General features: G+C 41.8%; 1 protein-coding gene across 1 annotated transcript; it reads left to right on the top strand.

Moving 5' to 3' along the window:
* Window positions 1-34,477: 34,477 nt before the first annotated feature.
* On the top strand, window positions 34,478-88,214 carry TRIM24 (tripartite motif containing 24). Its single transcript, XM_084206549.1, has 19 exons — window positions 34,478-34,907; window positions 54,427-54,545; window positions 63,188-63,335; window positions 65,266-65,398; window positions 66,705-66,821; window positions 67,828-67,942; window positions 68,547-68,693; window positions 71,290-71,407; window positions 72,654-72,919; window positions 73,552-73,716; window positions 75,200-75,379; window positions 77,084-77,219; window positions 78,297-78,369; window positions 79,642-79,810; window positions 80,355-80,653; window positions 83,630-83,762; window positions 84,718-84,792; window positions 85,993-86,142; window positions 87,172-88,214. The coding sequence occupies exons 1-19, from the start codon at window positions 34,514-34,516 to the stop codon at window positions 87,379-87,381; spliced, it is 3,147 nt and encodes a 1,048-aa protein (XP_084062675.1). The 5' UTR covers window positions 34,478-34,513; the 3' UTR covers window positions 87,382-88,214.
* Window positions 88,215-144,179: the final 55,965 nt, after the last annotated feature.

Raw genomic sequence — 144,179 nt, 5'->3', positions numbered from 1 at the left:
GGTGCCCAATTTCTCATCAATCCAGAATGGTGAAAAGAATCTCAACATTACCTCACTGTTGCACAACTTCTGTCTGAATTTTTTGCATTTGTAGCAAAGTCTCACTGGAGGATTCTCTTAGAGCAGGACTAAAGTAGGCTGTAGCATTTCTAGTGAGTGTTTATGTACACTTCTCCAGAAAGCATGCAAACATGGAAATTATTAAGGAAGATGGTGAGTAATCTTCCTAGAGTAGCATCCCTTAGAGTTCAAAAGATTTTTTTAAAATTTAAGATATTTTCTCAGTTTTTGTTGTTTCAGTAAGTTGTCGGGTTAAATGTGTAATTTAAAAGGAATGCACACATGGTTAACATTTTTAATTGCATCAGAGCTAACAACTTCATGGAGAAATGCTAGATCATCATCACTGCCTGACAAAATTCCAATAATGTACATTCAGCCACTCCCAATTATTGAAGTAACAGTTGAGTCACAAGACTTACTCATGGATATATGGCATTACTGTCCTCTGAGACTACATATTGGACCTGACCAGTCATGGGTCTGACCAAGTATTGTAGTGACAGTGTTTTTCTAGGAGTGTTTGCAATGCTTTGTGAAGGTCATGTTTGAGCAGTTCAATAATGTTGGTCTGGAAGAGCATAGAAATGCCACTGTCCTTCTATAATATTTGTTGAGAATCAGACGCTGCAGTGTTTTCTGAATATAGGATACAAATTTTAAAAGAAATGTAACAACTGGGACTCTGCTGACTATGACAGATAGGATAACCCGAGGTGGGTGCAGGACTTTTGGATGCTGAAGAGCATCATGAAGGCCCTCTTCTGTAAGTTGGTGCCATACTTTCACCATCCTCAGATGAGATTTCAGAACCCAGAGTCATGTCCAAATGCCTGCCATCCTTTAGTCTTGCAGCCTCTGACCATTACTCCTTGGTCACTAATTCCTTTGAGGTGAGTGGGTACACCACAGGTCAAGAGGATTTGGAGATTTTGTCCTCAGTAGTGCTGTGGGTGACATTTGAGCTCTTCAAGGCTTTGAACTCCAAGACTTCTGAGAGAGAAGCCTTCATAAGATTCTTATCTTATTCTTGTACTTCCAGCCTACTGCAGCTACAGCTGCAGGCATAAGGCTTTGCTCCACCTCTGAGTGCCCCTGGGTTATCCTGTCCCTTGAAAAACTCCTCTTTCTATCGTGGTACAGGAGTGTTGGAAATGTAATTTTGGGGTTGGAGTCTGCAATTACCTGAGTGCTTTGGCAGGTGTGAGATGGTGCTTCCAGCGTGGTAGCAGAGATTGAAGTGTGGGGAAAAGAAAGATAATACAAATAAGATGGGTTCAGCAGCAAAAGGCAGGGGAAATAAGAAAGGAAAAGTTTTAGTTCTGAAATTTGGTTAACCGAGGATAAAGCAGGTGGGATAGACACTGCTAAATTGATTGAGGAAGGGTAGTTGGCAGCAAAGAGGAAGATATATGCAGTACCCAACTGTGCAGCTTCCTTCAGGCTTTGAGGCCACTCTTCAGGGTCTGACAGTTTTGGGGGATGCCTGCAGCTTAACTACATACTGGAGCTTCTTGTCATGGGAAGTCCATGAGGATTTAGGACCAATTACTCCATTGAGTTGGAATGCTGTAGAGTTCTGGTTTCATGCAGCAGGAATCTGCTTTGTGCACACCAACATCATTTTGAGAAACCAGTTAATATGTGGTTTTATGGGTACAGTCTAGGTATTTGCCTCAAAACTACCCTATTGCTATGAAGTAAATTACTAAACAGAATGACTGTGCTTTAGAAGTGCATGAATATGTCTCTTCATGACCATGACCAAGAATTTTTTTTTTTCTTAAGGGTTTTATTGAAATGCATATGATTAAAAAGAAATAATATGATTACTGCTATTGTTTCTGGCTTTCTGCAAAATGGAGAAAACTAAAAAGAACATTTTGTTGACAGGACAGCTTTGCAAAAATACAAAGAACTGCATTCATACTTTGCTTTTCTGCCACGTTGTAAATATTTCAACCCCAAATAAGTTAGTGTAGTAGCTGAAAAATGCATTGATCTTGTAAGTGTAAATCTTTGAGCAATGTCATGTGCTTTTTTTTTTATGACCAAATGAATTGAAAGATCTGCAGCCCTGAGGAAGTAAGAAAATAGTAACCAAGTATGAAACTTGATTTCTGTATTTGCACCATAATGGTGAATTATTTGCATGTCATTTGTCTAAAGATTAACTTTTGTTGATTTCCTAAACCCTAAAGAATAGTCTGAGCCCTCACCTTGCAGTATCTGAAGTTCTGCAGAACTGACATGGACAGGCCATACCACCTTGAAAATAAGCCCTTTTTTAGCTTTCATGTGAGCAATTTTCTTTCATGTGCTTGTATTACTAAGTTTAGCTTGTGGTTGGGTATCTCAAACCATGGCCAGATGAGCAGATACAGCTGGAAACAGACTTCCTGCCCTCGCTCTGTACCTGCTGGGGAGCTGGTTGAGATAAGGGCCAGGGGTTTTCAGTAGCAGCAGAGATCCACTCTTGTGCCTCTCTAGCTCCCAGACTAGCCTGAATCTCAGCATCCCATAGCACACACAGTTCATTTCATATCTGTTGGGACCCTGTCCAAACTACACCCTTTGTTAATGACATTTCATCTTTGTGGAGGCTTCAGACATCTTCTAGAGTAGAAGATATCTTTATTTACCATGCATCCTACTACTACTCATGTAGTAAAACTAGCAGGGCAGGCTTGGGTTGGTTTAATATGTGATGCAGCTTTCAGGTAGCAATGTCATTCTCTCTTGGTGATAATCATGAAGGCAGTCTTAAATGCAGGGTTTGGCTTGCCTGTTGATGATTGCACCTGTTTGTTACCTCATTTGTGAAAGATGAATTAACATCCTTTTCTCTTCAGTGCAGAGCCATTCTCTGTATTCGATTCTTCCCCAAGCCTATCTTATCAAAAAGCTCATAAAAATGGCACCAGCCAAGTGAGTTCACTGTTAACGAATATTCTTTGATGCAGTATTTCACTATGTTTTTAAGGGTCGTAGCTGACCACACATTTTTTTCCTAGTGAAGATAGGCTATAAAATCCTATCTGGAAAAAGGGGCTTTCCTATAACTTCTTCATTTTGTGGAAGATGGTTCTCTGCACCTTTTTCTGAGAACCTGGAATTGAGCAAGACTAACCAATAAATGCAACTGTAGCAGAGATCTGGACTGCAGAGAAATACCCTCACAATTAGAAACCCATAGAAGCTGTTGCAGCAAGATGAGATATGGTTTCCTGAAGCTCTGAACCTCAGTTATGTTTATCCCACAAGCTGTGACCAGTGTGGCCATGCTGTGAAGAAGTGCAATCCCTAAGATGGACTGACAGAGAACTTTGCTGCAATTTCACTGCAACATCAAAACTTAAAAAAAGATGTGTACAGATATTCCTGTGTCTCTGTCACTCCACTGCTTTATTAAACTAAAGTTGTGGCCCTTCAGCTTCTCTCAGCAGTTCTCTAAGCAGAAACGTGGGATCCAAGAAGAATTCTACCTAAGAAAGGGCTAGAGATGGAGGATTATCAAACTGCAGTGTGTGAGGTGGGGAGTGGCAGAAAGAAGCTCCTTCTTTGGTACAGTTTCTCTTCCTCTGTGAGTTAATGCCTTTCTCTGTTCATGCTTCACTGATTCTCTCTCCCACTAGGCTCAAATTCTGCCTCTCAGCAGCCAAGGAGTATGGGGAATAAATCCTGAATGCAGACAAGGGGTGCTGAAGATCAGGAATCTCAGTCTGCAGGATGAACTGAGAAGCTGGATACCCTGGCTGAAGTCTGCCAAGGCTCAGAGGAGCACAGCAGCATGCCAGATCCTCCCTGGATTTGAGCATATCAGCCTGGTAAGTGTCCAGCAAGGGTAAGTATCCAACTGCAGTGCTGCTTCTGTGGTACACTATCACTATTACAGTGGCTTTACTACAGAACTCAAAACCAAACCAGTTTCCCAAGGTAATGCAGAACAAGGCCTTGAAGACAAAAAATAATGTATTTATATAGTGCATTTCTTTTTACCAGCAAACAAGAAAAAAAAAAAAGTACATTGATCCCAGATTACAATGTTAGAGATGCATGAAGAACATCTGTCATTATGACAGAATCATAAATCATCATGCTGAAGCCCTGACATGCCTTTTTTCATTGGCAAAGTGATTTTTTAAAATGGGATATAATTAAGTTGCTTAGAGCTACATATTATCTATTTTAAACCTATTATTTTTCTTATGTGAAAACTGTCAGGTGAAACACACTGGTTTGGTTTTGGTTTTAAATGAAGCTAATAAAACCTGACCACTGTTCATCACAGCAAATCAGGGTGCTGCTAGGAACTGTCCCATGTGAAGAAATTATAAGGAAAATAAATCTGTAAGTGAAACCATGCTGTAGGTGCACCAGCAAACCATCCTGATATGAAAAACAGATAAGTAGTAATAGGCCAGCATATCTGCATAAGGAATCCTCCAGTGACTTGAATATCAAAAAGGAAATCCTACAAAGAGTGAAATCAAGGGTATATTGTAGAACAGTGGCCTGCTTGGGCAATCCTGACCTTGATTAACAGCTCTTCTCCCATGGGAAAGCACGTACCAAAGGGTAAGTCCAGCCATAAATACCTGTGCTTTGATGTACAGCCCAGAAAACTGGGCTGTGAAGGTGTGGGATGAATGATAAGAGCTAGAAACATCAGCTCTACTTTTCTTGGTTTTGTGTGGTTGCTTTCTCTCTCCCACTTGCTGACTGTCTAATTGATCCTAGAACTTGTACACAGAAGAAACATGTAAATACTCAAGTGAGTTGTATAAAGACAATCCTGCTTGATGACAAAGTGGTGGTCTGTTATTCTAAATCTCAAAGCATATAAATGAGATGGGTAACAATGCACTGGCATAAACATCTAGGGATAAAAGTAGAAAGAATCAGTTGTAAAATGAGTTACAACTTTCCTGGAGCATAAAATGGAAGAAAGAGAGATTCTATAAATACCGAGAAGTTAGAGGAAGAGAAGGGCAGAAGCACAAATAACAGACATCCAGAATTGAGGGAAAGGTTTTATTAATTTTGCTACTTTCTTCACATGCACAAAGTATTAATGATAGGTACTTAACAAGGCTATTTTTTTAAACAGAATGACATATTCCAGAGTAGGAAAAAAACAAATGAAAGAATGTTTGAATAAGTGAGATGTATGCAAGTCTCCAGTGCTTGCTGAAATTCACTTAATACGTACTGGGCTCTTGACTTATCTCTGAAAGTTCCTGAGGGACTGGATAAGTCACCAGGGCCTACAGCAACTATGTACCCTAAGAAGGAAATACAGTCAGCATAATACTTAAAATTTTTGGTAATTAGCAGAAATCTGACATTACAATATACATTTTGCACATTATATTAAACCAACACACGCTTGGTTTAAAGTCTTGCTCTTCTTTAATTCTTCCCATCATGGCACTTGGGTTTTAAAAAAAGGAAAAGAAAAATTTAGTGAGGTTTTTTTTTTTCTTAAATTTGGCATTCATGGCAGGCTTAGATTTCGACACAATTAAGAAGTTGTTGTCTGTTTGCAGGGTTATAACCATTCCTGCTTTTAAAAACGGGAAAGGAAGAACCGAGGGAATTACAGAGTACTCTGCCTAACATCAATACTGAGAAAGATAATGAGACAAATTATTGAGAAGTAAATTCATACACACCATGAGAAGGTGATAAGAAGCATCCAACATGAATTTGTCAAATTAATCTAAGTTCCTTCTTGAATAAGGCAACTGGTCCAAAAGATAAGGAAAAGCAGGTCAAATGACTGTATGTAAGACCCAGGATGTATCTTGACCTGAGTAAGGCTTTTGACATCATCCTGCATGCTCATAAATGAACTGGGGAAAGCTGTTCAATTTGAAATCACTCTTAATTCAATCCACTGTCAAAAGTAAACCTACTACATAGTGGTTGGTAGCTGCACATGGAGATGTCTTGCACAGCTCCTAATGGACAGGCTTCTGTTAACATTTCAATGAAGATTTAGATGACAGAATTAGAAATAATTATATTCCTATAAGCTTGGTAGTGACAGTATGTAAAGATTTGCAGAATGTGCTCAAGGACAGAATTAGAATTCAGAAATATCCTGGTAGGTTGTGAAATCCAAAATGAAAATTTTGAACAAAGGCGATCGCAGAGGGCTACATTTGGGAGGATGAAATCAAAAGCATAACCACAAAATGCCACTGCAGATAAAAATCTAGTGATTATTGAGAGCCATGGATGAGCCAACAGTATGATGCTGTTGAGGAAAAGAGGTAAATGTATTTCTAGATTTTCTTGAATTGTCTGCTCATGACAGTGTATGTAAAATGAGATAATTAGCATGCTCTTCTGGGCACTGGTGAGGCCTCAGCTAAAATACTGTTTTACTCGGAGGCACCATAATTTCAGAAAGATGTAGATCACCTGGAGGCAATCCAGAGATCAACAAGGATGAAGATTGGAAAATTGGATACATAAAGCAAGGTTGCAAGTTCTAGTTTTGTTTTAATCTTAAATAATAATGATAATTATAATGATAATAATGATGATATTACTATTAATATTAATCGTAATAGTAACATTAATAATATTCATAATAATATTAATAATAATGTTATATGGCATTAAAGAAAGGTTATATGACAGTCTTTGAGTGCATAAAATGCTATTACAAAGAGGGTAGTTTTATGGTTTTTGATGCCCACTAATGACACACAGGAAACGTTTTTCAGCTATACTACAATAAATAAGACAGTAACCCATTCTAACTAGAAGAAAAGATTACTGCTGGAATATATTACCCAAGAAGGTTGTATAATACTTGCCATTATTGATTTTAGATACAAATCAGAGGGACTGCCATCTACACTTATCAGGACAGTTGTGGACTTTCTTTGAAGCTAGGAGATGGCCCAGGTGCATGTTTTGTAGCAGGTGGCTGAGATCACTGTGACTGTGACAGAGCATACAAATTATTACAAGGTAATCCATAACATATTTTCACTAAGAGAGCATTTGAAAATTCCATGTGTGGTTCTGAGCATATTCACTTGCTGTTATGGAATATTGCAGAGGTTGTTCTTTAGTATTTTTTTTTAACATCTTGCCTTTGATTTTGTGTTGTGAGGTTTTTGGTTTGTTTTTATTTTACCTCAGGAAGGCTTGGTACAGCTTTGATTAAAAATATTGAGGAATAACAAACTACATAACCCCTTGAGCTTCTATCCAAATCTGTATTTCTATGATCCATGTACAAGCTACTGTATTTTTCTGAGCTGTTGAAGAGCTTTGCAAGCACAAGTTAATTATTAAACTAGTTCTTTTCCCAGGGCAGTAATGACCTAATCATTTATGATAGTGCTCAAATGAGGAATTAAACAAACATATCCAGAATAAACACAGATCAAATAATCTTTGCCAATGGAAAAGGACAAAATCTTGTTTTCATGCCAGTGGGTCTGCAAAACATCACAGATACAGACGTTAGTAAAACTAACAAGTGCAGGCTTCTCAACCTGAGAAAATTCTGTTCTGGTAGTTCTTTCTATTCAAAGTTTTAGGACATTTTTCTATTTTGGAAAATTGGAAGAATGGGAATGAGAAAAAAAAAGTAAGTGTTTTGAAAATGTTGGAAAGTTTTAAGGGCTTGAATTATAACTGAGCATTTCAACATTGAAAACCCAAAATGTTGCAGTCATGGTGCACTGCATACTAGTGTGTGAATGTGTATATATATATATATATGTGTGTGTGTGTGTGTGTATCTTAGGGGAGCACAGAACCCTCATATACACAAGAAAATGCCAACCAGAATCACTGTGCAAGTAAAATAGCCTTCTGCAATATGATATTTTTTGTGTTAGCTCAAAATAAATCTCTTTAAAAATCATACTCACAAAGGAAAACTGAGCAAACCCATTTATTTTTCTATTTCACTTTTTTACTATTTAAAACTAAGTTTTTTCAGAAAAAACTTAGAATCTCTTTGTTAGAAATTCAAACCTATATAAAGTGACAAATTCTAGTCACTGCTTAATATGAAAATAACTGGCTCAAAAATGTCTTTAGAGAAATCTGTGCTCATCAGAGAGGATGGTAGTGTCAACCAAAATATGACTGTAAACTGGAAGTGTTTTCAGTCACCATTGTTATTTTAATCTAGCAAAAGATGATCCTCAAAGATAGGATCGGGGTTATGACTTTGCAGAAATTTATAAATATTTTGTTTCAGTGTTTATAGGCTATACTTCTGTTGGAACCCAGGACATTCCTCTGACTTCCCTGGAGGACCTGAGACCCTGTCAGGGAGCTCAGAGACCTTGGCACAGAGTCAAAAACACCTGTGCCTTTGATTTTAGCCCATGGAAAAAGTTACCAAATTTGTGTGAAGATTTTGTGGGGGTTTGAATAGAATGATAGTGAATTTATCACAGGGTAAAAAAGTAGAATTTTGGGGGTTTTAGAATGGGGGTTCAAGAGGCAAGATGGAGGAATCTGGGTGTGTCCTATCTTTCTTCTTCTTCTTGTCCTCCATCTTCTGCTGTGATTGTGGCACTTTTGCATTGGTTTAAAGTAGAGACAGACTGTCTAACATAGGTGATAGGTATTGGGAAATTATTGTAAATAAAGTACACGTAGTTTTTGGTATAAAAAGATAACACTGCCCTGAGGGTGGTCAGTGTGCCTCGAACCGACCTGCCAGACAGACCTCAGCAGGTCAGAAAAAGAATGTATTAGATAAGAGAAAACAAACAACCTTGAAAACCAGAGCTGAGGAATCTCAATTTCTTCTTCGGTCGCAGGGCTGGGGAAAAAAACTCTTTAATACCTCGGGAACCATTTCAGCAACAACAAAGCCAAGATACTTCAGCGAGTACCCACTGGTTCTTTTGTTCTTTTAAAATTATACAGGACATTTAGACACCAGAATAAGGATTTCATATTGCACAAGAACTTTCTCTCTTATAAGAAAACCACTGGAGCTTGTGAATTTTGCTGTGCAAATGGATAAATACTGACAGAATGCATGTGGCTTGCATCAGGTATATCATTAGACACCCAACCCCACGGCAGTAAAAAACTTGCAGAATTTCAAAGACCCTGGTACAAACATGTCAGGTGTCAAGGCAGCCTTAATCCCAAAGTACAGGGAAGGACAATTAGACAATGGAGGTTGGGGTAGATAACCTTTAAAGGTCTCTTCCAAACCGAGTTTTTCTGATTCTGTGACTCTAGAGGAGAGAGCTCAGCTGAGCTGAGCTTGCTCAGGGCAGCCCCAGCAAGGTGATTTCATTGCTGGGACCTGTAAATATGAAGGTGGACTCTTTGATTTGCAGGCCAGGCTGTTGGTACAGCCCCATTGCACATGCCACAGACTAAAGTGTCTTAAGCAGCTTAAATAGCTTTAAGCAGCTTTGAAGGCTTAGATACTGTAAGCTTATAAAGAAGTTTAAGCTGCTTAAACCACTCTAGGACTTTAACAAGGGCCCCACGATGCCGCTCCTCGCCTGGTGAGTGAAACAAAGCTGGTGCAGCTCCCCTACCATGGGCTGGAAGGATGGAGCTGCAGGGCTGCCACAGATCCAGCAAGGAATCTGCTGATATTGACATACTTTGTCAATGATGTTGTATGAAATAATGCATTATATACTTTCTCCCCTTGGTTAACTCATTGTTACTCTCTTTTCTCTTAACTACCTCACTTCCCCAGCCACTGCTGTGCCTTTTTTTCCTATTTTCACCAATTTACCTCAGGTTCTTTCAGTATCTCTTTTCTGTCTAATTAATTCTTCCTAAGAGATCAGTGGGCTTTTCTTACTGCAGTGATACCTTTTATGAAGAAAACACGTCTCAATTCAGCCTATTCAGTTCACAGAGCCATGCTGGGGATAACTGTTCATTTGTATCAGGATGGTTTAACCTAAATCTAGAACTTTTTTTCTCAGAAGAAGGTCATGAGTTGATAGAAGCATTGTGAAAAAACCCAACCATGTAATCCCAGGAAGTACCAGTGGCAGTCATTTAGTTATCACCTACAAAATCAGGAAGTCAGATGGGAGAGCTTTGTTCAGAAGAAGGAATACAATGCACTGAATCTGTGTCGCAGTTTCTGGCATTTTGGAGGTTTCATAAAGGATGTAGGAGGAGGAAGTCTGGGAACAGCTGTCCAGAAAAATGGGTAAATTTATGTTCCTACACTGAATCTCTTAGGGCTGAAAGGGCTTTGTTTTCAGTTTTTACTCCATCTGTCTGAATTTGGGGTATGCTGTGCAAACCACAAGTCATGTTGTTCCTACCAAAGGATGTAACACCCCCTCCCTCTTACACAGAAGACAGCAGCTGAGTGTAGGTTTGGTTTGGTTTAGTGATAATTCACTTTGAGCTCCCATGCTAATAACCAGGGCAGTGGTGATAATACACCAGAGCACTTGAGTCAGATGTGATATCCTTGCTGCAGAGGATCCTCCCAGGCCTGCATCACCCCATTTTTCTTGTGTTTGAATTCCCTTTCCAGTTCCTTTACAAGAAACATTCTCCTCTTCCTTTTCATATCCTTCACCCGTTTCCTGGGGCTGTATACTGATTTCTGAGGTGTTCTCTCTCTCCTCAACTTCACTGGGCCCATATTTTTCACAGGTTTATGGAGTCCCATCACATGCGCCTTTGTATATATCACACACTTCAACCACAATTTAGCTAAGAAATCTAACTATAAATCTTATCATAGTCAAACAATGTGTTTGAAAGACTTGAGAGTGTAAGCAGGAAGAGGGATAATGGTCAGCCCTACTTTCGCTGATTATCTATGTTATGCATTCCTAAATGACGTTACCCATCACCACAGTGAGCATTGAGCACACACCATGTCAAATGTGACATAATTATATAAGCATCATTTAACACTTTCATTAGGGCTTGATTTATACCGAAGGTTATTTTTTCCAGTATCCTGAAAGCATGTTTGTCTCCATTTTTATTGAAGAAAATGATTTGTAGCATGATCTATTTTTTTCAAGCCATCAATGCATTTTAATCTCTTCTCCCATTTAGCCACCTATCAATAATTATTTCCTTCAAAATGTGTTTGAAACCCCCACATATGGTGTCAATAGGATTCACTAATTTGATGAATGATTGAATTGTTTTTTTCTTAAATATTGGTTTGATATGCTCCCATCAGGTGGTAGTTAACAGATATATTTGTAATGCAGTATTGGAACCATGGGAATGTGGTTTCCTTGGGTTCATGACTTGTGTCTACATCATCCTCCTTCTCCAGCTCCAGCCAGGAAAAAGGGCAGGTTGTCTGGACTACCTGTGGGCTTTGTGGATCACTGATCCACTGATCAGTATAAGCTGCTTGGTGTCAATACAGCTCTCAGGCTGGAGAAGTTGAGCTGCAGTCCCCATTCCTTCAGCTTCAGTAGTCATTTGGATCTTGCTCTTCTCTAGGAAGCCATCATTTGCAGCACCAATTAATGAGGGGAATTGAGGAGGGTGAGGTTAATTTTGAGTATGGAAAAGTCATCTTTTTTAGCCCTGAAAGCTATATGAAGTCATCTATTCACAACTCACGCATTTTCTTTGCCATATATGCTATTACATCTGAGGAAACAAAGGTCCTACTCATGATGCAAGAGAGTTTGGGTAGTTTCACAACTGAAAGATTTTTTTGTAAACCAGAAGATAGAAACCAGGCATCAGGTCATGTATACAGGCCGTGCTTTGGCAGACATTTACCCTTATGGCCAAATTTCAATTGGAACTTGATTTCCCTTGACTTCCAAGAAACATCAGCATGTGCTAAAATTAACTCTGCTGCTTTGAGGTGGCAGCAGCACTGCAGGTTTGCATGGCTTGATAAACAACTGTGTGCACCAGAAGTATTTTGTTGACTGCATTAAGCCTGGTGAGGTCACACATCTGTGCTGATCCACTCACCAATGGAGAAGGAAAGTTTTCAGTGCTGCTGCTGGACTAAATCACCAAGTGCTGGCAGGCTGCCGGGGTCGTGTTGCTGGGCAGATCATCAGGTGTTGGCCAGTCACTGAGGGCTGCTCACACAGCAAAAATGTACAGGACAGCAGACTCACCCTTCCTTCCTTCCCCAAAGCCAAGACGACTGTCTCCTTGATGAATCTGTAGAATTACAGCTGACCTTGCTACAGGACAGCAAGGAGCTTCTATAAGCCAAATTGTAAGTTTTCCTCATCCCTCCATCTTCTTCAGCATTTTCTCTCAAACCTTGATGCTCCACCACTTTTTAGTTTATATTTTTTTTAAATTTTGTTAAGCAGAAGTAAAACAATAACTTATTTCAACTTCAAAAAATAACTTTTATATACATTTATTCCTAGCTATTTTTTACTTCTTTACAGCTTTAGTGGCTCTCTTCTTCAGCTAATGGGCGACAGAGAATATTGTGTGAATCTATTATATACCTGTGAACACCAATTTCCTACATTGCAGGACCAGCCCAATTCTTTGCTCTGCTGGAAGTCATCTTAAGAGGTAAATAGAGTTTAAGATTTTAGGAAGAAAGCCAGAGTCCCCACTCTACCAATATTAATTTCATGCATTCCCACCTGCATTCTTCATTCTATAATTGGGCTGCGCTTCCGTCTCCACCCACATCCTGCCTTGACACATATCCACGTGTGGATGACAGGGGCAGTGGCAGGTAAGCCACCAGCTTGCAGGCTGAGTCACTCCAGGAAGGCAGACTGTCATCTGGCAACTAGGATGGAGAAGAAGGAAGTGTGCCAACCAAACAGGTGATCTGAGCAATGCATGGCACCCCACATGCCAAAACAAAGGTTGCACAATATTGGCTATGACAGAGAAATGTGGAGAAAAACACAAGAATGGCCTTCCAAAATGGCCTTCATAGTAGGAATTAAGAAATACCAAAACTCATCCTATTTTTTTTCATGGATCACTTTCATGACAAAGATGAATATAGCAATCAAGAAATAGAGCAGTGGTGTAGTATAACCCTCTCAGGATTTTTGTTCACTTTTATATAGGTGTCTTTTCCTCTGCATGGAAGCTCAAAAGCAGGATCACAGACACAATTTATGAGTATGGAGCAATTATGCTATTTGTTGGACTGTACACACAATAAATGGCTGTGAGTAATGTGCTATTAGCCTAAGCATTAATACCCTCACCACCTCTGATGCAGGTAACCACTGGATTTCTGCTGGTCAGGCAGATGGCAATCACACAGAAAAGTGCCAGACTCTATTGCTCCTTGCAATAGGATGATCCTCAGTTTTGCTAAGTTGCTATATTCTATTTTTTTTTCTCAGAGTTTTAGAGTTATTTCTGTTGTTAATTTTTCCATGAGTCCGCAAGTGACTGCTGCCAACTCAACAATTTCACTTCTGTTCTTCTTTCACCTTTTTTTTATATATCTTGCTTGGCTTAAGTGCTTGTATTGTCACTTACAGGTTAACAACCTTTTTTTAGTCAAGCAGCCTTGGGGTCACATAGCCTACCTAGGCCTTGTGTTAAAATAGTTTGAGTGTGAAAGATCTACCAATACGGTGGGAGACGGACTGATCTGTACTTGTTGTTTGATGTATTTTTAAGCACCTTGCTGGCTTAAACATGTGGGTCTTGCCAGATGGCAGAAAGACTCAGAAATAGATACTGATACAAACACCCTGCAGGGTCAGATGTTCTGTATAACTGATGGTATCAGTGATGGTCTTTGTAATGCCAAGCAGAAGGGTCTGGGAAGGATGGGCAGGACTAATCAGGTAAGCCCAAAAAGGCTGCATCATAAAGAAAACAAAAACTCAGAAATAAAAATTCTGTAGTGCTGTGCAGTGATTGAAGGGACACAGACCATGCTATGCAAGCAAACCCAGTTTATTACACTAATCACCAGTTCCTCTAGGACCCCTTTGCCTCTGTTCCCTTAGCAACATAATCTTTTCAGTGATCAAGTTCCTGTTACGTTCTTTTGTGCCAGCAATGTCCTTGTTGCACCTTCTCTCATCAGAGGGGTCTGAGTGAACAGACATGATGTGTTCACTTTTGTTCTTGCCTTGAGTTTATCTCTCCCATGGCTTCCACTGTACCAGGGCCACGAGGTCTGTGGTGCTACCCAGCTCAGCTCCTGTAGCTCTCTGATCTTCCACATTGCTGAGACAATGAAAAGTGTGCAATTAAAGGAAGGAACATGAGAGAGTAAATAAATCAGTGACAAATAATGTCCTTTGTAAAGATGCAAAGGAAAGATGAACAGAGATGTATGTATCAAATATCTAAAACTTGAAATTGAAACTCCTGCCCTGGTAGGAAACCACAGATCTTGTTTACCAAGTTACAAAAATCCTGTGTGGGTAGTTTAAACAGGAAGTGGGCTGATCAAAAGCAAAGATAGGGAAATACGTGCAACAGATATAATATGGATCAGCAAAGCATTTTAAAGAATTCAGCAGCAGAAAGTTAGCCCTACTTTGACATAGATTCTGTAACATGAGATGATGTGAATCTCTTTAAAAAGGGATTGCCGTTGGTGTGGTGATGACATCAAAAAAGCAAGTTGTAGTCCAGCAGGTAGCAGCAAAAATGCATTGAAAGACATTTTGGTTGTAGTAGAAGTGCTAAGAAACCATTGTGTCACTGTAGGAGTAAAATTTTAGAAGATGTTGAAAAAAACTAGGAAAAATTGCCAAATTTTTACAAGAGAAAACATGGAGTTTTTAAAATATTAAAATGTGTGACTGGGAAAGTGTCTCTCTGCCCTATGCTATAAGGGAGGTCATTTGCAGTGGAAGATGCAAGATGACACAGAATTGCAGGAGAGCAGCCTCTGGACTCAGGCCCAGAAAACCAGATATTCATGCAAAACAGCATCCCGAAAGAACACGTGCAATGGCATGCTTTGCCCATCACCACCTTCATTGATTATTTTTTCAGGTTGCTTGACATGGGCCTCAGGAATGCCTTGTGGAACTTCAGCACTCAGCTCTTCCTCTGTCATCACAGCCTTGCAGAGAGGGGTGGATGGCTGCATCTGGGAGTCCATCTAAGTAAGAGGCTGGTTTGCTTTGAACACTGGTGTGAAGCAAGGCTGCACTTGCTTTCTGGGGCTGCTTAGCATTATCATACATAGCTGCTGTGTGGGCAACAGGAGCAGCAGCATTCTGTGGATATGTGCACATTGCACATATCTTGGAAGCATAAATTGTGCTAGTAGCACTGTGTTACTGAGCCATAGACCTGAAAAAACCTGTGAAAATACATAAGCTAGCAAAAGAAGTAAGCCAGACAGGATTTAAAAATCAGTTATCAAAGCAAACATCACTGAAAGCTTAAAACCAAGCATCAAAGTCATGGTAGAAAACACAAATTCTGGGAAAGCAGAGCTTGGCAGTCCTGTCCATATCCCTCTTCTGACTAATTAGGAAAGAACTAACAGTAAAAATAGGAGAGTCTTCCACCACTCATTTCAGCATAAGGAAATTCAAGATATTCAGTTCCAGATGAAAAAAAAAAACTTTTTAGAATTATTATTTACATGTAATTACAATGCTAAAATAGATCCTGGAAAACAGAGACATCAAAGATGCTAGGAAAACTAGATGCCTTGAGAAAAAGAAAGTGCCTATGAAAAAGTCTGAATGTTGGTCTCTGTCTCAGCACAGAGTTGAACTGCCCACCACCACCTCTCCTTCCACCACAGTCAGCAGGGAGCAGAGGATATAATTGTTGTGCATCCTCTGAGTGGCAGCCCCCAAGAATTCCCCCAGAGATGACCCAGTGTGTGTGAAGAAGACCCACCTGACAGGAGTGGTGGTGATCAATCCCAAATGTGTGTGCTAGAAACAGGAAGGAATGATGGTAAGAAATGGAAGATGCTACCTTCCACAGCAAGAATAACATAGGGGCTGCAAAGAGGATCCAATATATTTTCCATAAGTGCTTTGTTTTCTCTGGAAAGCAAAACTTCCATTAGCTAGCTTACCACTGGAGGTGATAGTTGTGAACCTTACCAAAGGGGAGGAAAATAATGCTCTTGCCTAGAGATGCAAAGGGTAGCTGCTGTGCAGGAAAAAGCACTGCACCAAATACTTCAAGGAGCTGAAGTAAAACAATAGCTTATTTAAACTAAACTTACTTAAACAGGGAAATAAACTTATTTAAACAGGGAAACCTTCGTGCCAAGGCATCACTGCGTAAATGCTGCAGCCCTGGTGGACTGGGGAGAAAGTCCACATCAAGAAGATTTGGCAGGTGTGGGACTCAGGTAGTCATGCCAGTGGAAATTACTTGATCCCTGATTAAAGGGGCTTTGCCTTTCATGTATCTTCAAAGATATCTAGAGTCTACTGGTGTCATTAGCAATGATGATTTATTTTTATTACCTAGACTGAATGAAAGATCTTTCAATCAATTGTGTTGTATTAGAGACAGTTCTGCTGTTAAACCATAAATATTTGGTGTGCAATCTGGTGCTGATCTGTAAGGTTAGTAGTAACTATAAAATAAGTAGTCCTTTTTTTATTTGCATTATCTACCAAGTTGTTTCTGCACATTAAGTTTGAACTTACATCTGAGTGTGCTTTTTGAGTTGATTACTTGTAGAAATAAGGGGGCACATTGAATACATTCAGGATACATTGTTTCTGCTACAATTCCCAGTCATTTATTTAGCCAAGTTTTGACACAAAAGCACTAAATCTATGCTTCTTTAGAAAAGTAAATCTCTATAGTCTGTTCCCAGCTTTCTTCTAGATTTCTCATAATATCAAGCCCACACACAGCCCAGATTCCTCAATGGTAGCTGGTGAAATTTTTCCACCTTCTTGAGCTATATATATTCCTGTGTCCTGAGCAGCAGAGCAGCAGCCTGTGTCTGTGTTTTGAGTGCAGCCTGCTGTTATTTTAGATACCTGCCTCCATAAAGGAGCCTAAGTGTTTCTTACATGTCTTCATAATGAGAATTTTTTCATTACTTTCACAGAGGCTTAACCTCATTTCCAAAATGAGGTTGTTCTTGTTCTCCAAGTTAAATAACTAAATACAGATATATGTGTGAATGTGTGTGTGTGTGTGTGTGTGTGTGTGTATAAAATGTTGGGAGTTTGTCCATCAAGATCCATCTGTATTTATATGTATATAGTGGTTGAAGTAAAGAACTTTATTCAGGAGGGAGTCTTAAATGTGTGCCTTTTTAAAAATCACCTACTGAAGAGAGGTTTCATGCATGTTTACACACTTTTCTGAATAGGGGTGCATCAAAGAACAGGCTTCTTTTCTGGAATCCAAACCTTGACTGAAATATCACTGCCTGGATCATCTGCTGCTTGCAAGGCTGGCAGCAGCAAGGGGATATAAACCATAGCTCACACTGGTGTCACCAGTAAGTGAAGGACACATTGCATGTACTTGTACAACATGTGTGAGGTGAGACCATGTGCTTTAGTAACTCACCTTTATGCAGTAGGAGCATCAAGATGAAGGTCATGGGCCCAGAACACAGCTGTGATGAAGCAAATCTACATTGTGACATCCAAATTTGTTATATAATTAGAGCATTCAATTATAGACTGAAAGACATACTTAGACTGTATTAGAATATTCTCTGATGTAAATGAGGTTGAGTTAATTCCCTAACAGGCCGAGCAGTGACAAGAGGTGCAGTTAAGCTCCCAGCACTAACTGGGGACAAAATTAAGCAAGTGGCATTCTTGCCTGCCCTGCCCTGCCTCACCTCCTCCTGTGCCCTGGTCCTATGGCCACGAGAGCCAGCTCCACACTGAGAGCCCCTGCCACAGAGAGTAATGTCCATCTTTTGTTGTAATCTGCTAATAAATGATTTCTCCTTTTGCTTCCAGCTGCAGCTCTGCCCTTATGCGGGTTATCGGTTGAGTAGAGCAGCCACAAGCAGTGGGAACAGCTAAGACTCTTCAAGAATTTCAGTAGTTTTCTTGGATTAATACTGGATTAATTTTGTCTCTGAAAACAATAAGTTTTGATAGGAGTCCTTGTTTCTCTAGGCTGATCTGGCTCGTTCAGCCATGGCTGACGTAAGCTGGAGCATTGAGGCTTGGTTGAAAGAGAGAGGGAATGCAAGCCAAGACACAAACATGGGCCCCTATTTTCCTCTGAAAAATATGATTAGGTTTCCATTTTCCTCTTAGGCAGCAATAAGCTACTCCTCTGAGTGAGCAAAGGGTCCTTTATATTTTGGAGATATTTGAGGAAATTGCCATGGCATTATTGTTCCATAAGTCACTTCCAAAATATTCTAGATCTCACGCAGAGGTGGAAAGTCTGTGACCAGACTGCACAGTCTAGAAACAACTAGAGATTAAATGCAAGGGCAGCAGGCATAATGTCCAAAACAGATAAATCAGGGTGACTGCATAGTTGCAGTCTTGTTTTTCTGCTGTACTAACAGAGAGGGCAAAATAAGCCTGTACAGCAAATACATGAAAAAACACATACTGGAAGAAATATTTATGCTGTATTAGCATATTCTCTGCTCTAAATGAGTTTGGGCTAATTACTTATCAGACCAAAATGGGATAAGCAGGGGAGATAAGCTCTTAATATCACATTAGGAGAAATTAATTAAGCAGAATAAACATAATTTATTTGATTCTTCTCTTTCCTATTTCAATTGCTTTACTTAGCAATCTCAGTAATGTTCTTTAACAAATTCTTTATTTATTTTCTTAAGCAGAAAAAAAGAAAAATTAAAACAAGCTGGAAAGAGATGAATTTTATCCTGGTTCCTCATTCTCCTCAGCAGATGAACAACTGCAGCATCAGCACAGATTTCTGCTACTTGAATTAATGGAGTGCCACTGCCAGTCACAGGTTGTCATCCTCTGAGTAAAGCCCTCCTAGAAGAGGATTGCTGATGGGCACTGGTGAGAAACATGAACTGAGGATTTGCTTCTTGGCTGGGATGGCAATTGGATGGATCTACATTCCAGATATAAGGTAACCTACAGTGTCTCCTCCAGGCTCTTGCCATCTTTGTCCTTTTTCTTTCCCCACTTCATCCCAGACATCATCTTCTCCCACAGGAAGCCACAGTGGATCCCAGCTCCTGATCTCTCAATCTGATTAGCTCCTTGCTCATTCCCCAATATGACACTCTTTATTTCCAATCTATTTGACTGGACTGCCCTAACTCCCCAATTCCTTCTTATGATCCCATTTGTCATCTAGAATAGGTTTGGTATCCAGTATCTCTGTCTGAGAAACTCTTCACAGTGCATTTGAATAACTCTGTTCTCTTGATTTGAACATCTGTGTTGCTGGGACCCAAGGAAAGCAGACCCCTGTTTTCCTTTTGTTGACTAAACTCTTACAGCTCATGTCCATACATAGCAAATGGGGCCTCTTAGGAAAGTGTTCTGTTGAAATCAAAGTCATCTTTATTAAACATGCACCATAACTTTTCATATGCCTGTCACTGACACAAAAGCTGTCTTCTATCAGCTTTCAAGTCCTTACACCAAACTTGCAAGATGTAGGTTTTGTCACAGAAGACACCAGAATTTTTAACCACAGCACGTTTTCCCCTACAGCCTGTCAGACACATCAGAGATGTCTGAGTTGTTTTACACTAGCTCCCCTTGAGAATGTGTGTCAAGTAAAAAGTCCTGAGTGATACCATTTCATATTGTTTAGACAGGACAACAGTATAAATGCATTTAATCTTATAAAAAGCATTCTAATATCTTTAGTGACCACTATACAGACTTTTATTCCTTAGAGAAGATAAGGAATGTCCTTGCAAACAAGAAAAATGAGATCGTGTTGTGCCAAGGCCTATGCTCTAAGTAGTTCAAGGTGACCAGTGTGCAGCTCTGACTGTTACATAAAACAATTTGCAAAGATCAGTGAAAATTAAACACAAAATGACAGCTTCTTCAAGAAAACAAGATCCAGGTGAAAAGCCCCAAGGACTATGCTGAAGTCATGTCCAGTAAAGATAAAAAGAGTGGGACTAGACTCAGTAGTAGTCTAGCAGAGTAGTTGAGGGAAGACTCTCAGTCAGGTGCAAGAAGTATGACACTAGTTATGTGGGTGATTGTGATGAGATTTATTGCTAACACAGTATCTAAATGCAGTTTGCCAATGCAGTGTATCATATAAGCAGGTCTGAAGGGCTATAACACAGGGTCAGCTGGAAACATGCAGGTTTGCAGAAAGCACAATTGCAAAGCAGCAAAGCACCCATGGAGCTACAGTAGGATTTTATCTCCACCTGTTACTCGCCTGTCCAAACCTGAGTGTTCCCATCCTGGGGCTGGATGTCCCCTGCAGGTGTCCCTGCAGGGCTGGGATCCACCTGGAAGCTGCCCTACAGCCTCGGGAGGTCACTTTGCCATTTGGCCCAGGCTCCAGGAGCATTTTGTACCCTTTGCAGGGCCATGTGTGCCAAGATAAGTCACAACCATCACCACTCACCCACCTCTGGAATGCATTAATTATGCAAGCATCCAGACAGTTCCTCCTGCAATTGCCACAATTCCCACCTGGTGTTCTTATCTTAGGACAGATCATATGCCAAGACTGCATGAGAGGGGGTTGGTGTGTCTGGAGGAGGACTATCTTTTGTCACCATTACAGGGGCAAAAGTGATATGATTAGCTTTGCTAATGAGCAAAATCATGAGTGGTGGGCTATTCTGACTCCCTGGTGACCCAAATCTTGAGCTGCAAAGATACTTACTTTGACCCAAACTGCAGAGAGATAGGTAGGCAGCAGAGGCACAACAGCCTGGTTTGTACTTTTCCTTCCCTCCCCTGTTCTTTCCTTTTTCACATGTATTTCCCTTGGATTTCTGTTAGAGAAAAATCTGCTTGAGATACTAAAGCTGTCTTTTGGAGAGCTGCTGTGACGCTGTTAGCAAACATCCAAAAAGCCGTGTTAGAGACAGCAGGGCATTGCTGCAATTCCATGTTTCCATGTGACCAACCGACAATATGCTGTCCTGAAATTCTCTAGCAATAAATTTGCTATTCAGTGCCAACACCAGAGAGAGCCTGAGTTCCCTTCCCCTGCAGCTCTTGGGCTGTCTTTGTGCCTCTCCCATACGGCCCTGTTTCTGTAGGAAAGGAATGGGCTCTGTCAACAGCTCCAGTAGAATTTCCAGCCCATCTCTGAGAATTGAATAACTCTCTTTTCTCAAGTAGAAAACCCAATACTTTGTTGTTCTTCCTATATCTAAGCCTGTTAAACAATGGTGTTTTTCTCACATAAACTTTAAACAGTGAATGCGAATTGGAGTTTTAAAATTAAAGCCCGACTTTTCTGCATTCTAAAGATGTTTATTCTTCTTTTTTCCCTTACATTTTTCTATGTTTAACAAAGGGTTTAAAAGATTTCCTGTGATCCCTATTGCCATAGGAATAAACGAGTATTTGAAACTTCAAACCCTATCCAAAGCTTGTTTAGCAGTATAGTTTTGTTCCAGTGACACAGGACCTTTAATTCATTTGACCCTCTGTGTCTGTTTGCTTTACTGAAATTTGACTCAGCAAAGTTAAATCCCCTTCTATCATTCTGCAAGACAACTCATTTTATGTTTGGATACAAACCAATTCACAGCCAGAGCTGCATAATCAACTCCCACCCTAGCATTCCAGTTAGTGCTGGGGAAATCCAGTAGGGTTGAATGGAAAAAGAAGTGGTGATGGTTGTATAGAAATGCATCTAATTTCTATGGGATGCTCAGTGAATATCAGAACAATAGATGTGTGTGTTAACTACTATGTTTACCAACACTCTTTTTCCTTGGCATAGTTTATATATTTATGTAAGGGGATGGCAGTCTACTGTCATTTTACTGCACAAAATTCTTGACTGGATACCATGAAGTAATCTTTTTTTCCCCCAAAATTTATTTTTATTTGATATTTGGGAAACTGTTCTGTAATGACAAGCTCTAGAGCAAAATCTAAAAGACAGGGCATCTTCTGTATTTGAAAGATTTCTCCATATGACTGCAAATAAGAAAATTATGGAAATATCTATTCTCTTTATATTCCATATTGTTCAGTCAACATCATTTTCTCTCCCTCTTGCTATACAATCATGTGCAGATTTTAATTTGTCTCTGGTTCATTTTTAATATTTATATCTACTTATTATCAAACAGAACAGAGCAATCAGTTGTTTAAAGACATGCTGGAACAAATCATTACAGGAAATTTATATTTATTTCCATGTTCAGGCTATGGAAGGCTAGCCAGGGATATCTCTTTTAGCTTAAAAATGTTAAGTTCATTGGAAAATAATTAGGAGTTGGTCAAAAAAGGATTTTACTCTCTTTTTTTTTCCCCTCCTCCTCCCTTTTATGTTAAACATTAGAGTCCATGAAAAGCAGCCTATTACTGTAAGCCATAAAGCAGTTCTTTCCCTGTTTCAGAGAAATCTGCTTGAAATGTGTGCAGCCTTTTTGATCTCCAGGCTCCTGGTCTGGGCAAACAGATGGAGTGTTTCTACCTGGGCTATTATTTTCTTTTCCTCTTCTCCCCTTTGAGGTAAGCCATGTTCCCTGTGCAGCCCAGGAGGGAAGGACTTTTAACCCAACACACAGCACTGGTCCTGGTTGAGCAGATCACAGAAAGCTCTCAGTACTCTTCAGTCCCAGTGCACCAGCTCTTATGGACCCCAAAGCATAGGTGCACATCTGCCTCGTTTCCCTGCACTGCCTGATTGTATTTCCACCCTCTGCCAAGCTGGTGATGGCCACAGGACCTGAAGAGGGAAAGAGTGAAATACTGTTTTCACCAAGGTATATATGAGAGGTAATTGTTGGTTGCTTCGAAGTCTGAATCACTCAATTTTCAGTGGCTTGCAATATCACTAACACAGTTTCTTTTTTCCACTACCTGTTAAATGGAAGAAACCCTTCTCTTTTATTTGAAACATTGGTTTTCTTCAGCTCCCTGTATTTCCTCTACAAGTCCTTAGGCATTTTTCTTAATATAACTCTGTGCCTCAGCTACTGCATCTCACAGGTAACCATATAAGAAGAGTGTGGTCTATCTGACATGACTCCTGTGACTCTGATCTGACACAGCCCTGTAATGCTACTGGGATGTGATTGCTACATAGCAGTCAGCACTGAACTAGCACAACACTGGGGGAAAATCTTAGAGGCTGCAACAAGAATGCAGCAACATTGGGAGGAAGGCAGTGAAGTGTAGCAAAATGTGAGTAAAGGAATGGAAAGACTGAAATGGAATATTAACAGTAAATGCACTCAGGAAAAAAATATCAGAGGGTGAAGGCTCCTACTCTCTGCAGACACTGGAAATAGATACTGACAACGATAATATAGAATTGTTTTTTCATTTGTTATACAAAAGAATGTCCGTAAGAAAAATGAGGCAGGAAAATGAAAGGAACAGATTAACAAATGCACCTGAAATTGTGAAAGGTATTGGACTGGCATCATTCCAGTGGCAAGAGCAGGAATCATTAACTTGAGCTATTTAGCATTCATATCAGGCAAAACTGTAGAAAACTACAGAATGGAAAAAATTCTGCACTGGTCTATTGGATGACTATAAATAATTTAAAGCAGCTTCTATCTTATCTTTTACAAATCAGTGGACAACTGATTATGCTGTTACGTAGTTTTATCACGGCTACCTCCTTTTATCAGAAAATGGTGGGGGGTGTTAAGCTAATGTACATTTCTTTTACCACTCCTATTTTGCTTGTTCAATTTTCTTCTAGGAAAAAAAAGAGTTATCATCTTCATTGCTTGATACTGCTGCTATTCAGATCTGGTTTTACATTAATTCTTCTTGGTTTGTCACTCACGTGTGATTAATCAAGCAGAAACTAAGAAATAAAATGATGTATTTTGTAAAGGTGAACTAAGGTTTCAGTAACTGTGAAACTGTGGGTAGGAACACTGTGACAGACTGTCAGGAACTCCAACTTGGTCTAGTTCTAGCTGCATTGGTGGAGTTATGCTGAACCATATTTTCTGAGAATCTGAATTTTAAGTATCCTTGCTATGTTCTTCATAATGCAGTATAATCTTTGTAGAAATAATAACTTGGGAGAATTTTGCTTTGGTCAATATCTGAAATGAAAATTATGTCATTAGCTGTGAGCTGTCTCCCAGGGCAAAAATACATCCGGTTATTACTTGAGACCAGGAAAAAAAATTGCAATATTCTCCTTATTTTAATCTTTTACTAGATTATGATAATGGCAAATTAGAAATTACTTATGAGTTCCAACTTCATTTTAACATTTAGTATATCTGTCTGCTGCACATTTAATATTATTTCCAATTTCAACAATATGTGAGATATCTCAGTATTTGAGGTCCCCCACAACAAGCCCATGGGACAGGAAAATGCAATTTCTGTGCAAATGCAAACAGAGCTATAGACTGTTTTCCTTAGGGAAGTAAGTGATTGATACACGTGTATATATATATATATATAATATATATATGTCTGTTATATACATGTGTGTGTGCATATCTAGTTGTGTTTAAGTCCAGAATATGTCCCTGATGCATGAACCATAATCCTTGATCCTTCATCCTATATCCTGAAATGTCAAATGATACCCTCAAAAAATATATTAAAATTCATTATATTCTAGACATATTACTAAAATATTCCTGTGGGGTATGACTTGTTTGAATAGAAGTACAAGAAATAAATTAGGCAGTTATTTACTTGCATATTGCCCACAGTTCTATAGATTTACGAGGAAAACAAATCTGGAGTGCTGCATTGCACAACTTCGTAACGCTGCAGTTAGATTTTCCCTTGTATTTACAGACTGGCTTATTTTAAAATCTATTCAAGCACTGGAAAATCATAAATATGCAGCTCCACAGATCTGGAGGTCAGGTTCCTGTGACTGTAATACATATTTTCTTTTGGCAGAGCTCTCCAATTTAGGGTCAAACTCTGTTTGTTTTTCTCGTGTTTGATTTGGGATGGAAATACATGAGTGAAGGAACAGGTTTTGTCAGAGTATTGTAAGGATACACAGTGCTGACTGCTCCAAATATGAGCAAAAATATGTACTAAGGTTGTAATCTAAGAGGGGAGGAATATGACAATGTTTGGTAGAAATATTTCTAAGAGGTCTATCAGCACCTTCATGATTTCATAGGAAATCTAACAAAAATATGCCTGATATATGGCTATTTATCCCTCCTAACCAGAACTTCTAAAGGCTCATAGTTGAAGCCTCATTTTGACTCCTGTATTAATATTAGAAATTTTAAATAAAACGAGTTAACAGATGTAAAAGCTGGTATCAGGGTTAACACCTTCAATTTCTGATCATAAATGCAATTAAGAATTGCCCCTTTATTTTAAATCCAGAAGAGAGCATGACTGAGAAGCTGGAAAGTGGGCATCATGGTACCTCCAATACTCCATAACTCTCTTGTGATGGAGCACCGTAGAGCTGCCACTGGCGTAGTCATTGATTTTTGACGATTCTCTTTCCTGCAGCCAACCAAAGCATGATAACGCCCTCCCCCACCAAAAAACTAGAACACACAGCAGTGCTGTGTTCAGGGCATGACTGAACATTTGAGCATCTGATGTGGCACCACTTCATCCCTGGCACTGCTGCCAAAAGGGTTGTGTATCACGTCATAACCCCAGGAAGGAATTTCTGTACAGCTGGAAATTGCATGTGGAAAAGCAAAGGCAAAATGAACCTTACCTATCTCCCCCAGATATTACCCAAACAAAAAGATTTTAAAAAAGAAAATGCTCTTAGATGTTCAGCATTTGCCTAGATCCATAAATGTCTTAAGGTAACCCAGAGCAAAATCTGTGGGGTTTAGATATTATGTATCCAAAGTTCCTATATATATAATCTACTCCTTTTAATTTCGTTATAATACCCTAAGAATTAATACCATAAGTAGTTCCATTATCATGTAATCCCCCAGGAATTAATACCAAAAATAGTGACAGCAGAATGAACAAATTGGAGAGAAGCTTAGGATATCTCATCTCTTATGTCTTGGGGCTGAAATGAGTCATATTGCCATGTCTCCTATGGCAAAGAAGACTTTCATGGCTGAGAGACCAGGTTAGAGCCTTGACATTTCTGTGCAGCAGTCCAGACACAGATGGTTGAAGGGCTCAGAAGGTGTTATTCCAAGTGACACAGTCCTGTGTCTATCCACTGTGGCTTTTAACCGGGATTTGTTTATCCTCTATTTTATTGTCCCACCCTCTATTCAGGGCTGTTCAGAGAAGTTGTGTAATGAAACAGAAGAGTTGGTTTGGCTCCAGCTGGTCCTGGTGCCTGTTGTCCTATGTGGATTTGGTTTAGTTGTGGGGACAACACTTGGGACACAATGACAGAGAAACTCAGAATACTCAGAGGCCTTTGAAGAGCTGAATATTTTATTTACTACCTAGTTACCACTGCAAATAAAAATTTTAGTACACAAGATAAGATTAGTTTTATCTTTCTGCTAGGAAATTTGTAGCATGCTCCTTCGACTTAAATTGATAGACTCTGAATTTTCTAATAAGCTTTGCTTCTTTGAAAACCGTCTATAAACAGCAACATGTGAAAGCAAACCAACCCTTCTTATTTTCCCTGTAGGTATAGTCAGAATCCTATCTCCAAGCAACCTTAAAGAAAGTTCTTGATGCTACTTTTCTATTCTTCTTAGTTCAGCATAGCCAACAGTAAAGGCCTTCTTGACATTAGGCAAATGTGCAATGATGCAGCAAAATCAATTTAGTCACACTAATGCAAATCCCTCACACAGATGTAATGCCTGTGTGCAAAGTAGGGCATTTCTGAACACACACAATATTTAAAATGAAGTGAGAGATCCTATTCCTCCCAACTGATTCCTTAATGTGGTTCATATAGGTGCCCCTGAAAGCCTAAGTTGAAAGAAAGGGACTTCCTGGTCAAAAATAAGGGTTCATTAGAAGTACTGTTGATCAGGAAGGAATATTATGACCTTTAAATTCCAAGTTGCAGTAGCTTAACAGATGGAATAATACTTTAAAAAATACCCTTTACCTATAAACTGAGAATATCTGACCTTAAAATTACTAGGAAAAGAAATACGTGATTGCATAACTCCATTATATGGTTACTTTTCAGAATAGAAGTGAAAATTAATGTGGTTTTGGTCCTGGACTGTTTTTAGTAATTTAATGTGATCTGCTGTCAACAAGAGGGAAAACAAACCTCTGATGTTCAATAAGACTAAGAGAAGAAAATGTACCTTATTATGGGTATTCAGTAAAAGTTCTATGGGCAAAAAATGGCACAGCCTGTGAAGGCATTATTGAAAAACAGGTGAGGTCAGCAAGGAATACCAGCAATGAGGTAATGACCATCTTCCTTTGCAATCTGAAAAGGTTTGGTGATATTTTTTTTTCTTTTTCTTTGATTTTTCTTTAATAAAAAATGCTTCAGCAAACTGTGAATTTGAAGCAAAAGTTTTAGTAATTTTGTAAGTGTCTTTTAGCTGTTATGGAGGAAAAAGTTCCAAATACTTCATGTATATAATTTATTTAACATAGTAATAAATGAAATATCGCAATCCAAATAAAATATATTTATTGAAAGCACAGTTTTTAATCAAATCCAGGGTATGTTGCAATACTTTTAAAAGTATTTTCAACTTGGGTAAACTCTTTCCCAATCTGAATGGAAGCACATTTTAAAACCTGGGATCCTTTTTGTTAAATGAATCTTTGATTCTCCTTGCAGCTGAAGACTCATGCTAGGGAAGTGAAAAGATATGCAGGGCTTCTTTTCCATGTACATTCACCTACAACCTGACTGTTAAAGCAACATTTTCCTCCTCCACCCTCCCTCAAAAAGGAGACTAGGAAGTCCCTTTTTGGGAATGAAGTCAGGGCAGAATCTCATCCTGGTAGATTACAGTCTCCCAGTAGAGCCAGGTGACTTGAGGAAACGCTGTTTTGCTCATATACTGCCCGGAGTTGGCAGTGCTTCATTTTGTTCTAGCAACAATGCTAACAAGAACCTGAGTCGGAAACCCTCATGAGATAAGGAATCACAGAATATGCTGAGTTGGGAGGGACCCACAAGGATCATCAAGACAGGGCAAGTGAAGTGCTCAGGCAGGTAGGGAGCTGTGCAATCAATTATTACTGAATTTCAAACCCACAGGCAATACAACTATACCCCCTGCTTTATAATTACTGAGATTCATCAACAGGAGCTGTGGCCCGCACTGGGCAATTCCCAAGTTCCTTGAAATGAGTCTAATACCCAATGAGGTTACTTGTGCTGCTGAAGAAAGATATTTCTGGCCTTTTATGTGTCAGAAAAGAAACTGGATGTGACAGATTTGGAGCTGGCCTGTGATAATTTAAGGAATATGGTCTGTTGGCCTGATTATTTGGTTGAATATCTGGGTTTAACTCATCAGAGATTAGCTTGCAGTTGCATTCTTAAATTATCAGGGCTGATCTGTGCTCCTTACCCTGGGATGCCCCACTTCCATTGACACTGCATAGCCAGGGAGCACAGGGACTTGGAAGACATTAAGTTTTGAACCACAGCATCTCTACATGGGCAGGGCTAGAATCCTACTCATCCCTAGGAGAGACACACAGTTCCAAAGGTGCATTGGGAATTACAGATGGGACCTGTAAGTGTCTGACAAAACAAGTGGCTAGAGCATTGTTATGAGACATTAATTGCAATATGTTCATGTACATCTAGGCTGTTCCCATGTGTTTGTGGAATTGTCAATGAAAGTGAAAACTAAAAAATATCTTTAGAAGAAAAAGGGGTTGTGAATACCACAATAATTTCCATCAGTTTTTATCTAATACTGAGTGCTCAGAACTGGCATGTTGCCTCTCATCTTGGGCAAACTCCTTTTCCCTGAAAGGGAATCTAATGGGATGAACCCAGGGTTAATTTAAAAAAGCAGAGTGTATTCTCTGAGTATGAAACCAATAGGAAAATGTGCAGAGGTGATATTATTCCATAGTTTATAGGGGAGGTATGTTGCATGGAGAACTGGAAACATTACATGGCAGCTGCCCACTCCAGAGTTCTGGACCCAGCCTTACCTCTGGTGAGCTTCCAGCTGAAACTGGTCAAGCAAATCTCTTCTCAGTTGTTATTTGCCAGGTGCTGGAGAAATATTTTACTTGGGTAAAGAGCATAAATAATAGGACACAAAAAAGGTTTCCAAGGAATCATCCTCCAATCTGGAAGAAAAGTTCTATATGTGTGCCTGTATATGTTAGGTGACTGAAGTATAAAAAACAGAAAGTTGAAAATCCTAAGAAAATTACCTGAACCAGGTAATTTTTCTTACTCTCTCCTTACTGAAAGGACAAGTAAGTATAGCTTGATGGGTTCTTGATTGTGGAGTTCCAAAAGGCAGCCTACAGATGTAAGCTATATTCTAGATCAATTCCTAATTCAGCCTTCAGAGCTTGGGAGGGGCTATGCTCATTAATTGCTTGTTCCAGATATTTTAGTATGTAAAGTTCTCCTACTTCACTGTTGCTGGAAAGGTTAAGAAATTATGTTTGCCTAACCATGAATTCCCAATGAATTCATCTTGCTTCCAGTGAACATATTTTAGATTTTAGATTTCGAAAACCAACCACATATTAATATGTCCATTTCTCAAAAGGACACAGACCACTAAAGGCTGTATATTCTTGAGACACATCCTCCCAGTGACTGCTTTGTGTTGCTGTAATACAGTCTGGCCAGAAAGTTGCCAGATCTATGTCTTGGATGACTACTGTGTCAAAAGCATTTTTTAATGACACAGATGGGGCACTGAGTCTCCTCTTCACTTCCTTCACTGTTGCCACATAAAGGTTAAACTGGGCTGGCACACTGCAAAGCCCTACGGTTTTTAGTCTGTAAAAAAAACTTCGGAAAGAGACTGTTTAGTGTCACATGGCTGTTTTAAGAGTGTTATAAATAAGAAGCTTGACTAGTCCAATATTCAAGCAACAATCAATTAATTAATTAATTATGGTAAAGTATGAGCAAAACAGCGCTGGGTACAGTGGAGGCAGTTTTCCCTCCGACTGCACACCGATATTTGGGCTTACAGGAATTTATAGGGGTACTCAGAAGCTTTCTCAGCAGTTTCTATTTCTATCATAATTCTATACACTATTGTGATTTAGTTTTTCTCAGGATGTGTCCCAAAAAAAGAAGATCCCCAGATGGTGGTGGCAGCCTCTGAGATGTTGGTCCAGTTTCTGCAAGAACAATGACGAATCCCATCTGGTGAAGTCCAGCTCCCCAGATGTGGGTCCCCCTTGTTTTTACAAGGGCTATCAGTGATGTCCAGCTTCCCTTGGAGTTGTAAATCCTTGAGAGGATGTCCCTTTTCCTTTCTCAAGCTGTTTTCCTCAGTTTTGTTAAGGAGTGAGATAAGCACATTTCCTTTCTATACATTCCAAAGCTATAGTTTCAAGGATACAAACAATATTCCAAATTATACCTAAAAAGTTTACCATTGCAGCAGTCTTTAAGGCCTGACGACAAGCAAAGAGCAACATCCTGAATGCTGTAATTCAAATGCTCCTAAATTAATCCAGGTTAATTGCAAGCAAAGGCTAGGTTTAGAGGCCTTCTTCCATGCTTTACTTTCCTCAGTTAATATTAGAATTTGCCGTCGTTCCATGGTTGGTGTCCACACATATCGCAATCACAAATACACACATTTCCCTTCTGTGCCAGACACGATGCTGATATTTAGAGGTGATCTGGGAAGATTTGCATCTGTTGCATTTGCAAGGCTAAGTGACTACTAGAAAATCTAGAAATACAAGAAAGAGACAAACTGAACCAGGGACAAAAGGAGGAAATTAGAGCCAGCAAGTAAATTCTGAGTGCAAGGAACTTCTAGTTATGAGATCTCCATTGAAAAATTCTTCAGTGCAGCTGGCAGCCATTTCTTTCTGCAGCTGAAGTTTCTGAATGATTACTTTTTGTGGAGCATATCACAGGAATGTAGCTTACAAAGGGCAAAAATCTAGACTGCAGCCACAAAATGTATATCTGAACAGAAAGCAAAATGCTTCTGGAATTTGCTTTAAATGGGATATCCACAAGAAGCAGAGGAGGTAGCAAAACAAATTGTAAACAGAAGTAATGAGTAGTATAGCAAGGGAAGAGAGAAGCAGCCTCAGCCTCTGGATGTTTCCTGACTAGTCATTTTGATTTCCAGCTATCAGCTTGTTACCATCGTCATTCTTTCTTCATTGTTTGACTCATTCCAGTGAAACACTAGAGAGCCCAACAAGTCTTCTTCCTCAGAAACTGGACAAAACCATCAGCTGTTTTCAGACAAAAGCGAGTACAGCACATATTGCCCTGTGCTGGGTTTGTCTACATGACCTTTTCCAAAAGCCCCAAGCCAGCTCTGCCAGTGTTCCCTGATGGCCAGGTGTGGTGTAGCTGTGGCCAAAAGCTGTGCACCCAGGTCAGTGTAACGGGATGCCACTTCTTTCACTGATCGTTGTCACACTTTGCCTGAACAATGTGGTTGCATTTAAAAGCTTTTTTCCTTGCTCTCTTGTCTACATGTACTGAATAGTTCCTTATCTCAGGGTGGTTTTTTCTGTTCCTCCATGCCCTTTTGTTTCTGTCCCAAGTACTCCCAAAGCCATCACTAACAGTAAGGCTCTACATTCAAATTCAAATTATACAAGTTTCAAGCTTTCATTTTAAATCAGATACTGTTCAGATGCCACTGCAACTACAGATTTTACAGCACAGTTTGAGCAAGCTTTGCAAACATCCCAAACAAACTTTGCAGGAAACATAATCCTATTATTTTACTAATCTTTGGGACACTGCCTCACCAGGATCATCTCATCGTTTGCAACAAAGCATCTACTCAGTTCATTTACAGGGTGATCTTTGTCCCATTACACAGTATTGCTGTTTTCCTGTGCTGACATCTGTTAAGAGAAATAGTTCATACTAGTTACAGGAACTACCTAGTTTGATGATCTTATGACTTGCTGTTATTCCTCACAAATGTATTATTTACTGAGTTTCTGATCATGTTTGCTCTCAATACTAATCAATCATTCTTCAGTTATTGCCTGTTCCTCAACAGACCTTTTCTAATGTCGTTTTTGCTAATTTTCACCTTGCTGAACCTGAACCATCCTCCTTAACTTTAATTGCAGAACCCATTTCATCATTCATGGCATGCTCTCAGCCTGCAAGCTCCTGTCACAATGGATTGTTAGTACATCATTATAGAGTGTTGGATAACCAAACCGGATGAAAGAGGACTACAGGACTCTCCTACCACTTGATGACTCTCAGTAAAGGGACAGAGGCAGCTGGACTGGGAGGCAGAAGGTGTAGTTCAGGAGAGTGCTTCTGGAGGCATTTTTCCCTTATGTGTTGGTAGGTCAGGGGTTGAGAATGTATGGCTTGTCCCTTCCACTGATATTCTTAATCAGAGAATGACATTTGCCTCTTAACAATTCCTCATTGTAAAGCCAAATCCGTTCCTCCTCCCCAAAACAACCTGTAGTATTGTTCTCCTGTTACCATGATAAATTATGCATGTGAGACATGCTGAATCATGACAATGCTCCTGTACACAGTGGTTCCTTGTGCTGAGAAATTAGTATTTTGTCATGTACGGCTTTATCATGGTCCTGTTTATTATGGGACCGATGTTAGGGTCTTCAAGACATTGCAAGGAAGTGGGAAGTATACTAGCTGCTCTGGGAATTTAAGCACAGACATCTGGAATATTCTGAAGAGCTTGGATCCGGCTTATGGTTGATCTAGCAACCAACATGCTAGATCTAGTTTTGTGTCTGCATGCATACTTCATAGAAACTTGCAGAATCACAGAACAGTTTGGGTTGGAAGAGACCTTAACTATTATATGCTTCCACCTCACCCTACCATGGGCAGGTCACCTTCCACTACACCAGGTTGCTCAAAGTCCTGTCCTGATAGATAACACAGAGAAGAGAAGAGAAATTTTCAGTTCTCCTGAAGTTGCTGGATAGAGGTTAAAGATCAACTAACAAAAATGATAAAAGAATGTAAAAGTGTGCATACAGGATGATAAATGTAGCTGGAACCAGTAGATAAACAGATAGTGAGGATTATAGCGGCTTTTGGAGCCAAGTTATGTAAAAAGAAGCAACAGCACATGTCCTAAGAGAATTTCAAGGAAATGTCATCTGTAATATTGGGGGCACTTGGTGAGTACAACCACCAAAGACCCCTTCAGACAACCCTGTAGGAACATTAAAAGGCTTTGAGTAGGAGGCAGCTGCGTACAAATGAATTCTATGAAAAGTGATGTTTATGTATCAGCCAGAAGTACACTGTAATCAATATGTATGATCATGATGGAATAAATACCTTGTTGTACCTTCTGGACACACATCAGATTAACAGAGCTATCCTTCTGGTGTGTCCAGCACTGTAATAAAGAATGCCTGCTGTCTGATACTCAAAATTGTGTTAGAAAGTTTTGTTGTCTGATTTCAGTATTGGTCCAGCATTGCCTTGAACACTTCCAGGGTTGGGGCATCCACAATTCTCTGGGCAGCCTGCTCCAATGTCTCACCAGCGCAATATTTAAGGCCTTTGATTCAATAAAGTGTTGTGTCTAAACAAGAATTGTATTTTTCCATTGTATCTTTTTAGTTGTACCAATCACCAATTAGCTTCAGTCAGGTAAACGTGGCTGTATGTGGTGGTGTTGCTGTGATCTGCCCAGCCAACAAAACTTCTAGACTCTGACCCGCACATAGGGCAGGGAGAAGGGTGACCTCTTTTAACACCCTCTCCAAGGGACAAAGACCTCTCACAGAATCACAGAATGTGTCAGGTTGGAAGGGACCACAGTGGGTCATCTGGCCCAACCTTTCTGCTCAAGCATGGTCATTCTAGAGCACATGGCACAGGATTGTGTCCAGACGTTCTTGAGCATCTCCAGTGAGGGAGATTCCACACCCTCTCTGGGCAACCTGTTTCAGAGCATGGCCACCCACACAGTAAAGAAGTTTTTCGTCATATTCAAGAGGAACTTCCCATCCTTCCTCTCACCTGGACAGAGCCAGGCAGCTACCCAGCTGAGCGGGAGCGGTCACTGATGCCGGGGAGAGGGCGGGGCACCGGGGCGGGGCGGGCTCCCGGGGCGGGGCGGGCTCCGCGGCCGCCGGGCCGGTTCCCGCGGGGCGGGCGGGGCAGCGCTCGCCTCACGTCGCGGGGGCGGGGGCAGGGTCCCGGCGGGGCGGGCCGCTGGGCGGGGCGGGCCGCTGGGCGGCCGTTGGCGGCGCGGCGCGGCGGGGCAGCCGCTGCCGGGGCGGGCGCACGAACACCCGCGGGGCGGGGGCCGGTAGGCGGCGGCGGCGCGGGCGGGAAGCGGCGGGGCTGCCCCGCCTCCCTTCAGCTCTCCGGCGGCGGCCGGCGTAGGACAATGGAAGAGGCGGCAGCGGCGTTTGCAGCTGCGGCGGCAGCGGCGGGGGGGCCGTGCCCGGCGGACCGACCGGGGGCAGCGGCGGCGGCGACGCTGAGCGGGGAGAACGAGGCCGAGAGCCGGCAGGGCCCGGCGGAGCGCGACGGGGACGCGGCCCCGCTCAACCTGTTGGACACTTGCGGCGTGTGCGGGCAGCCTATCCAGAGCCGGCGGCCCAAGCTGCTGCCCTGCTTGCACTCGGTGTGCCAGCGCTGCCTGCCGCAGCCGGACCGGTACCTCATGCTGCCCCCCGTCCTGACCTCCGCGGCCGCCGCCGCCCTCAAGGAGCCGCCGCCGGCGGCGCCTCCCTCCTCGCCCGTCTCTTCGCAAGCCTCAGCCCTGCACTGCACGCCCAGTAAGTGTTCCTTCTTGCCCGTACCCCCTTTGCCCCTGCCTGGGGGTGCTGCCCCCTCTAACCCGGAGACCTGTGAGCCGCGTTTGGGGGGACGGGGAGCTGTCGGACCGGGTGCCGTGGGCGGGGTGCGGGTGCCCGGCCGCGGAGCTGCCGGGGCACGGAGCTGTCGGGACGGGAGCTGCTCGCCAGCGCCAAGGCTGGCGGCGGGGTTGTGCTTCGCCTTGGTTTGTTTTAATCGTTATTTTTTAAATTTCCCACCGCGGAGGGAAGGCAGAACTACTGTGCTTTCCCAGGACCTCTGTGTACGGGTGGAGAGGGGCGGTGAGAGCCGGCCTCTCGCTCCGGGCCGTGGGTGCGGGGCCGGGCAGCCGTTATCAGGGGAGCCGGGAGGCTTTGGCCACTGGCCGGCGGAAAACCTGAACACGGGCTGATAACAAAGCACAAAAACGTAGCGAGAGCACTGACTCTATTTGAGCGGTGTTTAGAGCGTGGAGCGCGGCCGGAGGGGAGTCCTGCAGGTGTCATCCGCCGTGCGCGGCGTTCGGCCGGCCGCGCCTGGGCGGGGACGGGGGCGGCCGAGCAATAATAACACTTGTCCGGGCCATGGGCAGCCTGGATGGCTCTGCTGATGCATTCATGCACCACTTACTTGCTAATTACCGCGCCGAAGGAAGAATGCCGCGAGGAAGTTTTGTTAAGCTTGTGTTCTGACACAGTAGCCTCTGTCAATGTGTTTGAAAAGTACGTGTGTCTGTAGAAGGTGTGGAATAAACTCCTTCCGTTTGAAACTACTTCCCTAATGTTTTTGATTTGGTTTTTTTCCCTTAGCCCTCTTAGGCTAGGTCTAATGGATCTAATGGATTTTGTTAAAGGCAGTTTCGTTTGAGAAAAAAGTACAAACATCCTGGAGTGCAAGCTGGTCAAGGTCTTGAAAAAACTTGTATAGGAAAGAGGAAGTGTGATGGAAATTGAGCTAATCTGTAGGTATTAGTGGAGGTTGTACTTGTGGAATGTGTAGCTGGAGCTTAAGAGAAAAGTAATAGCTCCAGGTTGACATTCTTAAGTCCTTTAAGTGGACTTAGGAAAACTTGACCATCCTGCCAGTGTTCTGACCAAAGATTACCATTTAGTTTTATAAAGTGTTTGCAGCAATTAGTAAAGGAGACTCTGCTCTTCAGAAAAAGAAATATTTGGAACAGCTAGAGATTTGCTTCGGAATATCTGAGAAACTCCCAAGTATGTTAACGGGATATGGTGAGACTCTTCATCTGTGTGAATGTCTGTGTTAGTACATTCATTCAGTCTTTAATTTTAGCATGTAAAGTCTGTCGTAGTCAGACTGCCTAATCAAAAGTTACAGAGTGGGAAAATCTGTAGGACCCAAAGCCTATATACTTAAGCTTGATTGATTCAGGATGTGTTATTGCTCATACACCTGTGAGTAGAAATGTGAAATTCTGTATGGGAGGAACAGAAAAACACAGACTCTGGAGTACGATGAGATACTTGGAAATAGGAAAGAAGGCATAGATACAAGCTCAGGAGTTTACAAGGTAGTGTAAGAGGCAATATCATCGTCTTCTCTGAGATTAGAAGTCATGAACAGTTTAGGTCCATTCCCAGGTGTTCTTTATAAGTGTAGCAGAAACAGGGATCTGTAGCTGAATCAGAAATGAGATGCATCATAACAATTATAAGATTAGTGCTGTTCAAACATCTGCTTGATAATGAATCACAGCAACAGTAAGCTTGTAGCTCTGTTCCCTCCTTTTGATTGTAAGTCGGTTCTGTATGAATGATTTCACAGTACATACTCCTCATTCTACAGATTTGCAGACATACTGTATTTTTGGTGACAATTATTTTTACCCTGTTGACTTTTCTTTTCTACTTTCATGCTTCCATACTAGAGTTCACTGTCCAGTTGGAAGAAGAAACTCACACTCACCTTGAGGCATTTTTTTAATATCTTTACTTGTCATGTGTTTGCCCGGGTTAAAATGACATCGACTGTATATTAGCTAGCTATGGCCAAACTTGGTGAAGTGCATTGTCTACTTTGTTTTCCCACTGGTAAAAACAAACCTGTGAATTTGAAGTTAGGATTGGGAAAGTACCCACGTGTTATCATCCAAAACTGATTATATAGAGGAAATTTGTTACAGCTGGAGTTCTTAAATTCTCACAAGATGGTAGGAAGGACAAAAGTGGTGCAAAACTGTCACCTCTTCTGGTACTATGTTGTACAAAATGCTTAGGAGGAACGACATGAAGGACATGAAGAAATGAATGGAAGAGTATAATCTTAGAAAGCTGGATAACAAATGACTCTTCTGATGTAAATTATGAAATTACTGTGACTAAACTGAAGAAATAAGCATCAAGGAAGCTGTTTTTGCTGGAAGGAATGTCCTAAGAAAGGAGCACAATAGAATTGCAAACTATGAAATTGTCCTGAGAGATAAGCAGACAGGCTTATTATGCACCTGTGCTGAGCGCTTGAGTTGCACAAAAAGAAGCCTGAAGAAAGATTGGTAGAATGGAGTCTGTCTTGAGCAAAAGAGAGGATGTGATTTGCAAAGTGCTTCACCAAACCGGCCTTGTGTGTTGTTTGGACACTGAAATTAGCTGAGAAACAGGCAGCTGAAGAGGTTGAGCTTCAAGTATAATCTGGAGAGACTTTTTGTCTCCATCAAATCGTTTCCAAGAAGAAACATTTGTTCACTTTACTGGAATAAAGTATGCCTTCAACTTCCAATATACAGACGAGTTTATTTGTTGGCTCTCTTTCTGTGAAGATTCTAACAACTAATTAAGGAGCTGTGAAAGAAAAGACTTCAAGCTTAAAGTGAATTAAGAGTTCTGGAGTTGCTCACTTGAATAAAAGATTCAATATGGATGACAGCAGACAAGTGGCAAGACATACAGAGGAGTTTCATGTGATAAATTTTAACTATTATTCCTCTTGAAGGGGCAAACTGGTGGAGAGGCCAGTTGGCATGGATATATTCTGTACTGCCACATGCACTCAGTTTTGAAGTAGGATAACTTCTATAGAAAAGAAAACCTGGAATTTCTGATTTTTCTACCATTCCTGAAGTTGGAGGTGTTGAAGAATCATCCATGTGTCAAACACCAGTGGTTTTAGCACTGGAGAGTTTACTGCTTTCTGAATGTTCAGTGGTAGTTTATTTGCTATAGGCAATAATTTTGGTGTTGCACTGCCAAAAAATGGGTTGTCAGACAGAACATTATGGACTGCAGGGAGTGCTGCAAGAGCAGCTCTGTAAATGTGACACTGGCTTGTAAGCAAGTGTCTACAGCTACCCCTAGTAACTATTTGGCTAAGTTCATATGGGGTTTTTTTTTGTTTCTCAAATGGCTATTCTTTACTGTCCAGTTGTGTGAGTTACAACTGGAGCATACACAAAAAATGCTGCTATTAGAAGTCTGCCATTTGCCTAGATTTTGTCTGGGCTGCACTTCAGTGAGTGAGCAGTAGCCTGTAAAGGTAGTGTTTGTAACATGCAGACCCTCATAGTACTCTTCTGGAATCTTCAAATGTGAAATAAGTATGGGAAAGCTGCAAAGTTAGAGATTGAAATTCTATCCCTTCTCAAAACTTTTAAAGTTGCAAGGAGCCTTGTTTGTTCTTTGTCATAAATCTGTACATGAAATAGACTTGGAACTGGTGTGGGGGAAATACTTGTGAATGTAGTGGCATAGCAAAGTTTTCTGCAGCTATCATCATGAAATCTTATTGGTGTCAGTGCCAAAATAGTAGAGGGAAGCTTTTTTTTCTGTAATTCCTCTGTAGCAAACAAATTTTATGAAGCTGTTAGAAGCATATAATATTTGGACAATCCCACTATTCAAATTCTTGGGGAGTGTCTGGACTAACATTTAAAATATATTCAATACATGCTGTTAAATAAAGAATAAATACTTCAGAGTTACTAAACAAGGATTCAGAGGTGTTCATGTTTCAGGTTATTACTTCCCAGAAATATTTACTTGGCAATACACTTTGAAGTTCTCAAATAATGCAATAAAGACCTTACCCTTGACATCCCCTCAGATATGTGGATGGCATCTGCTTTTTTATGAAGTCCCACAGGCAGACCTTTTACAGATAGCTTCAAATGCTTTCAGCTTCTTATGTGATCTTTACATCTGGACTTTCTGGTGTCATTGCTTCATTTGACCTTGAAAATACAGTTTTTGACATCAACTTAAATTTTGTTACTTGTTTTTTTAGTTACTTCCTTCCTTTAGTTGGATAATTATTGGGATCCTTATTAGTTAGTTTGAAGGATATAACAGCTTCATCTGAGGTTTCTTGTGGTGAAGTTCAATTTTTCGTCCATGTCTTGGTAGTCTAAGAAGACTTAAGATTCTTTTTCTAAATCTGCTGCTACAAATTATTTCCATTTAGTCCTTGATATTGCCACTTGCTCTAAGTGGATTCTCTCCATCTTTGCCATTACAAAGAGCCCATATTTTGTTTGTGTGGCTATACACTCATACTTTCACAGGCATGGTTGCATCTTTTTCACAAGGATCATCTTGTTTCTGCTGTGGTGCATCAAGAAGTGAATTGTTTAATCTCCAACATAAGGAGATTTTGGAGTGCTAATATTTGGAAATAGTGTATGTTATAGGAATACATATAGGAAAGACATGTCTAGTGTTCATTCTGTTTTGGATTTGTGCTTACTTTGAATTGAAAATTCCCAGAGCCCCAGAGATTGCATATGTGAAATGAATTTAGCATTGTTACAGGTGAAATACAATATTATTGTTTTGTTAGCCTGTAATGGATGAATCTCTTGGTAAAAAAAATATTAGTAAAAGCTTAAAATATTAATATAAGTATTAATGAATACATATATTTTTCTAGTTATAATATCCTTCTTTTAGAGAAAAGTATGCTCTTGGGATATATACAATGGGATATGATACTTACTGTACAAGTGTAATTTGAAGTAGGGATATATTTGCCAAAAATTACTGCTTTCTCTTCTACCAGGAATTCCATAAAAATCTGGAGGCATGCCTATACAGCCTTTATTAAGGCAGGCAACTGCATGTTGTGGTAATTAGCTTGAATCATGCTTACTCTGATATATGATTAATGTAAGTATGTAATAGATGTTTATTGTTTTACATATGCAGAGTAGTATTTCTAGGGTAGTTTGGATGCATTTATGTTCCTGCTTCTTTCACCCATAGAAAGTGGGAGATTGAAAAGCTGAAGCCATCAGGAACATCAGATGAGTGTTAACACAATTGCAGATGCCAAGCTCATTCCAGTTTGAAGCCTTAGAGAAATTAGGCTGTACAAGTTATCAAAATAGGTGTATCATTGTGTGAAACATCTTTTCAGACAAAGATCTCTATCCTCAGAGACCAACCTAGCTCTGTTTCAATACAAAATCAGCTAATTACATCTCTGGTAAGCAATTAGTTGTTTTAGCAGTGGAAAGGAATTCTAGATCATAAGGTGAAAGGATCATAAGGAGAGCAAATACATACTAATGTATTATAATTCTCAGGTGTGTCTAATTGAAAATGTATTGGGTTGTTTAATGCTTACAGTAGAGATATCTCTTAGGAAAATGTCTTCTCTGAAGAGCAAGGGAAAATAGTGGTGCACATGTTCATGAAGAGCCAAGTGGAAGAATGTTTTTGTGGACTAGTTTATTCCTAGGAAAAATGTCCTGAAGAACTACTCGGTTATGCAGTAGGTTTTTAGCTTGGTCTGCTGAATTCCATGAGTGCTACAAGGTGACCACATTCTCTCAACTTCACCCAGTTTGTTAAATCTGAGAAAGAAATTTTGTTGTAACTCTTGATTCAGAATGTAGTGTTGTTAAAGAAACTTTTATTTTGTACAGGTAAATCTTTATGCTAGTATTGTGTGTGTTTGCTAAGGTGCTGTAGGAGGAATTTCCATATTATTCAGTGGAATTTCCCAGTAACAGGAAACTTGCAAAGCTGGTATTTTGCCTGTTGCATCTAATCTAAAAACAAGCCAGGGGAAAACCAAAAGGAACTTTAGGTATATTCTAAATAGGACTGTATTTCAGGATGAGTAACTGACTAGATGAAAAAAATCCACTATTTCTGAAATTGGAAATTTAGGCTTTTAAAAGGTTTATGCCGTAAAATTATATACTTTAATACAGTAGTACAGTGGTTTGACCTTGGATGGATGCCAGATGCCCACCAATTTGGCAAATTTAAGGGACAGAGAAAAAATGGTTTCATAAAAAAATTCCAGTGGTGCTTTTAAAATTTACTTCAGCAATTAGGTAGCTATGGAGTTGTGTATGTTTAAAGCAGGTGCTTGCAGTTCAAATATGCTTTGAAGGCGTCAGTGCCATGGTTGAACTGACCAAATTATCTATTTTTTTACCTGCTGGCCAGAGAGTATGTGTAAAACTCTTTCTTTGCCATCAAAGAAAGCGTGAAACAGTTGTGTAAAGTAAGTAAGAAAATGACACAATTTTTTACCAGGAAACAGTATTGTAAAATCAGCTATGAAACTGAAGGTTGAGCCAAGGAATGTCCCTAATTACTTGATACTGTGTCTCCAGTGATTCAAATAAATGCTTATTTGAAGCTTTTATGTGGGACAAAATTGCATATTACCGTACTTACATCACTAACATGATAGAAAAGTGATGTGAAACAAGGTTTCCAGTTATTTTTGAAGTTTATCAGTGGGCTATGGGAAAAAGATGACAGTAAGCAAGGCTCAGCTCTTTGAACTGCACTCAGGGGTTTTGAGGGCCTTTGTTTGTAACATGGATTTGGGTCATGGAGACATCCTCATTTCAAAAAAGAAATCTGTAACTCTGGTGCTAAATTCTCTGTTAATGGGAGTACATGGACAGGGGAACTAAACCATTTGCCTTCTGAATGCAGAAAGATTTCTGCTTCTGATTAATATCTAAGTTGCCACAGGCAACTTTCTATTAAAATTTAGAGTTTCCCTTTCAACTGTAGTCCCTCAAGTGAATATAGTTTGAATTTGAATAAAACAGGACTGTAGTGCAAATACCCTTTGAACTAAAATGATTGCCTAATTTGAAAAGTGACTGTATAATTTTCCCAGTGAGCTAACACATCTGTTTGGACTGTAGCTCGTAAAAAAGAAACAGGGCTATTTTAACATACATGCTGACTTGGAAACCCCCCCCCCCCCCCCCCCTCGTATTTTTTAGGATGCCTACATGAGGTCAGAAAGCATTTAATGAAACTTTCTTGACTGGCTTCATTTGTGTCTAGACATGTGCTCTAGAGTCTGAGCGTGGTCAAGGATGTGTGGAGCTGAAGTTTGTTGAACTAATGCTCTAATCCAGCCCTCACACAAGTTCATGTTGTGAACCTGCTGTCAGGGTGCTTGTAACACTGATGCTCTTAGGGGAGGGAATGCTGGCAGCTGCACGGGGAATGAGTAGGTGGAAAGGAAGAGGGAGAGAGCTGCAGCACTGCTGGGACTGGAGAATAAAGTGGGAGCAAGGTTCTAATTTTAAATGCAAGGTGCAGTGCCTTGACAAAACAGCCCAGCACCAACAAGTCTGTTACCAGAAATAAGCAGTATGCAAAATTGTCCTGAACAGCAGAAGTGTGAATTGAAATACATATTTTTTTTCCTATCATGGACTTCGCTTTAAAATGAGTAGACTAGTTGCTGAAATAATGTAGGAGTGTCTATTACATGCCCTTCTAGCCAGTTGGTTTAAGAAAGGGTAGCAGCTTTGAATCATTTTTGCCTTTGGAAAAACTTTGATGATTTGTAACTATTGTTCCAACTGTTTTCAAGTAAAAGTTGGAATTTGTAGCATTGCCCAGCTGACAGTACAAAAGAAAACCATTTTAATCTGAGGACAGTAGAGCAGAACAGCACAGCATTGTAGAAATAGGTGAAGGATGTAACTTAGGCAAACAGAAGTCAAGCAAAAGGCAAGTAAGATGCCAGGTCAGCTCTACAAGGCTGACAAAGCAGCAGTTACAGAAAACAATGATATTGTGCTTACTCAAAAGTGGAGGTCAAGGAACAGCCACCTCAAAAGGACACTGGACATGAAGGGCCACTGAAAAAGACCCCAAGGAATCCTGTAAGGACTCCCAATAAGGGGTGTGACTGTGTCAAATAAAGTAGTGCATATACATCAAGTAAGGGGGGATAAGTAATGAATATGCCATCAGTGTGTATGATAAAAACCTGTTTGCTCAGGGAACTTGATTAGAGGAAGGATCCTCCAAGGGACCAGTGCACTGCAGTAAAGAGTGCCTGCTTTGTAATACTTAAAACTTGTTAAATAGTTTCTATCTGGCTGGTTTCAGTATCACAGCCCCAAAGTGATAAATTAGGAAGCTGGCAACTCATCAGTTGGACACTGAGATAAAGACAATCTGTGTAGCAGATAAGCTTTGTTGAATGAATGTAGAGCTCTATAATTATGGATAGTGTCCCATAGCAGGACCTCAGTAATGGCTAAGTGTCTGGGAACTTTGAAACCCTGGGGGTATCATATGTCTGGATTATATTTATTTCTTTTGTGTGTTTACAAATTCCTACCTTTTCTTGCTTAAGCAGTTGGTTTTCAGCACTCAAGAGTTCTGTTCCTTATTTGCTTTTGTCTTGTTTGTGGGCCTTTCACACATTAGCAGCTATTGTTCTCACTTCTTTTAGCTTATGGACTGATTGTTGAGCTTACTAACTACAGAATACTTGGCCTTCAATAGTTCAGTTTTATCTTCCTTTTGGGGTAGGGAGAAGGGACTGTGAGGGTATAGCCCACTGGCTAGCATATATTGGAAATCACTAAACTTAGAGTACTTAGATTGTTTAGTTTAATCAACTGTTAAAGGAACTTTATCTCCTTTAGAAGTTCTAAAATTTTTTTTGGTCTCTTCTCTATGCAAAAACTCAAATGTGGTTTCAGAGCTCATCTGTTAAGTGTTGTCTGAGTAAGCATTACCTCAGAACAGACACATAGAATTTTTCCTTTGGATAAACATAGGTGGTGTTCAGATAGTTTATCTGTATAGGAGTCCAGAGATGCTAGCAGCTCTTTCTTCAAATATTGCACTACAAGTTGTTAAATAGAATGTTTATTTTCTGCTTCATAGCAAAGGCAGAGTCCAATCTTGTGAAAGAGTGTACAGAAGTTTCTGGAATGGAACATGTTGGAGGACCTGTGGTTTTCCCACATCAAGCAGTGAATTTTAAACAAAAAATTGTTATAAGAAAATAGTCTTATGTTTGTCATAACTCCTGTCTGCACCGTAAGAATGACTTGCAAGTATTGCTTTTATCATTCAGTACGCAAGTATTTGATATAGACTGTTGGCACTGGCACCTTCAGTAATATTGTGTGCATCTTGATGGATTGTGAAGGGAGACAGTACTTTGTTGCCTTTTGCTTTTCAGAAATGCCCTTACAGCTGGACTAGATACATGTTAGAAGCAAAGCCATGATTTGTGGTAGCTCACCTGTGTTCTAGATTATTATCACAGCCATTGATGCTCAACAGGGCCAAAGATCTCTCCTCAAAATAATGAGTTTAGAAGCTGTTTTGGCAAAATGAAGATGACTTTGTTTATGGGCATCCCAAATGGATTCAGCTTACAGTCCCCTTTGCTGCATTCCACCTTTTGTGCAAGAACTGAATGTAGTCTGGATTCTTTAAGAAGCTAAATGCTAATCTCGCATCTTTTAGAAGTCCATTTAGCAACAGTATTATTGTATTGTGTTCCAGTCTGATTGTTTGTATTGTGTTGGCTTTTTTCCTTTTCCCTGCTCCCACTTCCTTTGAGATGAGGTCAGATTTAAAATTATTTCTTTGCCTGCCTTTTTGACTGATCTAAATTTTTGAGAATATGGTGTAGGTGTTGTAAGCTGCAGGATGTCTGGCTTCAAACTTTTGCCAGAATCACTGTTGTTCTGGCTTAAAGTTGTGGCTAGTTGTTTTTGCTTTTCATTTGTCATTATGCCAGACAAGTAGATAAGGAACCACAATGCCATGGTGGAACCCTTGTGATTATTCCTTAAAAATAAAGAAGGAATAGAAGTACAGTCCTAGCTCATTCTCAAGCTGCTATTGGGTGCCAAGTATAGTATTTCCAGAACTTCATAATCAATCCTTTGAGGCAGTATGGTGCAAGAAGGTGGAAAGATGTTGTGTGAGTGAAGTACAAGGTATATAAATGGCATTTATGAAGACCAGTTTTGGTAAAAGATGAATTTTCTTAAGCTTCATTCTTTGTGCCAAGAGTGTCATGCAGGGAGAGCTCCTTTGAATGAGTTCTTCTTTAGTTCTGAGAAAATGGAGGAAACCATAGGAATACTAAGTTTCTTCAGTGGATGTGGATGTTCATTCACATCAGCCAACAGGCTCTGGCTTGTTCAGTTACCTACTGCAGATTACAGCGACAGAAGGAGCTACACCATGGGAACATAAGCAGTATCACTGCTGGCTCTGTAACCTGTGTTTTCTGCAAGCTGTAGGGCAGCTGTTAGAAATCCCTGTTGTTCTTATTTGATCAATTAGTTCATCTCTTCAACCCAGAAGGAATATGTTTTATTAGTTACATTCAGTAATTTTTGTATTAATACAGTGTCAGAGGAGATGATAACACTACTTTTTAATTAATGCTGGTTCTTGCAGGCTGCACAGCCATGTGTGAATTTCACAATGCATATATTGCTCCAGCTTGGTACTCCTAAAGCTATGTGGGAACTGAGAAAAGCTGGGCACCTTGCTTTTTGAACCCTTACAACAGTGCTGTGGCATACTGGGCACATGTAAGAGAAGAATGTAAAATGAGCTGGCTTTTTATTCCTGACCATCTACACCCAAAAGTGCAATCCCTGTAAGTTGCAGTATACTTGGAGGATATTCTCCTCTTTTAATGATTGGTTTTAGAATATCAGAGGAATTCTTGCAATTGAAGTGGATGCCCAGTAGTGGATAAGAGTACTGCTGTAGTTACTGGAAAGAAGTGGATGTTTTTAAGGTGTAATTCATCTGACCAAGTGAAAACATCTGCTCTAACAAGGAGACCACTCATAACCTATTACCTATGTCTGCAATGGCTGTGAAGGGAATTTCATGTAACGTTTAGATGAATCCCGCTGAAGGATCTCAAACTTGGCAACACTGCAAAGAAACTTTATCAGTTTTTCAGGTGTAAAATTCTATTCTGTGGAATCAGCATAATAAATCAGTATTAGTTTTGTGCTGCCATTAAGAGTTGCTTTTTCATAGATACAAAAATCCTGTCTGGGGACAAGCTTTATTGTTGAACAGCTTTTAAATATAACATGTAGTCAGAATAGACTGGATTTGGGAGTCTTGGGTTATATTACTTGAATGCATTAAATGGCTTGGAGCTTTACTTTTTTATTCCATTAATAATGTCGTGCAGAGCACTCAGATTTATCTGATATAAACTTCAGGAAATAGGCATCTTTATTTTTTTCACTTATTAGAGTGGGAATTTTCACCAAATATTTTTGGTACTTTTCATTGTCTCTGTCCCTGTCAACAGCAAGCTTTAAAAAAATAAATCTGAAAACTTTAAAATACTGCCAGGTCAAAGTATTTGTTATAGAACAGATTTAATTGCAGCACAGATTCAAAATGTACCTTTAAAAATACTCTGAATTTATTGATAAACACATAAATTCTTCTTTTTTGCTGTTGGGTATCTAAGTGTTGGCCAGTGTACTTGGACGCTATCACTGTATTGTCATTGAGAAGACTATATTGAATATATTGAAAACATTACTTAATAAAAAATCTCTTCTTGGTAGCCATCAGGCCTTTTTTTCTCTCCACCCTCTCACCAAACAAAATAACCTGAATAAAGGCAGAGCCTATTATTTTAAACCAACATATTTCAATGTACTTTTAAGCATCCATTCCCTGCACAAATACTTTTCAGATAAAGCTGATGGAATTTTCCATTAGATTTTGCATCATTGTAATCTGTATTTTGAGATAGTTTAAAGGAAACATAATAGACATCTTGATGACTTCTGAACTCTGTCCTTGAGAAGAATTTCAGAATAAGTATCCATGTAGCAGAATATGGGCAGATGCCATGAACACTGCAGTTAACAAGTTGATGGCTCTGAATATTGACACTTGAGCATTTTAAACCAAGTTTGCCTTTGGAGCTACAGACTGCAGTTTGTTAGGGTGCAAAGATCTGTGTGCCTCAGTTGTGTTCTCCAACAGGAATTTAAAATCACAGTATCAAAAATACATGGCATAGAATAGGCAGGTGACTTGAAATTCATCTGTCTGAACTAAAATATCTTCTGCCATTGCTGAATTTTTGGGATGCCTGTAATATTTTAAAAAGGGCTGGTTAATGTACTGCACAATCCACAGGAGCCCTATTTCCTTCTGGAATAGTAGCTGGAAGCCAGGCAGGATATTACCTTCAAATTAGGTATGTCTGTTTAGGCACCTGAATTGCTCCCCTGAGGCTAGTGGCTGGGAAAATGAGGGCCAAGAGGGTAGTTTGCCAAGTCTCTTAGGTAGTTTCCAGTTACTGAGTGGTGAACATATTGAGAATGGAAGTAAGACTGGTGAAGAACAGGTTGCAAGGATGCATCTGAGCACTTGAAGAAGAGAGGGAGTAGCATGAGCTAGTCAAAGGCCTTGAGTTGCATTATCACTCCTGTTTGGATGACATTTATAGTGAAATACTCTGACTAAAGCCTGTTACCTACTGTTGTTCCCACTACTGCTTCTAATTTGGTTCCCTTAATATGATCCAGATTCTTAGAAGTTATTTTTTGAGGCTTTTTTTACCTTTACATCTGCTCAGTGTTGATGGGAACATTAAGGTAGCTGGGGCTAAACAGAAGTGGGCGAAACACTCAAGAGTCACATGCTGGAGTGTGGTTTTCACCCTTTCAACAAAGAATTAAAGAGCTAACTCTTCCAGTGCCTGAGAAGGGCTTGGTTCTTTGGGTTGGGACTGGCTCTAACTGTCCAAATTACGGTCTGCTAACCTCCTATTTTTATAGCTATGGTTTCTGGGAGAAGATGCATTGTACTGCCACTGCTGATCTAACAGCTGGTGGTAGATGAGAACTCAAAAAGATGAAGACCAGAGTATGAAATGTAGTGCTCCAAAGAAATGATAATTAGCTGTAAGGCAGGGTCCATCTTCATACCAGAGATTCTAACAATTTTTTTTATCCCAGTCATTTTTTAAAAAATTATTTATAACATGTTAACATGCTAGTATTTATGGAGAAAGGTACTAATTTCCTTGTTCCAGAAACACATGGATACAATGGACTTGAGCACTGTTGGCAAGATCCAAGAGTATCTGCAAAATGGTATTTCAGTAGAATGTATAAATCTAAACAGCATTAAGGCCACTTTCGAAATGAAATACTTGGCTATCAGAGAAAACGATGCAAGAACATCACAAAATCTTAAACATCCTTGCATGTTATATGTCTGAATTTATTACATAACATTTGGAAATACTTGACAATTTTAGGTCTGGAAAGAATGTATTTTAATTTTGATGAAAGAAATGCTCATCACAGTCAGCAGTGACAATTGGCTTGTTGGCAGATTCTGCATCATCGTTTAAGCACATTCATTGCAAGACAGTGAGACTTTTTGTTCATCATCTTGTACTTAAACATTGTCCATCCCACAATAACAATGTTTCCTTTTGTTAGCACTATGACACTTCTTATAATTGTGTTGTTGAAGAAAATGCATTGGACAGCTTTGGATGTGAATGTAAACTGCCATCAGAATTTCTTAAGGTATTCAGTAGTGGCTGGAGAGTCAATTCTTTCAAAATTTACAATTTTTGAAGTCTAATACATGCTATCTAAAATGTTTAAAGATTGGGCATGTATAGCAAAAACAATGAACCATTTCACAGAGCAGCTGAAATATTTTAATTCAGCTCTGCAGTGCTTTCCAAGAAAGTCAATGTACTGCAGCATAAAAAACTGGCCTGTAACACTCTTCCAGAGGGGGGATTACAGCTAATAGTCTTTGTCTGGTTTTCATTTATTTGCATTTTAAAGGATTTAAATTAATTTAAATGATCAATTAATTAATTTTAATTTTAATAAACTTTTTGCTAGATTGGTGGTGGGTTGGAATGTTTATATCTTGGCAGTAGGTGCCAATTTTCCCTTGAGATGTGCCTGCTTATTGGTTTAACCTATCTCCCCTCTACTAGCAGCAGCAGGCTGTCACAGCTAGATGGGAGCAGCTTTTTCTGGAACAAACTGGTTTGAAGAAGTTGCCAATTTTGCAGCACCAGTAGTGGCTTAATGAGAAGAAAGAAGAAAGCAGTAATTATTTTAAAAATTGATTCAGACATTATTTCACAAGATACTGCCTCTCAAATTAAGTTTTCTAAGTGTTTGTTCTTAACTGGGAAACATGACCTGTGTAAATATAACCTGCTTACCCTCAAACCCATGCATTTTAATGAAAAGCCTTGCAAGTATTAATGGTCTCCATAGAAAGAGCAAGAGGAGAAAAGAATCTGTAGCTCACAGTAAAAACACCCTAATTTTCTGTGTAGTTGTGTTTAAAATCTTATAGCTGGTGCTGCCTTCAATCTCTGACATACCTTTTATTAGTTTTAATTAGCATGTCCATGTTTTAAACATTTTAACTGGATGTTAAAATATTAGCTTGCTGTTAATATTTTTTTGTTCTGAAATCTGTATGGTTAGAATTTCAAGTAAAACATCTGTAAAACTGGGAAAGATTGCTGTACAAAACCCTAATTATTTATTCTGTAATGACTATGTCGTTGCAGGTAAAATTGCCAGTTGCTTCTGAGCACTCTATTTAATAAAGAGAACTCTCTTTCAGAAAACTAGTGGGTTTGACTGATTTAATCTGAAGAAAGGGAACTATTAAATCCTTCTTTTTTTAGTAAAGCACTTTGCATCTACTAACAAAAATACCCTCTTGGATCTACAAATGATCATCCAGTGGCTTTATTAAATTGGCTCTGAAACCTGTTTGCAACCGTGAAGACTCAAATAAGTCAAAATCTGGGCAAACCAGAGCAGTCTCCTCCTATTGTCTTGGGATGCTTCAGTGGTCTCTAATGTACTCCCAGGAAATTGAGTTTAGAATTGGAAATAATACTCTATAACCTATAATCCATTGCACTGAGATGCCCTTGTGGATGCAGCATGTAATTAGTGAAGAAGCCTAAGAATGGAATATGATTTTTCCTACCTAAAATACAGTTTAGCATTCCTCGAAAGAGGTGCATGTGTTATGAGCCTGTAGACAGTGGGGGGAAACACTCTCCTCTCCTGGCACAGCCCCATTGAATCAATATTGCAGTCCCTAATCCAGCTCAGTGCATGGCAGCACAAATCTTTCTTTTGTCACAGGATAGAAATGAACGAGCAAGGGAGCCAGCATTGCTACTTTTGTTAGCATTGTGCTGTCCTGGCCTGCTTCAAGCAAAATCTGAATGTGACATTCCACAACTGCTTGGTTTTTCTAAGAATGCTGCTCAGAAGGGTGGAGGTCTTTTTTTACTTCTCTTTTACTCCTGCTTAAGAGCCTCACGGGCTTGATCCAGCTCCTTTTACAGATGAAAAAACAATGCTCCTGATGCCAAGATCCAGCTATTGAGATGTGTCTCTGCCCGAATTAGGGGTCAAACAAGATCATATGCTGAAGTCCATAATACAGATTTTATTTAACATGGAATGTCAGGGAGAAAGGTAGAAAGAAATGGAAAAGAGAGCATAAAGAGAGATCGGGTAGACGATAGTCACCACCTATAGATCCAGTTGGTGTCTTGTTGATCCTTCTTCACCCTGGGCTTCTCTCGGTAGCAGTATTCTCCAGGTCTTTTCACTATTCATACATATTAACAAAGAAACAAATTACTGCTCATTTGCTACACAGTGCTACTATTCTATTGGTTAATTGATTCCCTTGCTTCTAATGCTAATTAGTCCTTGTACTCCTTGTACTCTTCCTCTTTCTTTGAGTTGGTGGTCGATCTCCCCCTGCCGGAATTACGAATTACGTTTTCCCAAGTCCAAGCTGATTTCAGCACAGTTGCTGAGCTGGCTTTCCTCGTGGCCCATAAATTCTGCAGTTCTGTGACAAATTCATCTCCCCCAACTTTGTTAACCTCCCCCTAGATCTGAGATAACACTGAGACAGCAGCACCCCTTTTATGTTATCTCAGGTTCCTGCTGTGGTGGCTTATCTTACAGTCCCAAGTTCCAGGTATCCAGGGAGGCATTTTCAGGTGGCTTCAGTGGTTGGCGGTGGTCAGAGATTTCAGCTGTCCCAGAACTTGGGGTTACCTTTCTTTGACTAGTGATCTGCATATGAACAGTTGCTTCTTTACACACATTTCCACAGTGGGAATTTTTATCTGGATGCATTACCCAGAATGAGCTAACTAGGTCTCGCCTCTGCCAGGCCTGGAGGTAGCACTACCCTGTGCTTATCTCATGGCAAAGTCAACCTGTGGCTGTGACAATGTTTGAGACAGGCAACTGTGTTAACTCCTTACACCTGGAACAAAGGAGCAGATAAAAATGTGGGATCTGCTCACTCACCATCCTCACAATTATAATGATGATGTTTATGAAGCTCCTCCCAGCTTAAGTCATATGTTTTCACCTTCCTGTGTTTGCTTCATCAAAGAGAAATAAGAATCTTCTAGAATTACTTTGACTAATAGAAACCCTGGTACTTCAGATTTTTTTGTTAAATTCACCATCCTGAGGTTGACTAAATCTGGGTTAAAACTTATTAGTGTAGCAATCATCAATTCAGCATTATAACAAAAGCAGGTTTACCCTCACACAGTGGCAGAAGCAGCCCCTGACATAAGGCTAGACAGCATAAGAAATTCTGGAAAAGAAAATTCACTAAGATTTTGAGACTTTTAGGCAATTTTCCCTTTTTTCCCCCCTTTTCCCATGTCCCACTAGAAATTCTAAGTGATTTCTTGAAAAGGTAGTTGGCAATATTCTGTTGGTGAAAAGGCAATGGAAATATTTGGATTGTCTTTGTATGCTTCCTAATTTCTCGCCTCCCCTTCCTTGTCTTCAAGACCTACTCAAGACATCTGTGTTGACCTTGGTATAAGGAACAGAACAAAATGATGCCTTACTTGTCCAAGTAAGGGAACAATATGTTTTAAAGAAATAGATTAAATAATGAATAAGTAGGCACACAGGATGCTCCACATATTTGGAACCAGTGAATAAACAGATAATGAGGAGTACAGTGGGTTTTGTGGTAGCTATGTAACAAGAGGCAACAGTGCACGCCTTAAGAAAATTCAAGGGCAGGTCACCTGTAACACTGGGGGCTCTCAGGGAATACAGTCACCAGAGACCCCTTCAGAGGACCCTGGAGGAACATAAAAGGACTACTCTTACTAAGGTAGATGCATGCAAATTAGTTCTAGAAAAGGTGATGTGTATTAGCCAGGAAGGATTCTGTAATCAATATTTATGATCATGATGGAATAAATTTCTTTTTTTGTAAAGTTTTGTGACACATCAGAGTAGAGGAAATAACCTCTGTGTGTCCAGTGTGCTGCAATAAAGAATGCCTGCTTTTTAGTACTTCAAATTGTGTTAGAAAGTTTCCTCCCTAGCTTATTTTGGTGTCAACCCAGAGCACTGTGCTTTGTCAGGGTCAGTGATGAGCAGTGAGGGAACAGGAAGACGGTGGTTTGTAATTGGTGCTGTTGAAAAATGTAAAAAAGAGTCTTTTTTGGAAAGTGTGTAGCTTGAGTAGTAGGAGACGTGTTCACTCTTGACTGTGGTAAATTGATTTGCTTAATTACAGGAGAAATTCAGTACTTGCAGTTCTGCTAGCTACTTCACTTACCAGAACTGAATTTCTCAATTATCCTTGCAGATGATGATATAAAAAATGTTATAAAAGTTGTTGCCAAAAAATGGAATTTGTATATCAAAGGAAACTGTGCAAATGTGTATTGAAATGCAGAGTGGTAAAATGGCACTTAGAGTAATATCAGGCTTAACATCATAGCTGTTCAGATGAAAGTGAAATGCCTTGATAACAAGTGAAAAACTGCTTGCTGATTTTCCAGAATAAGAATTGCTTTAGTAAAATGGGTGGACTTTTATTACAGCACTGCTTTATACTGAGTTGCCAGTTAAATCTTGAGCATCTGTTGGAAGAATCTTATGAAAAAGTTACCTAAATCTTGTATGAAGCAATTAGAATAAGGAATTAAGTTCTTCTGCAGAAGGTGAAATATTTAATAGTTTCTGTACTTTTATATTTTATTGTAAAAATGAAACAGAAACTGCTTTAAACCCATGCTGGCTTAGTTAAGTATGCAAGTGGTGAGTTATATACTGGCATTGAATTCATTGGGTTAAGCAGATCTTTTTAAAGGCCCTAAATCTATGTTTCCTCTCAAATGGGAGCTGAAGGTCTAGAATCTGTGTCTGTGTAGACTTGCATGACAGTTCTACTGTAGGCTTTTTGCATGTGATTTCCATGTCCTAAGTGATTATTTCAGTCTAACTTAGTTTCAATTGCTTCCTTTTTTGGTTTTAATGACCATGGTAATTTTCTTCAAACAAGATATCAGTGCCTGGCATTTTAGAGATATTGTTTTTGGATGTTAAAAACAAGCCTCAGCTAATAAGACATTCTTATTTCTGAAGCTAGAAAAGGTGTCTGCTTAAAAATATTTATATAGATATTTTCCATTTCAACCTAATCTACTCATAGCTCAACCCCAAGTTTTGAACTTTGTCCTTGCCATTCTGTTGAAAAGGCTAATTGTTTAACCCTTTGTGTTACTTGTTCTCAGCTTTCTTCAACCTGGAGCCTAACTACATTTCTGTCTTAGAATTGTACCCCATTGCGTCTTGCAGAGGAGAGGAGGGAGAGAGCCCTCTTTGTTTATTCCTAAGTTTATATTGCTTTCCCTTGCTTAATTTGAACATAGTCATGATATTAATACAGGTCAATTCTTTCTCTCTACAAGTCACCTCATTAAATTTGAATGTACTGCATTTGTGTTCTCATGTGACATGGATCAAGGTCAGTCACGTCACACTGCTGGCGTGTTTGTGTGTGTGTATGTAATACCACTCAGTGTCCCTTATTAATATTCCACACTAATCAGTGTTTACTTTAATCCATTCTTTAGCAACAAATTGTCAATGGGAATACGTTCCCTTTATAGTAAAATAATTATTTCTTTATAAGATTAAGGCAAATTCCTTATGGCATTGTAACAAGGAAGTGTTTGACCTTGGGTGATAGAATATGTCAACAAGTAAATGTTACTTCTGTGATAAATGAGAATTTTCTTTTTCTTGCTCACACCTAATTGACAGGAAAGTAGGATTACATCCTTTCAAAAATATTTATCCTTGCAAGTTGTCTTTGAAATTATTTAATGTATCTTAGTTTGTGGAAGCATAATCAGATTTTCTTTTTTCCCCCCCAGTCGGTGTTATCCGCTGTCCAATTTGTGGTCAGGAATGTGCAGAGAGACACATCATAGATAACTTTTTTGTGAAGGATACCACAGAGGTTCCCAGTAGCACAGTAGAGAAATCAAATCAGGTAAGTGCATTAACATGTAATCAAGTTAACACCTTTTGGACGTGTGTGCATATCCTTGGCTTCTTGCTGTGTGGCCTTTTTGCTCTTCATATGCAGACAGAACTTCAACTACTTTGACATCACATGGGGTAGCTACTCTAGAAATCAGTTAAAATGTGTGAAAATGCATGTGAAGAAGGTGGTTATGTTACCCTATACTATTTTTAATTGTTGGTATAAACTTGCAGCTTAATAGCAAAAGATAAAAGTAAGGAATAGTCATTAGAATGGGAATTTTCGTACTTTGGACAGGGTATTTGAAGCACTCTTTGAAGCAAAGATTTGAATAACACTACACCAGGAGATCTAAATGGACTTTATCACATTACTGACAAAACATGGCATTAAATAGCTGGAGTCCTGTTGCCAAGGAAGAAGCTCAAAATGTTAATTGAGGAGGATGGTATATTGTAGGGGTTTCTTATTGGTTTTCCTTATGTTTTCTTCTTCCCTTTGCAGTCAAGTAATAGCCATCTCATAAAAGTTGCTTATCTGGAAGAACAATAATATTGGGGTTTTTTTCTCATGATGTTTTGATGTTTTTTTCAGGAGCAAGTGCTAGCTAGTGTGGAAGCAATACCAAGCAAATAGTCACATCTGTGTAGGATCACAATCAATCTCTGTTAGCAAAATATTGCATGTCTTCATTTTTAGCTAGTAAGGGAGTATCTCATGCATTTCTTTACTCAAGGACTTTTTATTAAACTCCAGGAACTTACTGCAAATAATCCAGCTTCTTTGAATGTTGCTGCATTCTTCATAAGAATAGTACAGCAAGTTGCTATATCAGCATGGCTTGCATTCCAACTCATGCCCTAATATTTGGCTGGTGGTCTCCTTTTATTTTGAAAATTCCTCTTTTTCACTTTCCTGTTTTAGGGGGGACTGAATCATTAGCTGTTTGCTTCAGGGGCAGTGTCTTAGAGGTCCTTTGTTGTGCCTTCTGCTCCTTTCAGGGTTTAGCTGGAATTTGTGCTTGCATGTGGGAACGGCCACATCTCTTGGGAGCAGATGACAGGAGCCAGTCAGGTTTGTGATTCCTACTCACTGGCTATTGAAGGCATATGTGGTGTCATTATCTCTGAGGAACTGAACTTGTGTCTTGCAAGCCATTAAACTGTGTTCAGATTTTAAGGAATTTTGAAACTGGATTTCTGAGAAATGATAGACCTTACCAGAAACTGAGCTGTGAGTTGCTGGAAGTACAAGCTGTGTTCTTGCAATGTAGGACTGTTTGAACTTGGCTTTTTTTGGATTTGGCAAGGGGAAATGTTTGTTTTTTGTTTGTCCCCTGGGAATTGCAGGATAATATCTGAGTTTTGCAGATGGTTGTGAGATTTACACAGTCTCTCAATACTGTACCAGTAAGATTGACAAAATGAGTAGTCCCTGTTGAAAATTTGACCATAACTTTTATAGTGACTTTAAAATTAGGAAGAGAAGCAAGATAGCAAATAATGTTATGCAGAAGCAGTCCTAAATGTTTGGGGGGTTTTTGAGAGGGTGGGGTGTCCCATAGCCTCTGCTTGGTTATATAACAAGTCCTCAAAGATACTGCTTTGGGGAGTGGTGATAGAAATGGATTTTTTTTCCCCCTTGGAAGTAGTAACCAATTTTTTGAAGTCTCTGTGACCCCGTCTTTTTCTTCACAATATTTTTTTTTGCTTCCTGTGAAAGTTAAGTGGAGAATTCCATTCACTGAGTGGTGTGAGCATATGTCAGGGAGGTTCTTGAAAGCATTTGTGTTTCCTTCAGATCCCTTCTAGACTTTGGTCTTACTCTTCCATTCCATATTTGCTTTTCCCTCTCCCTGACAGAAATCAGCAGGTTTGCACTTTTAAAGCGAGTCAATTCTTCAGCTAAGGTCCTTGGCTGAACTCAGCACACTTTCTGTAGCAGTTGAAGGCAGACCAGCAGACTTTGCTGAACAAGCAGAATAGGACATTCATGTGCTTTTTGGCTGACTTTTTTCTAAAAAGATGGAGCTAGATGTTCTGTTAGATGCCTGCTAAGTGAGTGTGGACCTTACCTCTTGGAAACTAATGATGTGCAGTTTTCCTCATTTAAATAGATTTATTTTGGTGTGATAATGAAACTTTTTGTACATTCCTTTGTACCTTGACATAAGAAAAAAGCTACACTGTTCTGTAAATGTCTCTGTTGTGGAACAGCAAAATTAAATCAATAATAGTTAAACTGATTAGTGTACTGTCTAGGGGGAAATGTTATGAGGTTTAAGGATGATACAGCCTTCTAATCAGCCTGTCTTGTTTTGCCTTTGAAGGAGCAAAGAAAAGAGAAAGAAAATTTGCCATTAGTATAGGCAACAGATCAGAGAAATTAAAGCAGAAAAGATACTGACACTTGTAGGAAATACTGCATCAGAGATCATCCAAATTCTATCTAACTGTGGCTATTTAATAGGATTTTTTCTACTGAGATAGTTGATTTGTCTTAACTAGTTTTGCAGCTTTTTTGAACGATTAAGAAATTAGAACTGGCAAATGTTGTGGCTTAGAACCACTGGTCTGTATCTATGATTAGCCTTATATGTGTGTTGGCAGGAAGGACTGTTTTATTTCAATCCAAAAGAGACTGCAAAAGACCTTTTGCAAATGAAATGTTTGATTGTTTCAGATTCAAAATAGTACTAATGCTAAAGCAGTTTTTAGCATTCTGAATTAAAACTGCAGGAGTGAATGGCATTTCATGGAGCCTGGCATTGTGGGAAGAGAAAAATAACTGGAACCCTTGAAAGTTGTGTCCATCTATCTATAATCATGTTTATCTTACCTGAGCCTGATTTGGACAGTTCAGTACACTACTGGCATAGCTGTGCCTTCTAGCAATTTCTGCTGAAAACTTCAAGAGCACAAGAAGTGAGCATGAAGAAAGTATAGAACTCAAAATCCCTAGTATATGTTCCACTAGAACTTTTCTGGGTGGCATGAAAGGTTTTGTGCTGGCTATTAGCATTGGAAACTTTGCAAAATAAAAGAAACTCACAGGAAATGCAGTAATTGTGTAGGTTGTGGGCAGCTAGGACATAAATACTTTGAAAGAGCAGATGCTTTATAATTTTTTTTATAATTTTTTTATTGAAAGACTAGGCAAAATTACCAGCTTCTAAAGAGAAGTTTGAAAATAAAAATTAATTATACTTCATTCATAAGAGTGAGCAGAAAGGGGCTTCAGACCTAAGAGATGTTGCTGAAGCAAGTGCTAGATTTGAATAAGACTAAAGGGTAGACAAGTGAGGGAAATTTAGGGACTTTAACAGAAGAACATGGTGTATGCAAAGCCATGAAAATAAAAATGAGAATTGTGAGATTGATGCAAGAGAGAGGACCTCAGTGATAACATGGGAGTTGGTGCAGCATGCTGGGCCTCTAGTGCATTTTAGTCTAGGTTCTAATTCTCATAGCTTCTGTGTCCAAAACAGAATGTGTGTAAAACTATTTTTGATGGTAAGAATAAAATTCTGTATCTTTACCAGTTACTGACCTGAGGGTTTAAAATATTGTACTAGGAATGAAGAACAGCTGGGTTTTATGTGAGATGTTGGGAATTGTGATAAATGGATATGATTTGTACTAGCGAAATTGTAACTATATCAATATTTTGGAAAATAATTTATAAAATAATAAAGGAAAAGTATATGTGATTAGTGTTACAAAGCAGATGGGCCCCTTGGCAGATGTTACATGTGAAAAACAGGATACAGGATGTAGTATTGAGATAAGCAAGATCCCAAAACAGAATTGGCCTTGGGATGAGCAAAGTTGGGACGATTCCAGGTATGGAATCTAAGTTGGGGTTTCATCTATCAAATAATAAGACTTATTTGGAATATAATGCTTAATTATATAACACAAAGCTTAGTGTGCATGTGTAACCTGCCAGGTTATTCAGAAGACAGTGAGCCTTCCTCTGAAAAGACCACCAAAAAGCCAGGAGACCCTCCTAGCAACTAGTGGAGCATGCACTGTGCAGTATAATGATGTAGAGTTCAAGAATCAAAAATGGGAGGGGATTTATGGAAAAATATTGATGGATATGTATTAGCATACAGTATGTAAGTGTAGTTTGGATTCCTTTGTTTCATACTAGAGGCAGGGTGAGAAGCCCTCCCTGTACCCTGGTTGGTTTTGCTTATGCTTTATATGAACCTTAATCATACCACATTTTTGTATATGCTTGATTATATTTAATATACTTGATAGTATTTGTTTATACAAAATTGCTGTTCAATTTAAACTGCTGCTAAATTCAATTTTGTTGTTTATTAGACATATAGAACTTCACTCATAACAGGAATGTAGTAACAAAACAAGGTATCAGCTTAGATCTGATACTAGATCCAGATATTAGGAAAGCAAGTCTGATTGCCAGAGGTGATTAATAAGGAGAATTTAGAACAATAAGTTTAAGTTTGTATGGTGCCAGAGGAACTACTGTGTGTTTTATTATGCTTAAACAGCTTAGAAAAGCTGTACCTGTGACCAAAACATCTCTAAAAGCCAGTGGTTTATGGAGGTGGGTGATAGACTCAGGAAGAGTCACAGTATGCTCTTGTATGCCTTGAGATGGTGTGGATATTGATGGGATGGTGGGGTAAGAAGGATTTCATGCATTTTGAGCTGTCAGTACATGGTTCATATTGGGAATTACATATAGTCTCTGTTTTTGGTGATTTTGTGTGTCCCAGGAGATAGTTGTGTAAGTATTAGCTTCAGTGAGGTTTGGATCCAGTGGGGGAAAGCATTGCATCTAATTTACCTTGGTGAAGTTTGGAGTTCACTGAATATTCATCTGGACTACTTTGCTCTCTTCCTTTGAAACCTTTGCTTGACTATTTAATCTCCTTAATACTCAAAGTGTGTTTAATTGGAAGAGTGGTTACTTATTACAGGAGCTGAGAAGACAGGTCTATTACCTCAACTCTTGCAAGTAAATGTGTTTTTTCTGCCATAAAAGCTTGTGTATTTTCTTAAAATAGTACTTACCTGCAACATGCTGAGTAATTTCTGCTTTCATTAAATTTGACTGAAGGCTGAATGAACACTTCCTGGGGTTATAAATACTAGAACTTGTAACTGAATTAAATGTAATTACAAGGAAAACTCAATTAAAAATAAATGTCTGTCTGACCAGAATAAAGGCTTGTAGGTTAACTAGGGAGAGTTTTCTTTGAAATCACTGAAACACTGCTTGTGTGAGTCACAAAAATAAGAACGAGTTTTAGGTTTTGTAAGGGCATAACAAATATTTGCAGTAATTATACTTCCATGTGCTGTAGCTGTATGGCTTAATGTAATAACTAGGACTTCTATCAAAATCCAACCTATATCTGAAAATGCATATTTCAAATCAGGAGTGGATAGGAGCAAATCTGATGCTACCTAGAAGGCATTGCTGTTTTCACAGCTTGAGCTACGATGTCTGTGAAAAGCTTTAGAAATCTGACTCATGTCCACTTGGTGGATTTGAAGAGTATAAAGGTGGGATATATATTTTTGATACTACAAAGGAGGAGTTTTGATTCTTTTGGCAGCACCTGATGATTGGTTATTGAATCACAATTTTCATCTCATTCCACATACAGCAGGTCAAAGGAGTTAAAAAAACCCAACTAAAGCATATTGAAAAAAGAAAATTGATGAAGCTCTTGGAATCTAGGGAGAATTAATAACTTCATTCTTTGAACTTACCTAAACGTCCTGGCATGTTCATCTGCCTGATTTTGCTAAAGGTGATCTGGAAAAGCTGTGATGGGGAGTGTGGTTGGTTGGTTTTACTTTTAATTTGGTTCCTGCCTCTTTGTTTGTTTGTTTTTGTTTTTGTTTTGCTTCTTTGACTTAAAGAATGCCTGAAACACTTTTTTGTTCTTTTTCTCTGCTTATTTTGTTTTTAGGGCTGGGTTTTTTCACACCAGAAAACCAAATATCCAGTATGTAACTCTCCATTCTGACTTTCAAAAACATGTCTGGGTATTTGGGGGCACAGCACAATCACACCTCTCTGGCCACAAGACTGATGTGAAAACTTTCTAGTGCTGCCTATTCAGTTCCCTCTCCAGTCAGCATTGCTGGTGTAACTGAGCCTTGGGCTATGGTGGTGTAATCAGTCCTGCTTTGCAGCACAGTCTTGCAGAGAGTTGCACTGGCACAAAAAGGAGGAGACAACTGGCTAAAGAGAAAGGAGGGAGAAGATTTTTTTCCCCAAGAATTAAGAACAGCTTTAAATTTTTTTGGTTTGTTTTTCAAAATGTCATTGAATTTAAGGGTTAATACAAGTGTTATGTTTTAACCTCAGCTAGTAACCAAGCACCATGCAGGCTTTCTTACTTCCCCCTTTCAGTTATTTCCTCCCTCCCTCCCTCCCTCCCTCCCTCCCTCCCTCCCTCCCCACTTCCAGTGGGATGGGGAGGAGAATCAGGGGAAAAGAAAGTAAAACTGTAGGTTGAGCTAAGAACAGCTTAATAAATGAAACAAAGTAATATTAAATAATTATAATAATAGTAGTATTGAGAGAGAGAGAGAGGGAGGGAGGAGTAAAGCCCAAGACAAAAAAGTGATGCCAAATAAATTTGCTCACCACCCACCGACCAGTGCCCAGCCTTTCCCTGAGCAGAGATGGGTGCCTCCCTCCCCACTCCCCAGGGTTCCTATGCTGAGCATGATATTCTGTGATATGGAATAGGGTATGGAATATCCCTGTGGGAAGTTCAGGTCAGGCCACACTCCCTCCTTGTGCATGTGCTGACTGGCAGAGCATGGGAAGCTGAAAACTCCTCGAGTTTGTGTAAGCACTGCCTAACAAACTGATGTGCTGGTTGTTGCTATCAATGTTATTTTTGTACTAAATCTGAAACCACGGCACTGGGCCAGCTACTAAGGAAAACCCCCACTCTATCCCTGCTGAAATCAAGACAGAAAGTAAAAATTTTCAATTTCCTGATTACAGTTCACTTCCTTTATTTGCTTTATTTGAATTTTCTAGACTTTTTTAATGATGTCCTGACTTTGGTATTTTTCCCTCATCTACTGGTCTGGATAGAAATAAGAATTTTTTTTTTTTTTGTTAAGAGAAGAAGGGGAAGAAAAAGAAAAACCAAAGAGAAGTTAAATTTTTGAGATTATTTTGAAAAAGAAAACTTTCAGGCCTCATTTTTGTAAAGAAACAGAAAAAGGGGCACAAGCCCAATTTTTTCTCCTTTACAGGTCACCTTTAATGAAAAGAAACTGCTTCAAACTCCAAGTGACAACAAGAGGGGTCAACAGCCCTTGTGTTGTAACTTTATTTCTCATAAGATACTTGCTTTGAGAGCTGACATGGTCCAGAAGCATAAGCACACCATTGGGAATCTGGAAGTCATGTTCAAATTCCAGTTCTGTCAGTAACTTGCTATGTGGCCTAAGGCAAATTTTGTGCTAATTTTCCTTTCTTTCCTGAAGGGGAAACTGGAACATAGTTCTATGTATATATTTTTTATCTGCATGAGATATAAATATTTCCTTCCTCTTTAACTTAGTCTATATTTACCTTGTGTGGGTACAGAAGTCGTTTGGTTTAGTTTTTTTAATCAAACTGAAAACAAAACTAAGACCTAAAATTTTCTCCTTGTTGCTCCTGCGAGCAGAAATCTGTCACTGTGATCTGTGGCATGTAGCAGTCTTCAGACACCTGAGGCTTTGGTTTGCAGCAGGGCCAAACATTGCCAGAAATGGGTGGTAGTTACCTCAACCAGTACTACATAAGCATGTTCACTATTTTTTACTTCCAATACCCCATTGAAGGTAGGACTACAGAGGCATTGTAAAGGAGGGGTAAAAGTGAAAAGATGTTATGAGTGTGTGAAGTGGTGTTGTCCATCATTCAAAGTTCTCAGCCTGTTGTTCAGATTGTGGTAGTGTAGCAATTTTTTCTTGGGTATGTATTTACTCTGTGTAGAGAGTCTGCTGACATGTTTGTTTTCCTTAATTATTTCTTTTTCCTAGGTTTGTTTGGTGTACTCCAAAGAGCCCCAGGAGTTAACAGGCCACAGTTTGAAAATTCTTGTGCATTGGTTGCAAATCTCTTCTGGGGTAGCTTTTTTGATGAACTTAACTGGAATACTGTCTTAAAGATGTGATGCTAAGATTCTTGTGAGGGAGGAACCTTGCTGCTCACTATAGTGTGTTCTTCCTGAAACCAAGCAGGTGACTGGAAGCTAAAATTAAAGCTGCTGTGTGAACTGAGGGAGGCTTCTAAAATCAGAGTAGTGCTGCTTGTGTACTGTCATTAGTAAATGTTTCACAACAGCATCTTGTATCCAGTAAACATTGTTTGGCTTCTAAGTATGCAGGGAATGGCAGAAAGTAGTGGTCTGACTTTTATCATGTCAGGCAAAGATTTTAGGGTAACAAAATGACCTGTTTCTTTGAAAAGTCACATTCAATTACTTCTGTGCTGTTATTTATAATGTTCCTGTACCTCAGGCAGTTTTCTGTTCTCATTTCACTGTTTTCAGAAGACTGTTAAACTGCACTGATGATGTATGAAAAATAACCTGTGTGTATATTCCAAACTTATTTTAACAGCTACTTTCTTCCTCTTGTCAGGTCTGCACAAGCTGTGAAGACAATGCAGAAGCTCATGGGTTTTGTGTGGAATGTGTAGAGTGGTTGTGCAAGACCTGCATCAGAGCTCACCAGAGGGTTAAATTCACAAAGGATCATACTGTGAGGCAGAAAGAGGAAGTATCTCCAGGTAACATATTTATAATTTCACAAAGAATTTGTGTCTGCATTGGAAAGTTATGTTGGACTTTTTAAAAAAAAGTGGTAACTTCAGACCTGGTGTTTTGCCAGTTTTTTGTCTTAGATAAGCTGAATAGTGGTGCAGGTGGTTTTTCTTTCTTTCTTTTTTTTTTCTTTTTAATTTAACATGTTTTATCTCCCACATGGATTGATTGCAAATTATTGTCTAGACTTTAGAGATCAGCTGCAGAAAATACGTCTTTAGGCATTTGGCTTCTCTAGTTTTACTAGAGGTCTAATAAATGGTTAATATGAGCTTTATTGTTGTATACAGCAGGAAAAGGAGCACTAACAGATTATATATTTTCAGCATTCTGATAAAAAGCCAGCCAAAATTCATGTTATAGCTAAGTATCTTTTGAGCTTGAAATGTTTTGCCTTAGAAATGTAAGGGAAGTATATTATGAATTGGGGCATTTTTCCTCAGTAGGATCTATGATAATTTGGGTTAGAAGGGATCTTAGGAGATCATCTAGTCCATCCTCCTGCTTCAGGCATTCAGTTCTGAGTTCCAGTTGCTCGGGGCTTTATCCATTTGGGCCCTGGGAACCAGCAATGGTGAATGTGGTGTGCAGTACAGCCTCTCTGAGAAATCTTGACTACTCTGTGGTAGAAAAGGTTGTATTTTTCTCTTCATTGAGAACCTCTTTTGTTTCAGTTTTTTCCCCACTGTGAATTGTCTTCTAGTATCATTGAAGGAGGATAATAAATGTTACAGGATGCTGACAAACATTCTGCTGGTTCTAATACGTCCATTGGACTTACATGATTTTTCTTGTAAATACACACTTTTTAGAAATTGTTATATATTATTTTAAATATATGTATTAGAATAGATACTTATTTTTGTTCCACCCTATCTAGTACTATGAGGCAATCTATTGCTCAAAGGGTCTCTTCCACCATGGTACTTGGAAGATATTTGCTGTATTGTGTATCTCACTTTCACCTGTGGTTCATCAAAAGTGAGTACTGAGTGTACTTTCAGGAGAGCACAAAAGTGGGTAGGAGTGGCTGATGGACTGTTAGGCAGAACAGGTCTTGGTGTTAGGAATGGTCTTAGCATATTCTGGCCTCTTTGGGAGGCAGTTTGTTGGTGAGTTGGAAAGAATTTTGACAGAAGGATACAGATCTGAAAATAACTTCTTCCAGATTTTTGGAAAATAAGTAAATGAATGGCTTTGGAAAAGAGACCTTTTTGATCTGCAGTGAAGGATGGGTTGCAGTGTGAAGCCAGTTTTCAGTACAGGCTGTATAATCCTTATGAACTCAGTGTCCAACCTAACTCCTAGGAAATCAGCCTTTGTCAGTGCAATTGTTTAGAGAAACAGATTCCATTTCTATGATCTGGTGGTGTTTCCTGCTCCCTTTGATGTTTGCTCACTAGAAACTGAATGAGACCTCTCACCCATTTAGAATGGGGTCCTGAAGGGAAGTTCATATCTCCTGGTTATTACATTCTGTATGTTCTACACTTTGAATGTCCATGTCTTGATATCCTCAAGCCCCTTTCCACCAAGTGAGCTGAGAAAGAAGACAGAGCACAAATTAAGTCAACCACCTCCTCATCTCCATGTAAGAAAGGAGCTTGCTGATTGTGCAATGTCTTTTTCAGCTGCAGCAGTACTGGCTACTCTGTTTGTAAATAGTTTTGTGAGGTCAGAAGAGATGATGTTAAAATAGGTTCTAGACATTTTCCATTAGAGAGGGTGCTAGCTCCATGCTTAAGCAAGAAAAGTGAGACATTGCAGTTTGAGCTTATGGCTGTTACAGTCTCAGTGAGGGACCTGATATACACGTGGTCATCTAAGGAAAAACAGGAGAGTGCAAATCTTGAACCAGTCCAGTAGACTGTACTAACATCTTCCTTTATTCAACAGAGGCAGTTGGAGTGACCAGTCAGCGCCCAGTGTTCTGCCCTTACCACAAAAAGGAGCAGCTGAAGTTGTACTGTGAAACCTGTGACAAGCTGACCTGCCGAGACTGTCAGTTACTGGAGCACAAAGAGCACAGGTATCAAAGCAAAGTGTGTATTATATCCATCTCACTTACAGGAAGGTAGCCTGAAGTAGATTGGGGCAATCTGGATCTAGCTGTATGGAGCACAGTCAGGTGGAAAAAGCATAAACTAAAATTTTCTGCTCAGAAACAAAACTCATAAAAAATCCAGAGATTGTATCCCAAAGAATGTGACTGATGAGTGTGTGTTATATTTAGAATAAACCCTAATTCTTCCAGTTGTTAATCTGGTGACTTGAGCACAAGACCTTTTTTACAGTCAAGTTATTTGGTCAGAATTTGTTGCTATGCAGCTCTTCAGAGAGTCCTTAGAAAACACAGGGGCTGTGTTATGCAACTGTACACTTACGTGTAATTTCTCCATTTGTCCTTCAACAAGATTATATAACAACGTTACCAAACCATTTCGAATGGAGAAAGTGGGAATTCTTTTTTCTGTGAAGAGCCCTTTCAGAGGAAGAGTTAACCTACAGTTTGGCTAATACTGTACCTTGACAACACTATAACAGTCAAATCTTTGTGTTGCTGTTCTTTTGGTCATCTCTTACTGGTCACTGAACCTGAAAAGCAGGATTATATACAACTTCTGAGTAGAGGGCAAAAATCTTGCTTGTTAACACACACTGTTGTGTTTTGGGGCAGATACATTCTGGTTAAATATTAATATGCTTGTTATACCTGATGCAACCACCCAAAGAGCTTGCTTGCCTGACCAGGTGAACATCAGTAGGTGGAGAAGTGTTGACCACTCTCACTCCTTGGAACAGGCTGAACATGGCTCTTGCAGAGTTGCAGCCTTCCTCTTTTATTCTCCTTTTCTTAGGATTTATATCCCTTTTATAATGTGCCACCTCTTTTTTTCCTCAGATTGCTAAAGATTTCGGTTCCTTGATTTAAAATGTTGCCAACTTCTACCAACTCAGCAATTTCTTCTATTTCTGCATCCTTGTCTTGCATGAAGTAATAGCTTACCTGCATTTTCACATTCTAAGTGACAACTACTTCAAAGCATTACCTTTTCTTTTGCTAAAATTAGGCTATGGTCACACAATATCCTTTGTATTTATGAAAATCGTTAATTCTTACCCCAGTATGACAGGAAATAGACTGTAAAATTAAATGTACTATAAATGAAATATATAAGCATTTGCTGACATATGTTTCCATGCTGACAGTTAAGTTTTGGATTTGAGCAGCCCCCTTCTTCAATTAAAGAAGTATTATTTTGTAAGTCACTCGGCTTTTTAGCAAGTATATACCACCTTTTACATGTGTAAATCCTCACTGCTTTTTACTACAGGTACCAGTTTATAGAAGAAGCTTTTCAGAACCAGAAAGTTATCATTGAGACATTAATCACCAAATTGATGGAGAAGACTAAGTACATAAAATATACAGGGAAACAGATCCATAACAGGTTTGTATTAGATTATGAGGTTAAAAGTGACAGAAGACAACTTTACATATACTGTAGTTTCTTGAAATGTTTAAGTTAGTGTATTTTGTACCTCCCTCCTTTTATTCTTCCAGAAAGAAGAATTCTAAAATTCACTGTAGTGACTGTTGCCTGTTCAGTATGCTTGGCTGTGTTAGGTAATTCTTCTGCTCAGCCTGTGGACTTAATGGGCAGCAGTTGCTTGGGTGCAACAAAACAACTTATGCAATAAAGACTGTAGAAGACAGTCTTAAATGCTTCCCTACAATCAGCAGTTTAATTTTCCTAGTGTAGGTCCCTCTTAGAAAGTGAAAGGTTATGACTCATGTTTTCATAATGTTTGTGACATGTATTTGAAGATTTATGTAGTACTTCTATACTTGGGGCTCTATTCACTGGGTACTACAAACCCAGGAGAAAAATAAATCTGTAAAATGCAATCTGAAGTGAGCCTTTGTGGCTGCTCCTTCAGTAGAGTTCAGGGGCTGCTGTACCCAGGGAGGTTCAGCACAGCTGGGGATGTCAAGTGTGACTTGAACTCTTCCTTCATCTTTGCAGTAGAGGTTTCCCCAGTATAACATTAAGCTTTGCTGTTATGAGTTTGAGCACTGTTGTTGAAACAGCTAAATTAGTGCCATTCTACCTTAGATGGAAATTAGACTTTGGCATGGACCATTCCAGAAAAGTGCCAGAACTCTGAAAATCGACAATTTCAATCACAAGGAGCATTTAATTTTTATCAGTGACAGATGTCAGAATTACAGCATTAGAGTTTGCAACCAGTTAATTAATTTTATCATAGGTCACTGTTACTTGCTCTATTTCTCCCAGTAACTTTCCTGGCTATAAATATCTGATGATACTTGTATTAACTGGTGCATATGACCAAGAAGTATTGTAGTCTAAGCAACATATTTTTTTTAAAATACTGTTTAGAGGATGGTTTTATGAGCTAAAGAACATTATTTTCTATACTGTCTACTTACAGAATTCTTGAAGTGAATCAGAATCAAAAGCAGGTGGAACAGGATATTAAAGTTGCCATATTTACACTGATGGTAGAAATAAATAAAAAGGGAAAAGCTCTGCTGCATCAGTTGGAGGTAATTTCAGTTCTATCATAAGAAAGAAAAACTTTCAATCTTAATATTTTTTCCTATGTATTCATATTAAAGTAAATTTCTAGCATTAGTCCTCTGTGCATGTCCTTTCATGATTCCAGAGCAAGTGGGGTTTTTGGTGGAGGAAAGTTTGGTTTTTGAGGGGTGGCCAGTTTCTTTCTCCATGCTTTTGCAATTCATAATTCCACACATAATGCATGAAAAGTGTTCTATCAGATTTTTTCATAAATTCAGTAATCCAGTAGCAAATCCCTGGAGAGAATTGTCTAGAATGGGTACCTGGAAAAATAATATCTCCAATTGTGTTTTAAAAAGAGAGAGTGTGTGTGTCTGTGTGTCTGTAGAGAGGCACACACATACATATATGTAAATATATTAAAAAATCTGTCATTAGCACAGAAAGTCCTGATATCTTGAGTAAATGTGTACTGACTTTTCTGTTTGATAGCTGCTGCATCAGGAGGCAGGAGTCCTTCTTAGGGGAGCTAAGTGAAACCCCTTGATCATTGTGAATTACCAGTATGAAAGTTAATGCCTTTTAACTGTAAGTTGAACTTTTTGACTGGAACTCCTTTTCTGCTTGCAGACTCTGGCAAAAGAGCATAGGATGAAACTTCTGCAGCAACAACAGGAAGTGGCAGGCCTCTCTAAACAGCTGGAACATGTCATGAATTTTTCCAAATGGGCAGTTTCCAGTGGGAGCAGCACAGCACTGTTGTACAGTAAACGTTTGGTAAGGTTAGGAAGACAGCTCTCTCCATTCACCCAGAGATAGGGTTACCTCAGATATGCATGCACATGCTTGTCTGGAGCACTAGGGTATTAGAATTTTTAATGATTATCTACTAATTGGAATATTCATATATGGTTTTCATGGTTTTCTCTTAAATTTAAATACAGACTATTTCTATAAATTTAACTCTCTGGTCATTATTCTCCCCTGTTACAATACCATAGAACTATTGTAGATCTGCAGGAGTAAGAGCAACTCCTTTTCTGTGTGTTGAAAACCATGAAGCCATGAAACACTGGGAAAAAATGTTGTGTGTCCTACATCATCATTGTGCTTCTTTACAATATTTGCTACAGCATCATGAGTTCATGAAAAACAGTATTTGTATATCATAGTGTCTGGTATCTAGCATTTTAATGTAAATATTATTGTATGTCTTTGTTCTGTCAGGTTCATCTCCCAGTGAAAGATTTTTAAAATGGATAAAAAATAAAGTTTTTGTTTGTCCATACAAACAATTACAAAGCAAAATATTTCATTGCTGTAATGACCCTTAAGATCTGAGTGCATGTTGTCTCACTAAGCTGAATGTTCATGATGGACAGAAATCCTAGAAAATTTGAAAGAAAAACAACCCAAAAGCTTGCCTTGATTTTTCCAAAGGTTACTAGACTGTACTTGCCTGATGGCAGAAATCTGGGGCAATGCTGAGGAAAGAGGCTAAATGCTTTTTTCCCCCAATTCCTATAAACTGGTTTTCGAAGTTTTTTTCTTTATTTTCTCACTGGTTAGTTGAGAACCTACCAGGGTATTTGGTGGGGTTTGTTTGTTTGGATTTGAATTTGCTGTTGATTTTTGGGGGTGGTTTGGTTTTTTTGGGGGTTTTTTTGTTTGTTTTTTGATACCCATTATTGGTACTGCATGCTATAGCAGAATATTACTTGTTTTTATCAACTTCAAGTAGTTAAATCCATTTGATCTGCCTTATACTGCCTCAGCCAGTCATATTTTTTTAATCGAATAGAGAAAAAGGACATCAAACTGAGTCATGGTGTTTATAATTGTTTAGTGTTGCCATCCAGACTCTGCTACATGAGTAAGAAGACAAGTTGTGTTTCAGGCATCTTAATCATATAAACATTAGGCAGCTGAAAGAAAGGACCATCTAGCCCAGAAAGCCTCTGCAAATGAAAAGTATTTTTCAAAAGAACAGATTGAGCTTTAGAAAGTTGGTGCTGCCTGGGAGTTGAGTAGATAACCCATCTGTGGGCATTTAGAAAAATCTATTTCCAAGGAGTTTTGCGTAGAGAAGCCTGTGAGACTTGTGCTCCAGCATATCCAGGAGAGAGGAAGGAATGCCCATCAGACTTAAAGGCAGCATTAGAGCCTGGGGGCTGTACTCTCAGGCTGTGCTGTTCACTACTACTAACAGGAGGTAACCAGGCAGGAGTTTATCTACAACACACGTGTGTGCACAATAGTAGGAAAATAGTGGAGGAAACTATGGCAGGAACTGTGTGGGACCAGTATTGGTAACAGGACAAAAGCCTAGAATTTCTCTAGTGTCATCTACTTGATTCTGGTAGTGTACACAAAAATCCTAAGCAAATCTCTATCCAAAATAATAATAATGCACTTAAAATTTTTTCACGGTCATTTAAAAATCTTGAGTCAACTTCAATGTTTTTTGAGTATGGTCTTAAACTGACCTGCCTAAAATTAAAAGAAAAAAATCTTGAGTCATTTTAAACAGTTAAGATGATTTCGCCAAGTATATCTCTTTTCCAGGAAATAATCAATCACTGAAGAAAAACAAGAGTTGAACTCCTCAAGTCTTTTTTTTTTTTCCAGGATCTGCTGTGTGTAATTCTAAAATTAGTGCCTGTTAGATTTTGGTCTACCAGTTCCTGACATTTCTAACGAAACAACTGCAGGACAACATTTTCTTTCTAGGCACTAGATAAACTGTGAGCATTTGGTAGAATATTCTCTTGTGTAATCACAGTCCAGTTCTTTGGAACCAAGGCATTGGAAAAATCTGAAAATATCTGTGAATCTGGGTTTTCAAAGACAGTTTATAAAAATCTGTTCTTTGGCTGTCTGAAGAAAACTTAAATTTAGTACAAAAGAAAATTCCCTGTGATCATGGTTGTTGCCAAACGAATGGCATACTTTGAAAGAAAAATGAACGGGCTAAAATAGATTCATGGGGGGAAATGCATCAATGGTTTTGTAAATCTGAGTAGTTAAAGTAATTTAATATAATGGCCAAGTTTTTAGAAGGATATGTATTCTACAGGGAAGAATTGTTATTTTTGTTTAGGCTGTAGTTAATTCTTTTTAAAACTACTTTAGGAATAAGGGAAAGATGTTAAAAATACCTCTTTATTGGTAGCTTGGACAAGTTTCTCTATCTTTAACCTCAATTCTCTAGTGGCTTGTTCAGGAGAGTTTTTGTTAGTGGATATTTTATTGGTTCCTTTGTTTGGTGTATGTGGGGGTGTGAGGGGGTATATTTTTGGGTTTTTTGTGCTGTTCAGATACATAGCTCTGGCCCCAGAGGAAAAAAAAACCTTTGTTTTTGTTCTTGTTCTAGATTACATATCGACTACGGTATCTCCTCCGAGCAAGGTGTGATCCTTCCCCAGTGACTAACAATACCATCCAGTTCCACTGTGATCCTAGCTTCTGGGCTCAGAATATTTTCAATCTAGGTAGGATACATTTTTATTAGCCTTTTGGTGTTCTTGAGCCTATTTTGAAAGCAGCTTTCTTTTTGTGATGACAGCCTCTGGCTATTCATTTCTTCATTTACTCTGTTAAATGTATTTCCCTAACTGTGAGAAAAATTTAAAGTGCATGGCATGGGTAAAAGTATTATTTATGAATACTATGATAGAGTATTAATAAACTTATCTTGTTTGAATGGTATATGTGATAGAGAAAACAGCAGCTTTCAGTTTTCTGGTCAATACATCTAACTTTTGGCTTCTAAAACAGGAATACAGTTTTTAACCTTATTTCACATCCAAAGAAAGAGTTCCTGCTGTCAACCAGCACTCCCAGGTCCTTTCCCTTGGGACAGCTTGCAGCCACGATTATAAGCACCTTTAGAACTCAACAGCTTAGCAGGAGGACTTAAAAGGTTATAGAGGTCTTTCAGGATTTTGGCTGTTGTTGTGCTTCCTTTCTCTCTCCACTGTTGTCTTGGTGGGCATTTTTGTTTTTCTGTCATGTGCAGAAGTGAGATGTCTGTGGGACATTTTCTGCCTTTCATCAGAAAGTGCTCTCAGTGTACAGAGGTGCAAATGTGTGATTCTCTACAATGTCAGAGGCACAAAGTGTTATGGCAGTTCCTTAAGGCAAACAAGCTCCTTTTCCCAGACATGAGGACACTGGGTGGTAGAAAGGAAATTCTCCAAGTTCTTTCTTTATAAATAATTTTCTTAGAGGCAGGAATTGAAAGTGAAACGTATTTCCAGAAACCAGTTGTCAGTTTGTGTGGTGATAACTCTGAACTGCTGCTCAGCTGAGATGTTTGTCATGAGCTTTTTCCTGTGTTTGGTGGACTCTTTTTCTTTTGTATATTTATTTAATGAACTTCTGAAATACGGTACCTTATACTCTGAATAGTGCTACAATAGAACTGGCATCTGTATAGACCAGCACTGGGGTTCTTGTAAGACTTTAAATGATAGGTAAAACCAAATCATGTTTCTCTATCTAGTTTCAGAAATCAGCCTTCAGGCCATTTTGTTTATGATCAGACATGTTCAATTTCTGTAGATAAGCTAGATATAAGAACCAGTAAAGAAAAATAAAATAAAGTCTAAGTAAAGAAACAAATTACTTCAGAAATGGTTTTGAGTTCTAGTCAGGCTGCATGTCACTAACAGTGTGATGGCATTTCTGCTAACTGCCATACCTTAGTATTGATTTTATTTCTTTTGTTTAAAATAGGTTCTTTAGTAATTGAAGATAAGGAAACTCCACCACATATGCCCAAGAGCCCTGTGATGGAAGCAAACTTGCAGCCCCCAGGCAGCTTACCTCCCAACCAGCTCTCCAAGTTCCCAACGCAGATCAGCTTAGCTCAGCTGCGCCTCCAGCACATGCAGCAGCAGGTCATGGCTCAGAGACAGCAAGCTCAGCGCAGAGCAGGACCAGCAGTTCTGCCAAACCCAAGAGTGCCAGGGGCCTTGCAACAACCTCCTACTTCTCATCAGGTAAGTTAGGACTGTTTTCAGAGTCTCTTTGTTCCATAGCACTGAAGGAGAAAATGAAGTAAGATAGGAAAAAAAGGAAAGCACTTAATTCTAGGTACATAAGTTCAGCTGTCTTCATCTTCAGCATGTAGCTGTGTAGCTGTCTTTGAGGACATTTACTTAACTGAGAAATGAGTGGGCATTTTAAACTTGCCTTGCAAAATGCATGGTAGCACCCAGCCTATATTTATTCTTAAAAAAATAAAATTTTGTCGTATCCAGCCATATACAGTGCTTAACAACATTTTTGTGTTTTTGTCAAGTGATCAAAAAGTTAATGTCATTAATTTTTTTTGCTACATCTATTTTGCGTAGCACCCAATGATTGTCTCATGTATCTTTCGAAGTTGGAAACAATCTCACTGGCTCTTGTTATGTCTCTTCATATAATAAAATAATTCAAAACTGTCTACTAGGTTTTAACATTGAAATTCAATGCTTTTGATCATTCAGATAAATGGTGTGGTACTATTTATTTGCATATAATTTATGAGGAGTTTCAGAAGTTTAAAAGGACCGTTAAGTAAAAAATGTGTGTCATATAGAACAGACCTCAGCTAACTTGCAGAACTGTTTTTATTGTTTTTATGCAGGCACCTCCACGCTTGATTCATTTTCAGAATCATAGTGCCAAGCCCAATGGTTCAGCTCTCCCTGCACAACAGATGAGATTTTCCCAAAATCAGAACCTACCAAGGCCAGCAGTGAAGCCAAACCCATTGCAAATGGCATTCTTGGCACAGCAAGCTATAAAACAGGTAGAGTGTCTTTCCCTTTTCACTCTCCATTTAGAAATTAAACATCAAATGTGCCTTATATCATCTTTTATGCTACACTTCTAGAGTGCTTTTCAATTAAAACAGAGATTACAAGATTTTTCTATGACAAGATACCCATAGTTTTCTTCATGAGGTAACTGTCAAGTTGCTTTCATTTTGACAGTTCTAAGCAGCTGAAGCATTAGGGAGGTGAGCCACTGTGTGTGCTGTGCAGGTGTTTCATTCTCATACTTGATATTGCTGTGGTTTCTGACCATTTATGCAAAACTTAGCATGGCCATGGTCTTCACACTGCAGTCAGTGAGAAGACAAATGAGAAAATGCCAGTTTATCCTGGTGATAGTGACTTCACCAGGAACCAGGTAAAACCTTGACTAAAAGCTAGAGCTGCCATGGTTCCCCAGGGTATGGCAAATCTGAACCCTTGCAGGTGAAGGAAGAAAAGAGAGTCCACAATTGTGATGCCTCTGCTGAGTGAGACTGATCAATGCCCAGCTGATCAGCAGCTGAACTGGGGCAGAAGCAAACACATTGGTGTTTAGGAAGGCTCATCTATTAAAAAGCATATTATTACCACATGAGTTGCTGGGTGCAGGTAAGCAGGAAAGAATCAAATAAATCTGTGACCTGAAAAGTGGGGTAATACCAGTTATGTTTGCAATGCTTATGATGTCAGAGAACTAATTCAACTAAATGGAAGAAAGCTGAACAATATCTTAGAGAACTTGTGAGAATAAAAAGTCACTTCTATTCTCTGCCTCTGAAAAGAAGGCTGGCCTGTCTACAAGCCTTTCTTTCAAGATACTTCATAATTCAGTAATGGCTTTCTGAAACTAGAGGCCAGTAAATAGAATGACTGACTAAAAAGAAATCGAGCAGAGTCAGATTTTGCCTGCAGTGGCCAGGAAATTCCATTACAGTCATTGAAAACTGCATACATCTAGATGAGAAAGAAATTTGGTCTGACTTGACTGTGCACTTCATATCATGGTATTAAAGGTATATATGAATGAAGATCCAGTCAGCATTTCAAATTCTTAATGACTTCATGTTGTTTAGGGAACATCAAAGACTTCAAGGCATGCAGGTTTATTTGGTAAAGCACTGGAGCAGTTGTGCACTCAGCCTATTACCTGTAATGCTTTTATTTAACAAAAACTGTTACTTTTCTTCCACAACAATGTCAATGCAGCATGAAATATTAATAGATACTTAACACTGAGGTATAGCTTTGAATTTAAGAATTTGCATTCATTTCTTCTATTCATAGTGTTCAACTACTTGTCATCTTCTTGTGAGATTGGTTCATGAAATGAGATAACTTCAGAGTAAATCAGGCTTTTATGTTTGAAGTCAGCTTCCTGAACTAAGCTGCTGGTTTTATCAGTATATTCAGTTAGATGTGACCTGTTGCAAAGAAAAAAAAAAAGCTGAATTGTGGATTTTTGTCTCTTCTCTTTAGTGGCAGATCAGTAGTGGACAAGCTTCCTCCACCCCTTCAACTGCAAGCAGCTCCACATCGACTCCCTCCAGCCCCACAGTCACCAGTGCTGCTGGCTGTGATGGGAAGAACTACGGTCCCCCCGTGATAGATTTGAGCTCCCCAGTGGGCAGCTCCTATAATCTGCCATCTCTCCCTGATGTGAGTGTGACATAGAGGCAATGTTTTACAGATTCTGTTTTGAAATCTTAACGTTTGTGAGAAATAGGAACCTTTTAGACTGAAATTCTGTTTGTCAAAATGAAACAATTCTAGGAAATAAACAATGCAGAGTTGCCTGCATGTTGCTGGAAATACCCAGAACCATTCTGGGAGGCAGCTGTTAGGACAACTAAGAAAAGTAGGATTACAAGTTGTATCTGTAATTGGACATGTTTATTTGTATGCTGCATATTTTTCTGCAGGCCTCACAATGATCCTTACAAAATCCTTACAAAAATGTGTTAGCTTAGCTTTCATTTGCCAGTGTCTGTAAATAGCAATGGTTTGCTGATGGCATTTCTGGTAGATTTTTAAGATTTTTAAAATCTATTTTTAACTTATTAAAGGAGATATCTTAGGTAGGTATTATTGGTCAGCATACTGGATATATTCCTTATGTCTTTTCCTTTTGGTACTTCTGTTCTTCATATATTCTCTAACGCATCTGTGAGCTGGTGATAGAAAGAGCATAGTAAGATCATAATTTCTTAACCTTCTAAACTTCTGAATGGTACATGTTTGCCAGAGGTCCATGTTGGAATTATTAGGTGATTTTATTTTTCCACATAATTGCCTAACCTGTTTTTTGTGGTCTAAGGTTTGTAGATATCTGAAGTGTCATGGTTTTCTAGTCATAGCTTGCTGTTACTTCCTTTATCTCCCATCTATGCTTTGTTTTTACCTACATACTGTGTGCTCTCTTTATTAAAATGGAGTACATAGGCTACAGAATCACAGTATTTGTCAGACTTAAATAGGGGGGGAACTACACATCATGGTCATTAAACCACTGAGTCTGTGAGACATTTTAGCATATTTGTTTCTGTGCACAGTGTTATGAACTCTTCTACTTGTGTGTGATGGAGTTGATGCCTTCAAGATACATGGCCCAAATCACTGTAAATATGTTGACCTTGCCAAGGCTGCTGCATTCACTTTGGATACATCTTATCAAACATTATCTTATATATTGGAAGAAACCAAACATTTCAAAAAGTCATTGCTCCTTATCAAACCAGAATGTGTAGTTTTTATGGAAATTTAGAATGCTGCATTGGGAGCCCCTGGAATGAAGTTCAGTTTTCTGGCCTGAGCCATGGTGGAAAGAACAAGTGCTGGTTTGCTGTTCCTATTTTGAGTCAATATGCATGGCTCCTGTCCAGAGGGTATGTGGGACAGATGGGATTGAGTGTCCTTTGAGTTTCTTCCAGTCCTGTTCAACACCAGTGGATGAAGGGGTAGTTTGTGTATAGCGTATTATCTTTTTGAGAGTATTTACTGTGAGCAAGTCCAAGGAAGGTATGGAGATAAACTTACTTCAGTGTATGAAAGCTCCATGTTTGATTTAAGCCTTCTCTGTAGCCTGTGGAGAAAAAATGGCACTTACAGAATTAGCTGCTCTTAAAATGAAGCACTGTCTGGATTTGGCTATTTCATTTTCTTTTTAGGGAAAGCAAGATTATATGTTTTAAAGTAAGCATCTCCCTTTTGGATGGGTAAACTTTGGTGAAATGCATTTTGGTCTTCGCTTTCAAAATAACAGCATGGCAGAGGCTTTTTGGTTTTGTTTGGTTTTTGTTGTTTTGGAGGGGTTTTTTCCCCGTCCCAACACTAATTGCTTCCCTTTGCTTCCCCACCTTTTAGATTGATTGTTCAGGAAACATCACACTGGATAATGCTGTAAGGAAGGACGGCACTGTAGAGCAGAATCAGCCAAAACCCCCTTCACACAGGACTGTGCAGTCACCAAATTCCTCAGTACCATCACCAGGCCTCTCAGGTAATTGCATGTGGTGCAATTTTCTATTTAAGTGGTGCAATTGAAAAATCAAATGTGGCAATGCTGACACTGACATTAATCAGAATTAATTCTGTTTTATATTAAACATGAGAAATAAGAAAGCGAACACAAAGTTGTAGAAACCGTAGTAGGAGGTAGAGTTGAGATAATATTTTAGCATTGCGATCAAAAGCATCCAGATCTTAAAATCAGGGAGGGGAAAAAAAGGGTAGATTTTAGCAAATTGGATAGAAATCCATAGGAAAGTGACAGTCTCAGGTGTACACCAGATTAAAACCTAGCAGCTGTGGTAAGAGACAAGTATTTGAGAAAGTGAGAGAGGGTGTAACAGCAGACTAGAAATGCTGCCTTGGGTGGGTAGTGCAGCACTGACCAGAGAAGTTACTGTGATGGGTGGCTGAATGTGGTAGACCTGGAGGATCCAGGGGATTCCTGTCACCATGCTGGTGGCCCACCATGCTGGTGGCAGCTGTTCCTTGCTCCCATTTTCTGACCTGAGCTGTGGGAAGGCTGTGGGAGCGGGAATTCCCAGGGAGCACTCGTGCAATGTTGTGCACTCACATGGTGGTCCCACATTGCAGTGGGATAGCAGAGACAGCGGGTGGTGCATTCACAGCCAGCACTAACAGCACTAACAGCCCACTCAGCCTTCTCAGGGCTGCTGCTCAGCAATCTGCTTCACAGGGCTTTTGGCTCTCTGGACCCCAGACCTTTGGTCTCTCATATCTGTCCCCCAGACTTCTTCCTGCTCGCCAGCTCCAAGTTTCCTGGCAGTTCTCCTGAGAGATCTGCTTGAATTTACTAAGACAAAACAGCCTGGAGTGATCAGGTGGAGAGGTCAGCCAGACACCCATCAGCCTCCTTGCACGTAATGGGCCCTTTCTTAGTCTCTTTCCCTCTGTTATCTCATGCCTCTCATCCTTTCATGAAAATGCATTAAATGAGCTATTTCTCACTGCAGGAGAAATTTTCCCCAAAACGTGTGTACTTCTCTGAGTTGTATCTCAGACTTGGCACAGGCCTGTGTTCTGTTCTAACCTAATCCTTCTGTCCTAGGAGGAATCAGTGTGACAAATGTACACCCTCCAATCCGTTCACCCAGTGCCTCCAGTGTCGGGAGCAGAGAGAGGTAAGGAAAGTGTGAGACAAGAAAATGTAACTTCCACCTCTACAGAACATGCCTCAGTCTCTTCTCTCTTTAGTGCATAAAGATGTCGATTTGTCTCACCTTCTCTGTTAACAGGTCAGGCCTGATGGTTGTTACAGCACTCTTTGCATTCTGAAAGCAGTAATTTCATTTGTAATGTATTAATAGAACATCTAAAGATGTATTGATTCTGTAAATGATGGCTAGGTTGGCGTTATTGAAAGAATACCATTTATAAATTAGGTTTTAAGTTCAGAAAAATCATCTAAAGGAAAAAGCTGCATATTGAAAGTCCTTGCAGAACTATAAATTACTCCAGATTTAAGGAACTGATGCTACAAAGAGGGTTATTAAGAATTTTCTGCTGCAATACAGTTAAGTGAGCACTAGATATCTACTGAGAGTCTACACAAATGTTTTCATCCCTTACTGATAGAATATTAATGAACAAATATATTTACACAGTGTTCTTTAAAGAGTGCAGATCTGTTAATGCGTTGCAATAAATTAGAGCATACATCTGACATGAGATTAATTTTTCATGCAGAGAAAAATCAGATGATATTCATTCTACTTGAGTTGGAAATGCAGGTGCTTTTTAATCTAGAATACCTTTTGCTCTATTCCATTTACATGGTAAATTCTGTGAAGGACTCTTATGAACAGTTTAAATGGTTGTTTGAAGAGTCTTTACTTGCATTTTATAATGTGATTTGATACGCTGCTGCTTGAATTAATTTTGTTAGATTTAAATTCTTCACTTTTATTTAAAAAGATAAGCAGATATTTTAAAGTGTGATTGTCCATTCTCATCCTGTTAGGACTAAATACATGAAAAAAGACAGATCTAGTTCTAAAAGTAGGGTCCAAGTTTTGGTGGAGCTGCAAAGCTCTAAGGAAGTTTCCCAAGATAATATAAATATGCATTTTATCTGCTTTATTTGATTGTGTAGTTTACAATGTCCAGTGAAGGTGCTTTTTTGCTCATGGAAGAAACTGAGATTTGCAAATTTTGCACCAATGGGTCGAACCATGAGTAATTCTCAAATTTTCCCATTTGGTAATGCTTTTTCAGTATACATCAAAGGAAATAAGTTTGCATGTGTTGCATTCCATAAAGAGAATACTTCTCAGGATTCAAAGAAACAAAGTAGATTAACTAACATCCTGAGGTCTTGGAAAGCATGTGTACAAAAGGTGTCCAGTTCTCACTCCCAATTTCCTTTTTTCCCTGCCTCTTCCTGTCATTTACAGTTCTGGCTCCTCCAGCAGGCCACCAGGAGCTGATTCCACACACAAAGTCCCTGTTGTTATGTTGGAGCCCATCAGAATTAAGCAGGAGTCAAGTGCATCAAACGAGACCTTTGATTTCCCGATCGTGGTAGTGAAGGAAGAGACGGAGGAGGAATCCCGGCCCCGGAATGTAATGTTTGCAGCTAGAAAGAGCTCCTTTCTCTTTGGAGGGCATTTTGTGTTTATGGGGACTAAAATAATTACTTGTATTCTGTTGGCAACTGTTTCAGGGGAAAACTAAAAAGCGAAGTAAAAGGAAGAGGTGAAATTCAAAACCGAACTAGCAGTACTGCCAATGAAATCAAATTGTGTGATCAGACTGCTTTCATCCATTGAAAACCTGGGAAATCCAGGAATAACTTGCAGAGATGAAATTTTCAGGCGCTGCTAGGAAGTGTTTCTAGTCATAGTGCAGGAATATCCATAAAAAAGGTACTAGATTTTTGGGCCATCAGAGATTAGTTTTGTATTGGCAGAGCAGTAAATAGCCTTTCATAGCTAATTTCTGCTGTTCATTTGCCTGTGTTATAGAACGTTAGCAATTTCTGCATGCATGTAGCAAGTTGTATGGCTGCTGGTATATAAATCTGTTATTCAGGTCAGTTAGCACGTTTTTAGGGTCATGTAAATTCACATAAATACTGTAATCTGACTTCCTTTGTTTCTTCCTGCAGTCCATACTTACTTCCTTGCTGCTGGATACCAGTCACAATTCCACTTCAGAGGAAGCCATGCTAAGAACAGATGCACCAGACAGCACAGATGACCAGCCAGGGGCACTGCAGGAGAACACATTCCCTGGGAAAACAGGATGGATGGGATCCTCCCACGCTGGCGAGGGCAGGAAAGAGGATGATCCCAATGAAGATTGGTGTGCTGTATGTCAAAATGGAGGGAAGCTCCTTTGCTGTGAGAAGTGTCCCAAAGTATTCCATCTTTCTTGTCATGTCCCTACACTGATGAGCTTTCCAAGGTAATTGACTTTTTAAATTCAATCTAAAATCACACTAGAAGACATTAGACTTGTATTGTGATACCCAGGGTAAGAAGTTTCAGTCTCAGAGGAAGAGCAGGGCCTTCTTTAATTTATCCAGGAGTTTTATTGGTTGGAGAAATCCTGAATTTTCATGAAACTTCAGCCTAATTCTGTATTTTACTACATAATCTAGTAAAACTCTTCACTTATTTGACAATTAAGTAAGATCACATCTAGGGCATCTATTATTAAAACTGGGACACAGAATTAGCAATCTGTCATAAAATGTTTTAAGGGTGACTGAAAATAGTTAAATTTCTTAATAATAATGATTTTAAAAAAATTAAGACATGTCTACAGGAAAAATCAGAATGAATATAGTATTAAATATATTTCCTCAGTGCTCAACATGGCTACACTCCAAGCACAGGCTGTGTAGTGACTGACATATTTTATAACAGTCAGTGTTGAAACAAGCATTAGGCTTTCTTGGTTGGCTGTTACAAAACCATTGCTCAGTTTCTTGACTTTCAAAATCGAGCCTTAAGTAGATTATTGTTTTAAGCATTACTGGTGTTTGCTTCTGGAATTAGTGTCTTTGATTGAAATAAAGGGCATTTGTCAATGCCCCAGCTTGGAAGTGTCATGCAATAAGCTTGTTTGTATTAAAGGATAAAAACATTGGTCATAACATGCTCATTGGTGAATGCTTTTATAAATATTAGGTTTTCTGATTAAATATCAGCATAGTTTGCTGCTGTAAAACGTTTGGATACCAACGTAGCAGGTTGATCATCTCTGTGCTAGTCTGAACAGGCAGACTTCCTTTTAAATGTCAGTTAAAATGGCACATAAAAATGTTTCTCTTACTTTATGAAACTTCAATTTCCAGGGTTTTTTTAATTAAAACAATGCTACATTACAGCTTTATGCTGTAAGGAAAACCCAGTAAGGTTACAGTAAGCACTTAAATTAATAAATATTCTTTCTGGCAGGGAAACAAAAAGTAATCTTGAAACAGGTAGATAACTATGCATTACAAGACTTTGTTTCTATTAAAATTAAATATTCAATAGCAAGTCTTTAAAATACTTCATTTTTACTGAATCATTCAGTGGAAACTGAGGTAATGATGTCTGAGGGCAAGAGAGCTGAAAACCACTTTGGTGGCAGGAGTTCAGATCTGTAAAGGCGCATATTACTGCAGGTGCATTGTGTTCCTGGGCTCCAGAGCACAGTTAGGTGAAGTTTCCTCCTGACCTCTGATGTATCAGGTTTTTGTTCTCATCTTTGTGGGGTTGCTTGCCTTTTTTTCTCCCAACTCTAAATCTGCCAAACAAACTTTAGTCTCTTAGCATTAGTTCCTTCAAACACACAAAATAATTCTGTTATTATTGTGTCAGGGGTGTCAGTCTGCTGCTTCATGGTTGCTTTTTTTTTCCTGTTTCATGTAGATAAAGCAATTTCATAGGTCCATAGAGTCACAGGGTATTTTGGGTTGGAAGGGACCTTTAAAGACCTCTAATGTGAACCCCCTGCAATGCTCAGGGACATCTTCAACAAGTCAAGGTTGCTCAGAGCCCCATCAAACCTGACCTTGAATGTTTCCAGGAATAAGGCATCCACCACCTCTCTGGGCAACCTGTGCCAGTGTTTCACAGTCCTCACTGTAAAAAACTTTTTCCTGGTATCCAGTCTGAATCTGCCTTCTTTCAGTTTAAAACAATGTTCCCCTGTAGATTCATAAGGCCACAGCATTTTTCTTTTTTACTTCACTCCAACCTACCACATTCTTCCTGATTCTTGGGTATTTTAATGCATCATTCCTCTATTTTGTTTCTTGTTTTCTTGTATCTCGAGATCTTTAGGTCATAGACTCTATTAATTTTTGTTTATCTGCCACATCATTTCTGTGAGGCTAGTCGAGGCACAGAGGTGACACTGTCATAAATCACTCTGTGAAGTTAAGGCAGTAGAAAGTAAAACTCCTTCTTGAAGCAAAATGCCCTTCATTTACTACTGCAGGCTAAAACAGGCAGATGGTGAAAATCTTTGGATCACTCTGAATAGAAAACAGTAAGATTTTCTTTTTAAATCTGTGAATTCTTCTGCCTTACTATTGAAATGAAATAAAGGGTGCTGCAGAAACTATTTCTCATTTATGAAGCCTCTGTTTATCGTAACATACCTCTGGGTAAATGCATGCATTTGGTCTCACAAATGGTTATTGCTGGATTCTGTCCATTGTGTGATGATTCAGCCCTCTGGTGGTTATCTGCAAGCGTGCAGTTTCTCTCTTTTTGTAGAAAACTACAGTAAAAAAATAGACTCTTCATAGTTTTTTCAAAACTTTCAAGTACATGAATTGTGTTTAATAATCAGTAGACATATCTTGCAGAACTAATTATCTTATAATCTCATGCTGACCTTTAAATCTCCAGTACTGTCTTATGCAAACTGGCAAAATCATGAATATCTGAAAGCTTTGGGGAGTGCAATATTTTCAGTTTTACAAAGAACCCTGTCTATGGTGATCTCTGTAGATTAATAATGTGCTGTAGATCAAGCTTGTAGAGGGCATGTAGTTCTCACCATATAATACTAACACTTTGCCTTCTCTTCAGCCCATATGACTCCTTCAGTCTCTCTGTAGTTATGGTAGTACAGGGTCCTTCATAGTGCTGTCCTTAGATCCTGTGAGCTCAAGTGAAAAAACTCAGTATTGCCAAAGGTAGAGACCATCTGTCTGCCTTTCTGCTAGGACACCATTAATGGCACCAGAGACACTAAAAGGAAACAAAGTTATAGCAAAGCATTTTTGCCAGCAGCCTTTTGTACCACCACCAAGAAAACAACAGAGATGTAGAGAAAACACACCCCACAGATGAGGGATTTACCCAGAAATATGTGGAAAGCCTTCTGGCAAAGGAGTGCTCCCTCACTGAGGTCAATGTGTCTGTTTGTCTTCTTTAGTGGAGAGTGGATTTGTACATTCTGTCGGGATTTGTCCAAGCCAGAAGTTGAATATGACTGTGATAAACCTGCTCACAGCTCAGAAAAAAGAAAATTGGAAGACACCATGGGTTTGGCACCTATAGACCGCAGGGTAAGGATAAAATTTTTATTTAAATCTTTTAAGCTGAAGCAATTTTGAACTGTGTTAGAAACTTTTGTCAGTGTTTACCTGTTTTCAGTTGGCAACTTGTGTAAATATGTTGAAATTAGTATTTCAGTTGGGGTCTTAGTCTACATGTAGAATGTATGACACTGGTTATGTGGGTGATTGTGATGAGATTTATTGCTAACACAGTATCTAAATGCAGTTTGCCAGTGCAGTGTATCATATAAGCAGGTCTGAAGGGCTATAACACAGGGTCAGCTGGAAACATGCAGGTTTGCAGAAAGCACAATTGCAAAGCAGCAAAGCACCCATGGAGCTACAGTAGGATTTTATCTCCACCTGTTACTCGCCTGTCCAAACCTGGGTGTTCCCATCCTGGGGCTGGATGTCCCCTGCAGGTGTCCCTGCAGGGCTGGGATCCACCTGGAAGCTGCCCTGCAGCCTCGGGAGGTCACTTTGCCATTTGGCCCAGGCTCCAGGAGCATTTTGTACCCTTTGCAGGGCCATGTGTGCCAAGATCAGTCACAACCATCACCACTCACCCACCTCTGGAATGCATTAATTATGCAAGCATCCAGACAGTTCCTCCTGCAATTGCCACAATTCCCACCCGGTGTTCTATCTTAGGACAAATCATATGCCCATCAATTATGTGTGGAGGACAGACTTTGTCACAGCATTATTTACATGTGCTCTATTCGTATTTTGTATTAAATGTAAGTTATAAGTCCTGTAAAGAAGCTAATAAGGGATCAGCAAGCATAAAATCACACAGAAGTATTTTTTAGAATCTCTTTCAAGGCTCAAGATCCAGTTTAATATATTTGTATACACAAAGAAAAGGGGGAATACTGAGTTCTGTATTTTCTTTAGTTTGCAATTTTAGAATAAGCTGTGTAGGATTCCTGAATTACTTGGGTATCTGTTTTTCTTGGCACAGAAGTGTGAAAGACTGCTGCTATACCTCTACTGTCATGAAATGAGTCCTGCCTTTCAAGATCCAGTTCCTCCCACAGTATGTACCTCACTTCTATTTTATGTTAGCAGCATATTTGCCATGTTTCTAGTGGCATTCTAAAGTCCATTATCCTAAGTCAAATTCCACAGACATTCAATGCATTAAACATGTTTAGTTTTATTCAAACTGTCTGAAGAGGGAAGTTAAAAGTTGAAGCATTGGGTTGGCAGGGGATTTACAAGTAAAATTCCACAATAACTGATTTTACTTAATACTTTAAAAAGTAGTTTAAAAAGTGAGTTCTAACACTACTGACTTCATACCCTGAGTTACATCACTGAGGAGGTAAATTGGGATATATTTGGGGGTTTTAAACATTACCTGATTTTGAGAATTGGGATACTCCATAGTACTAATACAAAATTAAACTTCTTATTGACTTGAAATTTGTTAGTTTAAAATGGTAAAAGGTACCTGGGTGCAGTAGGAGTCCAAAGCTACAAAGAGCTACCACTGTGATCAGATGAAAAAATGTTGTTCAGGACAAGTGAGTGGGGAAGCACAAGTGAATGGGGAAAGAGTTCATCAAAAAGCAGTATGTTCCTAGGCAGCCTTTACTCCATTTGAATAAGAATTCTGAAGAACATTCCACAGAGTTTAATCATAAGAAATGGCACAAGAGATTATTGATTATTCATATGATGTCATGTGTTACTAAATTCAGGCATTAAAAACATGAATCCAGTTAGGAGAAAGTAGGAAAAAATACAAATATGTTACTACTGGTTTTCATTGTTATTCACTTTCTTATTATTTCTAAAGAAAAAAAGTCTTGATCCTACAGCCACAGTTTGGGTATGAAAACCATTGAGATCTCTGAAATTTGCCATCATTTCAAAGGACTTATTTCATATGGTGGTCTTGAGACTGAAACTTAATAGAGAGCTTATTTGACTACACCTGAAAATAATATCCAAACCAACTCATTTGCTCTATTATATGTACGTAGCAAGTTTTTTATGCGTTTCTCTTTGATTATAAAATAGGCATTGGAAAGAGTATACTTTAGCCAACAAATTTTCATACATCACTGTTATTCCAGAAACTGTCTGCATGTATGTTAGAAGTGCAATTCTTGTATCTTTGAGTTGTACTTTGAAGAGGAGACTAAATCTTGTCTACTCCCTCAAATCTAAAGGTTTATAAAACAATAAATTATGAACATGATTGCATTTTGGACTTTTTTTCCCCACTTAGGTCCCTGATTACTACAGAATAATCAAGAAGCCTATGGACTTGTCAACCATCAAGAAAAGACTTGAAGTGACCAATTCCTTCTACACAAAGCCAGAAGATTTTGTGGCTGATTTCAGACTGATTTTCCAAAACTGTGCTGAATTTAATGAGGTTAGAAAAGTAGATACTTTATCAGATTGTTGGCTTAGTTGTTTTCAGGAGAACTGTAATGGGGGTACAGCTTACAACACTAGGATTTATTGTATTAAACTTACTTTGATGATGAGACTGCAGTGAAAACCTAGATCAGATTTGACACTGCTGCGGTCTGAGATAACTCTGCAGTGGAGATCTTTCCACAGAAGGGAGGAGGGTGGTAACAGACATAGATGAATGGCCTGACAGCAGCTAAAGAAAAGGACAATGTTTATCATACAGGTTAATGGTGGGCATTATGATCTAAAAATTGGTTTCGTCCTGCTTGTGTCAGATCTTAAAAATTCAGTGGGATTTTCATTCTGGGATCCCTTATGATTTCAACTTGCATGTAATTGTTACTATCCCCTACTGCACGTAAGGGTGAAACAGGGATGCAGGCTCTGAGTGCACCACAAAATGAGAGAGAATTACAGGGGGAATAAAGGCTTTTCCAAGTGGCTTCTGTGGGGTTCTCATCCAGTGTGAGAGCTAGGACTTAACTCCTACACTGCTTCAGGAGACTGGTAGCTGTGGATGACTTTAGGACTGCTCAGTCTCCCATGTTACAGTCATCATCTACCAAGTAATATTTTCTCTGTTACTAAAAAGATCTGTAAACTTGAGAAGTTTCTAACACCCTGAGGGCACATCTGTGTTTCACAGCACAGCACACCACAGCACAACACAACTCTGTCCCCCTGCTTTGACCCCAGTCAGGATTTAAGAGTTTTAGAATCTTTATACAGCTTTGAGTACCCAGGCAGTGTGCTTTTGTGAGTGGCTTCTGTGGTCACCTGTTAGAGAAAAAAAAAATCATTGGTGGTTGTTGGCTGGAAGATCTGCCCTCACTGTATTTTTGTGCTCTTTAGGGCTCTGTGCTCCATAGCCATTCCTGCTGAGTGATTTTTTTTTTTTTTTTTTGGGTTGGTACCTAAAAGACCTAATGTGATCTAAGTACAGAGCCATTTCCCAGTGCACTGATGTTGTTCATTCACCCAACAGCCCGATTCAGAAGTGGCTGATGCTGGCATGAAACTCGAAGCCTACTTTGAAGATCTTCTAAGGAACCTTTATCCTGAGAGAAAGTTCCCTGTACAGCCAAGCAGCCAGAGTGAAAAGGATAACCCAGAACTTACCGATGACTCGGACGATGACTTTGTACAGCCCCGGAAAAAACGCCTCAAAGGAGAAGAACGCCAGTTCCTTAAATGAGCCACATGTGTTACTACAGAGAGTTTTTTAAAAACTGAGAATATTTATCACTGGTATCACTGTTTTGACTTGTAGGTTTGTGAATATTTACTAGACTTTCTACCCCCTGTCTGAAACACAAATCTAATGGAGATCAAGGCATGTGAAGAGCTTCTCTGAAGTTCAAACCTTTCATCTCTTTTCTGGAGCAGCTCAGAAATTGCCATTTGTGTGGGGTGACAGCTGTTTAACTTTGCTTTGAAGAAGTTTGTAAGGAATTGAACTTCAAAACACAACATGAGTTCAACATGTGGCTTTCTGAGTTTAAAGAAAATGTGATCAGATCTCACCAGACTTTTAATTTTACCAAAGGCATGTGGCTGGCCAAAATTTGATCTCTCTGTACTGTATTTAACACAAGCCATGAAGAAAAGATGGTGTAATGTTATTGTCCTGCAGTACTGGTTGGTATAATGAAAGTGTAGTTGCCCCCAAAGAAATTACTGGAAATTTTTAAATGTAAGGGAGAGGGTATTAAAAACAACTTTAAAAAAAAAGAAAAAAAAAAACAAAGAGGAATTTGTGTGAGAGTTTCTAATGGAGGAAGTACAGAACAGAATATTTTGGTTTGCACCATTTTTCTCACCACCAGCTGGAAACAATGGTATTTCTGTACTATTTTGTTTACAGGTGTCTCAAGTGTGATGTACCTCTGTTTAATGAAGTTGGTGGGAAAGTCTTAAATGGAAAAATGCTTGTTTGCAAAACTAGTCATTTTTGTGAATTTTTAAAGAGGGGAGAAAAAGCATCCTTTCTGTCCACAACCTCTTGTTCTTTTGCCACATTTCTGAATATGTCAGAATGCAACCAGTATTCACTCGGGGATACACAAGTTTGAAGAGAAAGATACTGCTCTTCAGCCTTCCATCTGTCCCTGATCATCAGAAAACAAAGATGAATTACCATATTTTCTTCCATCTACTTTCCAGAAGCTGTGACAACCTTGGGATTGCTTCTGCCTTCGGAGCACATCTCCAGTGGGACTGACCTGTGAAAGCTTTCCATCAGTTCTGTGGTTCCAGCTGGCTCCCTGAAAAACTCCAAACCTAATGCAAACACAACTTCATCCCACTCAAACCTTTTATGTTAAGGCATCTCCGAGGGCACTGCTTGGGGTTTCATTTCTGTGAGGGAAGACTCCCTTGACTTTACCACTGCTGATGGAAGGAAAAGGGATTGGGGGGCTGGGACATACCTGGGGCTGTGCAGGAGCTGCAGGAGGTCAGCACCAGGAATTGCTGCCTGAGCCCCTCCGCAAACGCCCCGTGCCGACATTCCCAGGGAACACCAGCTGTTCCTCAGGGTAATTCTGTGGTGTCAGCAGGGTCTGTCCGGGCTGAAGCATCTCCAGGTGCCTGTTCAGAGCAGCCCCTGGCCGAGGAGTCGTGGGCAGCCCTTTATCCACATCCATCCCAGTGCTGCCCGGGCATCCCAGTGCCCTGCCCGGGATGTGTGTGGCACGCTGCCTGCCACGGGCAGGCACTGAAGGCACAGCTCCTCCCCTGCAGATACTGAGGACAAGAGGTGCTGGTTCCCTTCCTGGGGCTCCTGGCCTCCTCCTGCCCTACTTTCCCAGACAGCTGGGACACACTGGAAGGAATGTTCCTGGCAGGGAGTGGGAGTCACCAAGGGCTCCGTGCAGCTCCTGGCCCCAGCCTGAGCACCTGCGTGATTCTGGGCTGTGAACATTCACCTGCAGGAAACTCCTCTCTGCAGGTGGGACCAGCCCTGACACTCTCCAGAAGAACTTTGGCCATGGACCAAGTGAACCCTCAGGACTTGTCCTGCTCATTTCTCCCTGGAAAGAGACATGGAATGAGCACCTTTACAGCTGTTGGGTAAATCCTGGAAAGGGCAGGAAACCAGGGTTATTTTCCAGTAACAATAGTTTTGTGTTGTCATGTCAGGTATCAGCCAGTTCTGCTCAAGAGCCAGTCTAGGGGCTGGTGGGTAAAGCAGCATTAGCAGGAAAGAAGGAGCTACATTTGCATAGGAATTCCCTTGTTGGCAGCAGCCATGCCCATCCCAGGCAGGACCTTCCCCATGAACCTGAGATTGGCTCAGGTGCTTGGAGCAGAGTGCTGACAAGGCCAAGATTCTGAATTCAATCCCCGCATGGATCAATCACTTATCACCGTTTGACTTGATGATTCTTGTAGCTCTTTCCAGCCCAGAATCTCCTGTGCTCTGGAAATAAAGAGCAAACAGTTTTCATGGCTTTTTAAACCCACGGTTTTTCCATCGGGGAGTGCGAGCCACAGAGAAAAGTGGGGGAGAGGAAGGAGAGCATCAAGTCTCACCGGGCAGGTGTCGGATGAGCGGCTGGAGCAGGACCGAGCCCAGGCGGGGCCCCGGTCCCTCACCGAGCGCAGTCCGGACTCAGCCCCAGCGCCCGGCCCGGAGCGGCTCCTCCCGCCCGCGGCGATCCCGGTCCTCACCCCAGCCCAAATCCCGCACCCCGCCCGCCGAGGGAGAAGCGGCTCCACCCGGATCCTCCAGCAGACACCGGCAGAACCCGGGCACGCATCCCGGTGCCGGCCCCATCTCAGCGCCTCCAGCTCCGCGCAGCGCTCCGAGCGACGGTGCCGCCAGACCCCGGGCCGAGCAGGCACCGCCCCGAGCGGAGCGGGCGCGGACCCGCCGGGATTCATGGGCGGGGCAGGGCCGGCACAGGTGCGAGGGGGACGGGCTGCGCGGAGCTCGCTTCTAACGCCTCTGCTCTTCCTTCCTTTTCTCCCTTTTCCTTTTGTTCTCCCCCCCCCCCTTTTTCCTTTCCGTTTTCTCCTGTATGGGAAATCACCCTATGAAAAGCCAGTGTCCATAAAGGAGACAGAGAAGCCCCGCCACTTTTTTTTTTAATTTATTAAAAACCCTTCAAGCCAGGCTGTTTTTCCATGGCTTTCTGTTCTAATCTAAAAGATTTATAAGCTTTCCTAGAAGAGAGTTCAAATCCACAGCAAAATACCAAGAATCCAATTATCTCAGCAAAATAACTTATTTTTCTCATGCACCCCATTACAGGTCCTGGTGGGACCATCAAATGGTACAGATGCAGTATGGAACAGGGAAAAAAAATCAGAATAATTTCTCTTCTCCAATTCCTGTGTTCTCAGTGAGGTTGGGAAAAATAAGGAGAATTTAGTTCACACGAGAAGATTGGAGTCTTTGTTTTAGTGACTGGCAGACAACACTCGTAGGGAAACATTTCCACCTGTCTCAGCACAGGCAAACCATAAACAGCAGGATGGAATCTTGGAACAGAAATTATCAGGTGCTTTTTTCCCAGGGTGGCATGTCCCCAGAGAGCAGCCAGTGTAAGCACAGCTGAGAGGAGGGGAGGGGACACTGCTGAGAGGAGGAGAGTGGAGGGGAGGAGAGGATCTCTCCTGGGATAGATGTTGTCCCTGTTTCCCTGCCTTTCACATCCTCAATAGCAAATTTCCCTTATGGGTAACATGTAAGAAAATAAAAATTCCAAGTGAAATTTGCCAGGATGACAGCACTGGGACAGACATCTTCCCTGCTGTACACCTGCTCTTCAGAGTAGCCAGGAGACCCCAAATTAGCACAAAGAGCCACCCCTCAGTACTACAGTTATTGACACTTCAGCTCTTGGCTGCAGAGAAGTGTCCTGGAAGCCCCAGCAGGAGCACAATCTTCAGCACAGGTCCCTTTGCACAGTCCAGGTGCACACAAAGCACACACCGGCCTCAAACTCCTCCCTCCAAGCTCAGTTACCTTCTGGATGCCACAAAAGAAGGAATTCCAACCCAGCTGGGATTTCCTCCCCCTCCCGGCCTGCAGGGCACTGCTGGACAAGGGCAGCGCTCCCTCCCTGGCCTGCTGGATTCAGTTTGACTGCTCCAAGCTCTCCCCCACTGTGGAATTACAGCTGAAATATTACACATACAGCAAACCCTTTTTGGGTTAAAAAGGTAACCCTTCACTCAGCTGGAGGAAAAAAAAAGTGAGATCTGCTATATTTCCCTAAGCCAGCTAACAAAATTCAAGACAAAAAAGCCTTTTCACTTGGGGTCAAAAAGAACATTTCATCCCACTTTTTCACCATTTTCAACTATCTACCATGTTAACTTTGTCTCTCTTCAAACAAAAAGCCAATTCAACTTTGAGAACCGTATATTCTGGTGTCCCAAGTTACCACATAAATGCATTTCTCTTCCCCTGTACCCCTTTGCTATTCTTGGAATAGAACCATCCAAACTCACTTTTCCTAGGAACCTGCAGAATTCTGTGTCTGCAGCTCAGCATTGCCTGATGAAAACCCCACAGATTTCCAGTGGGTTCTGCCTGCTTGGATTTTCAATTCCCTGCCCTGGCATCTGAGGCAGGTGTTTCCACTGGGCAGGACAGGGAGGGTTCACACCTCGTGTCCCTGTGAGCTGCCATCAGAGCCTTTGGGTGCTGCTGTGTCAGCCCCCGTCCCTAAAGCAGCATTTCCTTCCTTCCACCCTTCCAGAGCTGCCCCACAGCGCCCAGGAATGCTCTTCCCAAACCCCACAGCTCTGGTTTGCTGGCTTGTTCCCAGCCCTAAGTGGTTTCACTGAAACAAGGACTGAAAGTCTTCCTCAGAAGGAGGAAGAACACGTGTGTCTGAGCAATCCCTCAGCTCCATCCCTTTCTCTCCCTTCATCTCCTGCCCCACACACAGTGCCCACCTGGCTGGTTCCTTCATGTGGTCCCACAGAATTCCCAGCAAACAGGAGATCCACATCCCTCCCTCACCCTGCCCGTGCTCTGGGGGTCACAGAGCGGAGAGAGCACACCTGGAATGCTCAAAAACTGCTCAGCTTTGCTGCTTCAAGGACTTTCACACCCAGAGAGCTGAGCGTTCCCAGATATAAACACCGCAGATTTGATACAAATCTGACAAGGATCTGATTTGGCTGCCAGCGCTAGGGCTGGCTCCACACAGACACGCGAGGCTGCTGCCAGCTGCCATTTCTGCAGCTCCGGGACATGAACACCGCGCACCTCCCACCGCCCCAGCCCCAGTCCGCCCAGCACTCCCAGGGAGCGGCTGGCAGCGGCAATTCTCCCTGCCGGCCCTGCCTGGCAAACCCCGCCCGCAGCTCCGGCCGCCACCCCGCACCTCCTGCGGGACAGGAGCTGCATCCTGCCGCCTGCTCCCGCTGGCCCCACAGCCCGTGGTGTCCCCGCACGCCGCTGGCCCACAGCCCGTGGTGTCCCCGCGCCGGGAAATGCCGCGGAAAGCAGCGCCGAAAGCGCTGGGACACCGTCGGGATCGCGTTCATGCAGCCGAATAGAGGGAGCAGATTTTTTCCGGGCCGCCATTTTTTTCCTTGTCAAGGCGCATGCGCACGATGCCGCCATAGTTGGAAGCGCACTAAGTGCGTAACGAACCGCCATCTTTGGTGTGGCATCACGTGACTTTAGCCCTTCGTCGCCACCTTGGGTGCTGGCGGAAGCCATCTCCGGCTAAGCTGCCATGTTTGCTGGGGTTCGATTAAGGCCCCCTGTTCCGCCCAAGGGCGTCTGTCTTTACGGCTGCCTGAATTCCCACACCCGACTCCCACGCCGACCCAGCGCTTTCAGAGCGATTTTTCGCGGTGTTTCCCGGTATGGGAACACAAGTGGTGTCGTCAACCGCGCCAGGGGCTGGCGGGAGCTGCGCGACACCTCTGTCCCGCCACATCCGCCATTTGGAGTGTGGCTCAACTCCGACCGGGCATCCGTCGTGTCCTGTCACGTGATTGGTTGCTACTTTCGCCATCTTCGGAGTGGCCAACAGCGACGTCCTTTCCGCGCCACCATGTCGAGAGTGGCACACGGGCAGCTCTCTCCTCACCGTGCCCGCCCGGTGTCCCCGGCCCGTGTCGCGGTGCGGCCCCGCCTCTGCCGCCCGGCACCACCGGCGCCATGGCTGTCATTCTTCTCAGTCACCGCCCTGCACTCCTTCTATCGCCTGGCCCTGCTCAGGGCCCTGACTGTTTGCACTCCTAGTTCTCCTTCACCCCTCCACTCTATTTCCAGACATCGCCTCGCTCGGTCCCGGCTCTTGTCCTTCCCATGCTCGGCAGCCACGCCGGTGTTCCGTGTCACCCAGCCGGGGACAGCAGGGAACGGTCAGGGCGCCGTGCCGGGGCGGCAGTGCCGCTCTCTGCCGCCAGGCGGCAGCACCACCGCAGAGCTCAGCCGGGGGCTGCGACAGTGCGCGGTGGAGACAGAACGGAGAGAACAGCTGGGATCGAGCCCTTCTTATTTCCTTCACCCCCATCATCTTTTCTTATGTTTGCAGGCACTTGATTGTTTCCTTCATATATAAAAACGTTATGTCATTACTTTCAAACCCTACAGATCTCTACTCAGAGTTTCTTACATTCTTGTATATGATGGAGTAGATAGAAACGAAGTAGAGTCAAATGAATTTATATATATTACTTGCCAATGTATGAAAAATGAAAAACTTGACAGGCTTTAATATTCTACACACACACCCTCCCTGTGAATTTTCTGCCAGTTTTGGATCCCTCTCGGGGAGGGCACCCAGCATGAGCCCCCTCATTCCCCACTCACCTGCTCCTTCACAGCATCCTGGCTCTCCCGGGGACATGGGGTGCCCTAAATGACATCGGAGCCCCCGAGTCCCCACCCCCGAAGAAGGGTGAGTCAAAACGAGTCAAACTGCACATTGTTTTAACAATTTACATGTGTACATGCCCCCAAAAGGGCTCTCTCTGCTGGAATAATAAAGAGGGTCAGCCCTCAGAAGGGTTGAAGTTCCTCCCCAACTCCAGTGTCACAGGCTGGTGGCTGCCCCACCTGAGTGGGCAGGGAAAGCCTGGCCTGCCTTGGTTAAAATCAAACCAAATTCAGCCCCTGTGCTCTGAAAGGGCAGAGAAGTTTCCCCACTATGGAGAACAGGTTGATCTCCACTCAAGAATTAATGCATCACCTGCTCCTGGCTGTGTTCCTTGCCTGTCATACAGCCGTTTTCATTGGCCATGAACAAATGCATTTCAAGAGTTTTAACTATAACTGACCAAGTTCAGTTGTTTGGTTTTTTTTAACAACCAAGAAAATACCATCAACAGAAGACAATTCCATTTGAACAGTCTCTGAATTTCCAGTATTTGAAAAGAAAACTAATAGGGTAAGTGCAGGAGTATATAGCCATTACCAATAGAATCAGTAAGTTTCCCAATATTGCTTTTGGTATTTCATGGAAAAAACACATTCAGCCCAAGATTTCTCATCCTTACCTTCTTTCCCTAACAAACACCATTTCACAACAAAATAGCTCGATCTGGGTCACTTTCCCTTAATTTCCACCCGTGACCACAATCCTGTCAGGAGCTTGGGGAGCAGCAAACTCCCTTTGTGACTTCGCTGTGTTCAGCTGTTTCAATCAGGCCGGTCCCCTGCCAGCTCACAGGTGGTATCTTTGGTCTCCTCTGCCCCAGCAGTGATTCCTCCCCTGGGCTGCGACGCTGCACCTCCCGCAGAGACAGAAGGATCCACCCAACCCATACTGGGGAAGGAGAGATTGTGGAGAAGGATGACAGGGTCAGCCCTTGAGGCTAAAAATAAGAAAAACGACGTGAGGAAATGACAAAAAAGTCCAATTTGACTTAGGCTCCTTCAGGTGGCATTTCATGATTCTGCAGTGTGTACTTCATCTGAGTTAAAAAATAATCCCCTCACTATTAACTTCTCCATTAAGCCTCTTTTGTTATTAAGATTTAGGGATTTATTACATCCAGCTTTAGTTCCTGTAACCTTCCCAGTTACTCCTCTGTTTACAAAAAAAAGGGGGTAATAAATAAAGAGAGACCAACTCAAGTATAACCATTTCCTCGCTTTTCAGTATTTCCTAACATCAAGCACCTTGCATTGGAGAATAAAGAATAGGTTGTTTCTACACATCCAAATTCCTTCCAGTTTTAGTATCATCTGTTTCCTTGTAATTATGAGAAGTGTTTTGTACAGCACAATGAATAAAATGGTCACATTTTCAGAAGACACAACTGCACGAGGACAGACAGCAAAACTGCCTCCAGGGTCAATTTGGGCACATATTTCCCTTTTTGCATTCTGAGCTTTCTTTTGTGTCACACCTGAAATTCTGAGGTTTTTAGTATTCTGCCCCAGTCCTTCCCTCTCCCGTCAGTGCTGCTGTCACATGAAAAGAGAGGAATTTTCTTTAGCACTGGATGTCAGCCTTAACAGCACAAGAAGTGGTTCAGCAGGCAAGAAACCTGTCTGCTGCTTCCATGACTGCTGAGGCCAAGGATGCCAACTCAGTGAGAGAGCTGCCACATCCTTCCTTTGCTCAGAGTTTGCAGTGGGACAAGCAGCACAAAACCCAGCAGATCAGAGCCACCTATACACAGAACTTTCCAGTGTGAACCATTCAAAACAAAAGAGCGTGCCCCAAAGCCCACAGCACACAACATCCCAAATTATAATTCAAAATTGTTCTGTGCAACACTCACCCTTTACAAAATGAGACACAGACCTGTGCCAGGGGTCTCAGGTACATGGCAAAGTGACACCATGGGCCCATCTCCGTAAGGACAGTGCACCTTTGCAGGCACCTGCCTCATGTGACTCTGCTCCCAGCAGGCTGGGGAGATCCCCCTGTCCCCTCAGCCCTCCTTGCCCTGGCTGGGGTGCAGAGTGTCCCCCACACCCTCGTCTGGCTGGGACAAACCCACGGAACACCTGCGTTCAACACCGACTGATCTCCTTCACCACTTCCTGCCAGGAGACTTAACCAGCAGACTGATGGGTTTCAATCCTGATTGAAGTTCTCTACATTCTTTCTCTGCCCCTTCTCTACAACCTTTTCCTTCCATTTTCTCTTCCAGCCCCCTAGTTCTGCCTAAAACAATGCATCTAAACAATAATACAGATAATAGATCAAGTTCAGATATAGGCACTGAAATTGGCAGTTCCGATGTTACAACCTTCTTATAGGCAACTGAGAACTCTCCTGGAACAGGGAAAGAGGAGAAACCACATAGACTTTCAATGCAATACTCTAAAACCAGCAAGAGCTTTAGTCTTGTATATTAAATGTTAAAAATCACATGCATAATTATAGAATACTTTATTGTTAAAACAGTATTTCAAAACCAAACCCTGACAGTTTACCTTACTGCTATAAAATATCTACTTTATATCTATCTATCCACATGATGATTTTCTGTAATCTTCTTACAGTCATTTTAAGTCTGCTTTGCTTCACAGGTGCTTTGCTGCCAAAGGCATTCCCATCTTTTTTCATCCTAAATAAAGCTTTGGAAAGCTCAGTTTCATGAGACCTGATTCATATTTTGATTATTCTTAACTTGGAGTTTCCCTTGAAACAAAATCAGTGGGTAAACCCAACATGGCCTTGAAGGGCCATAAGAGCCCAGATATCCAATCCCCAGTTCCCTCAGGTTGTGTTCATTGAAGCTTTTCAGGGTTAATTTCACAAACTTAAGGTTTTGTGATGTCATGATCAAAAAAACAAGAAATCTGTGAAAAAGAAACTTAACTAAAGCCGACTAAAAGTGGTCCCTGCTGCTGACTAATTAAAACAACTCATTTAAAAGGAGGTAGGACTGGTTCAATAGTCACAAACCCATCTTGCCAAGATCAGAGTTCTCCGCTCACTGAGGACCCAGAAACCAGCAGGGACATTTTCCCCACTCTCCAGCAGAGACCTCCTCTCTCCACATCCAGGGAACTGCAGCCGCTCAGGGCACACCAGCTTAGTCCTGGGCTGGGAACAAGAGAGGGACAAGCAATATTTTCAAGTCATTCCAACCTCAGCAGTGTCCAGACCTGGGAGAAAGCACTTCCCACACCACTCTTGGAATTTTCTTCCTTGTCTCTTCCATCTTTGGAAGGTTTCTGTGGGAGCCTGACTTACTTGTGCAGTTCAGAACCTGTACATTCCTAAAGCGTTCCCTTGGGAACATGAAGCTTCCCTCGTGCATTTCATTTCTCTATCCCAAATATTCTCCCCAATAGAATAAGACAATCTAGAACAATATAGAACAATCTAGAAAAAAAGGAGGACCAATTAATTCTGACATAAGGAATGTTGATTATCCCAACACACTTCCAGGCAAAAAACCCATTTCTGCTACTCTAACAAATCCACTTTATATTGTCTCAATTAAATATTAATAATTTAAATATTGTATTAAGAATCTTAGGGACACAACACTTGGAATTCTCAAAAACGGCTCAGCTTTGCTACTTGAAGGACTTTCACACCCAGGGAACTGAATGGTCCCAGATATAAACACCACACTTGATACAAATCTGATATAAAATTGATATTGTTTGGCTACTAAGCTTTTCCAAAAGCTGTGTAGTCAAGGCTGAAAGTCCTTGCTAAGGAATTTTCATGTCACATCTGGATTTACCCTGGGGAAAAGCCTGCTCTGAGGACTTGGCTTTAAAGAGGTTGCACTTGATATTACAGACACAGAATTTCTTTGTGATTTGATTTTTCCTGCACTTCCAAACACATTAAAAGAAGGAAGTGCAGAGTCCTGAGGCTCAATTAGTCCCATTCTACTCATATCCCTCTTCTAAGCTCCATGTGGATTTGGGCCTCCTCTGAAGGTCTGGAAAGGAATTTGGGAATCCCCTTCAGTTGGTTTGGTTTCCAGCTTTTCCTCTGAGGTGGCCCAAAAGGCAAAAAAAGAAAAAAACCCCAGAACAGCACAAAATCCCAGCCCCTCCCAAGATGCAGCTCCTCACACCAAACCTTGGGAGAACCCATGGTGGTTCTAATACTGCTCCAATCCCACCTTGTGCTGAGCTTCCAAGGTGCTCTGCCTAATCCACATGCAAGACTGGATAGCCCAAAGCCTGCAGAAAAAGAAGGGGCAAAGTGAAGGGGAGAGGGGAAAGTGAGAAGTTTTGTGGTTTTCTCTGTGCACGACAGGATTGAAGGGTGGGATGGAGAGGTTTTGTGGAAAAGAAGTACCGAAGGCTGCTTAATTCCCAGCAATTAGTGCTGCTGAGGTTGAATACAAGAGGACAAATCCACTGGGATCAAACAGGAGTGGCTGACACCATGGGACTTGGATATCCCAGGTTACTAGTTAGGCTAAAACAATAAAGTTAGGCAAAGTGATTTTCCCAAGAAAATTACATACTCTCTGAAACTGGGATAACTTATCCCATGGCTTTCCCCAGGAAGGGTCACAGCTGGATATGGTCTCCCATAAAGCATTCCATATGGGCTCACCTTTCTCTTGGAGCTTGCCTGAATTCCTCAGCAATGCCAGGGAATGTGCCCATTTGAGGGTTTTGGCAGATTTGGCTCATTTGTCTTTTTAGGCTTTGTTTCCTTCTCTCAGCTTTCCCACTGGATTGTGGTCTCCAAGGAATATGTCAATCCAATTTGATTCCTGTTCTTTTGGATAATTTTTGCACGATTCCTATACAAAACAAGTCCCCCTAATAGGATGACTTTCCCTACCATTCCCTAGCAGTTTTATCTGCCAGTCAATTCCCTACAATACTTGTGGTCTTCCCAGATTTCTGAATTTCAAAAGACAGGAGATGTACTTGCCTTGGGAACTAAACACTTTTGAGTAATTGTCTGATAGCATCTCCCCGTTTGACAGCTGATCCTTGTGCTGTTCTTCAGAGAATTCCAAGGCTTACTGTTCCCATCTGGGAACAGTCCCCAGTCTGGATCTTCTCATGGAGTTTCCCTGCTGGGATCCTGCTCAGGAGTCCATGTGGTACAAATTTAGCAATTAATTCTTCTCACCCCTGCCTAGTTCTAATTTCAAAGAATTAGACACTAATTTTGGTGTCTGTCTTACCCAGCTGGAGTCTAGTTCTAGCTCTGTTCTTCCTGCTTCTGCTAACCATTTCCCAGGAATTCCACCAATGGAGTGACAATGTTTTCCACCTCCTCCAGGATTCCCTCTGTTGGGTTTGGTTGCTGGAAGAATATCAAAACCTGGGCTTCCTGGGCTTTACTATCACAAATTACATTCCTGGATTTGCTCAGTTCCAAATATTATCACTTCCCAACAAGGCACTAGGCATGTAAGGAATATAGAAATGGATGTGTGTCTTGGTTTAGAAATACAGGTGCCTGTTAAAGGAGACAGGAGCCTCCCCTGAAATGGAGAATGTAAACCCTCCCCACCCCTCCGAATTGGTATGAATAAGGGGCTCTCAGGCAAAAAACATGGGAGCAGGAAATAACAGTTCTTTAATAGGGAAAGGAAAAAATATAAAAGAAGAAAATAAAATATAACAATGCAATACACCAGAACAACACTGTCAGAGTCAGAACACGACCTGACACCCCGTTGGTCAGGGTGTTGGTAGCAGTCCAGTTGGAAAAGGGGCTGCAGTCCTCCTGGAGTGTCAGGCGTGGTTCTGTTGGAGCAGGGGAGTCCTGTAGGAAAGGGGTGTGTTCTTCCTCCGCAGATCCGTGGAAGTAGAAGCAGCTGCTGTTCCTCTGGGGAGTCCAGTGGAGCAAAGGCTGTCTTGGTGTCAGAACCTTGCAGGTTATATCTGCATGGCACTGCTTGGCTCCTCCCTCTGGGCGGAGCATCTCACAATGGGTTGCTATAGTTCTTATCAGTCATGTGGTGACATTCAATAGCCCCTTATCAGCAGATGTCCCCTGTTGATTATGATCACTCAGGAAGAGAGATAAGGAGCATTGCCCGCTTGACACCAGACAACTGCCATACAGATGGCAATAGAATACATCTTGCCTTGCAATCTGGAACAATGTGCTAACCACTGGTTACCTCTCTGGAATGTCAGAGCTTGAAAAGAAGGGCAGCTGGGGCTTTTCCTGGTGGTACCCGTGAGGTGTATTCTACCCAAGAGCCCCTTGCCACATCTTCCCCTGAATTCACCAAAAATCCACCTGTTCATTCCCCAGCTGCTTCTTCCCTCTTTTCCTTTATCCAGCAGAATTTTAACAGGTGAATATTCCCCTCTGGCACAGCACCTTACATTCCAAACCTAATAACAAATGAACCATTTCCTTTGACCTTCATTATTAGGATTTCACCAAGAGCTGGTGGATGGAAAATGATCCTCTCCTGCTCCCTGCTGGATTCCTGGATTACTGCTCCTTGATAGAGCCTATCAAGTAGCAGGAACCATCATTTATTAAGTAACATCTGTCCTAAACAGGAAAAAAACAGTGAGCTTTAGTGGCATGATGATGAACACCCCTAATCTTCATTAATTTTTGTATTCAAGTAATTTCTGCCACTGCTGGGGCTAATTGCTATCATTGACAGCATATCTCTGAGATTAATATCTCACTGATCCAAGACCAATCAGAATTTCACCTGGTACTCACACAGAAGTTCTTAACATGGAAAGAGCCTTTGTGTCAAGAGACAGAGATGTGGATAAGGAATAATTATGCATCTTCATTTTATTTTTTCCTAAAACTGATTCAGGAATCTCACCCACTCCAATTCTCAAGCTGCTTTCAAAAACACCCTGGAAGGTCTTCATTAAGCGTTGAAAAGCATATGGGTGATGGAAATTCAGGACAACCATCTGCTGAGGGGCAGAGTTTCCAACAATGTAGCAGATCACCAGGAGGATACAGTGTCTGTGGTGAACATATTAAGTGTGGATGCCACCAGACTTTCACTGGAACACAGAAACCACTCCAAATCCAAAGGAGCCAAAGGCCACAGAAGATGAGGCAACTTTTTGAAGGTAAGTGAGAGTTAGAAGAAGTTTCCTTTTATCCCAACAGACTCTGTAACCTTGTCATTGCAATGGCACATACAGAGACTAATGAAAAGTCAGATGGCCCTGACCCATGTTTTGCTGTTCTTGGAAAGCCTGGTCATAAATCTCTTGGAATGGGTACAAATAAAGATAAAAATAGTCCATCAGCGAATGTTACTTGTGTCAATATGAAAGAGACTAAATATGAAGAGACTCCACCTTCCAAAAAGACATTTTTATAAAGCAATAAACCAGTCTTCAATAAAATGAGCTTTTCTACAAGAGAAGGGTAGGACGACAAGAGAAGGAAAAATGCTGTCAAGAAATATGTTTTGGCCAAGATGAATTTTGCAACTAATTTAAACAAATATATACTAATTTATGCAAATAATGAGGTTTGACTCACAGTGGTCTCATGGAAGACCATGAGGTCAGGAAAGACTCAATTAAAGTTTGTATTGTGCTGAAAACTCATTACTAGGGCTGTGGTTTCAGACTTGTAGACTCCTGCATGAAAAACTTACATGACATAGCAGACAAGCTCTTGAGTAATTCAGATTTTGTTTCTTCAGCAAAGCAAACTCTATTCCCCCCAGGCAGTTGTAAGACTGCAGAAACTGTACAAGCAATGATGCATCATTTTCACTCTACCTTGACAGAGCAAAAACCTGAAGGAGATAACACCTAACAGATGTCTCTGCGTAAAAAAGTTCAAGAACTGATGCAAAGACTGAGAACTGAGGACTGCAGCAAAAAGGACTGAAATGTTGCCAAAACTAAAAAAAAAGAACTGTGCAAATGCAGTGGTAACTACATTATTAATCAAGGATTTGAACACTAACAGCAATGCATACAGTGCTCAAAATCACAAGCAAGGAGGAAACTGAAAAAAGATCACCCAGGAACATGCTCTGGAGTTCAGAAATTTGGGATGTAGCCATATTGTTACCAAGCTTAATTGTGACTGCATTATTGCTCATAGATTGTCAACTAATGTAGCAGAAGAGCACCAGCAAGGAAGTAACATAAAGTGGCAATGCTGGCAAAACAGGTCCACTGCCTTTGATTTGTCTTTTCAGGGGTCCCATGATAGTACTTTCCAAACATTTTCCAAAAGATGTCAATATCCACCAAAAAAAAAAAAAAAAAAAAAAGCTGAAGAACCAGATTCATGCAAATCCGACCCTGAAAGGCAGAAGCCCAGAAATGACATATCCAGTGCTGCATTACTGCTAATGTGGAAGTTAATAAAAATAGAAGAGATTTTTTTTTTGCAAAGCAGAAGATCTAGAAATCCAATTGCTGATGAAACAAACCAAAATACTGGTAAAAACCCATTAGGGAACACATTGGGTTATCTGAGTAATCCTGTGAAGAATCATAGAATATCCTGAGTTGGAAGGGACCTATCAGGACCATTGAGTCCAACACCTGGCCTTGCACAGACACTCCAACAACCCCACCCTGTGCCTGAGAGCATTGTCCAAACACTCCTTGGGCTCTCATAGCCTTGTGGCTGTGACCATTTCACTGGGAAGCCTGTTCCAGTGCCCTTTTCCTAATATCCACCCTAACTAAGAGGAATAAAGAAAAATCCATCACTTTAGCTCAGCACAAAGGTGGTGGAAAACTATTTTATATTGTGTATTCCCAAAAATTCACTGGGTCTCATTTTAAAGGTAATAAATATATTTGCTTTTAATATTTATTGCATTAATGAAGATGTTTACATTCAGAAATGTTTCTGAAACATTCTAAGACCTGTGCCATGTAACAAAGAAATATTTACACTATAAATATTATGAGTTGTTCATGAACATTTTTACCCATGTGGCTGATTTGCTATATGTTCCAAGTACCCAACTCATAGACTCATAGAATCACAAAGATTGCTCCTTGAACAGTAAATCTAGTGCAAGAAACCACTTTACCAGAAAGACTGAAACTATGAATTTAGAAGACATGATAGAGGTCTACAGGATGTGATTTTTTTGAATGAAGAAACATAACTACAAACTACAGGATTTCATATGAATAGACATATAAAATGCTGTCTCCTTGTGCAAGAGATCTTTAAATATTAAAGCAAGAAGGGCATTTATTTAGAAATGTACTAGAAAGCATAACTAAAATAGCAGAGGTAAAATAAATACCAGTAAGTAATTGTTCCCCTTCATCAAGAGTTATATCTGTGTACATTCTAGCTGATCCTGGCCACTCATGTGTGCTGCTTTATGAACGTTTGCACAGCCAGGAGACAAACATTAAGGTTACAAAGAAGGCCAGTGGATTGAGAACTCACCTTTCTGTTCCTTACAGTGTCTTGAATGTGTATTTGCTCCAGTTTGAGCAGATTTCTACTAACACTCAATCTCGAATGACTGTCCATCCTCACAAGGAAGAATCTTTTCCTCATATCCAGTCTAAACCTGCTCTCTGTCAGTGTGAAGCCATTCCCCCTTGTCCTGCCACTCCAGGCCCTTGTCAAGAGTCTCTCTCCATCTTTCCTGTGGGCTCCCTTCAGACACTGCAAGGGCACAATGAGGTCACTCCAAAGCCTTCTCCTCTCCAGGCTGAACAATCCCAATTCCCTCAGCCTTTCCTTGTAGCAGAGGTGCTCCATTCTTCTGGTCATATCGGTGAGACCCTGGCACAGGTTTCCCAGAGAAGCTGTGGCTGCTCCACCCCTGGAAGTGTCCAAGGCCAGGCTGGATGGGGCTCTGAGCAAGGTGGATAGTAGAAGGTGTCCCTGCCCCTTACACAAGATGATTTTTTAGGTCCCTTCCAACCCAGGCCATTCTATGATCCTATGACTCTGTTGAGCTCAGGAGACAAACTGACCCTCTGCACCCTAAAGGGCTCTGTGACAGACCTGAGTCCATAGAGGGGGGACAGGAGACTTGATAACCCTCGGCTGTATCCTCCTAGATAGTTCAGCTCCCTGCATGGGCAGATTTTGCCAATCCAGTATTTCTCAGCAGGAGCAGGAAGCTGGCATGGCTTGTGCCAGCAGTTGTGCTGTATTTTCCACCACTGATGGGCCTCAGGGAGGATCATGCACAATGAATTCAGTGATTTTGTCCAACACAGCTTCTCTGTGCCTTATCTAGTGAAGCCCAACATGAAACCCTTTCAATAAGGATTTCTAAGATACAGGAGTAGCAATAAAAAAATATCAGACAATGAAATTCCTCTCAGGAACAGGAAAAGTTTCATGGAGAAAAACACTCTGTTGGAGGACCACACAGATCCCCCTCTTTTGCCAGGGTATAGCAAGTGCCTTCATTTCAGTTCATGATGTAGTTAAAACAGGGAAATCTAATTAAACTTCTGTTTGGATGGAGAAACAATATCAAGAGCAGGGAGAAGGGGAAGGATTGCTTTACTCCATGGCTATCACCTCAACAGACCCAGGAGACAGATTTCCCAGGTTGTAGGTCAGTTCCTTTGGAAACATCACCTTCTGTTTCCTGCCACATGGACAGGTAAGAGCAGTCAGGAGTCCACGGGAACATCCAGCTGGAGTGGTTAGGAAAGAACACATCAACCACAAAGTAAGTATTGGAGGCAGAGGGAACCAAGCTTATTTTAATATCTGGTAATGGACATTGAATTCCTGCACATTCGCTGTGGGAGTCCAGAGATCTCCCACGCAGCAAACACAGACTTTCCCTTTGCTGCCATCAGCTGCTTGGACTTGTGCTTATGGCAGGAGCTGCTGAGTGTGCCACTGACAGAATGGAAAACTGTGTTAAAGAAAACATCGACACCAAAGTTATTGCTCCTGGACTCTGTGGAAGTCTCTGAAATTAGACTGCTGTTTTTCTCTGTAACTGGGTAAAAAAGTGCTGCCACCCATAGAGCAGGTGGGGTGTAGGATTTCTGTCACCTCTGTCTAGACAGATTTTAAGGTCCTTCCAAGGGCCTTGGAATTGATTGCTCTTATCAGGTGGTGAAGGAATTTTCCTCAATGGATTTCTTTGTGAACAGAAAGGTAGGGAACAGAATTAGTAGCCAAGGCAGGTAAAAGAGACCGTGTCTAATAATTTGCAAGAGTTATTGTCAATATCTGTGTATGTGGTGTTTTTTTCTCCAGTTCTTCATGCTGCTTTCTGTGATTTATCTCATCACTTGAATGCTTTTCCACTTACTTGCCTAGTGTTTTCTTCCAACTACTCTCAAAAATTTTGAATATCCAGTATTGGTACAATTCTGTGTCTCTAGAAGCTAGCAAGAGGAACTTAACTAATGTTAGGGAGTCAAGACCTTCCTCAAACTGCCTTACTACATGTAAACTGGGGAGGGGTGGAAGGGTGCCTGCTTCCTTGCTCTGTTGGAAACAGTGTCCAGCCTGATTGTCATCAGGCCCTATCTCCAGGCACAGCTGATGGTCTCCAGCTGAAGCTTCAGAGACTCACATTTTTAATCAAAGTATAAATCAGTGTGTAGACTCTTACTGTGAGTGCTGGGGGATTTATTTGTGTGCCTCAGGTTGCAGCAGCAGCAAACCTGAATTTGGAAGTCCCAGCTGAGCTCCAGCTGTTATGGTGGTGCTTAAAACTCATCTATCCGATTCACTGTCCTCAATCAGCCCAAAGATTCCTTTGTAAAATAAATGATTTCCAGGTTTTGCTTTCCCACTGAGGATATTATTTAGGATTATATTTCCCCAAGTATGTTAGCATGCATTTTCCAGGCTGAATCCTGTTTTATTTTCGGCCCACATTTCAAATGCCTGTGTGTTATTTCTCTGTCATCTTTCATTTGCAGTTCTTCATCTCATATGTATATTTTCTTAAACTTTAGTTTGTATATAAATGGATTTAAAACATTACTGCACACCTTCCTAAGTTTAGCATGTTCTTGGCAAACATTCCTGTTTGTAGGCATAGAATCCAAGAAGATAAATTTACAGGAGACCTGAAGAGATCTCCTGGTCTATTCCCCTGCTCCACCATAGCATCAGCATGACTTAAATTGTTCCTAGCAAGCATTAGCCTGGTCTTTGCTTAGAATTCTCCAAAATTAAAAATTCCATTATTTCTCTAGACAATTTATTCTGAAAATGTGTTGCAGTGTTTAGTTTAGCTTTCTCCTGAAAGATTTAAACTGGCTGAAGAATCACTTTGATCCTTTGTCTTAAGCAGTTTTTATTCCAGTGTCTTCCTTCAGGCTGAACCTAAAGTGTGTGTTTCTGACTAATTATCAGTGAGGGTGGAAACCAGGAATATTTCCCATTCCTTTACAGCCTCATTATTGCTTTTTGTTGTTGTTGTTCTGTTTTCCCAGTTTAACTTAAGAGCTGTTGGTAACAGAATAGTTCTCAAGGAAACACTCTGACTTGCCATTTAAAATCTTTCACAGCACATCAACTGCAATAACTAATAGCCACACAAAGACATCTTGGGAAACATTTTACACAAAACTCACAGTGAGAGCAGATTCTAAGAAATCTCAGTTATGTTTGGCAGTGTAGTAGTTATAGGTCAACTCTTGGATTTTTACTTTAAAGCAGCAGTTCAGTGCTGGTAAAGGGAGTCAGCCTGATCAGCACAGTGACTCCTCCCTGGATCTTTTGGGAAACAGATTTACATCTCACTGTTCCTCCAGACCCCTCGGTGGGAGCAGGTGTGGAGTGATAAATTCATTATTATTGCCTTCATGCCTTTTCCTCCCTGGTCTTCTGACCCAAGACCACTGTGAAGAATGAAAAATATTTTGTGTCTGCAGCCATTGGTCACTAAACATGTTACTGCAACCATTTTTTGCTTAATGCAACCCTCTGAGTAGTCATTGGTTGGTAGAAACTTCTGGTAACTATAGGCCTCAGCTGGATCTCATCCAGTCCCTCACAGACCAATTCAACACTCAGAGAGACAGAGAAATCTTTCCATTGACTTGAAAATGCATTAGCTTGGGACTTTCCATGGATTTCACCTTCTATCACAGTATTCTGAGCTTCTCAGCTGTTACTTGCAACCTTCTAGAGCCACAAGTAGAGCTAAAGACTTCCTCTCAAAATGCCTGAAAATTGCATTTTAATTTTACTTTAATCCGTAATTATTTCCCACCACCGTGTTACTGAAGACAGCCAGGCCCCAGACAGCCAGAAGGTTTTAGCAGGATTACATTAGCCCAGGTCAAAGATAACCCCCTGAGGACTAATAAATGCTGGCAGAGTGGTGTATTGGGGATATGGTGGTGCTGGGTCCTGAAGGAGAGATTCTACTGCCTTAAACCAATTGTTTTACAGGTTCAGATTACTGAAGGTTTTTTAGGAGTTCATGAATGGGGAACTGAGGTTAGCAGAGGGCTGGTGAAGGGCAGGATGGTTTCCTTGCTCACTTCTTTCTGTTTAAACCATTTCAAATCTCCCTCTGGACAGTGGGGAACAGCAGGCAGCAGCTGATTTTGGAATTACCATGTTCTGTCTGTTCTCATCTGCTGTTTGTAACTCCCTTTTCACACTTTTTTTTTTCATTTCAGACAATTCTTTCCCCCTGTCTTTTCTGCTACTTCACATTCTTTCACCCATATCTCTTTTCATGCTCATCTGCACTCTTCCTCCAGCTCATTTGGTTGGTTTGTGTAACTTATTTACGTGTTATTATTTCAACTGCAGTAGCAGCAACAGGCCTGAACTGAGCTCCAATTGTGCAGTTCAAATGTACAGCAAAGGACAGGCATCACCCTCAGGAGTTTATACTATGAATGGGCAAGAAAACAGAAGCAAATTGAGTTTTCCAGGTCCTGCAGCAAGTCAGTGGGGAGCAGGAGTTAGTGCTGAAGTCTCTCAGCCTGGTCTCCTGAGTCTCAGCCTAGTCCCTGTCTATCTGTCACCACTCCTCCTCTTTTGTGTGTGAAAGTGCATAATTTGTTCCTGGCAGTCTTGATCATCTGTCCATGCAGGACCAACCTGGGGAATGTTGGTGGTTTTGTGCTGTTTTTATGGTGTTGTTTTCCCAGAGTTTTGTCCCCAAAGTTGAGACACCCTCCAGGATTTGCATACAAAACTGTTATGCTGTGCATGCTCCAAAGTCCTACAAGCATTCAGCAGTCCATGGAAGAGCAGAGTTGGAACAGTTTCTGCTCCTTAAGGTGTGTCAGAGCTGCTCTGTGCAAGGCATGGGACACAGGGATAAGCAGGAATAACACAACCAAGGCTATTTACATACATTGGGTTCAAACTTCAGAGTAGACAGCCTAAGCTCTTGTTACAATTAGTCTTGTGGATAGAAAGCCACTGAGCCTGGACTGCTTAATGCTGCTTCTCACCTCACAATACAGGTTTAACAGCAGCTATTCCTCCACTTGGGAATTAACACATTTCTAGAAGGAATTGTTTCAGAGCTGTTTCCCTTTGAGAATGAGGGATGAAATTATCTCGTTAACCGCTTTCTCCTTTGCCAGCTCAGCTTTTGGTGGAACCTCTGCAAATGTACTTCCAAGCGCTCATAAGTGTCATAAGCAGGGAAGTCCATGCAAAAAAAGTACCCCCAGAAGACTAATCCTGAGGGATTTACCCCTTTCCCATTTCATTTTTCCTAGATACTCTCCCCACTATAGCCAAACATTGATCCAATCACTCCAACAGTCACCAGGTAAAAGATAGCCTGTATTTTCAGTCACCTGAACAAGTGTTTGTACTTTTTTTTCCAGCCTTGTGGTAAGACATCTGAATTTCTAATAACTAACTATGTCAAATTCAGTCTGGGACATAGTGGAATAGAAAGAAAGCAAAACAAAGGCAACCCCAAACCCAGGACACAAGCTCACCTGAGAGGCAGAGAAAGCATAAAATTAAGAAAGGATATGTGTGGACAGCCTCCTCTCCACAGAAAATCCCGAGCTTGGATACATTTTGACAAGCCAAATGCTGGAGTTGCATGATTTATAGGTGCTGCTGTCAGTAGATTGATTTTGTGGGTCTCTTCCGAGATTATCTCCAGTTCTGTGGTTTTGTATCCTGATGCAGGGCGTGTTTTGCACTTTGATTGTCTATGTGCTGGAGATGTTCATTAGGCTTTCAGAGGGATATTCCATAGCTGTAAGCCTTTTAAATCACATACAATGTGTTTCTTATTTCCCTATGGCATTCTGCTTGCATCTGCTTGGTATGTGGGACGTCCAGGCCAGCCGCATTTCAGTGGCCCGTTTGTCTCCCAGGGATGGAGCACGTGGCCGATAATACAGGGACATGCAAGCATTCATGGTGCTTTTCTTTCGAAAGCACGTGCCCAGTGTCTAATACAGTCAATACTTTTAGGGACAAACACAAGACAGGATTGTCCCCTGTGCCCAAGAAGGCAGAAAAAACTGGAGCGTTTGCACTTGTGGAAACTTTGCATTTAAGATTCATAGAAAACAGGCTAGAAATTCATCCTCCTAAGGAAAGGATGAATGAAAGAATGTTGATTATGTTTGTGAGTTTATTTGCTAGCAAAAACCCTGAATATGTCTCAGATGCTATGGAATCACTGCATTGCTGCTTTATAATAAAATCCTTTAGTGAGGGCTGCAGCAGACACGCAGGGTGAAGCCTGAGGAATGCTGAAAGAATATCTGAGGGAGAAATCCTCTTGCTCCTCCTGTTTTTTTTCTTTTCTGCACTCATTGCAAATGAGCAAGGAGAAAAGCCTAGGACATGGGCTGGGATTCCTTAAATTCCACAAACACCATGCAGCTGCCTAAGTGCCCTTGCCTCTCCCAAGTGTTTTCCCACAGGTCACTAAGCATCCGAACATCTGCTGCTGGATAGATGTACTTCCCTCCTCTCCCTGGCCAGGGCGAGTGCATTGAACCCTGGTTAAGCTCTGTTAGTCTCTGCAGGAGCTCTCCGTGTAGTTCAGCTGCAGAGTTGAGTCTAATCCATGTTTTCAGAGCACACTTCCTACTAGGTGAGACTCCCCACAGAGGAGGAGTTTCTTTCCTTGCCTCCTGCTGGGCACTTGGATAAAGTAGTTAACATCCAGAGTAGTTAAAATCTCTCTTCAGCCCAAGCACGTGTGTTCCAAAGCAGGTGCTGAATACTCAGGACAACTTCAGAAAAAAAGACTTTCTGGGTGCCTTCCTCAGTCAAGGACTCTGATTTCCATTGAATACATTGGGAATATTAAAAAGCTGAGAAGCCTGTCAATGATCTAGAATGTAAAGCAAACCTACTGGAGTGGTAGTCCTGCTGGAAGAACTCCAGAGAATTATTGGGACAGCTGTTCTCCCTGCCTTCCCTTTTCAGCAGTTCCCAGTTTTATGTAAAAGGGATGTTGGGTATATATTCTGTTGTTTCCAAAATGAAGATATTTAGGGAGACAGAGACGCAGCTCCATTAAGCCATAGTACTTAATAAAAATTGGGAGTGTCAGTTCATATTCACTAAGGAGCTGCCATGGGTTTTAGCCTCTTTACTGCTTATTAGTGTTATTCAAAAATCAAAAAATCTCCATATCATGCTTTTTAACAGAGAAAACTGCAGTGTTTTAGTAACTCAGAACCTTAACAAGACATAACTGTGCCCATTTTGTTTCCCCACTTAAAATTTTGCACGGCCTGACGGAGCAGGAGGCGCCATCAAATGGGCTCAGTATCCCCTTTCACAAATAAAGCGTGTACAAAGTGTGTCAGCATTTCAACTGGGGCCCTTCTCCTGAAGGCCTTTAATTAGTGCAGAACGCAGACTTCAGTTCTTTTGCCAGGGTAGATGAAAATGATTTTGGAAGACAGCCCAGACAGAGGAATTTGTCATAGGTTAGAACTGTTCCAACTCTAAGAACCAAGTGTACAGCTTATGCAAATCACTTTGCTAAACACAGATTCTGTGTTAATTTTTTTAAGGCTTTTTCTTTGACTAGCAACAAGAGCTCACTTGCCAGATCTTGTCTGAAATCAAAAAGAAGTGATTCCTTCTCTACACCCAGAAAAAAAAAATGTTTCTAGTCTAAAACATGCCGAGAAAGAGCTGGCATGTAAGAATAAGGCAAATGTTCATAGGAAGTAGAAATGGAAAAGTCGGATGACATCACCGCTCCATCTGCCCAGAGCCCTCGGATTCCTCAGGACAATGTGCTCCACAGTCCATTGGGGATGAGGCTGGATGAAGCACTGAGCAGTGTCTCAGACTGAACTGAAGAAATGGGCCTACAAATGGAATGTCAGACTGTTTTCCTAAGAACTGGCAGGTGCTACCACCATTGCCCCCCAACAGTCCTATTCAGAGTGTATCATGCAGGTAGGTCTGGCACCTGCTTCAAATTATTAATGCCAAATTACATCAACTGTTATCAAGGTTTTTTTGTGTTTTAAAATCTGCCAAACCAACATTTGAAAAACTAACAAAAATCAACAAGATAGCAAGGCTTGACTAGGAATAATTGACCAGTTTCAAGTTTTTCACATGTGGGTGTATGCTTATACCATAGATGAAATTCAGCTTCAAAACAAGACCTCATATACCATGTTCAACCACACCACCCTTATATTATTATAACTCCCTTTAGGAGTTCCTGAAAATGCCCCAAAATGGCAATTATCTGCAGGGATTTGCTATCACCAGTGTTCAGTTCAGTACAGGGTATCAGAGAGACATGCAACATTGTAATTTCCACTAGAAAGTTTCAGCTCACCTGGTTTAGATGATGTGTGCAATCAGAGCTCAGTGACTTTGTCACACTAGAGTGACACTCATTCAATTAATTTTGGTCTGATGTTTCCAGTGTTCCACCTTAAAAACTGCTTTTGAACCCTGAAGCTGGGTAATTTCATTTTGGATCCATAGAAAAAAAAGAAATCACCCTCTCCTTGGTGAAGCTGGAGATTCAAATGGGAAGCTGTCCTCAAAATATAACAGGTTTACGTATATTTAAGTTTTACTGTGTGAATCACCTATCATAAGGATTTAAATATCTCTTAATTTATGACAAGACATAAAATACTGCGTAAAGATAGATAGTTAAATTATAAAATAACTAAGAAATGTATATGTTATGATGTTTGGGAGTTAAAGCTTTGACAATTGCATGTGATTATATTATACAAATGTAGTATATATAAATATACAAAAGATATGTAATGCACAAAAGTATTATACATACTATATATCATATGCATATAAATATGCATATGTTCTTGTATGCATTATTCATGACTATTTTAAAATTATGAGGGATATGACACAAACATAAATGGTACTTTAGACATTCTCCTAGCTTTACATTCCCACCAATCTTGTGAATCTAATTTCTCTAGTAATTCCTAGATTTATTGACTACGATCATTTCCAGTTACAAGGTTATATTTAAGACTGAGAATGTTATAAAAACATCTTTGCCAATTTGAGTCCCTTTTCCTGTGGTTCTCAGCTTATTAAAATCTTGCTCTGAGATCTACAGAAAAAGAGTTTGGTTATATTGTCACAGACTGATCCCAGCTTCCTGAATCCTACACAAATTAAGAAAGTGCTTCAGTCTTTCTTTGAGGCTTCTTCAGTCTTCTCCATTTAAACCCAGTGTCCTCCTTCACAAGTAAAATCCATTTCTACAGGACCTGGACAATAGGACTCAAGTCAATAGAATCATAGAACCATAGGCTTGTTTGGGTTGAAAGGGTCCTCCAGAGGTCATCTAGCGCAATCCCCCTTCAGAGAACAGGGACATCTTCAACAGACCAGGTTGCTCAGAGCCTCCTCCAACCTGGCCTTAAATATTTCCAGGGATGGGCATCCATCACCTCTCTGAACAACCTGTTCTAGTGTTTCACCACCCTCACCATAAAAAAATGTCTTCCTTATATCTAGTCTGAGTTTACCTTCTTTCAGTTTAAAATCTTGTCCTATCACCACCTTCATTAATCTGCTTAGTCTCAGCACCAAACTGTACAGAAGATTTTTTAGTTGCCTCCCCAAACCCAGGCAGGACCCAGGACTGCAGGGAATTGCTGAGGTCTGGTGAATGCAATCTAAATCTAGGAAAGATGTGGAAAAAATAAAAATTGTAAGCAAAAAAAGAACCCATACGAGTCAAACTCGGAATATTTGGTACGTTTGTAGATGCAAGGACTGAGACCCTAACACAGGAGGAAAGGCTGAGGGAATTGGGATTGGTCAGCCTGGAGAAGAGAAGGCTCCAGGGTGACCTCATTGTGACCTTCCAGTGCCTGAAGGGAGCCTACAGGAAAGATGGAGAGAGACTCTTGACAAGGGCCTGGAGTGACAGGACAAGGGGCAATGGCTTCACACTGACAGAGAGGATGTTTAGATTGGATATGAAGAAGAAATTGCTCAGCTGTTGCTGCTCCAACTCTGGCAGTGTCCAAGGCCAGGCTGGATGTGGCTCTGAGCGATCTGGGATAGTGGGAGGTGTCCCTGCCCATGGCAGAGGAGTTGGAATAAGATGATCTTTAAGGTCCCTTCCAACCCAACCCATTCTGTGATTCTCTGATTCTGTCTTTAGTGGTTGCAATGACAAAAGTCCCAGCAGATGGTGCCAGCACTTCCCTCAATGAAAGAAATTAAACAAAACTCCAAAACAAGGCACTGAGTGTTCATCAAAGAGAAACTGGATAAAGGCTTTAGGCTTTGTGGTCTGTCTGGTTCAGCAGAAGCCATGCAGTGATGGCATTGGTGGATATAATGGCAGGGTAAAACAAGAAAGATACATTCTTTAAAAAAATTTGAATAATTTCAGAAAGATGTTTGGGTTTGGGCTGTCTTTAAAACAGTTTCTTATTTTATTTTTTTTTTTAAATCCACAGAATTTTGCTCAGGAAACTGCTGAGTTCAGTGAAAGGAGATGACAGACCTTGCTTTGAAGCAGAGATATTGCTACTGAAAGTATGATTGTCACCACAAACAGTATGCCATAAACACATCAAGGCTTAGGCAGAAGAAAAATTATCATTGGTTGAGGTTGAACCTTAGACTTAACCATGGCAGAAAAAAAAAAAAGTGGGTTTAAAGTTGATACTTTTACACTAGAAGCCGGTGAGTATTTAAAGCTCCATTAAGTAACAGTGTTTAACTATTGCAGGGGTTTATTTGTTTGTTTTTTTCAAGTCCAACTCCAGAAAACCTTTAGAGGTACCACTTTTATACTCTTGTAAAGGCAGTGGGAGGATAAGAACTTTAATCACATTTAACCACAACTCTGCAATGGGGCTTTAGAGAAATGTTACATTATTTTCTCTGCTTCCCATGGTGTTTTCTACCAGCATGGTTAAGTATGTAATTTTTTTCTGCTCCATCCTTCTCAGATCAGCAGAGATCTGAAACAGGATCTCTAGTTACATCAGTGAGACTACAGCTTGTCTCAAGGTCCTCTTAGAATGCCATGTGAACTTGCCCCATCCCTTGCTTCACATAAACCATTTCAGCTGATTGAACTTACAGGCATGTCAGTCGAAGAAAACACAGATACTGACTGCTGCTGGAGACTAAAAAAAATCCCAAAGTACACCAGTTGTGCCTTTTGCAAAGGAAACGTGTTGGCCAGAGAATAAGCTGCATTCCCAGTAGGATCTTTGAAACTGACACAAAGCATTTCTAGAAATTATGCATGTTTCTTTCGATGGCAATTCAATGCATTTCTCTCTCTCTCTCCCCCACCTGCCCGAATCTTTAGCTTCAGTTTACCAGAGTGGCTGAGAACAGCGCCTGACACCCTTCCCCAGACATATAAATGTAAGGAAAACCCCAAGGCCTGATTGTATCTGTCATTTGTACCACCAGTCGTGGGCTGCGAAGGCTGAAAACAATCGTCCCCCCTCCTGTGCCAGGCCCGCGCAGTTATTGTTGTTCCCAGTGTTTTGTCCTGCGGCGGTGACCCCGGGATCCCCGGCACGGAGCATGGAGAGACAGGGAGCAAAGCCCAGGGCAAAGCGTGAACCGCTTCCAAAGGGCTTCGGTACATAAACAACAGGGGGATGATATTTGCTGTTTCCACTTTCCAATCAGAGAAGCAAGAGCCGGGTCAGTGACACCAAAGGAGGCCAGAAAACCTCTGGCTTTTAGGTCACAGCTGACTGCTGTGGTCAAAGGTATTGCTGGTTTCTCCCAAAACATCTCCTGCCTCTCCAATGGATGGCTTCTGCTCCCAGTTAGCACTTCCCAAGGCCTCAGGGTCTGGTGGGTCAAGAGTGCAAAGTCACAAAATCATGGAATCATAGAACAGTAGAATCACAGAATGGTTTGTGTTGGATGGGACCTTAAAGAGCACATCACTCCAACCCCACTGCCATGGGCAAGGACACCTCCCACTATTCCAGGTGGTTCAGAGCCACATCCAGCCTGGCCTTGGACACTCCCAGGGATGGGGCAGCCACAGCTTCTCTGGCACCCTGTGCCAGGGCCTCACAACCCTCACAGGGAACAATTTCTTCCCCATATCCAATCTAAACCTACCCTGTGTCAGTGTGAAGCCATTGCCCCTTGTCCTGTCACTCCAGGCCCTTGTCAAGAGTCTCTCTCCATCTTTCCTGTGGGCTCCCTTCAGGCACTGGAAGGTCACAATGAGGTCACCCTGGAGCCTTCTCTTCTCCAGGCTGAACAATTCCAATTCTCTCAGCCTCTCCTTACAGCAGAGCTGTTCCATCCCTCTGATCAGCTTGGTCTCCCTCCCTAGGACTTGCTCCAGAATCCATGCCTTGTATTCCTTGCCTTGTTCATGACTGCACTCTCCATGGCTGGGGTGGCAGCATTTCTGCCCTGCCCCATTACCACTCACATCTGTGTCTCCATCTCTACTCCGGTCTCATTTTTCCACATATAAATTGTACCTTCCCCCTTAATCTCATTTTCTTTGCTCTTTTCAACTTTCTGCCTTGTGTATATGTGATACTTTTATTAGTCTCTTGTATTTTCTATTTCTGATCTACAGGCAGTTTAATTCCTATTATGACTATTTGGTTCCTATAAAAAGTGAAGTTTATTGTTGGGGCTGATCCAAATCTGGAAGGAAAATATCATTGCTTTTTTTCCTCCCCATCAAAATTTGAGGTTTCACATTCAGCTCTCTGAGTGGGTGAGGGTTTTGCTATTTTCAGAAACATTTCAGTCAAAATCTCCTGTTCTGTTGTCAAACAAAATCTGAAATTGTGCTGAAAGTTTTCACTGAAGCTCTGAGTTCCAGCCAACTCTGTCCTATTGATGTAGCTCTACAATAATGTCACTTTGTGGCCACATCCTAATAAACATCTTCCAGTATGGGGGGGAAACAGCCTATTCTCATTAAAAGGATTGCTTACCCTGTGGAGTCCATCTCACACAATAATAAGATGCCTAAAAGAAATCAGGAAGATGCCCCAGCTTCAGGAGACCCAAAGTTTGAAGAGCATTTCAAGTTTGTCAACAGAGAGAAAAGGCTCTTTGCAAGTAGAGTTTATTCTGCTTCCTGTCACGGCTGGCTTTGCACATTTAGCACAGGAAAACACTGATATGTCAACTTGAAAGATGAAGCAGGACTTCTAAAAGGTACAAACAGCAAAAGCAACATGAGTTCAGAGTGGTTTCATAGCTTATACCATGGGTTGAACCTGTATTTTCTGCTGTATTCCTATCCTTGCTTCATGACAGGGTGGCTGATATGCCCAGAAAATGGTTGGGAAGACATCTCCCAGGACATGGCAAGATCACTTGGGGGTGTACCACAGATGGTTCAGGAGGGTTTTGTTCCTTCCTGGCTGCACTTACCTGAACTGTGTTGCAGCTCTCACTTCCATGGCTCAGAAATGCATATCCCATGTGGCAGCATACAGGATGTTGTCCCTGGTAGATACCAACACATAGGCATTGCACAGTGGATCATTTGAGGATGTGTGTTCCTATGCCCTCTGTTTCCAAGCAGTCCAGAAGAAGTGAGGACCTTGCTTATAATTGGTGTAGTACCACATTAACACCAGATGTTCAGGTAAGAAGTGATAGGCATGTGAAATATGATGCTCTCACTGCTTTTCCTTGTGGAAAAAAATATGTGTGTGATAGTGATTACATACATAATGCTGATGAGATCTGACCATAGTAGCAATGAAAGACCCAGCTCAGCACTTAAGCACACACTGACTTTCGTAAAGGTCCTTAATTGTTTTCTGCTGGCTGGATTATTTTTTCAGACCTCTGGATCACTCTGCCAAAGAGAGGGACTCAAACCACACCACTGAGGTGTCCAGAACACAGACAACAAGAGCACAGTCCCATTATTCCTGTGTATAGAGAAGTGGCTGGAAGGGACACAAACCCAGTGGCTGTCATTGTCATGTGAGGCTCTCTCCGGGCACAGCAACATCCCAGCTCTGCATTCTGCACGCGGCTCTCAGGGCAGCTGCTCACAACAATGGGGCCTCTATTCCTTCTGGCCCAGGCAGGGAAACAGAAGCATGGTGAAAACATAAGCTGCTCAGACAAGATTAAATGCAGCCCATGTAGTGATGAATCCCATGAGAAGAATTTAGGTTTCCATCCTCGGGTCTGTGCCCTACTGCCTTGAGTAGATGCCTCTCTGGGACTCCGGAGCTCACCTCCACCTCTATCTCCATTTGTTTTCATCGTCCCCAGGACAGTCATGGAAATGCTGGAGTCCTATTTGAGCTCAGGTAGCAGAAATTCCTTAGTAAATCTGTGAGCAGATTTGCAGCTGAATGCAAAGACAACATTTCCATCATTACTATTTTGAAAGAAGTCTCCAGGACAAACCTCAGTACAGATCCCAGAGCTCTGCCAGTTCATACCTTCTAACTATGCTTCCTTCTTCACAAGGAGACAAAGAAATTCTCACAAATAATCAGAGGGGCAGGAGGAAAAATTTCCACCATGGTAGAAATTTTCAGAGTATTTAATATTCCAGCTTTTGTGCAGAAACAATTAACAAGGAAATACATGTTGTATATCTGATCCTGGAAAATTCTGCCTCAAATCAGCACAGCACTGTGATTAACTGAATGGGTTGCACTGCATAGTCTGTCTTGTAACAGTTGGAAGAACAGTCTTTTCCCTTGATAATGCCCGAGTGTCAGGTTCAGGGAGCTGGTGTAGATTTGGCGGCCATGCCTTCTCCCCTGTCTGAGATTAGCCACCATCTGGTAGTGCTTTGGAGAAGAACCTTTCCCCATTGTCACTTCCTTTGTCTGATGGTCTGTAACATCTGACCTCTGCTTCACAGGTCATGGCCTTCACCTCCTTTCTTTCCAACAGGAGTACCGACAGCAGGGTTAAGTTTATATGATACCTCTGGTAAGTGCTACTTCTGAGCACTGGGCTTTCGCAGCGCTCCTCCTTTCTTTGATGCTAAAGTTTCTATTTTGACCTCTGTGCAACATTAAATCAGTCTGCCCTATCTGCCACCAATCTGGCTCCTTGGTTGCAGGGCTCTGCACTCCTGTTTCTCTCTTCTGGCTTATGGTCTGTGGAGAACTTGTAAGGTGTGTGCCAGTTGTCTTTGCAAAGGTAAACATTTTTTTTTTCTTTTCCCATAATCAGAGCCTTAAATTCTCTCTCTCATTCAATTATATAGCTCTTATTCTTGTTCCACAATGGAGTAAAGGTCCACCAACAATCAAAGCAAGAGACAATCTTGCCTCAAAGTGCTTCCTCTCTGATGTCAAACAGGAGACATTTTACATTTTTCTTTATTAAAGACAGAATTCCATAGCAAGACTCCCATAAGCTGATGTGAGAACAAGACTCCATGTTAAGTGATTTCCTTAAATTCATGGAAGAATGTTCTGGCAAGACAAGTATGGAGCCCTAAATTCCTGAATGTTAAATCCTGTGCCACACCACTAACAAGAAGAGCACTGAGGGCTTCAGTGATAAAAGGAAACCATGGTCTTCCTTCGTCAGTCTTCCTACCGCTGTGCAATATTTTCCCATTCTCATTCCCTAGACTGAGAGATTCAGGCTGACAAGGAAGTGAATTTAGATTCCATATAAATGACAAACTTGACAACCTTGGAAGTAAACATTTAGCCACACACAAGAGGCTTGGACATGGAAACAGAAATACAAATGTTCCTTGCATGAACCTGCTGATTCCTGGGCTTGGGATGGAAGCTCTCTCTGTACAGTAGCAGTTTTACTTTCCTTGAACATTCAGACACATATTTTTGAAGAATTTGGACAAATGCTGGTGCTCTTCTCTCCTGGAAATCAGTTCAGGTCAGATACTTGATTACTTTTAGATCCCCTAACTGCCATGAGAGTGTCAAGAAGAGCTGCTGAATGTATGAGCAGGTGGGTGATGTACCTGGTAGTATCCTGTGTGAGTCCCACAGCCAGTCCCTGCCATTGCCTGAGACCACAAACCAAAAGCAACCTTTGGTTCACAAACTCTGCAAGCACGTGGCTTCACAGCATGACCAACAGCAAGGATGTGATTGCACAGGGGCAGCTGAACAATCTGAAGCCCTTGCTCCAGGAAGAGGCAAGCAAGGATAGGTGAGAGCAACCATCCCCAGGTCATCCTGGGAACAAGGCACAGGCCCAGCCAGACTTGCCTCAGTCTGTGATGGAACAGGGACCCTCAGGCATCCCTTTGGTACCTCTGCATCTGATTGTGCCCCAGGGCACCTCTTCCCTGGCTCTCCAAGGTGTGGTTTGCTATGGTGTTTTCTGGCATACACAGATTTTGGTGTGCAGTTCCTGGCTGGGAAAGGTTGGAAACTTCTGAGGTACAATTCGCCTCAATGATGCACTTCAGACATAGGGCCAGACAGTGCCATCACTGTGATCAGGGGCTGCTTCGGGTGCAGTTTCATTTGTAGGTGCTTTTCAGCCTGGTTCCTCTGAGACAGCCATGGAAGTGCCATACAGGCAATTTAGAAAAGGGTCACCACTTCTGTTTATCCAGAAAGGCCTGGAGTAACAGGACAAGGGGAAATGTCTTCAAATTGACAGAGTAGGTTTAGGTTGGGTATTAGGAAGAAATTCTTCCTGTGAGGATGGGGAGGCCCTGGCACAGGTTGCCCAAAGAAGCTGTGGCTGCCCTATCCCTGGAAGTGTCCAAGGCCAGGCTGGATGGGACTTTGGGATAGTGGAAGGTGTTCCTGCCTATAGCAGGAGGTTGGAATGAGGGAATCTTTAGGGTCCCTTCCAGATCAAACCATTCTATAATTCTCTTGAAGTACCTTTTGCATATCATTCCCCCTTCTCTGGGGGACCTGGGCTAGAACGCTGCTCCTCCCCCTTTGGCAGGGAGGGGTGAATCTCTTTGAGGCATCCTTTTATATTTTGGAATATGTCTGCCAAATAATTACTGAAGCTGCTTTAAAAATTTTGAGGTCTTAACATAAAACTCTTTCCAGTATTTCAACGGCCATGCAATTAAGTTTTGGGGGAAAACAGAAAATAACAACCATGATTCTGTTCTGGATATTTTGAAAGAAGACCACTAGACCTCATCCCTGGCAGTGTTGAAGAACAGGCTAGATGGGGCTCTGAGCAGCCTTTTCTCGTGGAGGGTGTCCCTGCCCACGGCAAAGGGGGTTGAAACTGGGTGTCTGAGGTCTCTTCCCACCCAGGCCATACCTTGATTCTAAGATGTTCCAAACTCCTCCAGCAGGCTCCGGGCGCAGCTGCTGGAGGTGCCGGCAGGGGCCGCGCGCGGGCCGCGGTGCTGGAGCGGATCCTGTTCCCCGCATCCCGAAGCGCTGCAGTCGGCGCTGGCACCTGGCTGCTGCTCTAGCAACAAAAAATAGCAACAGCCCGTGACTGAGGCTTTTAAAAAGGCAAGTTTTCTATGTTCTCTTTCCCATCGGGTTTGGCTCCTTCTCTTCCTTCACTTGCCTGTTGAAGCTCGAGCTGCTGGGATGGATTCTCCTCCACAACCACCCTCCGTTCGGCAGAAGACGCCTTCATGCCTTTTATGCAAGGCATAAAATACCTTGCTTTTCCTGGAGGGCTCTCTCTGGACTAGGAGAACCTCAACTGAGAGTGAAGCCCGTGTTTTACGGCTTCTTTAGCCTGATGTCTCAGAGTAATGGCCAACACAGACATGCAGAACTGCTGGAGTTGTGTATAGGTAACACAAGGCAGGCAAATATTTGCTTGTCGTCATTCCTAGGAGAAGCTCACTTGAGAATAACTACGTACATTGTACTCGAGATGCCTTTTTTTCACCCCCAGACTGGAAAATGAAACATCTTCTCTGGACATCCGGGGACGGCACATGATGTGATTCTTGGACTTGATGGTCCTGATGAGTCCCTTCTGACTCAGCATATTCTGTGATACTAAGAACCTGGAAAACCTAGGGAAAGATATTCCAGGGCATGTCACTTTGGATTTGGCATTGACTGTAGCACTCAGAAGTTAACCACACAGCTAATAAAAGAATGTGCAGTAATTCATTTTTAATGATCGTTTCCTGGGTGTGGCAAGTGGTTTTGTCGCTTTAAATTCTTATGCAAATAAAATCAGGCTAATCTTCTTAAATAGGTAGCTGTAGCTGTGTCAGCCTATTCCAAGCTGGCAGGAGTGCTGCATAATACTTGGAATTCTCTAAATTGTTCATGTCAGTGGGATATCAACTATCAGCACAATAATAATGATAATAGGCATGTGTTTGCTTGCATAGAAGTTATTGCATAATTAAGGGCCTCATTAAGGGTTTTCAGTACCACAGAAGAATGCCCCTAACTTTCTGGTTGTTTTCGTCCTATTAATACCAACATCACACAAGCCACTCCCCAGGCGACTTGTTTTAATCACTGGTTAGTTGGGAAATTCAGATGCAGCAACATATCTAAAATGAATTAACAGTACAATTATGGCCAAAGTGCTTTCATTAAAAGGTAGGAGTGCCTTTGGAGAGACTGCCATCTCTCCAAAGTGATGCTCTCTCATTCTGGCTTTCTTGGATGGTGCAACCATGCCCCTAATCTGATTCCAGTCATCTCACATAAGTGCTATGGGAACAGTAATTGTTAAATGCAAACCTTGTTAAATGCAAATTTTCAATTCCACTAAAAAAAGTAAACAGTGCCAACACTGCTCCACCCCAGCAACACAGGAAACCAAATGACAGTGCTGTGCCACCCAGGAAAGGTCACCCACATCCACAACTCCAGGGCATTACGATCATAAGCATCCTGACATAAGCAGGCTGACAAGTTCCAGGGAGCATCCACATCCCAGTACTCATCACAAGGTGCTCCATCACCCAAAACAATCTGAAAACCTGCTGCACCACAGGGAAACAACCTGAGAGAGTTCTAGCATGCCCAGATTTCCAAATTGCACACTTACAGGGATTCTGTTAGGTGGAGATGCCCACACCACAGGGCAGTCTGAAGGATGCTAAGAGTCTTTGAGGATGGCTTGTGCTGAAGTCTCTGGACAGGAGTCCAAAGTGAGTGCAGTCCCTCTCTAAGGCAGGCCTGAGACCTGCAAGGTTGGATCTACAATTCCACCTGTGGACCTAAAGCCTGGGTCATTAGCATTTCTTAAGATGGCAGTAGATAATCCAGGAAGCCAACCACAACCCACACTGTGAAGCAAGGGAAACAAAAACACCACAGTCGTCCCTGCCAATGTGACCTAGGGCAAAATTCCTTCCTGACCCTAGATCTGGCGATTGGTTTAACCCAAGTATGTGAGCCACACCTGCCCACAGGTACTTGAGAAATTTTCCAATACCACTACAAGCATAAGCATGCTTGTCCAGCCTCCTTTTTTTTCAGCCAGGGCAGTGCCGGTACTTCAAAAGTGAAATTAAACTTTACCTTGTGGGTGATAAATCATAGGAGCTGTGAAGACTGTTTCTTCCTAGTCCTCAGGCAGCCAGTAGAGCATGAAGTCTGTGACTGACACTAGATACAGTACAGAAAATGGCATCTGAGACACCTTCAAACTCCTTTTGCTCATCCTCATTACATGCTTGAGAATAACAACACATCAAGACAGCATCAACTTTGTAGGTGAAAACAACTCCAATGACATAAAATCCTCAAAAGAGTCTTTAGCACAAATACTTCTGGTAAAAAAAAATCTTCAACCACACAAATATTTCTGGTAAAAAATATCAGCCTACCTTTGCTTTTACTCCTCCTGCTGTGGAATGGTAGGCAGCTCCCTTGTTTCCTCTGAAATTAGAATGGTCTATGGATTTTAGCATAAAACAGTACAAAGCAGACAAGGCAATCACAGCACTTTGTGAAAATTTGAAGGTCTGTGTTCTGCATTTTAACCCTGTCAAGCTGTATTAAAAAGAAAAGAAAACTGGCTACACCTTTGTTTTTAAACTCCTACTCTTACAGCCTAAGATAAGGTCAGGGCTGGAAGTAAGAGCAAGGCTGGGGAAAGAATTATGGTTAAGGATAAAGACACTCAGGACTTCAGAAGTGAGGCAAAATGAACATGTGCAGTTCTTCTTAGGTTATCATGAATCCTGGTAATCCTGAATACACAAAAGAGTGGCCAGCAAATAGAAATTGTATGTTATTTATGAAGCCATAATTTTAACGTCTTGCAAACCTGGCGGTGTGTTACAACAATAGGCAGGAAAATCATAACCTGATCAGCGTAAGGTGGGCTGGGGAGCGGCTTCACCCTGATTGTTACAAGCAAGGTGTGAGGTGTTTGGACTCACTTCTACCCTGGGCTTGGACTTACTGCAGGAACTCCATCAAATCCCTTGTCCAGGCTTCTGCTTCCCCCTCACCTTTGGTCTGGTGTTATTTAGCCTGAAAGCCTGGGAACAGGCACTTTTTTCAACATAGTGTTTTCTTCAGTGCCTGGCATGACAGAGGCTGATTTCACAAGACTTTCCATCCTACAGAAAAGAGACAAAAGCTGCACTAAAAAAATGTTGTCTATACTGTGATTATCTGTAACACTGTGGTCCAGCAGTAAAAAAAAAAGTGGTCAAACTCATGTGCCAGGCAAGAAAGGGGACAGACTCTGAATCATCTGGGAAAATGGTAAATCCCCTGCTCTCCCTTTATCCCCATTTCCATGGCTTGGACAATCAGGAAGTGTCATTTCCTCCCTTTTAGACACATGGCTGTGCCAGTTCAGTAGCCTGGTTTTGCACCTGTTTCCCTTGGATGTGTTTAGAGGTAAAATCCTACAAGAACTGTTATGTCAGAATCTTCCTACTCATCAACCTTGCCAGGGAAGAGTTTTTCACCCAGAACACCTAGGACTGCAATATGCATCCTGAAGGCTTTGTCTTCAGGCCTGTGCTCAGTCTCAGCAGAAATCCTGGGAGCTCAGGAATAGTTTCCTCATGAACTGTCAGTGGGCCTGGGATGAAAAATAAAGGCCAGGTGCCTCTGTAAGAAGCACCTGCTATACCACCAGATATTCCCAAAGGAACGGTGGTCTGAAGTGACATTTCATGGCAGGCCTCAAGTGCCCATGTCCAGTGCTATTGTGGAGATTTTCCTGACAATGACGGGGAAAGAGAAAAAGGATTTTTAAAGCGACTTCAGCAGCTATCTGTAGTTTCTTAGAAGACAACAGGTTTTCCCATGTCAAAACTTGCCACAGGTACATTTCAAAGGTCCCCCATAAAGAGGAAAGCACAGATAGGAGTCATCATTGCTCCATTCTGTAACCTCAGCAACAACACCAGCAGAATACAGACCCAGCAAGGTCAACAGACCAAACTTGGGGCTGACAGGGCTACTCTGTTGAAAGAAGTGGAGTTATTTCCATGTAAGTGAGAGCAGAAACCAGGCAGTGTTTTGTCCTGTGGAGATGAGGCACCACCATCAGAACTGTTGTCTCCTGCTTCTTCTGCAGGACCACAGGTGACATTGTAGTGGCAACAGCTGAAACTGAACCCAAATACTTAGATTTGACAGGAGAATGAAACATGTCTGAAAGAAGGCTGAGTCTTTCAGGCACTGCAGGAGTAACAAGCCATCAAGGCAGTGTCTTAACATACCGAGATGTTTCTGAGATAATGCCTTCTGAGAAAGAGATCAAATGAGAATCTGTTTTGCACGGTGGTGTTTTGCCCCACTGCCTCCAGAATTGTGCAGCTCTTTCTTCTTTGTTTTTGCCCCAGATTGTACCAAGAGTGTCTTGCAACAGGTGCTTCTTGGAAGCTTTTTCAATAGGAGCAGGATAATTGAGGCATCAAATTGCATCCTATGGGAATTCCAGGATTAGGCCATAGAGCAGGTCATGTTATATGTTCAAAAGGACAAAAAGCATTTTATGTTTTGTTTGTTCACTTAGCTATGAAATGATGAATTTTGAAGTACCTATAATTTGCCTTAATCTTGTTCTCCTAGACTGCCACACCCAAAGTGGTTTTTTGCTAGGATGGTATATTATAGCCATCATCTCCTGTTGCAACAAATCAAATCACAGAGTGGTTTGGGTTGGAGGGGACCTCAAAAATCATCTCTTTCCAACCTCCTGCCATGGGCCAGGACACCTTCCACTAGACCAGGTTGCTCAGAGCCCCACCCAACCACTGCCCTGGACACTTGTGTGGGAGCGAGAACCTGTCATGAAGGACTAAACATCAGGGATTCAGTATCTGGCCTTTTCAAATTCTAGGCCTGAATATTCAGTGGGTTGGCTCTGGACTTCACTCTTTCCTTTGCACACAACTCAAAGCAGGAAAACCACAATCCCTTTGGACCACTAAAGGACTGTCCTGGAGAATTTCTCTTTTCCTCTTGTGCAGCAAGTTAGGCTTCTGCCTTTTACCCTACCAGACCAGAGACTGGTGGATAGTTATGGTAATTTTTGTGGCTGTTGAAATATCCTGCAGAAGAATTCTTGTACTCTTGCTATTATTTATTATTTGCTGAATACTGGCAACATGCTTCCATGCTGAAAAAGAGATTTTAGGTAGGAAAACTTTTTTATCTGCATGTGCCCATGTACATGAATATGCCCTCACTTCTGCCCCTTGATCCTTCTGGACTTGGGAGCCACAGCCTGAAGTCTTTGGGGAAGCTCCCTTTATACTCAAACTGGAATATGAGCAGGAAAAATACAAGCTGCACATTAGCCTCTATTGTTTATTTTGATATTGAGGAACATTTATCTTAGCCTTTCCCTAAACATCCTCAGCAGTCTTCCGCTGAAGTGGGAAAAGCAGCACAAGGAATACCGCAAATACCAAGGTAATGTTATCTGTTTTTTCTACAGCAAACTTGGCGGATTTTGAAAGGATACCCACTGTGGCAAATTCAAGGCTTCAATAAAACCTTTTGATAATGAAAATAAGGAATGTCAGATATCAATAAAAAGGCCAAATTCTGTGGTTTTTGGTGGCCTTTTCAGACTGAGGCAGAAAAAGGATCCATTCAGCTTTGCAGCAATGGAGTGCGGAGAGAAGCTCAGGGATGTGCCCTCCCCTAAAGTATCTGGAACAAGGGACTCACCAGGGAGATACAGAGATGTGCTGGGAACACATAGCTCCAGCTGGTAAAACAGCATGGAAGGCTGGGTCAAACTGGCTAGGGAGTCATCAATAAGTGTTCAAGGACAGGCTGGATGGGGCTCTGAGCAACCTGGAATAATGGAAGGTGTTCCTCCTGGCAGGGAGTTGAATGAGATGATCTTTAAGGATCCTTCCAATCCAAACCATTCTATGATTTATGGAGCAATATTTTCTTTTTGCACCTCTTTGCACCTCAACCGACCTAATAATTTCCAACTGAACCATACCTGGACAATGGGCTGTATGGAAAATCTGGCCATTGAACTGGTAATTAAACATTTCAGAGAACTTTTAACTTTGATCATTCTGCCATTTACTGTCATGATAGGGCTGCTTGTGAGCACTTGCTCCCTCCTCTTTGGGAAAACAGATACATATGCACAGACAATACAGGCCAGAATACTGAGGAAAATATGATGATGGTGATGAGACATATTTGCTGGCTGAGTAGCATCAGTGTTTAAAGATGGCTGTATTTGAAGCATCGAGGACTTTAACATTCAAAACCATAGATCCCTCACATGGATGGTCATGCCATATGCTCTAGCAAATTTCTCTCTCCCTGAATGTGCAATGTAGACAGCTCTGAGGAAGAAATCTCTATCTCTGTTCTCTTTTGTGCAACTTTGTATCCACGCTGGAAGTAGGCTCTGTTTGTATTGGCCAGAGGTAAAGCATCCATCAGTGTGTTTGTTTTCACCTCTACCTATGCACGGGTACCACAGCGAATGTTTCCAAACAGCAGATTAATCAGAAAGCACGAGGTGCAGCTGCAGCCAGACTGTGGTTTCTTCTCTCTCTCTCTGAGGCAGAGAGCATTTGTAACCACTTTCCTGTCTTCACAGAGCTGCTGATGATCGCATCTTCTTGGAATTTGCTGCTTGTGCTGGCGCACAGCGACAGCAGAACCACGGCGGCCGCCGGGGCTCGCTGATTGTCTCTCTTCTCCTGGGGCTTGCCGCTGTCACACCAGTTCCTGCTTCCAGGGAAGGGGAGCCCGGAGGATGGTGGGGGGGGGGTGGGGTGGGATGGGGTGTGTGTGATCTGGCTCCAACTAAACTAAACTTGAGGGGAGAGCAAAGTCAGGGTGGAAGGAAATGGAAGTGAAGAGGGATTAACTCCACTGGAGGAGGTGAAACCCCACAAGGTGGGGTGTGCCTTTTCCCAGGCTTTCAGACTAAGTAACACCTGACCACAAGGTGCTGAAACCCGCAGCGGCACCTGATGGGTGACAGGGAGGGTGTGGGACATTTGGCCGTTACCTCTCTACATCAAAGCTCCTGAGAAAAAAAAAAACCAGCATTCTGGAAAAAGGGAGGGCAGTTCACCAGTGTGATACTGCCTCTCCTAGGGAGAGCCGTCACTTGTAACAAACGGCAGCTGATCAGGGCAGGGGGCACTGAATGCAGCTTAGAGAAGATGTGCCGGCATTGAACTTCTGATGAAATCTTTGTGTGGCCTCAGAGGTCCTTGGCCCCCTGACCTCTCCCTGCACAGTGGTTGGTCGTGAGCTCAGACAGAAGCAGCAGCAGCAGAACACTCATGTAAAGTTTGCCTCTTGCCATCAGCACACTGGGTTGGGTCTCATCTGGGATGAGTCCTCCTCTCCTGATGGGAGACCTTTCCCATTTCTCCAGGTGAAGATTTAGCTCTCCTCCTGTGGTATCATTCAGTAAAGCCACCTAGCCAGTATTTGGAAAAGAATACTCCGAGGAGTTTCCCCTTTTTTGATTAAATCTCTCTGCCTGTAATCTGTCTATCTGTCTCACTGATCTTGCCTGCCAAGATGTATATCTCTATCACTCCGTTTAAAGCTGGAAGCTGCTAATCCTTTCTTTTTTTCTTTTTATTTTCTTTTTTTTTTAATTCCTTTTTCCTTTTTTTTCCCTGCCCAATTGAGTCATATCAAGTCAGGAATATGCATGCATGCCCTAGTGCTGCTCCCTGTTGGGAAGCTGCTGGTGGGTGCAGACTGTTGATATTCAGAGCAGAAATGAGGAGGTTGGACCCTGTGGACCACCTTTTGCAGCTCCTCCTGCACAGGCTGCCTGTGTGACCTTCTTGTGGGCTCTGCCATGACTTGTGCAACCCACAGTCTCTGAAGAGCAGCAGCTTGAGGGAAGTGACTGCTCAGTTTTGCCCAGGCCTGCTCAGGCTTTAAAGTATGTTTTGCTTGTTTGCAGCCTATTTAAGCACACACAGCAGGGTGGGTGCCAGCCTCCTGTGCTGATCCATCAGCTGTTTTGGCCTGATGCTTCCAGGGAGGGAGTGCTGGAAATTATGTGGATCTCCCCATCTTTCTGGCTGATGACATCCCCTCCCCTATACCAGCATCCTTGCTTGAAAAGCTGTGTGGGTGTCAGATCTGGGACCCAATCCATTGACAGATAAACCCAGGGTAGTAAATTATTTGTTTTCAGCCAGGTTAGCTCGCCCATTCCACTGACCCTGTCATAGCCTGAGATTCCACAGAACTACAGCACAGTGGGCACAAACAGCCAGAGCAAAGAAGGAGTGCCATCACTTTTAATGGCTTCCCCACTAAAAGTCATTTTATGTCAGCTGAGAAAAGCATATCCTTGCTAATACCTTCATTCTGAATGTCCTGAGTCCTGAATCCTGCTCCCACTTTCCATGAAGTCCCATCTGTTCTCTCCTATCCAGCTGTGCTAGACACATCACTCTCCCCCAGGTCTGGATCTTCTGCCTCCCCACCTCAGACCTTCTGATGTGCAGTTCTCAGCATTTCCCCAGTGAATTACTACCTGATGGTTGGTTATCACCACAGCTGACACAATTAATTGAAGCTGCACTGGCCAATTCTTCTACCAAAATCATCCCCATGCTTTCAGAACAAGAGAATACTTGGTCCTACTGCACCAAGCAGGAGAACAACATGACCAGTTAATGCCAAGAAACAAAACAGGAGGGTAAGATTTAAAAAAAACTGACCCAAACCCCAGGATAGTGGGCTGAACACAGATCTGTTGCAAAAACAGTGTCTGTGTTTCCATCAAAATCCAGGGATGACACATATTGCTGAGAGGGACAATGGGGAAATCAAGATGTAGCCCTAAACAACACTTGGGAACTCCCTCCTGGAGGAAAAGGGGAGGCAGAACTACGGGAAAAATGATTCTCATGCTTCAAGAATTTTTTCTGGATTCCTTGGGGTGTGTCAGGCTCACAGCATGCCAGCAGCTGGAAAGTGCACACTCTCAGTGCTCTCCTTTGCCATAACCTCCCATTGCAAATTGGATAAATAAAGGACCTTCCCTTCATCAGACTTACTCTGTAGTGCTATTGGAATATCCCTCTTGAATTGTAAAGTCACTGCCCAAAGGGCTCTCAACCTGGGGAAAAAGGGTGTTGTCCACTAGATCAAAACACTGGGATTTCTTATAGAGGAGTACCTTTAGGTCTTGAGAACTGGAATGACTGAAGGACGAATTCACTGCTCTTCCTCTTTTTATTCCATTTCAGCCTTAACTCAGAATGATGGCAATGTGTCTGCCTGACTTAGGCACAGAGCCCAAGTCTGGATACCCACAGAAAATCCTCAAATTGGCTGCCTACTGGCACTGGAAAACTTGAGATTTTTGTTAGTACACATGATCTCTAGCACAAGCAGCAAAAGCAAATTGAAAAAAAGCCCCACAACCAAAACCACATTCAGTTCAAGAGCTAAACAGATAAATAAAGAGCAATTAAAAGTAAAGAATGTGCCAGGTCAAAATATCAGACAGATCTATGTCCTTTGCACATCAAAGACTGCAATACCCTGAAAGGCAACAGCCATTCCAGTTCTATTTAACCTCAGTAGTGAGGAGAGGAATTCAGGTGTGACTCATGCAGGTGAGTTAAACCACAAACCAAGAGCTGTTCCACATTTGGAATAAAATGATTAGTAAAAGACCAAAGTGCTGGAGGAGGGGCACACAGACTCCACAGGGGTTTCAGAGGTGGGTGCTGGTTCTTTCTGAAGTCCACGATCACTTGGAGCAGTGACAAGAGGCTGGGAGCACTGAACAGCTTCCTGATTACATTCTTGAATTCTCCTGAAAAAACTTGCCTCCTCAGGATTGCTCTAATCTATAGCCAGAGCATAGGAGGTAGAGCTAAAGGATGCTAAAGGATGCTCAGGGCAGATAAAGGGAGGAATTTCAGTTCAGGAATTTATAAACAGAGAGTTGAGAAACAGTTAAGCATCAAGCAGAATCAGACTGATTGCCTCCACAACTGCCTGCTTGTGAGCAGGAGGCTCTCAGGGTCACCACTCTCATTATGGGGTGCTTGGCACCCTCTGTGTTTGTTCCTGTGTCCATCCTTCCATGCACACGTTCCAGTTTAAGCAAGAGAGAGACCTCATGCTGACACAGGCTCAATCCCACCGAACCACAGCACTCCTGCCAGCCCCAGCACCAATACTGTGAGAGGGACCAGGGAAATGACCAGGCAGCAGAACCTGGGGCTGTGGTGTGCCAAAGTGACACTGCTGGGTGTGAAATGGGTTGCACATGTGTTGTTTGTGTGTTTGTGTGAGTAGGCATGAGACATGCCTCAGCCTTCATGGTTTTGAATGACTTTTTTCTGCTTTGGCCAGCATGGGAAGGCTGCCTCCCACTGCTCACCACAGCCTCTCCCTCCTCCCTGGCTGCTGCAAACCTTTCAGCTGCATCCATCGAATCCATGCGAATATTAAAGCTGTTAAATTGATGGGCTGAGTAAATAGGATTAGCTCTGTGTGCCCAAAGGGGGAGGCTGCTGCTTGCACAGACTGATAGAGAGACAGGGGGGAAGGCTGAAGAGGAGAGGGTTGCTTTCAAGCCGACAAGAATATGCTATCTGGGAGGTACACGGATAGCTTCCAATCTGCCCCTGATTGGATTAGACATGCTCCTAAATGTGAAGTGCCTATACAAGTCTGGGGCTTAGCTGGTGCCGGGCTGCTGAGAACCTGCCGAGGTGCTCCCCAAGGATTGCTGCCACCCCGGCGGGCCCTGGAGACGTCTGACTGTCAGGGGGCAGAAAGCCCCTGCTGCTGGGCCCTGTCTCGCCCACCGTCCCAGGCGTCGGATCTTTAACCCGCTCCCGTGAAAGCTGAGATCCTTTGCCTCCATCTGTTCACATGCGATGGCTTTACAATTCCCCTCTAACCTACCAAAGGGAAGCGTGAAGTGATCTCTCGCTGCCTGGTGGAAGGAAATCTCTCCCTCCCGCTATCTCCCCCTCCTCTTTTTTCTCTTCCAGATGAAGAATTTGAATGTCTTCATGGTCTGTTTAAAATATAAAGTGAGTTCTTGACACATTTTTTGAAGCTGCGCTTGTCTGGGCACTGATTATTGTCACTAACAGCGATGTGAGCCAAATGCTTTCCTTTTTCCCCAAGCTTTGATAATATTTCCAAAAACTTTGGCTGCTTTTTTGCAAAGTTAGTTCCAGAACCAAAATACTAATAAAGAAGTTTATACCTAGCCTGTTATGGAGGATAGCAGGGAATGGCAGTGGCTTAGTTAGACCTTTCTTAGGTCAGTAGAAAAACAGCTCTAAATATTTTTAACTGGAACAGAAAAAATCTGAGCAAAAATACTGCAGATGCTGAACAGAGGGAAACTGTACCACTGTGATAACTGTGGTTTATTCCATGGATATTATCCTTCACTTATTTTCTAGTCACAGGGAAAATACTAGGGAGGGAAATCTTTGTTTAACATCTATTTTGATAGTAGTTATACAGCACTCAGATGTCAATATGCTCACTCTAAATTAAACACTGTCCTTGTTTTGGAAACAGATGCTTGCCCTGATATTCTATAGAGGCAAAACTTATACATCCTCATTTTCTTTTTTCCCTGTTTTTGTTTATTCTGGCTGGAGATAACAGTAACTCACCTGCAAGGTCTAAGCTGCAACAATAATTTAGATTAATAGAAATAGCCGAGAAAAATACAGGAAGGACCATGAACTCTGTAGCCTGATACAAAAATTATTCCTGTTTTGGCCAGGGAGATAAAAAGGAAAAAGGAAGTAATTCCGCTTCAAGAAGTGAGTTGTGGAGCCAGAATTCAGGTCCTGGTGCTGGTACTGACTTCTAACCTGCTGCTCTTGTTACTTATAAAGGCAGGTAAAAGTGTGAGGCAGGAATAGAGCAATGGGAACATCCAGAATGGAATTGCAGCACTTATCTCTGCAAGAAAGGTCTAGGCTTCCTTATCATCGCCCAAAAGCTGACTGAGAAATACGTCTAGGCTTCAGGGAGACATTTGTGTCAGAATAATACTTGGCTATGAATACAGGTGTGATGCACCACATGGATACTCTTAGTAAACGATGTCATAAATAGAATACAAGAACATCCATTGGTGTTAGACACCCTGTTTTCCCCCAGCCCACATGAACACCTGAGAACATGAATTATCTCCCCATTAATTTAGGAGCTGTGGTGACAACATTTGGTTGTGCTGGTTTGCCATTAGGCTTGGGGGTATCTTGAGTGGGCCTGATTGAATTACCTTGTGTTGGAAATTGAATTGCTGTGTCCAGTGCCCTTGAACTACTGTGTAAATCAAAATTTCTGTCTAGCAGACAATGGCATCCTTCACCTTCCTCTGGAATAAGTGGATATTAACATACAGTCTTCATAGGAGATGAAATTCACCTTCTTTCCCATCTTTGTATCAGGTTTAATTTTAAATGATAAGTTAATACAAGTGAATGCAGAAAACTGATGCTTTCTGTGCAAATGTGTGTTCCTCAGAGCACCCTCTCCCTATCCCAGCCAGCACCAGGCCAGACCTCTGTGTGGGTGTGGCTGTTCCTCTGTGGCCATCCATCCTTCCTTATCTGTATCACTCCCCTCAGTTCCTCCCCCTGCAACAGACACATCACTGACAGCAGGCAGAGGCGCATGTCTGCTCAATGGGATGTTTGCTTACCTCCATGTGTTCCTGACACCATCTAACTTTAAGGCTCCCTGCTGAAACCACTGAATGCTCCGCTAGTTCCAAATCAGCCTTCTGACTCCACCCAGCTTCTTCTGGTTTAGCAGTATTCCCATTTCTTTGCTTGAATAGCACCAAAAGGACCTTGAAGTTCCCCTGAGTTGACTCCATTTTTCTTCCTTTTCTGGCCTCATTAAAGCTGTTCTTGATTTTATCACTTCTTCCTGCACTCCTGCACTTGAATGTTGTGTAATTATATCAGATAACCTATTCAAACAATGGAAGGGGAAATTAGAGATGGAAAGGCTTCTTTAGATTGAGGAGACAACCCCACTCCCTTGAGAAGAGGGCAGGAAAGGACCACGCACTCCTCACTCACCCAAGTGACACGGGGTTCACGTCTCCCTTGAGATCCAGCTACAGTTTCAGACCTCACTGCTAAGAAGAATTTCCTGATCCTTTCCATGACAGTTCCACTGCTTAATTCCTTGGCCCACACCTAGTTTTGCCCTTCACCACTCAAAACAGCTTCTAAAAGGTTCATTTTTCACATTTTGTAGTTAAGAAAAGTGACACTGAGTAGGGGTAAATGATGGCTGTAGACCCACAGTACTTAAGACACATAGGAATCTCTTGGACACTTAAATTTGCTCATTGAAATCCCAGAAAATATAACCTAAAATTTGTTCCCAAAACTCACCAAGTACCACCTTAATTAAACATCTTAATTATCCTTTCTGCCCCCATGCAGAAAGTGTGGCTGAGCCCCAAAGTGTAGTTCATATGCAGCTGATATAGGGCTTGCCCTATGCACAAAAGTCACTGGTTTGCTGTGCTGGGTTTCAGGTTTCCTGCCATGAATTTGGGGGGGGTTAGGATTTAAGCAGCCATGTCTGCTCTTTACTCAACCACACTGAGGACATGGCACTGCTCTCCACGAGTGGGCTGCAATGTCCAACACAGCCTGGCTGAGTCCCCACTGATTCTTGAGTCACCCTTGGCTTGCTGTGTGGATCCCTGCCAGGGCCACCTAAACTGCTCCTGCTCTCCTGGCCAGGCACTGCTGCCTCCTGCTCCTCAGCCTTCACATTCCACAGTGCTGCAAGCACGTGAACAATGCATGGCATCTCTCGGGTTGTTCCCACCCAGCCTCCCTGCTTTTACTGGAAATGAAAGTCTTTCCAGGAGGAAGGAATCCCTTGAGATCCAAGCAGAGGTTCCCTCAGCTGGCTGCTAAGAATAAAAGATCTGAGAGCTATTTCCATTCCTGGTTGCGCAATACAAAGCAAGTCACTTAACCTTTCCATGCCTTATTTTCCCTCTGGACTGGGGAGAGGCCATACAAGTGTGGGGAATGTGGGCTTCAGCCAGAGGTCCAATCTGACAATCCACCAAATGATCCACATAGGGAAGAGGCCCTACGAGCATCCCGAGTGTGGGAAGAGGTTTCAGAGCAGCTCCAATCTCCTCAAGCACCAACAGATTCACACAGAGGAGAGGCCCTTCTGCTGCCCCAACTGCAGGAAGGGCTTCAACCACAACTCCACCTTCGTCATGCACTGATGCATCCACACCAGGGAGAGGCCCTATGAGCGTGCCATGTGTGGGAAGAGCTTCACCCAGAGCTCTCATTTGACCCAACACTGTAGTATCCCACATTTTTTGGGAAATGCTGTGGTATAAAACCAGGGCAGGCCTTCAGATGCCTCCGAAGGCTGCAACTGATCCACACATAAGCTGGCTGCCATCCTATGGCCTATGAAAGACCCACATGAGGGATGGAGCAGCTCTGCTGGAAGGAAAGGCTGAGAGGATTGGGATTGTTCAGCCTGGATAGGAGAAGGCTTGGGGGTGACTTTATTGTGGCCTTCAGTACCAGAACAGAGCCTAAAGGAAACATGGAGAGAGACTCTTGACAAGGGCCTGGAGTGACATGACAAGTGGAATGGCTTAATTCAAAGTAGGTTTACTTTAGATATGAAGAAGAAATTGTTCACTGTGAGAGCGGTGAGGCCCTGGCACAGGCTGCCCAGAGAAGCTGTGGCTGCCTGGAAATGTCCAAGGTCAGGCTGGATGGGGGTCTGAGCAACCTGGGATAGTGGCAGGTGTCCCTGTCCATGGCAGGGGGATGGAACTGGGCAATCTTTAAGGTCACTTCCAACTCAAACCATTCTATGACTCTGTGTCTACTTTGCCCTTATCACCCTGGAGTCTCTCAGCATTGAATGCTTTCCAAATTCCACCCTCCTGCTGAGTAGTTCAATTTCTGAGTATTCTCTCCCAGATGTTTGAGAATCTTTTTTTTGCTGAACAGTATTTCCAGTTCCTGCTGTACTGTCTGTCCATCCCCACTGTGCTGTTGTATAACATGCCAACATTTTGATCTTCTTACTCATGTAAGCTAGCAATTCCTTGCAGGAGTTTCAGCAGTTCAATTTGTTCTTCTATTTCCATTCTGTACCATAAGAGCCTTGCAGTAATCTTTAATACCCCCCACACTTCTTTACAGATAAAGATAAAACCAATTTTAATAGCAGCCCAACTCTGACCTCTATCAGACTACTGTACACTCTCAGAACTACCCCTTGCACAGCAACTTTCAGTTTCCTCTACATATCTGACTCCCCAGCTACGCTGAATTTAGTTTTCACATTTCATTTCAAGGTTCTGCATCTTCTGCATCTTTGTTCATTAATTAGGTGAGCAGGCTTGGACAGGTTTATCTAAAAGGCTAAGGCTTTGAAAATTGTCCTTCAATTGTGAGTTTTACATGATTTTAAAGCTCACAGGTGAGGCTTTCTTTGGGATTTGTCAAAGGAGAAATAGCCCCACGCAGAGTTTTCTAGAGCTAGCCAAAATGCAGAGGGGCTGGTCTTATGGGTACATATTCTCACTGCAAGAGGCAGCAAGACAGAAAGAGTGTTCACAGAATTACAGAATCATTTGGGCTGGAAAAGATCTCCCAAGATCATTGAGTACAACCTGTGACCAATCACCACTGTGCCAACCAGATCAGAGCTCTGAGTCTTGAATACCTCCAGGGATGGTGACTCCACCACCGCCCTGGGCAGCCTGTTCCAATGCTTGACAACCCTTTCAGTGAAGAAATTTTTCCTGATATCCAGCCTTAACCTCCCGTGACACAGCTTGAAACCATTTCCTCTTCTCCTGTCCCTTCTTCCCTGGGAACAGAGCCCAGTCCCCCGCAGCTGCACCCTCCTGTCAGGGAGTTGTGAAGAGCCAGGAGGTCCCCCCGAGACTCCTTTTGTCCTGGCTGAGCCCCCCCAGCTCCCTCAGCCACTCCTCATATGACTGCCTCTCCAGACCCTTCCCCAGCTCCATCCCCTTCTCGAGACACCCTCCAGCCCCTCAATACCCTTGTCATGAGAACAGGAGACAGGATCTGAAATATGGCCTCCCCAGTGCCCATGACAGGGGGACAGTCACTGCCCTGGCTCTGCTGGCCACTCCATTGCTGATCCAGGCCAGGTACCATTGGCCTCTTGGCCACCTGTGCAGAGCTAGCTCATGTTCAGCCGCTGTTGTTGAGAACCCCCAGGTCACTTTGATCCAAGACAGAGTTCTAGGATGGATAGCCATGGGATGGACAAGCTTGCAGTGCAACTGCACCTCCCCAGCAAATACACACATCCAAGCCTTCTTAACTCCATGAGTAAGAAGCAAAACTGTGTTGCCATCCCTGAGGGTGCTCTGGGATAACAGCAGGACACAGCTGATTGCAGCTGGGTGTGATGGAAGCTCACGCTCAACCCTCTCGATAAGCCCTCCCATTCCTGCAGGAGGTGTTCCTCCGCTGCTCTGCCCCTGGACTGGAGGCACACAAAGCAGTGTCCGGCTGGCTGAGGTTGTGGCAGAGCTCAGGGAGCAGGGACGGTGTCGTTCCTGAAGTTCGCGCAGATGCTGCGGGAGGCAGTGCCCGGCGGGCCGGTACCCAGCAGAGGGCAGCGGTGCCCGCGCTACCGCAGCCGCCCGACCTGCGGCTTTCCCCCACACTAACCCCCTCCAAAACCCAGCCTGCATTGCCTCTAGGCTGGCAAACAGCCCACACGTGTAAACCTGCTCTCCTTCCCTTTGCAGCTGTAGTCTCGACCACCCAAGCATCGACATCTGCCAGCGCTTGCTGACCAACCAGCTGAGGTCATGGCTCCTGGTTGTTCAATCACAACATCTTGGAATGGCCTGGTTTGGAAGGGACCTTAAAGTTCATTTCATTCCAACCCCCTGCCATGGGCACGGACACCTTCCACTAGACTAAGTTGCTCAGAGCACCATCTAACTTAGCTTTAGTCCTCCTGTCACTTGAACAGCCATGTGTAAGAAAGCTTTGGCATGAAGGAAGATACAGTGGGAGTACTTCTAAATGCCATCCCCCCCTTCTGGGAAAACTGGTTTTCTCAGGGAAAAAAATAAAACTGTGACCTAGTGGTTAATTTACATGCAGAGGAGTCAGGAGTCAATTTTAATGTGGTTTGAACTGGTTCATTCATATCTAATTAAAACAGCAAGGGGAGGAAGGCTCATTTTATGCTCAGTTAATCAAAAGACTGCAGTAGCTACTTCTTTTCCTCTGGGGATATTGATAACTGCTGGATTCAGCCCTCTGGAATTAGGTTGGTTAAACTATTCCTCTCCAAAATCCGTGAAGCTTAAATCCATTTGAAGTCTTATTCCAACCCTGAAATACATCTGATCCCAGCCCTCAAACCCATCTCTATTTTGATACATTATAGATGACTGGTCCTGTGCCTTCAGACTATTGCAGAATCCCAGAATAGCCTGGGTTGGAAGGGACCTTAAAGTTCATTCAGTTCCCACCCCACTGCCATGGGCAGGGACACCTGCCACTATCCCAAGTTTTTTAGAGCCCTGTCTAACCTGGCCTTGGACACTTCCAGGGACAAGGCAGCCACAGCTTCTCTGAGCAACCTGTTCCAGGGCCCCACCACGCTCACAGGGAAGAATTTCTCCCTAATATCCAATTTAAACTTACTCTCTATCAGTTTGAAATAGACAAATTAATACATATCACTATTGGGATATTCAGAACTTAGCTAGAGAAGATCCTGGAATTCTTTTTAAGACAGAAATTAGCTTGTCTCTAAGTGGAGCTTAGGACTTCACAGATGTCTGTGGACCTCAATTATTCTGTCACCTTCTGAATTTCTGGCTCAGATCCTGCTATTCATGTACATGCTGAATATTCCACGAGGGAAAGAGGTGGTGAGAAGGACCTTCAGCCCTTCCCACTCTTTCTGCCCAGTCTCCTTGGACTCACAGTGTAGCCTAGTAAGCACTGAACAGCTCTGCATTTTGTGATCCTGTTCCAGGACAGAGAGCTCAAGGTGCTCCTTCCTAAAACACTGGCATATTGCTATTCTTATTCTCCTGGAATTGGACTCGATGATCCTTGTGAGTCCCTTCCAATTCAGGATATTCTATATTTCTATTATTCTAGTTGGATGGGAACAATATGTCATGTTCTAAACGAGGATCATGCAATGTTTCTACAGGCCTTCAAGGACCTGCCAGACCAGTAGTAATTTCCTAATGACAGAAGCAAAAGAAATCAATATCTTAGTGTCTTACAACAACAACCCATAAATTTCTTATAAACTATAACACGGAACAATAAATCCTTACTTACTGTTAAAATTTGTCTTCAAAAAGATGAAAATAAAAAAACTTTAAAGGTGCCCACCTTGTCTGTTTCTTCTAATGATACCATCTGGATTTATAGAGGGTGTTTTCCTTCCCTATAAAACTGACCTCACTTATAAGGACAATCACATGCAAAGCAGCAGAAGTGATCAGTAGACCAAAGTAAACTGATTAACTGAACTGATGAAAAACAAGCTCTAAATTCCACTATATTTTCTTAAAAGCTGCTTCTCTCAGGCATATGCAAACAGCTTAGTAGAAATAGTTATAGAATCACAGGACCTCATTCTGCTTTCCCATCAGAACAATTCTGAAGTAATTCCACTAAAGTGAGCAGAGTTACACTGATGTGAGATCACAGTCAGTCAGAAATGGAAAATTCCTAATAGCTTATCCAGTTCATAACCCTAGGGCTAGCATACAGTTATTCCTTGCACTAGAACCACATTTAATTCTTCCAAATATGAATAGTAGAAAGTGGTGCTTGGGAGGGGTTTTGGTCACTTAGTGGAGTTTCTTTAATTCCTCATCCAATTTCTCTTTTTGGGAAAATCCTTGTTTTTGACTGAAAGCCAAAACCTCAGCTACATTGCCCAATAAATGAAATCTGGAAAAAAATGAATATGCCACATTTTAAGAGTGTAATTCTGGGTGCCTCATGTGCCCATCCTCCACCTGGTGCTGGTTCTGGATTCTCATTAGGCTGGTGACACATGGAGGCTTAAGGGAACTTTTTGTAAAGACAAAGCAACAGGGCAATGCCAGACACATCGGGGTGTCACCTCCAGGGCTCTCCAGCAGAATTCCTTGTGTGTAGCATTGGGTTAACACATGGCATAGCATCTATCCTTTTGTCAGAGGCATTTCTGCTTTCCAGTGAAATGTCTAAACATCCTGTAGCAGGAAAATCTTCCTCAGGGAATCCACTCTTCTGTGAGATCTGCTCTGTCTGAAACAGCTTTTCCTGCCGAAGAACAATTTCAATAGAAACATTTTAATCAGACCTTATGGTAAAGAGATTTCAAACAAAAAAGAAACTCTCTTTTTTTGTTTTGTTTTTTTAAATTCTGGTAATACCTAATTATATCTATTTGGTTGTTTTCAGGCAAAAAGGCATTGCTAATGTGTCTGACACAGGAACACTGAAGTTGAGCAATGTCCCTTTAATCTCTCCTTGCTTACTTAGCACCAGAGGTGTTTTCAAAGACCCATTTCTATAGAGGCACCTGGGGCATCACATGGTTGGTGTGCATTGCTTCCTGAATGTAAAGGGTCCATACCAGCAGCTCTGGAAAAAGCTTAGATGCTAAACAAGATTCCAAAAATAAGTTTCTATGAACTAACCATTTGCTTCCACCTTTAAAAGCAAGGTTCTAAAATCAATCTGCTTGTGCAAGTCCTTGCTGAAGCATGTGGGATAAATGTGACAGTAAATCACACAAGCCACTAAGTAGAGTCTGATACCACTTCCCTGTGAATGAAAAGCAGTAAGAAATCTCACAGCTGCTGTTCCTGCCCTTCAGCAACTTTTAATTTTTATTGATTGACACGACACCTACGCGCCACATCATCCACAAGAGGCATCAGGTCTGTTTCAGGAAAAGCAAATTATTTGGTATTGTCAACAGCTGGCAGAGGCCACCAGGAACTGCTTCTTCATTCATTTGTTTTTCTCAGACACCTATAAAGAGCTGTCATCACATATCAAACGAAGCAAGTATCGGACAGCATGTGTGTCTCAATGCTGGCACACGGCCTCCATCGCTGGGAGGCATGAACTGAGGCATGCCAGCCACGGCAAATGAGCAAAGTGCGGACAAAGTGAGTCCTGGGGCAGTTTGGGGCACCTCAGTATAAGAAAAATATCAAGTTATTAGAAAATGTCCAAGAGAGGGCTATGAAGATGCTGAGGGCACTGTTCAGCTGGAGAAGAGCAGACTGAGGTCAGAGCTCACAGCACTTCTGCAGCTTCCTCACGAGGGGATGAGGAGGGGCAGGCCCTGATCTCTGCTCTGTGTCACCAGGGACAGGACCTGAGGGCACGGCTGGAGCTGTGTCAGGGGAGGGTCAGGGTGGATATCAGGAAAAGGTTCTTCCCCCAGAGGGTGCTGGGGCACTGAACAGGCTCCCCAGGGAATGGTCACAGCCCCAAGGCTGCCAGAGCTCCAGGAGTGTTTGCACAGCGCTCTCAGGGATGCACAGGGTGGGATTGTTGGGGTGTCCTGTCCAGGGCCAGGGGCTAGATGAATGATCCTTGGGAGTCCCTTCCAGTTATGGGTATTCTGTGGTTCCAAAGTGAGCTCAAGCACAAACTTTGCAGAGTTGGTTGCCTTCAAAAATCACTGTTGCTGTGGATGGAATAGCAAGAGGACATGGTGAGGAGTTTGGCCCTTCTGAGACCAAGAGAAGGTAGCTGTGCTGAAGGCTGTTGCCTCAGCGACACTAATACTTGCATTTCACTGTCAACTGATGGTGTAAAAGGACTGCATTATTAAATCAGTAGCTACCCTCTTGTATTATTTGCCCTGAGATAAACTGGGCTCTGGGATGTGATGTTCTCTTTACCTGTGCAGCTCCCTAATTAACAGTTTTGGAAGTACTGTGCATTTGTGAGCAGGATGACCAGGATATCCCCTGATATGCATAGAAGAGACATATGGAAAAAAAGTTTTGCAATGTGTGTGCAAGACATTTTGGCCAGTGTTAAAGCCAAAAGACCATATCCTTACTGATGCATTGTGCTGCAGTAGTCAAGAAAGAAGTGTTTCACTGGGGTAACAGAGGGAGCTGGAGGTGAGTGAAATATATTTTCCAGACTGGAATGGGGTCAAGATAGTGGGTAAAAGCCACTGCTACTGAGGTAGGACCACAGATGTTCCTGAAGAGATTGGTGGCTGGAAGTTTGGTTTCTCAGTTGTGTCCCAAACCCAGTAACTGGAGCAGCACAGTCCCACTTAGCACCCCTTGACTCAGCCCTGACTCAGAGGGAAGAACTGGGCCCACTGAGTCACAAGCCCAGCCTCCTCCAGCTCTGCCTCCTTCTCCTGGTGATCCACTCAAGCCCAAACCTGCACAGCAGATGGGAGCTGACAGGGCTGAGCCCTGAGCAGGATGGGTGGCACAGCAGTGCCAACATGTCCAGATGACCCACAGGACAACCATGTTTAGGGGGTCTGCTCTGGGATTTATGGGATTTGCACCATGCTCACATCAAGGAGAGGTCATTTTGGATGTTCACTCTGCTCTCTGGGGCCTCCACAAACATGTCCTGGGTGCTTTGGACAGATTGCTGAGCCCAAGCTCATGCCCTGCAAGGGTAGGACTGAACATCCTGAGGAATGTTAATGTCATTCATCCACCTCCTCTGGAAATGTCTAAGCTTCCCAGAAAATATGAGAAAAAGCACAAAACCCACACTATGCTTGATCTGGACTGTCATTAGTCAATCGCTTTCCCTTGAAACTATACTGAACTCATTTTGGGGTGGTGAGAAGGGAGCTTGCACTAGAAATAGAAGGTCTATAATTAACACATGGTCCGAACACAAAATAGAACCGCAGAGGCCTCTCAAAGTTAGTAAACTTTGCTTGAAAGTGCATTCCAAGTTTTATCAGATTTCTCTCATCTGCAGAAACAGAACTTCCTAGATCTGTTGTACTTGCAAGCCCAACAGACTGGACCCAAATACATACTTCAGTTTTATGATTAAAAAAATCCTCCACTGACACACATCATGCACATGCAAGTAATTTCAAATCTTCAAGTACTAACCCTTCCCACCTGAAGCAGGGGCAAATTCCTCCTCTCCTCTCACAGGCCTGCTACCATTATGCCAGCTTTCATTCTGAAACCCAAACTCATGTGAAAAACACCCAGGTTACTGAATCTGAAACTCAGCCTCTAACCATTCAGTAACCCAAATGAAAATGTTGCATCTGTTAACCCATTCTTGTCTTCTCCTCTCAGGGGCAGGCTGCTTATTCTCCCAGCAGCCCAGCTCATCCTGCCATTTATGAAGTTGTCTGCAGGTACAATGACCTGCACACTTGAACATGTATCTTTCCATGTCTCCCAGGAGGCATGTATCTGAAGTTAAACAAGAGCAAATGCAGGATTCTGCACCTGAGGAGAAATAGCCCCATGCACCAGCAAAGGCTGGGGGTGACCTGCTGGCCAACAGCTCTGCTGAGAAGGACCTGGGGGTCCTGGTGGACAACAGGTTGTCCATGAGCCAGCAGTGCCCTGGGGGACAAGAAGGCCAATGGTGTCCTGGGGTGCACTGGGAAGAGCATTGCCAGCAGGTCAGGGAGTGATCCTGCCCCTCTGCCCAGCCCTGGGAGGCACATCTGCAGTGCTGTATCCAGCTCTGGGCTCCTCAGCACAGCAGGGACATGGAGCTCCTGGAGCGAGACCAGTGGAGGCTGCAGAGATGATTCAGGGCCTGGAGCATCTCTGGCAGGGAAAGGCTGAGGGAGCTGGGGCTGTCCAGCCTGGAGAGGAGCCCCAGCTGAGAGGGGCCCTCAGCCCTGGGTGTCCCTGTCTGCAGGGAGGGCTCTGAGCAGGGCCCAGGCTCTGCTCCAGGGGCCCGGCAATGGCAGCAGAGGAACGGGCAGGGACTGAGCCCAGGAGGTTCCACCTGGGCAGGAGGCAGAACTTCTGTCCTGGGCAGTGACCAAGTCAGGAGAGGGTGTGGAGTCTCCTCACAGGGGATATTCCAGAACCATCTGGACATAATCCTGCGCCCTGTGCTCTGGGATGGCCCTGCTGGAGCAGGGAGGTGAGACCAGATGACTTGCTGTGGTCCCTTCCAACCCGACCCATCCTGTGAATCTGTGGTTCTGTGGAATGAAGTTTCCTTGATTTTCACAACTATTTTTTCTGCATTTCTCTGTATGAAAGCAGTGACCTCAGATGCTGCAAGTGGTGCTTTCTTACCCAGCTCCCCTCAGGCCCAGTGCTTTTGCTGCTGCTGCCTGGTGATCTCCACATGAAAGTTTGTGGAACAAGTTTCAAGTGATGGAAGATGAAGAAT

Source organism: Fringilla coelebs (genome assembly GCF_963513975.1).
Source record: "Fringilla coelebs genome assembly, chromosome: 5".
NCBI classification, from domain to species: domain Eukaryota; kingdom Metazoa; phylum Chordata; class Aves; order Passeriformes; family Fringillidae; genus Fringilla; species Fringilla coelebs.
The sequence above is the reverse complement of the archived record's forward strand: the minus strand, read 5'-3'. Positions and strand labels throughout refer to the sequence as shown.

What these genes read in the sequence shown, in the direction of transcription:
- TRIM24 (XM_084206549.1), top strand. Translation starts at nt 34,514, where the DNA reads ATGGAAGAGGCGGCAGCGGCGTTTGCAGCTGCGGCGGCAGCGGCGGGG. An exon ending in ATCTGCCATCTCTCCCTGAT is followed by an intron (nt 75,380 to 77,083) that starts GTGAGTGTGACA and finishes CCCACCTTTTAG; the next exon opens with ATTGATTGTTCAGGAAACAT. An exon ending in ACACTGATGAGCTTTCCAAG is followed by an intron (nt 80,654 to 83,629) that starts GTAATTGACTTT and finishes TGTCTTCTTTAG; the next exon opens with TGGAGAGTGGATTTGTACAT.